This window comes from Corvus kubaryi, unplaced genomic scaffold (genome assembly GCF_017639235.1).
Source record: "Corvus kubaryi isolate FWS band 111438036 unplaced genomic scaffold, C.kubaryi_AGA036_p1.0 37354, whole genome shotgun sequence".
Lineage (NCBI taxonomy): Eukaryota > Metazoa > Chordata > Aves > Passeriformes > Corvidae > Corvus > Corvus kubaryi.
Window position 1 is genome coordinate 7254516 of NW_024581116.1, and position 137011 is coordinate 7391526.

General features: G+C 40.9%; 2 protein-coding genes and 1 long non-coding RNA gene across 4 annotated transcripts; 1 reads left to right on the top strand and 2 right to left on the bottom strand.

The window, feature by feature from the left end:
* The first annotated feature begins 7460 nt into the window (after positions 1 to 7460).
* LDAH (lipid droplet associated hydrolase) lies at positions 7461 to 121346 on the top strand. Of its 2 annotated transcripts, XM_042032881.1 has the most exons (7): positions 7463 to 7583; positions 21464 to 21622; positions 41049 to 41183; positions 56921 to 57090; positions 81885 to 82125; positions 105583 to 105665; positions 118185 to 121346. In XM_042032881.1, exons 2-7 carry the CDS (start codon positions 21469 to 21471, stop codon positions 118374 to 118376), a joined length of 975 nt encoding a protein of 324 aa, XP_041888815.1. In that variant the 5' UTR covers positions 7463 to 7583; positions 21464 to 21468; the 3' UTR covers positions 118377 to 121346. The 2 variants fall into 2 exon arrangements, with proteins under 2 accessions (XP_041888816.1, XP_041888815.1); XM_042032882.1 differs by lacking the exon at positions 41049 to 41183 and having other exon boundaries at positions 7461 to 7583.
* On the bottom strand, positions 38368 to 40766 carry LOC121666879. Its single transcript, XR_006016823.1, has 4 exons — positions 40636 to 40766; positions 39447 to 39575; positions 38684 to 38809; positions 38368 to 38557 (listed from the first exon to the last, which is right to left on the bottom strand). It is a non-coding gene; the product is annotated as an uncharacterized LOC121666879 (long non-coding RNA).
* Positions 121347 to 124816: 3470 nt separating the features above from the next.
* GDF7 (growth differentiation factor 7) lies at positions 124817 to 136986 on the bottom strand. Its single transcript, XM_042032914.1, has 2 exons — positions 136659 to 136986; positions 124817 to 134185 (listed from the first exon to the last, which is right to left on the bottom strand). Exons 1-2 carry the CDS (start codon positions 136984 to 136986, stop codon positions 133263 to 133265), a joined length of 1251 nt encoding a protein of 416 aa, XP_041888848.1. The 3' UTR covers positions 124817 to 133262.
* Positions 136987 to 137011: the final 25 nt, after the last annotated feature.

Consider the following 137011-nt stretch of genomic DNA (forward strand, 5'->3'; position numbering starts at 1 on the left):
TTTTTTATGTCTAAACCTCGTGTTTGTTTTGGAACTACATCTCTTTCCAAAATTAAACAAGGGAATAGAAAATCAAAGTCACCTACTCTACCCTATAAAGTATGACACCAATATAATGGTGGCAGGGAAAGGAGAAAAAGAGTTCAAAAACATTAAAACTTTCTTTCATGTAACACTGACATAAATTAAATTAAAATTATCATACATCACTAAATTAAAATTCAGCCACAGATTTTACTTCATCAACAACACAGTTTTGGAGTATAAAGAATATCGCATTATTATCAAAGACACAGACAAAACACACATGACATTTTAGGGGATTTAATGTAGCTAAACTTATGCAAAAGCTGTTGTAAAAGAGAACAATTTGATGTATTTAAAATGGCTGAGCAGAAATCATTTTAATTTACTATCTGCATTGGGACTGAAACCAAAATATTACCACAGCAGGTTTTTGCTGCATATTGACCTCAAGGGGAAAGTAGTTGGTCTCATCACTAACAAGAAGGAAAAAATGTAGAAAGGTGTTTGGAAAGTCCAGCACTTTGTAGTGGTTTGTATTTCATTGTTTCCCTTGAACTCCACATATGGGTCTGTGAATGCTTCAAGGGAGACCATATACAAGTAATCAAAAATACCACTTCAGAATAAAATTTAATATTCTGCAAAGGCTAAGCAAAAATGTGATCCATGTTGCTTAGGCAAAACTTAGGGCTAGAGCTGACTTTTTACAAGAGACTAAGTTCTGTACCTGAGATGAAGCCTGCACCCTCTGAAACACCAGAAAATCTCTGATGAAGATTCTTAGCCAAACAGTGCTGTGATTCACAACTAACAGTTTTGATGGTCAGTTTTAGATAGCAACAGGAGAAGGCAAGAGAAAAAAGAAACAACAAATTATTTGACTAGTTCTCAAATGTACTTGTAAGTGGAATTTCTTTTCTTGAAATTCAATGTTTTATTTTGTATTACAGTTTGCAGCTATTAAATACGAGGCAGTTGCCGTGTGAGTTGTTCCAGTACATACAGCTGCATTAACAGCTAGCTACAAACACATTTTACACTAGTGGGTACTTTCAAGAACCAAATGTCTCTTCAGGAAGTTTTACCAGCAACTTTTTTCATGTACTTACGCAGTTTCAGCAAATTCTGTATGTTACTTTCCACATATATGCACTTTTTTTCATTCTCTGCTGCCTTAAAACTAATTTCCACTCATCTGTGGGGCAACACTAACAAAGACACTTCCATCTGTTCCTCGACAGGACTTGCTATCCTATAACTGTTGACATGTAAAGGGCATTTTCTATTTGGATTGGACTTTAATTGTGCTTTCTTTGGATTAAGCATTTTAAACTGAACCATGAAAATAGCCTTAAATACATAGGTCATAGCAATTATTGTGTTATTTACATTACTAAACAAGTCTGCAGCAGATGGCCTCCAGGGCTCTGGCCAGAAGAACCTATCTCCTGCAGATTTATTTGGTGCTTGGAGATACTACCAACTAATTTCTCAAACATGTTTGAATGCCATTGTGCCTCTCATTTGAGGCCAGCAAAAATATTCCAGGCTTATTTGTTTCAGCACCAATATTCCTCAAGCCCTGCCTGGTACCCAGCTATATAAAATGTTCCTACTTGGCCCTTTTCAGAAGCCCTGCCCCAGCAGTTAAATGAAGTAGCACCAGGAACCCTTAGCCAGCCAAGGGGCACGGCCTGGCCACATCTACACTTTGTTAGTACTTGGCCCAGCTCTCCTTTTGGAGCTGGGTGGTACCACTGTGACCATTAGACAATACTGTTAAATTATGTAGGGATTTTTTCATTTATAAGTGCCTGAAAAATACAAAGACTCTACTGCAGCCCTCCAAGGTGACTTTTCCATTTCCAAAATGTGGGCTGGATGCAGCGTGACAGTATGTGCTGGGTGAGAGGACAAAGGCTGCGAGGATGGCTCTGGAAGACCATGCAAGGTAGAGAACATCATGTTTGGTGCAAGCTTTTTCATCCTGACTACTGAGCATGGCTTCTGGTGCAAGTCCGTGCCCTGGACTGCACCCAGAACTGTTCATCAGAGCATTCACAGACCCAGAACAGGGGAATGCTTGACCAATCTGAACAACCAGTGGTTCAGCACTGAAGGACACACACTGGTCCTGTTTTATGTAGCAGTAAAAACGTAACCAGGGAAGTAATGCCAAATACTCATGAAAATCTGACTTATAAAGCACTACCCCAAGCTTTCATAACATAAATTTCATTTTTTCCCTATCCCTGAATTAAACGAGCCCTTAAATGTATTTATTGTATTCCATCCTGATCCAGCAAAATTTTTATGCATGTGAGCCACTTTAATATCCCTGTTTTCCAGGATGTCGTTTGTTTAAGCAACCCTATGATCCAGCAAAATTTTTATGCATGTGAGCCACTTTAATATCACTGTTTTCCAGGATGTTGTTTGTTTAAGCAACCCTATGCATATCCAGAAACTCTGTGACCATTGCTCTATGTTAGATAATTCACATGCTCAAAGTTTTGTGTTTGCTGTACTGTGGCTTTATATATTTTAAAAAAGAAGCATATGAGAGCAATACTATATATATGATACATAAAATATACAACCGCCAACCAACTTCCGATTCCAAAACCTTGCAGTTGGCTTTTTTAGTCTTGTAATACAGGAATACCTACTAAAATGTTATTGTTGCCATTTATGATAGGAACAAAGCTCAAAGGCACAAGGTCTGCATGTACTCACACAGCAGGGCACAATGAGACAATCAACACTATGTCAAGTTCAGTTTTTTCCAAGGAGATGTGGAATGACAATATTTTCCTACTTAAAGATACCCCTTTCCCACAGGCCAGGGCAAAGCGCCTCTTCTACAAAGTGAAAGAGTTTTTTGTGACTTCACTACAGTAACTTTACCAACTCCAGGTCATATCAAAATAAATACATGAGTTCATTATTTTAATATCACACATGAGCTAACCTGCTGCTGACAATCCAATTTTATAAGCAGTTTAATAAAATGTATTCTGATCAACAGTACGTCAAGTACCTAGGTGGATCTCTTACATATTCGTCGCACATTAGACAAACTGAGTTCTGCAATAAGAAATGACCTGCAGGATTTGATGCGAATCTCAGAAAAAAGCAATATTAGTTGCAAATAGGAACATGAAAACTGTATCAGATCAGGCCAAGAGTCCATTCTGCCTTTGACAGCATCCAACAGTTTTGCCAAGGAAAGGGCAAGCACATTGAGCTACTTCCCTGGTACACACTCCAGAAGAGTGACAACTCTCGGAGCTTCCCAAGCCTTGAAGAAGTATTCTCATGTTTAACAGTCCCTGAGAGATTTTCTTTCCATAAATCTGCCTTATCTTTTTGCAAATTCCTGTGAAATTTTAGGAATCTGTGACATTTCCAATGAAATTTAAGACTACTTAAAATAGTTTTCATTTTGAAACTGCTGCCTATTAGCTTAATTTGTTTTCCAAAGGTTTGCATTAGAAATTACAATGAGAAATCACTGTCCATTCACTTGATTTCACAAACCACTGTCCTCGTCTTCCCAAGCTACTTTTTCAAGTTGTCTTCCAACTTCCATTTTATTTTCTATTAGCTATGTGGAGGAATTTCAAATCTGTGAAAAATTTTGTCACATTTTCTGTATCTTTTGTATATTTACGGTACCCTTTCTGAGAGGCAGGAACTGCTAGACCTGCAGACCCCACCTAAGCAGAGAACACATCCCCATCACACAGAGTAAGAATTATGCCATTCACTTCCCAATGGCTACTAAATATTACTTGATTTTGGAAGTTCAAGGCTTTATAGTCCATCTAAATACTCAGGTTTATCTCAAACATCATTTTATTCTTCAATAGGAATCAAGAGGTACTTCAGCAACCTGACAATTATTTTTCTTAACCTAAATAACTCAATGTGAACAACAGATTTTACTGCTCCACTGTCCACCCCTTTTTCCAGAGTATTTATGCCCATGTTGAACCTTCATGCAAACTTCCATTCAGTCCTACCTGTTACACAATCCATTGAAAAAAATGGTAATCAATTCCTAACCTCTCTTTTCTACCCTACCTTTCCCACCAAGTATCCACCCATCTGAAGGTTGTAATCTGTATCTCATTGAGCTTGTTAACCAGTGCACACCACCAACTCACACACCAAGGCAAAGTATTTGAATTTTTGTTCCGAGTTAGTGCAAGGTAGGGAGCTTGGTGCTAAGCCACAAAAGGCTGACTCCCCAAAAGTGGTATCACTTTATATGATTTATATGTTTTAGCCAACAATTACAAAGCATTACACAATTTTTTCATTAATTAGCACTCAATCCCCCTATTTTCTAGTTATAATTCTTGCTTCTCACAGTAATTAGTCCAAATGCACAGTTCTTTCCTCCAGTGAAGCTGGGGGTAGGTGATCAATGAGTCGGTGGTCATGATTTCCCACTGCTGGAATTACCTCTCCCTCAGTTACTGCTCAGTTCTGCTGACTTCACTCCTGGTGGCTGTCATCCAGACAGCTCATTCATCATAGGATTGTCTTCCCTTTTCCTTAAAACAACAGATTAGCCAAGCATGCAATGTTCACAACGCAATTGCTTAATCAGAACTGCCTAGTTATAGCTACTGATTGACAACTAAAAAAAATTGCAGTTTGAGTCAAATCTTGAGGGGCTCAAATCTTGAGTGGCTCAATAAATCATGACTGCTGAATCTTCTAAAAACCTTTACTGAGAATCTTGCCTAAACAAGGAGGGACAACCATGCCCTGTAGTGCACTGGGCACAGCATTTCCAGCCAGGCAAGGGAGGGGCTTGTCCAGCTCTGCTCTGAACTGCTGTAGCCTCACCTCGAGTGCTGGGGGCTGTTTTGGCTATCACATTATAAAAAGATCTACAGGTATTAGAAAGTATCCAAAGGAGAGCTACAAATATGGTAAAGCGTCTACAGGGAAAGCCATACGAGAGCAGCTGAGGTCACTTGGCTTGCTGAGCCTGGAGAAGAGACTGAGGGGAGACCTCATTGCAGTCTTCAGCATCATCACGAGGGGAAGCCAAGGGGCAGGCACCAATCTTTCTTTCTCTCGTGACCAGTGACAGAACCTGAGGGAATGGCAGGAAGCTGCATCAGGAGAGGTTTAGGTTAGATGTTAGGAAAAGATTCTTCACACAGAGGACAGTAGGGCACTGGAACAGGCTCCCCAGGGCAGTGGTCACAGCACCAAGACTGACACACTTCAAGAGCGTTTGGACAATGCTCTCAGGCACATGGTGGGATTCTTGGGGTGTCCTGTGCAGAGCTAGGAATTGGACTTGATGACCCTGATGTGTCCCTTCCAACTCAGGATATTCTATGATTCTATGATTCTTTGACCTGGCTTGCCTTGGCAGATGAGGTCACTTGGCTCCTCCAAAGACTCCCATAGATTTCTGAGGCACCATGTCCCTCCACAGAAAATTATGCTCATGGTTCTCAAGTGTATCATATCTACTTCTATTTCACTTCCTCTTGTGTTTGTTATTCTTCCCACTGATTTGATCAACATGCACTCCAGCCTTAGGGACTCTTTTGAAGCTGCTCAGGTTTTGGCTACAGGCGGCACTCGCCAGTCCTCCAAGGCCTCCTGTAGCATGTGGTTACACAGTCCAGCTGCTTCATGCCCGAATCCCTGTGTAACTCCTGAATAAACAATATGCAATCTTGCCTATTTCCTACTATTCAGTTTATTTCTTTTTACCTGCTACCATGGCTTCAGCTGGAAACAGCTCTTTCAACACTTCTACCCAAAAAGCAGCATCTTGGCATGAAAACCTCCCTCAGCTCCTCTTTGATAAGCATAGGGTTTCGTTTTTTCATTATATATTCCCTGCGTCCCTTTCATACCTTACCTAGCAGGCATCCAGACCATGTGTCAGGATCCTGGTGCCTAGGGAAAGGATTTACTGCTACTTTTTTTATCTTCACAGGATAACAGAATCAATTAGGTTGGACAAGATCTCTGAGATCACAGAGTCCAACCTATGACCTAACAGCAGCAAGTCAACTAGGCCATGGCACTGAGTGTCATGTCCAGTCTTTCCTTAAATGCCTCCAGGAATGGTGACTCCTGCACTGCCCTGGGCAGCCCATTCCAAAGTCTAATCACCCTTTCAGTGAAGAATTTCTTCCTAATGTCCAACCTAAACTTCCCGTGGCACATCTTAAGACCATGTCCTCCTGTCCTATTGCTACTTGGACAGCGTTCTTTTGCAAGTTGATCCTCAAAACCTTTTTTTATTATTTTTTGGAGGGGGGAGGGATGTGTGTGCTTTAGTGTGTTGCTACAGTCCAGGTGCTCTGGTCCAGTTTCCTCATTTAGATGCAGCTAATGGAAACATCTTTGCAGGTGCTGGTTGACAGCTGGCTCAATATGAGCCAGGAGCATGCCCAGGTGGCCAAGAAGGCCAATGGCATCTTGGGCCATATCAAGAACAGTGTTGCCAGCAGGACTAGGGAAGTGATAATTCCCCTGTACTTGGCCCTGGTGAGGCTGCACCTTAAGTATTGTGCTCAGTTTTGGGCCCCTCATTTTAAAAAGGATATTGACATGCTGGAGCATGTTCATGAAAAACAACAAGGCTCATGAGAGGTCCAGAAAACATGCCCTGTGAGGAACGGCTAAGGGAGCTGGGCTTGTTTAGTCTCCAGAAGGCTCAGGGGAGGAGACCTCGTTGCTCTCTAAAACCACCTGACAGGAGGTGATAGTGAGGAGGTGGGCAGTCTTTTCTACCATGCCTACAGTGAGAGGACAAGAGGAAATGGCATTAAACAGACTGGGGAGATTCAGACTAGATACTAGGAAAAAAAAAAAATCACTGTGAGAGTGGTCACGCATTGGATTATGCTGTCCAGGGACGTGGTGGAGTCACCATCGTTGGAGGTGTTTAAGGGGCATCAGGATCTCTTGCTGGGTTGATGTGGTTTAGTGGTTTGGGGGTTGCAGCACCAGCACTGGGCTGATGGTTGGACCAGATGATCCAACCTTGGTGATTCTACGGTTCTAGCCTTCAAACACGTTGAAGGATAAGCCTGCACTTCGCTACCCCTTTCTCTGCCATTTTTTAGGAACCCGAGCTCATTTTCCTCTTTCAAAACTACCTATTTTTTTTCTCCTTTGCCAGAATTCCCAAATAAACTGTCAGCTTTGAGAAAGCGTGAATGACAGGGAGAAGGAAACCCCCAAGACGCGCGTCCCGGGGTGATCTCCACGCTTGCTCCTGCCATTCGCAAGCGGGGGGCGGGCACCTGATACCAGGTGGGCAGCGCTGGGAAGGAAAGGCTTGGTAGGAAAGGCTGTTCCCTCCCTCCGGGGGGTCGCAGCCGCCGCCCTCGCGGCGCAGGCGGCAGGGGGCGGGTCGGGCCCGCCCTCAGCGCGCTCCGCGGCCCCGGCGGAAGGAGCGGCCCGGCCGCTCCCGCCCCTCCTCGCCGGCTGCTTCCGCCCGGTGTCAGCAGAGGCAGCGCCGGCCGCCGCCGTGCCGGGTGTCGGGGAGCCTGCGAACGGGGAAGGTACGTGCTGCAGCGGCCCGGCCCTGCCCTGCCCTCCCCTGCCTCCCCTGTCCCTGTGCCGGGTCCGAGAGCCGCCCCGAGCCCGTCGGCGCTCACCCCCCGCCGCTGTGCGGGGCTGACCCGGAGCCTCGCCCAGCAGGGAGGTGCCGCCAGCCCGGCTGTGTCGGGTGTCAGGTCTATATAGAGACCTGTTCCGCCGAATAATGCTGGTGATCTGTAGGCGTGCGGTTGAGGATGGGCTAACACATCCCATGCAGAAAGAAGCTCTTCGTACGTGTTCTCTTGACTTGTTTTGTCATGGAGGAGACTTCATGAAACGAGTTCTAAGTGGTGTCTCCTTTTCCAGGAAGTGATTGAAGTGATGCTATATGTAGTGGTTTTTTCTGCGTGTTAGCGCTTGTTCCTTTGAAGCATCTCTCGGAGCTGAGTGATGCTTGTTATTTTGGAGGCATGTTATAAAACAAGAAAGGAAGGAAAAGTCTGTGACCTGAAGGGCACATAAATAAGAAAAGATGAAAATAAGGTTATACATTCTTAGAAGTTAGACGTGAGATGAGATTTTTTTAAGTGGAAAAAAGCATCTTTTAGTAGAGGAGCTACTGGTTTGGAGAAGTAGAGAGACCCGCAGGCTCACACCCTCCTTCAGGAACCCTCTGTCTGTCAGGTTTGCTCTCACTGCTGGTCCCAGGGCATCATCACTGTCAGCACCCACCTTCTAGCCTGTATTTACTACACAAGAGAAGAGATGCCTGTGCCAGACGGGATGAGCAGCAGGTTCAGGAAGCAAGTAAATGCTAGCATGGAAATGTATGGTGAAAGAAATTAAGATAAGGGCTGTTTGAGGCATGACAGTTGTTGAGAGCTTTCTTACTGGTAAGTTTTTGTTGTGTTGCAAAAATGAAGAAACAGCTTCTTTTTTTGCAACTTAACTATAATATTAAAGCCTTGAATGGCTTGGATGATGCAGACTCTTATTTTTTTAGGTGTTGTATACTCCTGGCCCTCTGGGACCTTAGAATGACCAGTTAAGGTCTGAGAGTCCATCCACGTGGGCCCATCTCAGCATCTGGAAATGAATCTGTATTCTGTGTGTCTCAGAGACTAGAAGCCTTCAATTATTAATTGGGATTATTGCAGCTTCCTGTTTCGTTGTGACACTTGCTTATGATGTCAATGAGGGCAGTGGTCACACGTTTACAGACCTGGGTAAGCGACAACACTAAGACTTAATACTTTCCATCATGGAATTACTACAAGGATTGTATCAAAGCAGTCAAAGTCAGTGATTTTTTTATGAATATTGGACAGTGCCCTAAGCAGATGCCTGTGAAAAAGGCAAGCATGTATGATTCTACTTTACCTAGTCGCACTCTGTGAGTATCCATTCAGCTTGCAACAAAATGTAGTCCAGGAACTTTCTGGAGCATCTGTGCTGAGGTCTTAAAGATCCACTGTGGATTTCTCCATTGACTCATCCTTGCCTTTGATCCATGTGTAGCTCTAGTTTTCCAAGCATCCAGCCTCAAGTATTTCTGTGGGTCAAAAATCCACTAACTCACTAACTTCTGTTGGTTTTTGACACACTTTCTGCTACTTCTGTGTAGTATTTCCTACTTTTTAAATTAGAATAGACAGTGATGAATTATTACCCCTTTATCTACTTCGTTGGATTCACAAGGGCAATTGCAATAAATTGTGTATGGGTAATGGTAAAACAAAATTTCCAATATGACTGCCAAGCCAAAGAATTTACCAGTAAATTTGACAAGATTTACTCTAAAGCTTCTCCATTCTTGTTGTTTATTATAATGAGGTCACCTTGTCTGGAAAAAGGGGTGGTCCCCATTTTGGATGATGTCTAGGTTATTTTTGCTGAGTATTAGAATCAGAATTTCAAGGTTTCAACTTTAGAGCATGCTATGCATGCATTTGTACAGAAAATATGTTTGCAGGATGTGAAGAACAGGTAATTTTCACTTACTTAAATCAGGCATGCTCTTATTAGCAATATAACTATGTTTTTTCTGCTCCTGACAAACCACTGTGTAGCACTGAATTCCTAGTGAAATGTTTGACAACATCGGATTCCAGCTTACATGTTGAATGATGACATTTAAGTGTCTTGTGAGGCTTGTAAACAGGTTATACTGGAGGAAGTAAATTATTCTGGTAAAAGAATATTCATAATAGGAAAAAAGACGTGCTTAAAGAACAATTAAGCATGAAACAAATCAAAGTTTTCACACTGAATGCAAGCCTGACTAGTCAGTGGTGAAATGAATGAAAATGAAACTGCTTGTTTACCTCGTCGGGGTTGCACAACCACCTCATGTAGTGTGACAGTGCCTTGTTACCATATGTTAGGTAATCCTGATGTACCAGAACAATATCTAACCAGCGATGCTACAACTTCAAGTTTGGCAGGGTTTCTTTCAACATTATCCTGGTTTCTTTCCTCATTATCTTTGCTTCCTCCTGGTGCTACTATGCTGTTTTGCTTGGTTCTTTCCTTTTTCTATCTCATCTCCGGCTTCTGTTTAGATTCTGTTCCCGTTGTCCTTTGTTTAGACCAATTCTTTACTCAAATCTTTTGTTTTAAAAAAACCCAAAACACTCGTGATACAAACTTTTTGCAGAAGTCTGACTCCTCATATTTTACCTCCTGAAGGAAATTGTAACACCAGTTGGGAGTGAGTATCAGATGATAACTGGATTCTTATTTGAACCTGTGATGATCACAGGCTTTGTTCCTGTATGTATTCTTTCACAGTCAAGGGTTATCAGGATTTAGCAGAGTTATCTTGATGGGAGGAGCTGGGCCCTTGTGCAAAGTGCTGTAATAGAGTAACTTCAGGGGTTACTGGTGTGGTGAGGAACAAGCTGCAGTTTTCCCAGCATGGTGAATTGTCTTTGGATCCTCCTGTGACTAGAACTGTAAGTCTGTATGTCAGAGCACTGGCATATGCAGGCCTTCCTGCAGCACTGGTTCTTGGGGAAACCTTCTGGCCCCTGTACCACTGTGTCCAGCCTGGCTGTTCAATTCCCTGTCCTGTCCTCCTGATGAACAGAACCAGTGCTTCTTCTTGGGAAGGACTCGGACTCCAGGCCTCATATCAGCCGTACAGACAATTACATTGCTGTAGTGACTCGGAAAGGGGTCTAATGCTACCTGGTGTTATTCATATCTCCTGTTCATTGATTCTCCTACTTGACTTTCTTTGTACTTTGCGCAGAGCTCCATACAGTCTGCTTCTGTTTGTTTTCATGTCTCTGATTGGGGTGCCTTCCTAACGTGTTTAGGTGAGTGGATGAGTACTAGAATGTACTACTGCTGCAGGAAACATAAGGAGGAGTTGGTAACAGCAAGCACAGGTTGAGGGGTTACTGGAGAATGCAGCTGAGACTAGTAAGTTGGTCTACTTCGAGTAGATAGAATTTTGACTCATTCTTTTATGTCCTTGTTAGAAAGCAAGTAAACCAGCAGCAGCTGGAGAGCTAAGCTGAAGGAGGATAAACAGTTGATGTAAGAACATATGCAAGTTTAAATAATAAAAAAAGAAGAAGAAAGTGTTTTGAATTTGGAGCATATTTTAGGTTAAAGGAGAATAACTGACATGGAAACATGGAAGAAACAAAGAAATAAGGGATAGTTCCATAGGGAGATGTATGCTGAACAGCACAGGACAGGATGAGGGAAGCCAAATCAAGGGCAGTGTGGTGCTAGTTGTACTTGTGGACTTTTTTTTTTAAATTTGATATCTGCTTCTGGCTAGTATTCATTATGCTCTTTGAACTTTGCACTACTTGACAAGACAAAGGAAAGAATAGTGCTCTCCATGAACTAGTGAATCTTATTCCAATAGGAGGTAGAAAAGGAGTTATTGAACATAAGATGAAATAGAATTGCTTTTATCTGCTTTTGCCTGTTATTATTGCTGCTGAAAGATGGATTTCTTCAAATGCTTAACTTCTGGCAGCTGTGGTTTCAGTGAATATGTAGGTTGCCATTACTTTAAATTGTTGTATTTTTATGTTTCATTGAATGTTGGGCAGATAACCTGTATGACTTAAACAGCTGTCTAACAGAAATGTGGGACCTGTAGTTCTTTTGATGTAGGAGAAAGAGTGTAGAACGTATGGTTGAAGAGCCAAATAGTTTTTTTGGCCTTTTTTTCTTTCTTTTGAAAAGTTCTCATTTTCCCTGTGGATAGTAGGAGCCAAATGGTAAAGAAGCATCATCTTTGTTGAGTGAGCAAGTGGGTTTTTTTCAAACCCTTAGACCTCAAGCAAACTTATTTGCATATATATGTTTTCTCTCTCAGTACTGTTTTCAGTTTCTTCTTGTGCATCTGTCCTTGATAACCTGTCCCTTCACGGCTTTTGTTTTGCAATATATTTTGTTATTTCTCTCTCTCCTTTGAAGCAGTACCCTGTGAAAGGCCATGTCTTCTCCCCCATAATTCACATAACTGTTCACTTTTGAAAATGCTTTGGTTTGTGTGGTGATTTATGCTGAAGTTTAGAGACCATGGATGTTTCTTCTCTCTGTATCATAAGCATGATGGGTTCTTGTTCATGAAGTATAACATTCCCACCTCTAACTTCAGCCAAGTTTTAACCCAGTCTGTAATCATGGTGTTACTTTTCAGTTTTGCCCACTGCCTCCCAAAATACTGATGTTCACCATAATTCAAATAAACAAATTGCATACTTTGCAAACTTTACTGTATTTGTGACAATTTTGTCATGCTATCCATTCCAAACTGATTTATCTCCCTTTGACTTTCTAATGCAGTGGGCAGCTGGGAAAGTTTATTTACAAGATTCTCTTGACATGAGTCTTGTGTGTCTTTGAAATTTGTTGGTCAAGACATCTGGCGTATTTTTTTGGAAGAGACCTGGCGTAGTTTTTTTTTCCCTGGAAACCTTTCTTACGCTGTAGACATTGTACTTCAGCAGCAGCTTTTTATGTTCTTTCGCATAGATGCTCTATCTTTATTTTACTGAGGTTTTGCTAACATTGCAGTTTAGTCTCAGAATATAAAGTATATTTATTATACCCACATGTTATTCATGCCTACCACCTTCTGTTTATTCCTCTGTGAGATTTCAATTTTAAAAGCCCCAAGTTTTTTTTTCTGGGTCCAGTACTTTATTGCAGTATGGGGAGGGAAAGCTGTCTTTGAAAATTACTTCATTTCACCAGTAAATTTCAGTACTGTATGCAAATGAACTTTTTTTCCTTTGAGACTAAAAGATTTCCCAAAATCCCACTTTCTGTTCTGAAAATGCTTCATATTATGCCAAATTAAGCCAACCTATTTGTTTTCATGCAAATGAAACCACCATTACTTCCTCGAGTGGATTTGTTTCTTTGAGCAACAACTTTCTTGCTCATTTTATTTTAAGTGATGTGTGGTGATCTGTTTACCCACTGGTTTTCTGATCCCATATTGTTCCTTCCCATGTTCCCCTGTCCCTAGTCCTGGCCACTCCCTCAGGTTCTCCCTATGGGTTCCTGTACCCCAACTCCACCCATGTATCGCCCCTGAGAAAACCCCCCTGTGCCCGGACCATGAGGTCTCTCTGTCTCTGGGGATCACCGGGACAAGATGTAACCTTTAAAGGTCCTCTGAACCCCTCAGGGAGGGACCCTTCTCGCCTCCTTCGCCGTCACTGTGTTGTAGAGCTGATAGCTGGCCAGAGCAAGAGTGCGGGGCCGTCCGAAAAGGACTGCGGGAGGACAGAATGGCTGCCCTGCCCTACGCAGCCCCACTGAGCTCTCAGGGAAAGCTGCAGCTTGCTAAACTAAACCTAGCACTGCAACAGTGATGGACATTCTTAGCTTTATCATCAGGCCTGCATATTGACTGGGAAATTGGGAATTTGCTGGGAGCATAGCTACCACTTTCTTGTGATCTGTGGGATTCCCTACCTTAATTATGCTTATGAAGACACTTTAAGAAAAAACAAACCAAGACAAAAAACCTGAACTCTTTTGAGGTCATTTTCATGCTGGTAGCTCTTAACAGTTCACAAAGAGTTTGTGATCCTTTAGCTGTTTTGAAAAAGTGAAAGTTACCATCTCGGTGTGATTAAATAGAATGGCAGGACGTGATATGTAGGACCTCTTCCACTGTATCCTGAAATGTGTTTGATAAAACATACCCCACTTTTGGGATGTCATGTCTTTATTCTTTTGGGTACATTTGTATTGGCTGGTATTGTGTAAAGCCTCAGGGAACCTTGGCCGCACCAGTGTAGCTTTCTCAGGGTTTCCTTTACATTTGCTATGACTCCAGCGCTCAGTGTTTCTAACCAAGTGTTAAACTGCAACAGCAAATGGAGGAGCTTTGATCTAGCTGGTAATAAAGGACATGGACTTTGCTCTTGGAGCACTGGGCTAGCATAACTGGGGTTTTGTGACATTTGTTAAACTGAGCTCTGTGATTGCCAAAGGAGAAAGAGACCAGGCATCAAACTTAGAGCGTTGTTGCCAGAACTGCAGTGAAACATCAGATCTGCGTGCTGAGTGTTGAGTACTGTAGACCAGCAGTTGACGTTTTCAGAGGTGTGACTACTTTCATAAAGGTTGCCATTGTGCCTGATCCCTGTGGAAGTCTTTAATTTGCTATTTCACCCTCTTGAGAGTAGTGGGGAAGTCAAGGGCAAGAGTACTGTAGTAGTTCTATTACGATAATTAACAGGAGTTCCATTTTTTTTTTTTTTAGTCATTAGTACATGCCAAAATTCTCAAAGCTAAAACTTGCAGTGACATATAAAGATTGGTTAAAAGTTATGGTGGGCCTTCTAATCCATTTCCCCAGGGTTTTGATCATCCTGTCTGTTGAATAATTTTGTGCCAGACCAATGTATCATTGTGGAATCTGAAAATGTTTTCTGATTTCTTGATTCCCTAACTCCAAAATTCCTTCGAATTATTCATTTCAGAGGAAAGCACCTTTTTGGAACAAGGTTGGTGGGGGATCTGTTACTGATTCGAGTTCTCAAATGGACCTTTCCAAACCAACAATTTTTTGATTTGTGAGTCCTGTCCTGTTTTGATGAAAAGCTATCTCAAAAATTTGTTTTAAAATGTTTGGCAATGACAAGGACCACTTGGCCAGTACAAAATGGATACCCAGAAGTTATTTTCCCTGTGTCCCTAACACTGACACTGTGTGCACTTTCTTGGTTGTTGCTGCAAGGTTATTAATGGTAATAAAATCCAAATTTTATGGTGTTACAAAGGTTTTGCAGGTAGGTCCAGATCTTAAAACTGGGTTTCTCCCTCCTTAGGTCTTTGCACTGTCCCCTATGCGTTGTCTCTGAACAAGGCTCAGAACTGAGGAGTGATTCCAGTTTTCATTCTGTACTTCAGCTTTTTATTGTTACAACCCTAAACATGAGTAAACTGTGCCCCATTTCCATGTGTTTCACTGATATTTTTGTACAGTCATCAGTGAAATTCTCCCAGCTGTTTTACTCCTTGAGGGAGGGGCATGGAGGGAATGACACAGGAACAAAACAAATTGAAGGCATCTTATTGCTAGGTCATCAAGTGATTACTGAAAACATGGCCTCCTAATTACTTCACTGGTTTTAGAGGAAAGCAGTTTTATTTTGTATAACTGTGTTGCTTCGTTTGATGCATCCATAGTGTTAATTTTTAGCTTTGTTCATTTTTACAAATAATGCCTAACAGTTTTTATTTATTAATTCAGAGCTAGTGTAAAAGGGACTTGTATATGACTTTGACAGAGAATTGTACTGGAAAATACGATGAAGAAATGTTTCATTTTTATGTGCTACTGGCTGCTGCTGCTGCTTTTCTTACACAGAATTGGTCAAGATTTGTGACTGATGTCACAACAGCTTGCAAAGTCTTTGGCCTGTGTTTATTGTTTTCCCTGAGAAAATCTGGCATCCATAGTTTGTAGTTTGTCCAGATAAATCTTTGATGAGATCTGGGCATCATGTGTCATGTCGTACCTCATCTCTCACATCGCGTAATCTCCACTTCTCTTGTTCCTCTTTGCCGTTTTTTTTTACCAGGTCAGTCAGTCTGTCCCTTTCTAGTTCCTAGCTATGAGCATCTAAGTTTCAGTCTGCAAATTGAAGAGCTTACGTCAGGTCTGGATGAGTCTCCTCTGGGAATAATGTAGAAGTTGTCAGAGCCTAGTGTAGAAGGCAGCTGAGGGAATCTTGCTGTTTTTGCAGTTACTCTTTTGCATTGTAGTGTTGAATTCAGTCACATACAATTATCTATTACAGCAGGGTTTCTTTTTTTATTTAAGCTGGTACAGCTAATTGATAGAATACATCTACTTAAGTTTCCTGTATTTTTGGGGGACTTGTCTAGTTTAGATTCATTTTCTCTGACCTAAATACTTAGTTATTGTCATGTACTGTGTTCATGAAATTCTGCATTTACTAAGGTACTAGAAAAATTGTTGGAGATCTTTGTTATACCTCCTGCTTTATTTTTTTCTGCTGTTTTAGAGCCAAGGGAATTGTAAACTGTTGATTTATGGAAGACTCTGGAGAAAATTTAGTCCATCTTTCTCTTGAGATCAAAATTACTGTTTTGTCCAGCTGAGCCTTAAAAACCTCCAGGAGAGGTTCTGCTGCCTTCCTAGCGATCTTCCATTGCCTTCTTAGCAATTAATTTTTTTGTGATGCCTTTAAGTGTCGAGACACAACTTGTGGCTGTTGCCTCTTGTTTTTACCATCTTCCATTGCAGATAAAGGTTTGGCTATGCTGCTTTTGCAGGTCTCTTTCAGATGGCTCTAGGTTGCTATCTGATTACAGCATGGGAGACTGAAAAAGCACAGTTCATAAAGCTTTTCCTCTAAGGCTCTAGCCTAGTTGCTTGCTTGACCCTTCCAAGTTTCCCTGTGTTCTTGACCTGGTGGGGTGAACACAGCTGGGCTAAGTGTTGCAGGTATGTTTCTGATGAAAATGCTGAGTTTTATAGGCTCCAGTATTGACTCAAGATTACTTGATAGCTGGCAGACAGTAGTTGGTTATCATTTAAGCTTGTTCAGTTACTTTTCAAACTGTGCAAGTCAGTTTATTCAGCCTGCATTTCCTTGGCCTAGGAAGGAGAATGCAGTGGGAGATAGTGCCAAAATTCTTAATAAGGCAGCGTGCTTTACATTTATGTATTTTCTTTCATTTTTGTAGCCAGGTATTTTATCATTGAGGGCAATTGCGTTGCTTGAGCATGATCTGCTGTTGGCAGACTGGTCTCTTATTCTGTATTAACATCTTTTCCTTTATGTGATTAGAGGAACTTACACAGTACATGCTCCTGTGATTTTACCTGTGGACTCAGCTGAGCCAGATAAGCCTGTAGTGCCTTGGGTGCTCCTTCTTGCCTTTTCTGATGGAAAATGGCTGTGATTTTAAATACCTTTTCTTCTTAACCGTCAAGACCTCCCCTGATTTACAGTGGTTTTTGATAAACAGCATCCTTACAATTGGCACTTTTTGGTGTATCTAGTCCACTCTCATGAATTTACATACATCCAACTTTATAGGTTATCCCCAAGATGTATCCCTAAGATGCAGGTCCTTTCTCAAAAAGATCAAAGCAGGTCAGGTTGCTGAAAGCATTGTCCAGTTGGAGGTTGTCTGCCTTTCTGGGTAACTTTCATTATTTAATAGTTCTAATTGTGCATGTGGGGAAAACCTTTGTTATTGGAATTTCCTTCACTGCAAGTTTTGACTGTTTTTCCTTGTCCTTTGGACATATGTCACATGCTTCAGCATACATATCTTTTAGTTGGCTTTCTCCAGTATATTGATGTCTTGCTTGTATGAGGAGTCCAACACTGGATGGAGTAGTCCAGTCTTTCCAATGCCAAGCGGCAGAAAATGAACATGTCCAAAGATGTGCAGGCTACTCCTTGTGTAGCCTTGTACACACTTGGGCTTGATGGTTGCAGGGGCTCACTACTGACTCTTTTCAGCTTGTTAATCATTCGTGTCTTTTTTTGGAAAGCCACTTCCTAGCTTTTGAGCCCCCAGCCTGTGTTGCTGCATTGGGTTACTGAACTTTTGGTGCAGGACTTTCCATTTGCCCCTGGCTTTCATGTAGTTCCCACCTTTCCAGCCTGTCAGGGTCCATTTGGATAGCAGCCTTGCCCTCCAGTGTTTCAGTTGGTTTGTCTTCCTCCCCCTGACATTTCGCATGAACCTCCTGAGAGTGGCTCCTGTCCTTTGTGCAGGTGTTCAGGGGAGACATTGAACATTATTGCCCAGTACTGATCCTTGAAAGACATTGCTGGTACGTTAATGGTTGTTTCATGTTCTTGGGTACAACTCTGAGTGGGATTTTTTTTTTTTTATAACTTTCTGTGAACTGAGTTTGACTGGCCTAGAGCTCCCTGCACACTCTAACACGGGCATGGTGGTTGCCTTTTTTTGCAGTTTGCAGACACGTTTCCCAATCATAGAATCGTTAAGGTTGGAACAGGGCTCTAACATTATTGAGTCTGACTGTTGACCCAGCACTTCCAGGTTCATCGCTAAACCGTGTCCCCAAGGGCCACACCTACACATTTTTTGAATGCTTCCAAGAATAGTGATTCCACCACTCTCCTGGATAGCTTTTTCCAATGTCATTGCGATGTATCAGAAGGGATAGAGAGTGACCTCACAGTAGCCTTGTCCATGGACACCTTGGGGTGTGTCTCTTATGATTTTGTGGAGCCTTGTATGTCAAATCTGCTGCAGTGGTCCTTTCGCCTTTATTTTGGTTTCACCACTGTTTTATGCAACTTACCTTTGCCCTTGTGGCTACCATTGCATCTTTCACTTCAGCATCATGCTTCAGATTAGGTACACCAACCTGTTTGTCCTGTCTTGGGATCAAATAGTTTATATGCCAAATATCAATTTACTTACTCTGATTACATTATGTGGTGCTAGTCTGAGTTTGTGATAATTCTTTCATTGAACACTCTTTTAGTGCAGATCAAATTTTGTTATTTCCAAGTTATCTTTAAAGCAAAATGTCAAGTCCAAGTAATAGTGTAGGATGGAGCAGTTAAAATATATTATCAGGAAAGATGCATAAATAATTAGCACAATGTTTGCAAAGTTCACTTAGCTTTATTATCAGCATTTTACTTTGGGGTCAGTTGAACCAAAGAGGAAAAGAATTGATCATGTGGCAGAGGTAATCTGCTCTTTGTGGATAACTCTGTTTCCAGATATTCCTGTCTGAAAAAATGACTATAGGTGGCTTCTGGATCAGTAGTGAGACACCTAAATATATGTGTTGGTTTTCAGGTGCAAGTGTATGTCTTCCTATGTTTTTACTATAGGCTCTGCTAACCAGGATAGGATTTTTCTACTCCTGAGGTGGCAACCAAGAAGCTGATCCCATGATTACTCCCCTAATCTGTCCATGTATTGCCACCTAAGTCTTTGTATCCTGTAATAGGAGTTTTTCTGGTAGACGCCTACATTTAAGGGTGTGTTAATCTAGAGCTAAAGCCCTGTGAATCGAAACCCGTATTTCTGTATTCTAACAGAAGTTTTGATACTAGATTAAGCACTCTTGACAGAAGCTGAATTTCTTGTAATACTGTTCCTGCATGTGTTTAGAGAATTTAAGTGCAGGGGTTGAAGAGAATGAAGAAAATATTGTTTGGGATGTAATAAGGTCTGATTTCCTAGGTAGTTGCATCTCTTTGAGTTTTGTTACTTTTCTCTGTGATAACTCATGAAACTCCAACCAGTCAAATTTGTCCTTCTGTCTCCTCAACATTCTTGGAGCTGCTGTGGCACAAAATGTGCCCTCTCTGCAGGCTGACAGAGCCAGTAGGGACCTCATCTCTCGAGGCCTCTACCTGTTAAATTTGTTTGGAAATTGATAGACCATCTTAAGATATTTCTAGGGGAAATGAAGTCAATTTGTGCCAAAGATAGATGCCTGTAATGGAAATACTGTTCTTCAAAGCTTCATTTAGGAAGAAGGAGATACAGAGGTATTTTTAGCTATTACTGATTTCATCTTGAAACAGGTCTGAATAGTATTCTGGGAGTATATCCACTATCTTTTCCCTGTTTTTCTCTTCTGTCCATTTTTATTACCAAAGGCCATAAAGTCACAAATTAAAATCCTAACAATAAGTATATAAAAATCCCTCAGATATTACATAAAGCTAGTACAAAGAAGCCTTTTGGAATTGTCTCAGATGGGCAGTTTTTGAGATAACAATTTCTTCTTTAGTGTGCAGTCTTCCTTTCAGGTACTGCAACACTGTGTGTTTTTGAAATTAGAAGTTAAGTTAAAAACTGGACTAAAGCTACCACAACAGGTTTGTGTGAACCTGAAAATCCTACCACTCCAGTCCAAAATGTATTGCTGAGTTTTCTTTTCTCATTGCTTAACTTCTGACCTTAACATTGCAAATACTTCTTTTGAATGAAGAGTTGTCAGTGGGATGTCCATTTAGATTTGTTCTGTGAAATCAATTCAAAATGAAAATGAGCAACAGATTTTATTGGTTCGTGATCAGAAACTTTGTCCAAAACCTACTTTCTTGGGTAAGATCTAGTTACTTTTGCTTCTGGGATTGTAAACACCTCAGAAAAGGGGTGACATCTTAATGTTTACTGTGGTTGTTGGTGTAACTGGATTTTTTTGTTGGAACTGCTCTTGGTTTCTTTCAGCTTTTAATAATGAAGAAAATAAAAGCAGGGATAATGCATTAAAAATATATACCTCTTTATAGCTTGACAAAATTTACTTTACTTACATTTCAATCTCTGTAAATTAGATAATAACATGGCAAACAATGAAGCAGTGAAGGTGTCTCCATTATCATTAAAAGAACTTCTTTTGGGCGGGGGGATGTGGGGGAAGTAGGCGGGTGGGGGTACAAGGTTGCATCCAGAGAATTGTGCTGTAATTGACAGTATTAAAGAACACTTCTCCCTTCCCTCCAGAAGTGTTTTCCATTTGTACTATATTCAGTTTTTTTCAAGGTGGTACTTGTTAGTTCAAAACAAAACATTTTCTGTCTTTTCTGCCTTGGCTGTTCTTTACCTTAAACCTTTCAAAACCCCAGATTAAAACTGGGGAAAGTAAGGAAATCTTGTTTCTTCAAGTGTACTTTTCTAATATTGTCAAGTGTCATTACTTAAAATTTCAGTCAGATCTGTTCCTTTTAAGTTGTGTAGCACTGAGAAGTTTCCAGTGGCTATTTGTGAGGGTAGTGCCCCCCGCCTAATGATGCTGCAGACCCTGTATGTATTTTAGGCTTTGGTTTACATGCCTGAGATTTCAAAAATTGACTAGGAAATAGAATTTGTATCCTTGTACTTAAAAATGAATGGTCCTTTTTCACTAAGCAAAAGTAGTTGAAAGGCCTAATGTTATTTTTAACTTTGCTTTTGATGGTTAAGGGTCATGGTGTTATGCTACAATATCCAGTTTTATTACAAGGCACACAGAACTTGCAAAGACATTCATGCACTAATTCTGTTTGTTTGGCATTTTTTCATTTGTTTGCCTTCAAGTATGTTTCAGATGAATCTTTTCAGTGGACAGCATGAGCAAGAAATTTAAAACTATTTACCTTTAAGGTAGTATAGAGGTTATTTTCCAGTTCATCATTCTGTATTTCTGTGACAGAAACTGAAAGATGCTTTCTCTCAGACAGTAGTAACAGGTATCAACTTCTGCAGCCCCTTCAGACATCAAATACTGAACTGGGCCTCAGTTTTCTGGATATGACAGCTGTTTGGGGGTGGGGTGGTTTGTCTGGGTTTTTTTGCAATTATTCTGTGGAAAGGTAAAATAGCAAAGAGACAACTCTGTAAGTATTGACCTGTTATAACAGTATCTTGTTCTGCTTAACAGCAAACATGAGGTCGGGGTCAGAAGAGCCAGTCCCCTTGCACGAAGAATTTATCTACTGTTGTGGAGCTGCTACCCATGTCTTGAAGTGTGGGCCCTGGAAAGACCTCTCAAAAGATGAAAGTAAAAATCTACCCAGGCTCTTGTTCATGATTATTCCTGGTAAGGGTCTTTTTTTGTTTAAGTCGAGAAGTTTGTTGATTGAAAAGGGTATGTCTGGTTTCATGTTCAAAAATCCCACTATGTAAGTGGTAGATTTTGGCTCATGCACATGGCCAAAAAATCAATAATATTGCAATGGTGAAATTTCTTTGTTACATTTGATTACTACTGCTACCTTTATTTGTAACAGTGCCAGAAGGCAGTACTGAGAAATTAGGATGTCTTACTCATCTTCTTGATGGTGGTGGTTTACTGAGAGCATTGTGAGTTTTTGTTTGTTTGTTTTCATTGCTCTTCTTCCATTTATCTCTTGCACCTTGAAGTGTTACTTCAATGTCAGCTGTGTGCCAACTGAAAGATGAAAGTTACAGTATTTGAGGAAAAATTCTAGATCCAATTGTTTCTTTAACTTGTTGGTTTTTAATAGTAAAAGTTTTTTAACTTAGATTTTTGCACATGAATTTTTATGCTGACCCTCTTGAACTCAGTGAGTACTGTACAGTTCTTCGCTGTATTTAAATGTGGCTGTTTTAAAATGAGAGCTCTAAGCTTGCATTTAGCATATGTTAAAATTAAAGGAGAAGTCCTAATTTCATTGAAGTCTGCCAAAGAACTGTAGGAATTGTCTTTAACAAAAGTAGAGCTTGAGCCCACTCAAGCACAGATATTGTGACTCTTTCACTGCCTTACAGTTTGCAGATTTCTAATGCTTTCTATAGTTTATTTGAATGTACCGGGTACTGTTGTTGTTTCCCCCAGAATCAGCAGTGCAAATGATGACTTTTCTGATTATCCACAACTTTGGCTCACTGTTAGCGTACCTCGTTACTCTTTATGGGATTATGTGTATCTTGGTCTTTACTTAGTGGTGAAAGAGAACACAGGTTCAAATTTTCAGGGGTTTTTTTACAGTGTTTTAGAAGGTCCATGGAATATTTTATGTTAGTTTCCTTGGGCATGGTGATTTTATGCCCTTGCCTCCTGGAGTTGAATAATAACTTTTAACCCAGTGACAGTGAAGTTTAAATTCTTTCCTTAACTGAAAAGAATAAGCCTTCAATGAGTACATCTTGTTCCTGTTTTGTGGGGAATAACCTTTTAAACCAAATACACTATGCAATATCTCTTTAGTACCTCTCTGGAGGTACAAGCCTGATTTCATGCTTTTCAATTGCTGCTTTTTCTCAGTTAAGGCATTTGTGGAGGGTTTAATTGAACAGCTAAGTTTTGAGTTTCTTTTTCCCACAAGTTCTGGAGTTTTCACCTGTATTCAGGTTGATACCTTCTGTTTGGGTTGATAGTAGAGTCTGTAACAAGAATAAATCTGTAAAGCTAAATTATATCAGTAGAAAGATATGTAGAGGAAGAACACGATAGTCAAACATTTGCATCCAAGGCACGTTGCCTCTACAAGGCACGTAAGTTATTTTGCTCAAAATGTACCAAATCACATACATTGCATGGTCTCTATATTCATGATAGGAAATTTTTAATGCGAGAAAATGTGTTGGCAGGGCTACATGGAGTTTACTTCCTGCAGAACAGTTCTGTGAAGACTCTTTAATAACATCTTAACTAGACAGGTATTCAGAAATAGACATCAGTGAAATACTCAATGTGCTTCCTGTCATAGTCTTCAGACTTTTGCAAGCAGCTGATTTATGGTTTTGCTCTTATTTCAGAATTATGCTGGTAACAAACTAGAAGTTCTCTCACTGAGGAAACAATTTAAAACCACAGCAACCACTATAATGCTATCCTCACTTTAGGTGCCCAGATTCAGTAGTGAATCAAGTTACCCGAGCTTCTTGCTGTGCCTGGCAAGGAGCTGAATGGGACCTGGCATAACAAAGTGCAGTTTTGCTTCCCATAAAATAAATGGTGGGTTTTTTTACTACTGTTACAGGCCTCATTTTTAGCCTTCAAGGGAAGGCTTATCTGCCAGCGCGAAAAACACAGCCTTAGGAGAGACCCAAACATTTGGGTCATTTGGAAACATGTTAGTGTACCTAAACAGTCAGGATTAGAGAGCATTCCCCTTGTGCTTTTGCAACTTCCCGAGTATGAAACGTGGAGCCCGTCTGGAGTCCAGCAATTTTCACACTTGAAAGGCATGTATCCCTGGTTGAGATTCTTTATGGAATGAGGGGCGAAAGGACAGCTTGGTACACAAGTCAAGGAAAGCAATATCCAGACAAGGGCAGCTCTGGCTTAAAAAAAGAGAGTATGCACAGCCAAGCATTGAGTGATCTGAACTGAAAGTGGTTAGTCCTGCTGCATGTGTTACTCTGTTCTGTGTATTAAACTGCTCTGGTACATAGTTTTCCAGTTCTAATGAAATTCAGGCATATGATGTTGTTAATATGTAGTCAGGCCAAACAGTTGTGGGTGGGTATTGAGAAGGATGACAAAATTCTCAGCTTCTGCTGGAATCGACTTGTTGGAGGAGATTTGAGAATAAATCCTGTATATTTATTTTCATTTTGTGTTTTAATTCTGTTACTTCAGAACAGGGAGGATTCCTCTCTCCAACTTAGCCTTTTCCCTCTCCCCGCTTTTTAAAAAAAGTAACTCTAAAACATTCTTCTACTCTGAAATCAATGGCAAAATTCCCATTGACTTCTTGAAATGAGGCAGGATTCTGCCTCCTGAGAACTGATAGGTCACTGTGCTTGAAGCACTTGGAATACAGAACATGCAGCAGAGTTTAGTCTCATATAACTGCAACAAGTGCATGTTTTTTTATTAGTGGCAGTCTGTGTGAACTTATAATTTTAATAAAGCTTGCCTGTATTAGTTGAAATGTTTAATACACACTTTTTTTGTTTCATAACATTTTTTTCTTGTGTCCACAAAACCTCTGAATAGGAGTAATAATGTGTTTACTACGGTAATAACTATGTAGAAGGTCAAATTTTTCCTCAGTCCAGAATATATGCATATATTTGTTTGACTTTCTTAATATGAATTCCTTTCTATTAAAATTGATGAGATTTGCTCATGAGAATAACATTAAATGTGTACAGTTGAAGGATCAGGTGCATGGTTTTCTGGAAATGTAGTTGTTATGGAAAGGAGAGAAATTTACTGTTTTTCCTCTTGGGTCCTAAAGGACTGTTTTCCCTTTTACAGTGTTTGTTTAGTGTAAAATTAGCAGTGAAATACAAAATCTACTACAGCAATATTTAACATTGCTCGTGTTCATTGAAAACTAGAATCCACAGAGTGTAATGGAATTTTTTTTTTCTGTTTTAATAGTATCTATTTGTGCCTGTTTATTTATGAAACATTTAGCCTTGTAAATAAATACTCTACAAATTTGAAAACCACTGTGCTGTTTAGCTCATGGCATTTCACTTTTCATCAAACTTTTTCTTGCATTTCATTGCGTTGGGATACTGTCGCGGGTTCGGTTTGTTCCCGGGCGGAAACACTAATTTAGTGTAGTGGTTTGGTCCAAAATACTCATTACTGTTTATCTGCTGTGAGATAAGAGTTAGGAGAAATGCAAAACAGGCACTAAACTTGAAAGAATATAAAGAAGTTTATTAACAGACCTAAAAGAAGAAGGAAAAAAAATTATACCACCTTCAGAACTCTCCTCCTCCCCCCACCTTCTTCCCTTCTCCCACTGACAATGTGAAAAGACAACCCTTAAGATGTTCAGTTTGTTTACCACTTCCATAATAACCTTGTTCAGTCCATTTAGAAAGAGAAGTCTCTTCTTGCTCATGCTATGAAAACATTATCACAACGAGACAGCCACCCACTTCCAAATATTGTTCAGTCCATTTAGGAAGAGGAGTCTCTCTGCCTGCGTGTGAGTCCTTTCCCCCGACTTGCAGCTTTTCCCGCAACTGCTTTCGAGGGTCTACTCTTGAAGTTTTCTGGGGTACAATTTTAAGGTTGAGCCGTTCAGAAACAAAAACAGAGGCCCTTCTCCTTCCCTGGGAGCAAAGGGTCTTCATCATCTTCATCGTTAGGACTATCTCTGGGAGCATCTTTAGGAACTGAGGTTTTCTCCTTTCCCATTTGAAGCAAAAGTCCTCATCTGGTTCATCTCTACGGACTGAGGTTTTCTCCTTTCCTGTTTGGAGCAAAAGTCCTCATCTGGTTCATCTCTCTCTGTTCAAACTTCTCATGAAATTACAGCTGCGTCAGCATCTGCCCATCTCAGCGCAGGTGCTTTTGCTCACGAGTTGAACACTCCACCCCCCATATCTTCATGAAATTACAACAGGATACTCTGATATATCATAGCTTCACAACAGAATTTCAGCTTTAAGCATCTCCTCTCTCTCTTCCCTCAGGTTTTCAGCTCTTCACAGCAATAAAAGGGTTACTCTCACCTCGGCCTTGCAGCTTTGCAGCTGGAATGTTGAATTTTTCTTATCGCAGTGGAGAGGGGGGAGAGCCGAGCCGCTCCGGCTGCCCACAGCAAGGCAGTGGGGGGGGGTTCCATGGCTGGAACAGGTCCATGGCTCCAGGATGGCCGTGGCCCGGCCCGGCCTGGCCCAAGCAGGGCCTGGCCGGGCCCGCTGGCCCCCACACGGGGCCCGCAGCCACCTGTCCCAGTGCCGGAAACGAGAGAGAGCTTGGAGGGGGAGTTTGCTTATTCTTAAATGTGGATCACAGAGGTGATCACAACTTTAAGTGGCTTAGAGAATTGTCCATATTCAAACTGGCCAGCTGATAGGTTCTGTCAGTTCCCAGAGGAAACTGTAAGCACTCCTTAGCAAGGACGTCCCTTCCGGGACTACGCTTGCTAACCTATGACAGATACCTTTGTCCCAGGCTTCCTAATTTGTGTTACCATTGCTGTAAACAAGGCAATTTTGCAATTTACAGTCTTGTACTTGGGAAGCATATATAATGTAAATAACATTTTTTGTGATAATTATGTTACACAAGTTTCATTCATTATTATACAGAAATAATTTCAGAATCTGGTTCTCTGGCCTGCATGCAGAGTACTCCCTGTGCTTTGCCAAGTTTCTTGATCCGCCTCTTTGCAGTTGGATCACTGCTGAGTTTTTGGATCATCTTATTGCTTTACCAACTCATGCTGTCACTTGGTGATGTTTAAGAGCTATGAGGATTTAAACAGACACTTTTTTCAAGTATAAAGATCTTTCTTCTGAGCTAATTCTCTGAGTCAAGAATTGCTTACGCACAACAGAAAGCGAGGACTTGGATTCTCATCTCCTCCTAGGGGTAGTTACATGTACTTATATCGACTACACTGTTTCACTTGAAGACTGCTGACATGTTTTTCACCAGTGAAAACAGTGCTAACAGTTTTCCTGGATTATGACAAGTATTTAGTATGTTCTCTCTTGAGATGAGACTTCCTGTTAGTTTTAAAATCTTTAAAGTTCCATTTTTGACTGTCACAGGGACTCTGAAAAGCTTTCAGTACATTATCTGGCTTTGTCTTCACCTGCTGTTTACTTAACAGTCATCACCCTCAACATTTGCATAAGAAAAGTTATAATAAGAATCACTATGTAATAATACTTTGCAACAGCACTAATTATATAGCCCTGAAGCTTAGTTCCTTTGTATTTTGTTGTTTTGACTCCCACCAAACCAGCATTTTGAAAGTTAATAATCATTCACTCTGCTCAGCAGTTACTGGAATAAATTGTTCTTCAGAGGGTCTACTGTCACCACCGAGACCAAGGGGTAAAAGAATCTATTTCCTCATTCTGCAAACTGTAAAGCATATTTAATTCTCTTCAGTTTTGTTTTAGTTTACACAAAATTTATGTGACTAGACGCGCTTGTTGGTACATAACCTTTCTGTTGTAACTTGGTCTGCAACAACTAAATTGGATCTAGTAAGGACCCTCAGTATCAGCAGATGAGGTTGCAGTGTGTAGCTTCTGGCAACCTTAGCCAGGATATAATCTGGAATGCTGTATGGAGTCTTGGCACCTCACATGGATGAATCAGAATTGTTTATGAGAAGCAAAATCTGATTTTGGTGCCAAGACCATTGAGTTACTCAGGGAAGGTACTTTATCTTCTCAGACACTACTTTCCAAGTCAGCAGCCAGGGTCTCCTTCCCCAGGACATAGCAGTGTTCACAATTTGCCTTTGGAATGCAACTGGAGGAAAGGGAATGTAGCTGGCAGTGGACAGGCAGGTTAAGAGGAAAAATGATTTCTAACCTCCTGGGCAAGGGGACTGCTAAGTTCTGGGTCATGCATGTTTTGTGCCTACAGTCACTGAATGAGCTTCAGCAACAATTCTATGAACAAAGTTAAGAACCTGTTCTGTCTGAATGCATTAGACAGTTTTTTCTTCTTTCTAGTTTTGTGGTTGGTTGTTTTTTGGGGTTTTTTTTGAAAGAATAGTACCAGAGCAGCATCTAGGAAAAAAGTCTGTCCTCATGTATTACCTCTGCAGTTCTGTCACTATCAGCAGGATTATGAGAGCTCTCATGAACTTTGGTTTGGTTTTGTTTCTTTGTTTGCTTTTTGCTTGGTGGGGTTTTTTGGTTTGTTTTTTTTTGGGGGGGGGGGAGGGGCTTTTTTGGGGGTGATCAGGCTGAATCCATGACATGACACTTGGTTCAGAAAGGGACTCTAAGGCCCAATTTCACCCAACCTAATATTAAACTCCTAATTCAGATGCTGAAGGAAGGAGCATGAATTTCTGGGTAGTTCGTAGAACCAGTAGATAGGAATGGCACTGCCATGAGCATTTCTGTCTGCTGAGGGGTTAGGTTGCCCTGAGATGTAAAATCTCCAGCTGTGAAGGTAATCAAAACTTGGCTGTGTGTGCAGCCTGCTATGACTCTGTGTGAGCAGGGAGGAGCTGGGCTTGGAGATCTCTGATGATCCCTTCCAAATTCAGTGATCCTGCAAATGTGGCCCCATAACTGGCCATCCACGCTCCTTGTCCATGTGTGGATTCTGGTCTTGGTTGACATTAGGACACTTTCAAAAAGTAGTAAAGATAAGTCTATGGATGATGTTAGATAAACATTTGATAAGAATTAGTTGCCCTTTCAAAAGCTGTAGTTCGACTTCAAAGCTGTACTGAACAGTGAGAGCCTTAACAATGAAATTGGGCTTTTAAGTTGTTGGGAACCAAATAGAATTAAAATTTGGTAAGGAATGAAGCATGGTACTTAAATACAGTATAAACAGAGTATGCCAGAAGAGGGAGCTGTTCTAAAGATTAGAAAAAAAATAGTGTGTTTTGGCAAGGTTATTGCTGTAATAGCCAGATATACCATGTATCTACAGGTTTCAGGCTCTCCTCTGAATGCACAGTTAAGCACTGACTATTTCTCTACTATATTCTTATAAGAAAAAAAAAATAGTAGTTTTATAAGACCATATGACAGTGATTAACCAGTTATGTTAGTTGTTGCGGGTCATCCAAATTTATTTGCATTAGGAGGAGTGAGATAAAGCAAGTCAAATTAGAGCAGAGAATATAAGATTTGGGAGTGATGGGGCTTCTGTTCCCACCTTTCAGTTGGGTTGCTTCTCAGTAGATGGCCAGTCATCCTCACATATTGTGTCCCAAATCACCAAACAAATCTTAATTCACATTTACAGTATTTTTAATTACACAATAACCTAAGTTTCTAAGCTAGCATTCACTGACAATCAGCTAACACCAAGTAAACAAGTTAACATAGAAGCAGAGCTGCAATGGAGTGAGACAATAAATACTTCCTCTCCTGGAATGTTTAAGTCATTGATCAGCTCCATGGGCAGCTCCACTCTTACTCACTGTGAAAAATTCTTGTGCCAGGGCAGCTATCACCTTCCGATGTACAGCAGTAAATACCCAAAGGACATTAAGAAAAATAACTCATCACATAAAAGTACTTCAAGTCTTTTTTAAAGGAATTGTTCATTTAACTTTGGGTTTTGGGGGGTTGGATTAAGTAATGTTTCTACATGCAATGAGAATTTTTAGGTGAAAGTCATAAAGTGTAACTACATTAGTACTTATGCTGAAAAAACCTACAGAGGACCTCTGTTCAATACAGACTTACACTTCATTTTTCTTAATCCTGTATCACATAGTTCTGGTGACCTAAAGCTGAGGTTGTTTCCTATGTGGATGTTTTCCATCATATTAACATTTTGCTTTGTGTGTGTATCTTCACATACCTCTACTGGTATAAGATACAAGGTTTCGTGAGTCCTGTTACCTTTGGTTATTTTGACCATACCATGCCAAGGAGAGCAGTGCTGCTGTTGTCCATTCTCAGCTGAAGCAATGGAGCAGAGAAAAAGGAAATTTTAGGCATTCAAAAGTGAAGATGTTGTTATTTAACACATCTGGTCCAGGGAATCAACTTAAAAATCTCATTTGATTGGAGTCTTGGCTCTCTTGACAAGGCGTTTGGAGGGTTATGGAGCTCAGAATGGCATCTAGTCCAGCTGGCACACTTGAGTCACATGTGGCTAATCAGCAGGAGCCAAAAAACCTCAGAATTTTGCATCTGATTTCTGTCCTGATTATATGCTTTTCATATCCAAACAGCTGAGCAGAATTCCCTCTGTGTGTGCACAGATACTCACTCTATTTATTTAGGAACTATTTCTCTTTTACATTTTAGCTTAGCAGCAGCATTCATCCATTCTGTGATATTTGCAGTGCTTGGAATTAAACTTAGTTCTGCAGATACTATATTTGAGCAGAGTATTTACTATAAAACATTGTTCTGACTGCGTGGAGAGGATGGCTGTGAGTCTGCAGCCCTTTCCTGCAGAGAGGAAGAGAAATGTTGTTCTCTCTTATCATGGCCTCACCTGCACCATAGGGATTGAAGCAACCTCTTGATCTTTGAATATATTACTTGCCTTGCTGGGCTGCTGGCTCACAGAAAGCTACCTGGTGTTCCTAAAATTTTCAAGAGTGTCCTTCCCTATTCCACCTCTCTTAAGTAATTGAACCTCTCTTTGGATGTGGGCAGCCAGTGAAGAGACTGGGTAGCAGGACTGGGCCATTCATAGAGCTCTTGCCTTCAGACAGCTGTTAGAACCATGAAGTTAGGTATAAAGCAGATGTTCCTGAGTGTAAAGTAGTGTGGAGTTCAGAAACCGTTTGTAGAGTGTTTATTAAGACTCACCAGACAATGGAAATCCAAGAGATTAGTGCTTGGAGCACTTAAAAAACTTCCTAAGGCCATTATTTTGCAATCCAAAATGTTTGTCAACAATACTGGCATAAGGTATTCCTTTTCCCATGACACTGTGCCATTCCACCCCTCAGTTATGCCAGAACAATACTTTGAGAAATCGTGCTGTGAATTAAATAAATACATACATTTATTTCTGGGGTCTTTTTACAGCTGGAACAGTTCCCTGTTTGGGTCCACAGCAGGGCCCCCACAGAGTTGTGCCACTTTAATTCAGGCTGGTGAGCCATGGTAGGAGGGTGGGAGTGATAGTCAAGGGGGAAGGTGGCAGTTCCTTCAGCTGGATTTGCCACAGAACTTTCTGTTGATAAATTCTGGTGTCAGTCCGCAGCACTCAGCAAATACATGTGAGTTCACATGCTCTGTCTGAAGACTTCTTTGGCAGGAGCTGGTGCCCCACCAGCCACTCCAGGTGGTAGTGATTCTCTGAGAATGCCTCTCCCTTGAGGCTTCTTCTTTTGTTTCCACCACAGCTCCAGCTGAAGCTGCCAACTCTGCATTTGACCCTGAGTTGTCAGATTCTGACGTGGAGAATTTGTATTTTACATTGTGATTAATTTTTTTATTTTTTCTGAATAAAATTTTGGGTATCCTACTCTCCAGTAACTGGTATATGGCATGCAAAAGTAATCACAGAGAACAGACTACACTGTAGAGCTAAAAGTTTGTGCAGCATAGCAATCCAGGTAGAAGTACATAGAGGAAGATAAAATGTTTTTCACTTTCTCTATGATGGGTCTTATGAGCAGGTAAGGAAGTAAGAGCACAATTTTCTATTTCAGTGAAGCATAAACACTTAAAAACTGTTTTTATTCTTATGCTTGTATGGGATTTGTGTCACCATATTTAGTGTATTCGCACTTCGAACAGGAGCAAAAGCATACACATAAACACACACACACGAAACAAACCAAAGAACAACAACCTTATTTTCCTGATATTTCCAAAGCCGCTTTTCTAGCCATTTCTTTATCTCTAGCAGAAATATTCATGTCTTAGTTACAAGATCAGCCTTGTTTTCTCAGATGGTCATGCATGAAAGGTACTGTAAGCTGGAGCTCTTAGTGACTAGTAATACTTTAATTTTCATGCACAGATTATTTGGTCTGTTTCTTATGTATAAAATGGGAATAAATATCAAATGACCCTCCCCTTTACTTACTGAGGTAAATAGTTTGACTTCCTGAGAATATTATTTGTAACAGAAAATACAGATTTGTCTGTACCTGTTGGATTTCTGTTTCCAATCCACATAAAACCTTGAATACGTCGGTGAATTTTCCCCAGGTTTTTTCTGAGACATAGTGGACTCCAAAGGATACCAAAATAAGAGTTTGGCTAGAAGACATGCATGCTGGTAGAGTACACTGTGAAGGAAAGGTGTGTGTTCTATCCCATATAATACATATTAAAAAATTCAATTCTTAGGTACACTGTTCTCCATTATTTTTGCTGCTTATGGACTACTTGTTTGTGACTAATATTTTAAAATATGCTGACAGTTGAGCTTTGTTTACTGGGTCAGCCCACGAGCTTCCATTGTCTTTAGAACAGAAAAAAAGCATAGTCTTTCATTAAAAATAAAAACTTCCTCATGCAGAGAGGAGCCTGTGTGTCAGATCTAGGCTTGAAATATGCCATTTTTGTTGAATTTCCCAGTGCTCCAGAAGTACCTCTGATGGGGGCTTGGCACAGTTGAGCTTGTTAAGTTTGAGAAGGCAGAGTAATGACAGGATGGTTGAACATCCAACTGTGCTTGACAGTATTTCCCTCCACTAAATCTGGGTGGCAGATGTGACTTACTGGAGTGACTTACTGAATCCACAGTCTTCTTTTGGTGTCCTCTCCCTACTAATGAGGCGTTTTCAGCATGGATCCTTCCTGCCTGGCTGTGTGAGCAGCATCAAGAGAGGAAGTGATCCCTCTCCTGCAGCATGCAGTGGCTTGAGTTGGCCAGAGTTATGGAAAAGTTGTGTTCTAGGGTACTTTGCTTGATTTGACAATTTTTAAAAGGATCTGTTTCTCTTCATGGGATGTCTGAGGCAGGAGGGAAGAAGAAATCGCTTAGTGAAGGACCTACCTATGAAGGAAATCCATTGTTTCCTTGTGCATCATGTACAAATAAAGCAATTAAAGTGTTTAAAACTACAGCAGCACTGTATAATGTACTTCCTTTCTGGGAGCTGATACCAGAAATACTTGAGCTAATATGAATTTACCTTGATGTTAAGCATTTTGACTTAATTATATCTGAAAATAATGAAAAATAAAAATCCTCTTTTATATTCTAGTTAACACATGGCCTCATTTCTATCCAACAGTAACTCTTACGGATCACTGAATCTATATTAGAAATAAATATGACCCATTATGTTTAATATCTGGATTATGGAAAACAGTAGAACCAGAAACTCAGTAAGTCATAACTCTTGCTCTTGTTTTCCTGTTATGGGCATGATGGGAGACTTTGATTATTGTCCTGATTTTCATTTTTGAAAACAAACCTTGATTATCCTTGTTGGATTAAAAAACTCTCATAGGAATAAGTAAATACATAGTGATACATAAATACTGCCTTCGACTTTCAAGTTTCAGATATTTTATATCCATTATCACAGCCTTCTCTTAAGATGCAGAAACTCTTCTCAATAGACCTTAAATGGGTGAATAAATGTTCTTGTGAAGTGATTTGTGTTTTGTGTTTTCCTCAAAAAAGTGTTTTAGTTGAAGTCTTCATGGAGCATCTACATAGGACCGGTACTAATACCCCAACTACAAGGCCTACAGTGGTGTCAATGCAAAGAGTCTTTCCCTAAGGATGTGAATTGGCAAATCTTGGTTTTTCCATGTTCAGAACAGTCTGATTTTTTATCTTGCATTTCTGAAGACTCACAGCAGATGCAAATGTGAAATTCGTTTACAAAATCACCTTAGACTATTGGTTTCAAATACAACATTCTCTTGAAGTCTCAATACACAAAAGTTGCATAAACACGTTTTCAGTCTTTTTTTCTGAAATTAACTGTCTTGATGTTCTCTGTTGCTATTTGCTTCCTGTCTCTTGCTACCTTGATAAAACAAAACAAACAATATCCAAACCTAATAACCCCAAAGCACCCACACCTATGCTTTTTCTTCTTTTTGTTTTTGTTTTTTTTTTTAAATTCTTACCGGTAGTACACCATAGGAAAATCTGATACAGTTTTGAAAATATTCTTTCTGGTGCCTTTTGAGTGTATTGTTTGCTTCCTCCTTGTATATTATTCAGTGATCAAATTTTCAGAGCTGTGTATCTGCACAAAACAAGTAATTTGTGGTTATCTTGGGTTTGAATTATTTATTTTCCTGTCTTTGTCTTTTTCCTGCTGCTGTTTTCTCATCAGGGTTGTGTTATTCAGATGTTTCGTAGGCTTTCTTGTGAACCCATTTGACATCAAGTCTCGTGTTCCTCTTCACAAACTTCCTTTGTTCTCCCTCTTTCTTTCAGAAGGAGGTTAGTTTTCTTCTGGTCCAATGCTGCTTCAGACCGTGAAGCTGGCTTAAAAATTCCCATTGGGAATTCTAGACCCAGCACAGAACTCGCAGTAGCCTCTCTGCCAGCATTGGTTGTAGGATGGATTGGACCAGACCAATCACCTCTGGGATGTTAAAATAGTTATATCTGTCTTCGTCTGCTTAAGAGACTGTGTATGTGTAGGTGTGTAGTAGGAGATCTAACAAAATGTTTTCATTTTTCATTTACTGTGGGGAAAATGGAACAAAAGTTATTTAATTGTACACCCTAAAAAATCCTGGGTTCTACCATTGAAAAGTGTGAAAAATTGGCTATTCCATTAGGAACTCAATTATTTCAGTTTCATGTCTCAGTCTTAACTCCCTTCCAAAAACATTAGTTTACAGACACATTTAAAAAATTAAAATCAAGGCTTCTTTTGTATTTATGTACCTATTTTGATTGAGATGGCAGAAGAACTTATTGAAATACATCTGTGGACTTTATAACCCTTGCAGTATTGCTTAATCGCAAAGTCCAGTAGGTTTGCAGTAGATGAAATCAGCTCTTTGGACTTCATATCTTATCTGCCTGGATAGATGCTGTAAATCATTCCCATGGGAAAACCGCCATGTACTGTCACAATTTTTAGCTGGGAATTTTAATTCATAAGCTTCAGGCAAACTTGTCACTTGGGCAAAACCAGCTGTGTTAGGTTAATTCAGGTTTGTCAGACTGTCTGTGGGATTTCTTTAGAGGTGAATGAACCTACATTTATCCTAAAGGTGAAACAGCATTAGAGAACAGCAGACAAGCTTATTGGCTTTGAAAAATGTGTACAAATAATGTGTATTATAAAATCCTATATATAAGTTTTATAGCCGTATCAAACTAATAACAGTGTATGTGTGTATATCTATACAGGGACAAAATGTGAAATGTTCTTGAAAAACCTCTCTAATAAGCTGTGTTACAGACACCTGGCTGAATCCTTCTGAGATTCCCTATTTTCACAACCCAAGCAGATATATTAAGGTGCTTTCCAGCCAAAATCTTGATTCCAGAGTTAGAGAGGATCAAACAGAGTTTTCACATGTGTTCCTGTATAATGTCCTTGTTATGCTTTGCTCCTTGGTTGATACTGCTCCCCTAGAGTAGGGACTATAAAGGGATACAGGACAAAGAATGCCAGTCCCTGAGATGTGCAGACAGGTGAAAGCTTCATTGACGGGAGTTTATGATGGTCACTCAAATGTTATTTGGCATGTTTTAGTTGAAATCCCTTGACATTGCATGTCAGAGAGACCTGTGTGTTGCCTTTTAAGGCCTGATCACCAGCCATGGTGTCAGATTCTGCAGTTTTCTCCCAAGTGTGAGAACATCATTGTGCTTTTTGCATGCTCCATTTAAATTCTTCTGACATCTGCGTGGGCTGCTTTCCATTCATTAACATAGGGGAGTTGCATCTTCTTCCATGGTGGCTGGTCAGACGCCAAAGGCAGATTAAGTTTCCTTGAGCAAGGAACTTGTCATTGAGGCTCTTCGAGCTGGAGCTGGGAGCTTTGGAAGCTGTGTGAAGAGGAGGGAGAATCATTGCCACAAAAATGATTTTTATGTGTCCTGCTGTGCACCCCTGGATTTCAAATTTGATTTATGGCTGCTCTTTTTTTTGTCTTTTTAGAAGCTGCATTTGTTTTTTCTAGCAGGAGACTATAATGTAAATACTGCAGCATACACTTAATTCTGAAACTGTGGATTATTTCTAAAATTATACTCATGGTAATTGCTGGCATATTTTCCAGTTCCTCAAAGTTCTCTATAAATCCACTGCTGGCTGTGTATTTCCCTTCTTGTATTCATGTAGCTGCCTTTATTCTTTATGGTCCTGCTGAGGTCCCAGAGCAGGCAGAAAGCAACTGCTGGAGAAGTGCATAGAGTACCACGGCTCAGTGCCAGCTGCTGCTCCCACGGATGGTCAGGCTCCTGGAGACGCATCTGGAGACACTGGGGAATGTCTCACAGGGCAGTGCATGGAACCCAAACTCTTGTTTCAAAGCAAGGTGCAAGAAGCCTTGTTGCGTTTGGGGTGACTTAGTTCCACGTCAATTTTTTAGTCACTCCTGACCACTCCTAGCTTTTACTGTATACTGCTTAAATAAATCTTTCTCAATTCAGCTATCCCTTCCAGAACTGCTAAAAATTACCTAGTTTTATGTTTTAGTCTCAATTTCTTTTGAGCAAGCTGTATATATTTTTGACTTACATTTTTCTGGACAGAAGACTTTTCTTTCATGTTTTGGTAAATATCTTCATTTTTAACCTGGAATATTTTTTGCGCAAGGTTATCTAATGCTAGAGTTCTCTTAATTATAGTTTCCATTTGACACTTTGTAAGCCATAAAAGCTGTCATTGCTTGTGAAGAATGGCTATGGTCTGTGGCTTTTTAAATGGGCACGATGTGTTTGTTGTTTTCCATTCATAATTAAGCTGATTGAGTTGCACTGATGGTGCACTGTATATTAGTTTAAATTTATCAAGTCTGAATAATTTCTCTTGTGGAAGTGCAGCGTCTCAAATATTAGTATTTCATTTTAAAACAGGCCAAGTTTGACTTTATGATGCATTGTATAGGAAATCATGTGAAATCAGGATAAAGGTTATTCTTTAGCAGTGATATCCTGGGGTAAATATTCTGTTTGTACAAATGGCTCTCTCTCCGCTGCCTAAGTGTCTTATTGAGGAAGCAGATGGCATTTAAAATCTTGATTTGATGGAAAAAGCATTAACAGGAAAATGTTTGAAAGTGAAAGGTAGGCAAGTGCCTGTTTAGAAGTAATGTTCATATTTCTATTTACATGGATGATTAAAGAGTAGTAGTTCTAGTTCTTGGAAGCCTGTATCTGCAGTATATGGCAGTGGAGAATATTTACCTCCTAAATTAGCTCCAAGTTCCACCTCTGCACTCTCGTTTGTTCTGTACCGTTTTGTGTCAGCTGTGGGTGGAACAGATCGGAAAAGTGGATTGCCGTCTTCAAATTAAAAATGGAAAGACTTTGAGCTTAATGTAGAATAGCTGGGTGAAATGTCATGTGTTACAGATAAAAACAGGGAGTGTGGCAGGAGTCCTTTGGTTATTGCAGCTTATGGGTACATCAGATAAAGTGATCCCACTGTTCTCATTCACTGTATAAATTGTCCATTTGATGCACTCTTTTCATGAAATGTTTAGAAATCTTTTGCAAATTAGACAAATACTCAGTGTATTGCAGTCTTGTGTCTTTTTCTGTTATGATCACCTTTTACAGCTATTGTTTAAAAGACTTCTGAAACAACATAAATGCTGTTGAAAATTAGGCACAGTTGAGAGTAACTGCTTAAGATGTGCTTCTTGGTTCAGATGACTGCAATTTGAGATTTGCTGGCATGCATGAATGATTCAGCTGCCCTGAGGTGTCTAAGGATTGATGTGGTATTCACATAACTGAAGTAACCTTCAAATCATGGAGGTTAACACTGCATTTACTTATGGTTTCCATTTTTTGACACTTAGTTGCTGAGTGGTAGAGCATAGGCAGTTCTGGTTTACTGTACTGGGAAATCCTTAAAAAGCACAAATGAGCACTGTGTTGCCTGGGTGCCCTTGTGATTAACCTGGTTGTTCTTTTTCTATAAAATAAAATAATTTAATTGAACACATTTCAGTTGCATATATCAGCCTAAAACATTATTGATCACAGACTGCTGTACATATTAAGTCCCAGTTATTTCTATTAGCTGTTACTATTACTCTGTTGTATGAAAAAAATCCTAATCAGTTCAGGGTTTTTTGTTTCCTTCCCGTATAGTATTTTGATAGATAGCAGCTCAGTTAAAAACATACAAAATTACTTTGAAGAGATGTGAGATAAATATTCTTCACTCATAAATATTGTAGATGCCGGCTTTCAAGAGCAGGGACTATTAAACTGCATTTACTTAGGTCAGTACAAATCTGGAATAACTCCATTGGAGTTGCAAGTTCAATAAAAAATAAATTTTTAGCTGCTTTACATGTGATTTCTCTGTAGAAACTGTTGCTGTTAAAATTCTTGTTGATATTTGTTCCCCTGTGTGCCAGCACTTCTCATTCATACCCCTTCAAGGCATTTAGAAGTGCTAGTAGCAGTTCTAACAGCTCAGACCTCTCAGAAGATCTCTTACCATGAGCAGATGCTTACGAGGACTGGGGAAATGAGATTTCTTCTGCATTTATGGATTTTCTCTTTTACCTGTATAAAATACACATCACATTTATCACAGGAAAAAAGTCCCCTTTCCCTGAAAGAAGTATTACAATTTCTTAGGCTTTGTATCATATTTGATGCAAAGCCTCACTGTTCTTAAACAAATCTTACCTGACTGTTCTTCAGCTGATGACCAAATCCTGAGCAGATTTTATGTGCTAGGTTCACCTGGCTGATGATGGGAAAGAGCACCAAAATGTCTGAGACAGCTGCTGTCATTTCTCCCCCGTCCTTGTTCTGCATTATTAAAAAAGAGAAAAATGTAAAGAAAAAATGCTGTGATTGAGATTAATTTTGTGATTCCTTGATCTCAAAATTCCTAATGGCATTATATTCCAGGATTAAACATAATGCAAAACATCATGATCATTTGTACTATGAAAGACACAATTGATTTTGGATTGCTGCTACTTTTATCTTCAGCCTTGCCGAAAGACAGATTTCCTCTGTGGAACATCAATCCAAGGAACTTGACAGATGATGTCTAGATTATGTTTTATTGTCTCTGGGGCCCTTTATGTTACATATTTTTGATGTATAAAAGCATGATGCAATTGTATGGATGTGATCCTTGTGAATTTTAAATTATTTTTCTGTAAATCAACTTGCAATAATTTGGTCATGTATTCTGGAGTTTTTACAAAACAACAGTTTATTTTTTTAAAGTCTCCTTTAATGTCAAGCTTACAATCAGATGCTTAGAAATACGTAATGACTGATAGTGATGTTTTTGGTTTGGTGATTTTTTTCCCTCTACATCTGTAGTAAAGTAAAAACAATGCTTTTGTACGATCAGTAGTTTTATTAAGATTTAAAACCCCCTAGAGACAGTTTTTACATGTAAGTGAGGGGTGAAGTGTGTGAGATACATTACCTAGAGGGGAAAGCTCCCCTCCTGTGCTCATGCATCATCCCAGGGTGAGCCGTGGCATCCGCTTCCATGCACGTGGCTCTGCTCTGAGTGGCTGTGTGCTTCCTGTGTAACACACTTACTGTGTGCTGCCTGAAGAGCAAAAGGGTGGAAGTAAAAGAAGAAGATAAGAAAATACCCACTACAGAAAGAGAAGAAGTGGAATAACCCTTGTTTTTACCTCCAGGTACCATTTTCACAAGTACTAATTTGATTATAGGTCTAATTCTTCTTCTCTGTCACAATCAATACTTCCACAGCTCAGCCTCTTTTATTACAACCAGACTGATATAGAGGAGTTGACAAAATTTGAATGAAGGCTTTTTTGTTTTGTAATACATTCGTGTTATTTTGGAATATCTTTGTTTTAAAAAATGACAGCCTTTTTACACAATACTGCTCCTGCTGCCTTTTGCTGTTGATGATATCCATATCATAAGATATGGATAAGATAAGAATTGCCTGATGTGGGAGTCAAAGACACATAACTGAATGGTCCCAATCATGATGGTGAGCTTTGCTGGTATCTAAATGATAATAAGAATTCAGTGTAGCCAGTCAGAAAAATCAATAAATAAATAAATAGGAATTACATGTTCTTATGTTTGTGTTGAATTTTTATGCATCGTATGGAAATTAGGAAAGTTCTGCTTCAGCTTCATATGGATTTCCTCTCCAATTTACGTCACTGATGTAAATTGATGTCCAAAAGAGAAAGAGAAAAGGAGGAGCAGAGTATAGAGTTTTGTTTGGCAATTCAGAGATCCCTTCCATATATATAGTTTTATCTTTGGAACAGTGTTCTGTTTCCACCTCAGCAGTGATGTATGACTGTTGATATTTTCCATGTTTAACAGTGGATTTTAGAGCAAGGTGGTTTGAATTCCCAGGGCAAGCCATGTCCAGTCAGACACCAGTCTTTTCTGAGAAGTCCTTGAAAGCTGCTGGGATGCCAGGAGGGAGGCCACATTCTCCCGTGGTTCTAGAGCACAAGATTTGAAAAGGAAAGAGCTTCTCCACTCGTGTAGAAAGGGAAAGAGAGAAAATGAAGTTGCAAGCAGGAAAAGATTAATTTTGTCCAATGAGTTTAAAATAAAATCATCATCTCTTTTAGGCTCAGGACAGCCCTTTGTATAATAAGAATGCCACATACCTGTTTTGAAGTGGTAACACTGAGATATTTGGAGAGCAGACATCTGGATTGGGTGATACATGCTGTAGTCTTTGTGATGTTTTATTTTCACATTCCTGTAACTGGATGGGATAGATAAGCAAGCTGGGTGACCTCTGATGGAAAAAGATGTTTTCACTTGTGTTGGACTTCAATTTTAGGTTTTGCAATTTCGAAGCAATTCTGTGGAATGCTTCCCATGAGTGCCATTGGTCAGTGGAATTAAACAAGTTGAATAGCATAGCGCGTAACATTGGGGAAATAAAAACTGGAAATGTACTAGAGAAAATAAATTAACAAATTGCTGTATAATGCTGTTTAGTTTGCTTTGAAGCACACTGCTTGCTGTCGGAAGGTTAATGTTGACTGTGCTTGTATGTTTTGTTTTTTGGCAGGTAACCCTGGACTGGCAGGTTATTACAGGACCTTTATACAGGCCTTATATTGTGGACTGAACCAGCAGTATCCTGTCTGGGTTGTGAGCCATGCTGGACACTGTAAACCTCCTAGTGGGATGGAAATGATAGAAGGTACAATACTGTAACTTGTGCATACAGTTGTTTGCACCCCTCTGATTTTAATGGCAAAACTTGTGCCTATTGAAAACAGATTGACATGAATTTTAAATGTCTCCGTTGTATTTCCGCAGAACACTTGTATGAGAAGTGAGTGAGTTAAAGAAGTATTTTAGTTAAATTAGATTTGCCAGACAAATATGTGCTATTAAGAGAATAAGAGAGTTTACTATTGGCAGTTGTTAGAGACAAGTTACAGTGAAGAAGGTCTAGAATGTGTTTCTGTTGAGAAGAGTAGGTTTAAAAAGTACGTTTTTAAATAAAATGTCCAATTCAGAGACTGAGTACGTTAGGAGAGATTCAATTATCTGTGCATGTAAAATAGCTATACTGAATCAGTGAATTTCTTGGAAGCAAGTACGTCTTTCTGAGGCTGGGGTATGGGATGTCTGCAGGGGAGAGGTTGGTTGTGTATCTGTTAAGAGTCTTTTGACAAGCAGATCTCCAGCAAGAGATGGTAGCCAGCTCCAAGCATTGTTAGATGGGGGAACCAGCAGTGAATCCTGTCCTGAAAGCTGATTAATGTTGGAAGTCCTCTGGACATGGTCAAGCTGCAGTGATGTAGCATTTCTGATTTCTGATTCAGCATTTCTGACATTTTCTTCCTATATCCCACTGTGCAAACACCCCACTTTGGAGACCACTGACTTAGAGTGTGCAAGCATTTAAATAGTGCACTTGACTTATGAATGATGCTGCCTGTAAAGGGGTCTAAAATGAAGAAAACTATGTGGGAATAATATGCCTGATTACATTTAGTTCAAGTAGATTTTGAAAGGCTCATAAAGACTAAAGCAAGTTTTCCAACAGCAGCCATCAGTCACAGACTACTTCCTAATTGACTGGAGGGATATCCCTTAGCAGTTTGGAAACTGAACAAAGCTACACTCTTCATTTCTACTTCTGTATGATATCCTTCTATTCAGAGAGCTCTTGCAAGCTTTGCTCCACAGAGACACCCATCATTAATTAAACATTTCATTGGTGTAATTCTGCTTCCAGCAATAAATCCACTGTGCAAAACAATTTGCAAAGTAATTTTACTTGGTGAATACAATACAAAAGTTATACCTCCATTTCAGTGTCCTTATCCTTCGCCTCAGTTTTTAAAAAGACATTTGTTTTGAACACTACTGTGAACGTAAAACAGGCCAACATCAATCCTTAGGTGTAGGCAAAATTACAAAAAGGAGAATAGTTTTCTAGTTCTGTCTTATTTTGTTTAAAATTAGCATAATACATATGCATAGACAGCAGGTGTACATACATAGCCATGTCTTAAAGTGGTTTAATTCTGTGGACATGTGCTGTGGCTTGATGAGAAATAAGAAATAGAACATCTCAGATAGAAATAAGAGTAGAATCACGGAATCATTAAGGTTGGAAAAGACCACCAAGATAAAGTCCAAGTTGACCAAATACCACCATACCCACAAAATCATATCATGAGGTGCCACATCTACTTGTTTTTTGAACACTTCCAGGGGTGGAAGTGTTCCACCAGATGTTCCACCACTTCCCTGGGCAGCCTGCTCCAATGCTTAACCTCTCTTTCAGTCAAGAAATTTTTCCTAGTGTCCAACCTGAACCTTCCTTGGCACAACTCGAGGTCGTTTTTCCTTGTTGTATCTCTTGTTACCTGGTAGAGACCAACCCCTACCTGGCTTTAGCCTCTTTTCAGGTAGTTGTAGAGAGCAATAAGGTCCTCCCTGAACTTCTTTTTCTCCAAGTTGAACACCCTCAGCTCCCTCAGCTGCTCCTCATCAGAGTCGTGCTCCAGACCCTTCCCCGGCTCCTTGCCTTTCTCTGGACATGCTCCAGCACCTCAATGTCCTTCAAGAAGATTGAAGGCTTGGTTTTGTTTGTCCTTAGGGCTGCCAATAACAAACTACTTTTGGTAGCAAAGTAAGACTGAGAGTAAAGAAAAATGAAATCGAAATTAAATTATTTATTTGTTGTAATAGTCTGTGTTTGCCAAGTGCTACAGAAATATGGAATCCTGTTACTCATATCTCAATCAACTAAAGAGACATAATTGACATGTTAAAATTTCATATACCTTATAAGTAGCTAGTCAGCATTCATGACTTAATGATACAATATTTGGTCAAATGATAAATTATGTTCAAGATAAATCTCTAGAACTTTATAAACTGTACTGATGAGTATTGAGCTATACACAGTCAAATTAAAAATACTTCTTATTTCAGCAAGGCATGTTTTTTGTTCTGAATGACAGGGAATTTTGAGTGGCATTCTTAATAGTCAATTTACAAAATAAATTTCTAGTTTGATCTTTTATGTTATATGGACTGTAGAAGATAATAGTGTGTCCTTAAAACCTGCTAAACTAGCCTTGGGTTATGGTTCTTGGTGAAAAGAGATAGGTAATGATTGGTTTCTAGTCCATCAAGAGAGTGTTTCCATTGCTTTCTCTTTATACAGGGGGAGTAGGGCCTTCAGACCATTTTGAAACTAAGTTACATCCTAAGGAATAGTATGGGAAAAGCAGAGGTGAAGGAATAATAAATTATCTGTGAAGACATTGATTATGTGAACCGAAAATGTTAATGTACCATCAGTGTGAAGTTCTGAACTGAAATCAAGTTGTGCATAAAAAAAAATAAATTCTAGCATTACAGGAAAATTTGGAAGTGGTGTGTAGCTTAAATTTATTTGATATATTGCTTCTTGGCTGTTGTTGCAATTCATCTAAATGGAGTTTGCTTTTGCAGTTCTCTGGCTTCTAATGAAACTGCAGAATTGACTATGAGAGTAATATAAGTTCAAGTAATATAAATCTAAAAAAAATGACAGAAATTGTTTGGGTAAAACTGAATTTATACTCCAGCAAGTTAATAATCTTGTTAATTGCTAGGTAGTTGTCCACCAAATGACAGATAGAAGTGTGGGCATGATTAGCAGATATGACCCGTAAGTTTTTACCATCATGATACACTGTGCTGGCAGGAAAGAGCTTAAAATAGTAGCCTGAGCAAGACAAAGAGCGTGGTGTTCCGTAAAAAGAGGGTTATGAGTTATTTAGGACCGTGATTCCCAAACTGTGGCCTGTGGGGCACTGGTGGTTCCCAGGACACTTGCTTGTGGTCCAGGAAGAGCTGGCTGATCAGATGGAGTTGGCACTCTTGCCGCTTTCCACTTGCTAAGTGGAATGAATAGTAGCTAAGAGTACTTTTCCAATAACACTTCTTCTGTGTAAGCATTTGCTTCAGTGCCCTTGGAGATGTTGTGCCACCATGAACGTGTGGTGCTGGCAGGGAGTGGGATTGTGGTCTGCTCTGCTGCAAACAGGAGAGGAGGAGGTCATGGAACCAAGAACTGGGCTCCTAAAAATAGGGACTCGTCCTTGTTATTGTGTATCACAGAATTATAGAATGGCCTGGGTTGGAAGAGACCTTAAAGGTCATTTAGTTCCAATGCCCCTGACACACAGACAACTTCCACTAGACCAGGTTACTCAGAGCTCCATCCAACCTGGCCTTAAACATTTCCAGGGACAGAACTTAGACAGGCACAGTGATTCCAAATGCATTTGGTAGTTTTTCCTGGCTTGTGATTAATTTATTTTAAGTAGAATAGATGTTCTTAGCGACTGCTGATGATGGGGAATACCTACACTGCTGAATCAGGTGGATCAGAGATACTGGCAGTCTCTGGTCTGTTCAAAACTGCTTCAGAATTGATCTCTGTCATACTCAGAAGTTTTTTGACCAGCAAATCCTTATCTGTGTTTCAGCCCTGTTTGGTTGGTTATAGCAGCAGATATGTGGCCACATTGAGGTACGCAGTGATAGCTGTGTTTAAAAAGCGTTTTTGTCTTGCATATTTATATATACATACATACATAGGGAGAAAAGCAGTAGGAAGGCAGCTGGGCTGGCACCTCACATGCATACTTTAAGCTTATGCATATACTCATTTAATTCACATTACACACATTTAATTCACATTAATTTCTATTTTAAACATTTTTTCCTTCCTAAGTGTATAAATTAAAATATCTGAGAATCATTGAAAGATTAATTATCTTTAATGTAAGTTCCTTTGAGGCGTAGTCAGTTGTATTTCTATATTACACACCCAGAGAACTCTGTAGTCGTGTTTATGTCCCAGAACACATTAAAATTCTACTTAACTTCAATGCAGATTTATATGTCTCCCAGTCTAGTGGTATCATTCTGTAGATACATTAAAAACCCCAAGTTTCAAGCATGCCATCCAGGTAGAATTTTGCTGGTTTCACAACTATTTCATACCAAAGTGTAATATTTTTAATGTATAAGGGGGGAAGGTTCCTGTTCTCGGAGCTGGTCTTGGCGCTGATTAATCCCATGGAGCTCCCCACATGGTGTTTGTCAGCAGCAAGGGATCCTAGGTCAGAGTGTGCACAGAGGGACTGGTTGTTTGCACAGGATGGGACAGGAGCTGTCAGCTCACTGCAGTGCAGTCCTGCTGCCCCTCTTGATCCAGTAACTGCTGTTGCCCAGAAACCTTATTCCTTACTTGTCTTGGAAAAGGCAACCTAAGGAAGGAAGTGTATGTGCATATGTAAAAGTTATTATGAGGTGTTTAAATGTTGAGGTTTTTGTCTTTGCCCGGTAAGATCTGAATTTTAGTGTACGGCTTTAATGCTAAGTGTCTATTTTAAGGAAACAAATGGTCATTTCATGTTATGAACCCACTGGAATGCTTGAAATCTAAATGTGTGAAAAGTAAGCAGCCCTAGGGATGCTGCACTACTCCGTTTACTTCTTTCCTTTAAACCACGTTCAGTTAATTATTCATGGAGGTCCCGTAACCATGCTCATAATTATGCAAATACATCCTTAGAGTGAAATCTTGGCATTTGGCATTGACTTTATCAGTCCTGCTTTATTTTAAGCATGTGTTTAAAAGTCTTGTTCCATTCAAAATCAAAACAAAGAAAAATAAAATTTTGTTATATATGAAGTATTTCTAAGTTGCTCTTTGTTTTCTTTTCTGGCCATCCAAAATGATAACAATTTAAAGTGTTCATATTATCATACCTTAGCAGCCGTGTATTTATTTGCAAAGATCATTTAAGCACTATGAAGCTGTTTTGGTAGCACTTAATGCGTCTCTATATTCCGTTGAGTTTGATGGAGTAGTGACTAATTTTTGTTGACATAACAAGGAATAGGACTTTGTCTTTACATTTCTTATGGCTAGATGAAAAGTAAGTTCTCTGCATTCTCTGTTTCTTTCAAGGTTTTCCACTGAGTCTGTTGACATATTTTCTATTGGAATACTATTAAAAAATGTCCATGAAGAACTTTCTAATCCATTCTAGTACTTTATTCAACTAATTCCTTGGTTAAAAGAACTGGAATTTTTCATCCACACCTACAAATAACAGTAATATAATTCTGTTTTTAAAGATGGGTTTAAAAGGAGCAACTTCTGAAACATGATACAGTCTTCTGGATCTTTATCCAGAAAGCAAGATGTTAAAGAAAAAAAAAAATTCATCCACTGGAGAGCACAATGTCTTTACTGCACTCCAGGAAACCTTGGATGTAGGTTTTGAAACTGTTTATGGGTTATGTTCTGCATTTCATCCCATGTCATAGATATGTTCTCCAGCTGATACCACCATTTCTGTTTAGATGAAGGTGGCTTTTAGCGGGGGGGGAAAGGTGTTCAAGAATGTGAACCTGGTGAAGAGGTAACAGTTACATAGTCTGGTGTCCTGACTTTTGAAGGCATATCGCAGTTCTCTGGGATGACCAGTGCTGTGATGTTTGAGAGTGGCTCGTTTAAATGTTTATTATACTGGTAAAGGGAAAGTAAAAACCTAACATAATTTAATAAACACAGTATTGAGACAATTCAGATTATTTTCCCCAGGGAGAATGCTTAGGAATCTTTTAACCCAACTCAGTTTGAAAGATATTCTTGCTAACAGAATGACAATGTCTTCTGCTAACAGAATGACAATGAAGTATCCCCATAGCAGGGAATAATCCTCATGTCTGAAGGTGTAACAGGTGTGGATTTGTTTTTATAGTTTATTCAGTACACAGGTTGGCTGCCGGAAGAAAGCTGATCAATAGTTTCATTTAGCATTTCTAATTTATGATAGAGACCTTTGATTTAATTTTGATTCCCACAAAACTTGCAACAAGTGGTGCAGATCTTGATGAGATCAGTCCACTGTTTAAAGACTTTTTTTTTTTTTAATTGACATTGGTCTACAGCTGGGAGATTGAGAAGCTGTCAGTAATGCACAACATAGTTCCAGAGTCTAAAAATAATCAGGTTTGGAACATGAACCCTTTCTGGGTTTGTTTTGGTTTTAGGAGTTCCCTTTCTTTAAGCAGCAATGTAGGCATTTCAGGGAAATACAGGAAACTGTAAGGTACAGTGTGCAGAAAAAGTAACTGCAAATGGCCTCATTCTTAAATAATCAGTAATTACTGTTTGCTGGATTAAGATTTTCTTTTTTCTAGTTTTGATACCACATGGCACTACTCTCTTTCTTTAAGACAGACATATTCTTACCTTTGTAAAGGCTGAATTTTAGGTTTTGTGGATTAATACATCTATTAAAATAATCTAATTTACTACAGTTATTGGATTACTGGTGTGGTCAGGTGACTACTTAGTTGCCAAATAATTCCCCATTGGGTTAAACATTAGAACAGATAATGAAAATTCTCAGGGATTGCCATTGTAGTGTCAGTTTTTTCAGAACAGAACTATCATCTCAAACATATTATTGCTGAGTCTTTGCTGTCAGAGACTCCACTGACTTATGTGCTATGGTTTACATGATTTAGAGGAACAAGTTCTATTTTTCAGTTAATCACAAAGAGGGCAATTTCAGTGTTTCTGAATGCACTTCAGCATAAAACTCTATGTGATCATATTTGGAGCTGTTTATGTCTAGAGTGCAGGTCAAACTCAGTTGATGCCTTTTTATATAAACTATACTATAGAGCCTCAGGCAGTTTCAAAGTGTTTGTATTGAGCTGTTGCTTCAATGTCTGCTAATGTAAATGAGTGAGGAAACCAAACTTTGTCCAACCGTGACTCTAGAACTGCTTGTGGTGAATTGATTTACTTTCCATGTAGGACCTCTCACCTTTGCAAAATGAAGACCAAAAAATCCCTTATTCATCTGTAATGGCAGGTGTTAGAGTGGTTTGTGTTGGAAAGGATGTTGAAGATCATCTACTTCAACTCCTTGCCATGGGCAGGGACACCTTCCACTAGGTAAGGCTGCTCAAAGCCCTATCCAGCCTGTTCTTGAGGGATGGGGTGTCCGCAACTTCTCAGGGCAACCTGTTCCAGTATATCACCACCCTCACAGTAAAGAATTTCTTATGTCTAATCTAAACCTGCCCTCTTCCAGTTTAAAGCCATTCCCCTTTGTCCTATCACTCCCTGCCTTTGTAGAAGTCCCTCTCCAGCTTGCTTGTAACCCCTTTAAGTACTCAGTTTTGTACTGGTGGCACTTCAGTCTCTATTTCAGCTATCAGGTAAAACTCCGAGTAGAATAAAGCCATCACAGGAGAACCTTGGGCATGTTGCCATAATTGTGTTCTGGGCAGTTCAGGTGGGTGGCTAAGAAAGAAACCTTCAGCATTTTCTTCAGGAAGGTTAAAAAGGAAACTGCTATCTTGGTAACAGAAAATTAATTTTTAAACAGTGTAACAGAACACTAGAGGAGAAAAGATATAAATCAGAATTTAAAGTAGTCATTTGACAAAAATGTGTTTCCTCCCCAAAGATACAAAATTTGCACTGCACAGCATATGCAAATGGTTATTTAAGGCATCGGCAACTGATAAAGAAACCTGCTACATTTATACAAATTACAAAGTGAAATTCTATTTGCTCTCCTCAGCTTTGCCACTGATTTTCATAAATTCAGACTTTTGCACATGCTGTTTTGTCCATTTCTCTTTTGCCAGTGGGGGTCAGTGCTGGGAATCACTGTTCTGTGGCTGGTTCCCTTTGCTGTCAGGTCACACTCCTTGTGTGAAGAGGAGCCCAGGCGCAAGTTACAAGATTTTTCAAGGCAGGGTAGCATTGGGAGTGTTGGCTGAGTCCTGTGAGGTAGCACTGCATTGCAGAATATTTTGCAGATGTGCTGTGCTACAGCCCTCAGCGCTGCTAGCAGGGAGTCGTGTTCTCTGCTGGCACAAACTAACACAGCTCTTTGCAGTCAGCACTGTGACACCAGTGTACAGCAGCAGGGAATATAAGATAATAATTTTGAAGGCTTCTTATAATCCATCAGTTTTGAGGGATACAGATGAAGGATGGAAAAATGTTATGCTTGCCTAAGTGGATCATTTACTCATAAAAAGGATGCTGTTGTTACATAATTTGGATCTGGGTATTAAATTTAACATTTCTATGGACAAATGGACAAATGAACATAGAAACGTACACTTCCCTTTATACTTCTATTGAAACAGTGTCATCCAAGATGAATATACACAAGGGTAAAGAAAAAGGACTAGGTTTACTGAATGCCCTCCTAATACCTTTATAGGAGCTGTGCAACAGGAAGGGCATTAGTGTTATTTTGGTATTATTCTGAAGGGTCATACTTAATTGAGCATGTCATTCTTAGTTGATATCACAGTAGTGAATAAAATTTTGGGATGGATTTTCAAGAAAAATTGGGACTGGCCTGGCAAATAAAAAGTTACAGCTTGAATTCAGTAGAAGCATCAAACACTTCAGAAAATGTCGCCTATCAATCTGTCCGATCCCTGTGAAGTACAGATTCTGTATTGTAGCTTGGGCTGTTGTATAAGTGCCCTCTCAGCTCCTTGTATTTTCCCTTTTCCTTCTCTTAGCATCATGGTGTCTGCCTTCTCATTTTCTCTTACTTTGAAAATAATTCTTTTTATTTCCTGTCTGTGAAATAACATGGGTTGTCTTCCTTGGCCAGCTGTTTTACTCTGCTCCAAACTTCGTCTCTCCCTTGTTTGCTCTCAGTACTTCTTTCTCTATTTGTATCTGTTTGAACTTCCCAAGGTTTTGAAGTGCTGTTTTCAATAGGTGTGACTGTTGGACTTACCTACTGTGGTGCAGCACCTCATTTGTCATAACCAATGGAATCAATGCGTGTGAAGTGATACTCATCTGTTTTTGTTCCCTTCAATACTCACACAATTTCCACTGTCCTTTCCTTTACCATCTATACTACATCTACTCATTCTTGGTGATGTGTAGAACATCATTATTCTGGTTTTCTTCCATTGTTAATTTGTATAAAAGAAAGTTTTGTTGAAACGTGCAGTTTTGTTTGTGTGGGTAAGTGGGGGGCATTGACAGAGCCTTGCACTTGGCTTCAGTATGTCCAGAAACAAGAAACATAGCATGGACAGTCACCTTCTCGTGGGCTCAGACCTCTTTGCTTTTTGTTCCTTGTGGTCATTTTATGTTGGAAATTCAGATCTGCTCCTACACAGTGATGGGTCTCTAGCCTGTACCCTGCTAAGTGTGGGGTTTTTTTGTAATTTTGTTTTACTGTTTGTTTTCTCCCTTTATAGTATGATGCTGAGAGTTCTTACAGGTTGCACTTTCTGCAGTTATTCAACTCACTGACTGCAAAATGCAGTCATTGAAATACAGAAAACTTTACCATCTACATTATGTAAAACACACATATAACATTTGCTTTATGTTCATTAAAGTGCTTGGAATGGAGATGTTGATTGGTGTAGAACTGCAAAATAAAACACTCTTTAGTGGTGTTTGCCTTGCCAAAATTGGAGACAACCAACAAAATTCTGCTTCAAAGTTTGTATTGTTACTTCATCATTACTTGGTAATAGTTACTCTAAACAGAGGGAAGCAAGCCTGCGAATGTAAAATAAAACAAGTTTCTAAGAGATAATTTAGAGAGTTCAGGATGCTCCTGTATGCTTTTAATAAAAATCTGTGGTTTAGTATTTGTCATGTTTATTAGTTCATTCTGTCAGACTACACTTGTACTAATTTAATTATAATATAGCTTCCTTTGAAAAACATATTAGGTGTTAAACAAGTGTCCCAGCAATAGGTGTGTAGAAAGCAAAGGAAATCAGTAGTTCAATTTGTAAAATAAGGTCTTGTTATTTTTCTGGTAAAGAAAATAATACATATGACCACTTCAGTATCTTGAGTAAATGGTAATTTATTTGTGGAGGATACCTTTACAAAAAGTAATTGCTCCAATAAACACTAATGAGTGGTGTGTTTATCTTAAAAGTTGCATGAACAGTTCCTGAGGGTGCTACGGCCAGACTAAGGTCTAAGGGTTAATCTAAAACACAATGCTTTAAGTCCTGGTTCTTGGTGGAGGAGTTCTTCAGTATTTATTTAACATTCTTTCAGGGTTTCCATCCTATTTCTTTGGCATTTTATTGCTTGCTGATACAAATTATCCATGGTTCACTAATCAAATGAAAGATTGGGTGAAACATTCAGGCTTTGAGCAATATATCTTTAGGGGATGGCCATACTAGACCTACAAACCTTAAGTCTCAATTTTTAAGCTTACAGTTTTATTTAAACACTTTAAAATGGCATCATTCAGTTTTAGGGAATTATTGTCTTTTGCTATAACACAAAAAGCAATCAAATTATTTAATTTCCAGAATTAGACTTCATATTATGCACATCATTTTCACAGCTAATCTAAGTAATTCAATTGTAATATCTGCCTGTCACTACATAAGGAAAAGATAAAAACTTTCCAGGTGTTGATTTATCTAAACACAAGTTATTCAGTTGAAACTGCTGCTCCTTCCACTAGGGTTTGTGTATGTGTTTGTAGTGGAAAAAGGAGGTGGCATGTAAAATCTAAAACACTTGGCCCAATATGTTGGTTTTACTTGGGGTATTTGGTGGGGATGCAGAGGGATAAATGTGTTCCTAAGCTACCCCCTAGTTCAGTCTCCAGACACTTACTTGTCCTTACCCTTCAAAAGGTCCAGTTCTGAAAATTCTTGACCACACGAGTTTATAGAAGTGATTCATTGAAGTTTGTCCTTAGATATACTGCTACCACTTCTTAGACTCAATGGTTCCTGGAAGAGGAAGATAACAGTGCAGGTAGAGCAGTGGTTTTTACTTCCCTTTCCTTCATGATATGTAATCACAGGTCACCTTTTCACGTGGTTCCTTCCTTGTTCATGAGTCCTTTAGAGGCCTTGTTTATGAGCTGATCTTGGGACAGACTTCAGAGTCATTCCATGAGAAGTGGACAAGTGTCCGTCCACATGTACTGAGCAAAAATATTCCGTCACCTGTTGTGACCAGGGCAGTTTGGAGTTTGGACATGTAAAATTGTGAAATTTGGGAAGTACAAAGGTGTGCAGAAATTTGAGGGTGCTGTTAGAAAGTCAGGCCTCTGGTATCTTTTTGAATCATCCAGTAAAAAGAAGTCTGTGATTTAGCAGACTTTTTAATGAAAGGCTAACTTTTATAAATTGCCAGCCTGAAGTCTGCTCACATAACTGCTATGATTTTTTTTTATTTTCTGCATAAGAATTTCCCTTGCATACACAGCAGAAAAACAAACAAACACATTTTCTGTTATTTCCCTGAAAACCAAAGTCCTCTTTCCTAGCAAGATTAACTTGTCGACTAATCTTAGAGCAAACACTTTATTTTAATCTATCATTGTTTTCTGCCTGTAGTTTTAGCAGAGGTCAGAAAAAGAGATTCATTAAAGTGATGGCGCATTTGTTTTTCTGAAAGCACATCAGAAAATGAATGCTTTGCCAAAGAAAATAAAGAAATACAGTATTTCTTTTAATACACCAGTTAAATAAAGTCTTAAAATCCTGTCTTGGCCCAGATGGGGTGTTTGCAGCATAAGGTACAAGTCGTATAATTTCTACTATCTGAAAACTGCTTAAATGAGCTCTCCTTCAACCATGGCATATATTCCACACCTGAGGTGAAGTCACTCTGGTCCCTTCTTTGATGTAGAGCCACTGGAGTGCTAACTGCCAGTGTGTTTGTGCAAGTCTGTTTGCTTATACAAAGAATCCATTTAAGCTTCTCCACCCAAGAAATTCATGTTGATTTTGGATAATCCCTGGGCAATTTTATTCTGTAAAATAAATAAATAAATCTTTCAAACTTGTGACGCAGCCCAGCTCTTGCACATTTTGGACTATTAGAAGTGTAGCATTTGTGTTGGGGAAGCATGAAGTGACACAAGGCGTGGACAATTTTATATTTGTCCAGATGTCAAATAGGATGCATATTTCAGTACAGGGTGACGTGATGCTGGAGCTTCACCTGAGAAGCATGGGGTCAGTCCATGATGAGAGTTTTGCATGGGGATTACCAGACCCCACACTGCATGCTCATTCCCCAGTGTGGCTTCTCTAGGAATAGTGCCAAGGTGATTGGATTTGGCAATAAACCAGTATTTCAGAAGAAAAGGAAAAGTTGTATTAAACAGCTGAAACAATTCTCCGGGGTCAGCCTTGGCTGTCAGGACTCGCTTGCAGCCTCAGAGAGGTTCTCTGTGTATGTAACACAGGCCAGTAGCCAAGGGAATCAGAGCATCCTTGTTCTGAGTGTGTGAGCAGGGCTGTGCTGAGAGTGATTTGGCCCACAGTAGAACGAGTGTCCATGATCATCATCAATCACAACTGACCCATCCAATTAAAAATCGCTTCTGCAGGCTCTGCTCTCCCTGCCTCCCTTAAGGGAACACTGGTGCACAGGCTTGAGTTGAGTGTGCTTGAGTCCTAAACTTGAGTCTGGCCAAATGCAAGGAAGAAAAAGCCATTTTCACTTTATTCTCAATCCCCATCTATGTCCTTCTTGAGGGTTCTTGCTTTGGCAGCACAGCTGATTCTGAACAGGCACATCTCTGCTGAAGTCAGTAATAGCTATGGATATGCTGGCCAGAATGTCTACGCTGCTATTTATTAGGTAAATAAACATTAAATTAGGTATGTAATGTCTTAAATAATTAACTGTGTCTGACATAATTATCTAAACTTGGAAAATATTGAGATGGGCCTAGACTGTCTCTGCTGTGCTCTTTATTAATTTCATGACAGCAGTCTCCAGCAACTCTTTCAGCAGATGCTGAATTCACGTAGGGAAAAGCCATTAACCTCATGAGACTGAATAATGCAAATAAAAATTTGTCTTGTTTCCTGCTTGGTTTCTGGGATCTTGTGAACCATGAAAAGTTGTCTAGAAGATTTATACACCTACTTTGCCTCCTTTTCCTTTGCTCTAACTGGAAAATAAGCTGAAAACATGTATTTCAAGAACTGATGAAATGTAAAACATTAAAAGATGTGCTGATAAACTACTGAGATGTCAGTGCCTGAGTGAAACAGTATGGAAATGACAGCAAATGTTTACAAGGGACAATTGACCTGCTCAACCCAACACACAGTAATACATATATACTCAATATAACTTACTCTTTCACTTGTTGCTGTATCCAATGGGCCATCATGTTTCTAGTAGGCTGGCATTTATTGTGTTATATATACCTGTAATTAGACTTGGGATGTAGACAAACTATTCCCGCATGAGGCTGAGCTGCTGTGTAATTAAATGTAGGAAAGGCAGCTTTTGCTAAAAATAGAAACTTAAGTTTAAAAACAATGTGTTGGACTCGGGCGTTTATTTAGGGTTTCATAAAATAGAACAAACTCTTTGTTTTCTGTTACTTGTAGAAAGCCTTGTAAACAAAATATCACTTCTCATCTAATTTTGCATTTCTTGGTTGTGTTTTGGTAAACTCATTTTCATTTTGAGTAAATTACTCTGAATTATGCTGGGATATGATCATCAATAGTTTTAGCAGAAATACTAGTTTAACTGAAGAACAACTTTGTTGAGACTTTGGTGGTAATAATTTAAACTCAGAAAAGAGCCATCATGAGCAATTATTTTGCTTCTAAAGGTTATGTTTCATACAGATGATCAAAAAGATTATGTAGTGCCAGCCCTCTTGGGCTACCAAATAGTACTGTCACTATCAACCTCCCAATAACTTCAGTACAGCAGTGTTAGTAATTTTTGGTATTTGAGGTTACGGTCCAGGTGCCACCAAATTTACTGTGTACAAATTAAAGCACTGACAGTCATAGGCACAGGCAGTTAACTCATAGTTACCTCTTTCCTCTAGCAAGTGCAGAACAATCTGAAATAGGACTATGATTCTGACTTACAGTAGTTTTTCAATGCATTTCAGTGTTTTTAATGTATTTACGGTGTCTTTGCCTGATGGATACTTTCTTCCACCTCTATTTTTCACACAGGGAGCTGTTCCGGAGCACATCAAAAGACATCAAGTGGGAAGTTAAACACCTTGGTGGGCCAGTTAGGGCTGTGTGTGCACTCTCTGTTAGCTGCTCCTGAGTTGTTAGAGGTGGGTGGCTTTTGCCAGGGACCTAGGAGCCATGTGTAGGACCATGGCTCAGTAATGAGCTGGTCCCCATTGTGTGTCTGAACCGTGCTGCCAGGAGATTTAGCTTACGTCAGACTAAAACTGCATTGCAAGTTGACCTGTAAGGAGCATAAAATATCAGAGGTTTAATCTGGAGTATGAAATTGAAACCTGAGGTAATAGCATGAGTTAAGAGATTAAGTGATACTCCATCTCATCTAGATAAGATAGAGGCATGCATTCCTTCATGCTTTCTGTCTCTTTTCTTTTATTCTTTTTTTTAGTATTTCTTCTTACAATCATGTCAATAGAATAGTCCAGCATAAACTGGAGTGGTATATCCTTAACACAGTGTTTAGCTTAGTGGGTAAAGAGCACTTTTCTAGCAGATGAAAGAGCTGTGAACCCCCTTAGACTCAGGAACTTCAGATAGATGCCACTCTTGTAATAAGCAAGAGTTAAAGATACTGAATTGCTGTATATTCTTACAGACACCAGTTCAGTTTGTCTTGTTGACTGGCCAGGAAGCAAGGAGCCAAGTCCTCATCATGAGGGATTGCCCAAGCTCCTTTAGAAGGTCCCTGGCAAAACAGGAATTAACAGTACAGTAATCTAGAACCATGAAGCTCTAACTTGATTTTCCTCTTTTCAGCTGAATTGACGATGATGAGAACCTGCATTAACAGGGATATTTTATGTAGGTGCTGGTGTTTTGTGTTGACACATAGGCATTTCCTATTTTTCCTCATTCCATGGGACATTTTTGTGCATCTTTAAGACAGGAGATTTTGAGTACCCGAAGGTTGTTAGTGCATGATGACATATATGGTAGCTTGTCTTCTACAAGGAGGGACCCATTCCTGGGCAGTATTGCTCTTGTAGGTCCTGATCTTTCAATGTAAATTTGGATTGGTTTAAGCTTGATCTAATGCCCTGAGTTTGGTCTTGTTCCGAATGAAGGAGATCAAAATAGTGGATGATGTGCTATGGAATCTCCATGTGTTTACGTATCTTTTGCTGGCTCCCAAGCTGCACATAAGGCTCTAAGTCCTGTGCATGTGATTTATCAGTCTGTATTTTCCAGTGGTGGTAACTGAAAATTAAATTTTTAAGTCTGGTGGGGGGGTTTTTTTGTGTTTGGTTTGTTTGGGGATTTTACAATTAATGTATGTGTTTATTTCAGTGTTTTACAAAGAAGTGTGGGGGAAAAAAAGACATACCTGGAATTTCTTTCACTGAACCAAAGGACTTCTTTTCTTTTATGTTTCAGACACAGATATTAAGGAGCTAGAGGATGTTTTTGGACTTAACGGACAAGTAGAGCATAAACTGAATTTCCTCAAAAAGAATGTATCAAAAGATATAAAGCTGGTACTGATTGCGCATTCTATTGGTTGCTACATCACCCTGGAGATGATGAAACGAGCGTCAGAGCTTCAGGTACATGAACCTTCTTGAATGGGCGTTACTTTATTAGCAAAGCAGTGCACGTGCTTAGCCTATGGGTAATGCCATGTATTTCCTGTGGAAACTCTATTCCACTATGCACAAACAAACAAACAAAAAAAAAGGCTGATCCTAGTAACATAGAATAAAGCAAATTGGTGTAAATCTGAGTCTGAATTTGGATCTTTAATGCCCTTGGAATATAAATAATTAATAATGGTGGGAAATGTATTTATGACTTCCTTGTTCTCATCTTTAAATAATTTATAATCAGATCACTAGATATTTGGCAATTGCATTATGTATTACACCAAAAATTAAGACTGGTTGTGATTTTTACAGTGGTTTCTTATCTTGAGGTGAACAGATTGCTGGTTAGACATGGAAAAATGTATGGGAATGAATAGTAATATAAATTGTGGGGAATAGTACTATGAAAGACATTGATTTTAAAATTTAATACAAATATCACTGCTTCTGCAACTCAGTCTTGTTTGTGTAACTTAATGAGAGTGAGAGCTGTTACTGCACGTTCTGTATTTCTGAACATTTTACTTTGTCACTGTGAAGCAGTACGAAGGCTGAAGCAGGATCATGACCTTGCCCTCTGGAAATAGCAAACTATGCTCAGTAATAACTCACTCTACTAGTGGCTGATAAATGGAGAATAGGAATTTTTATTCTTAAACATTCACTCTTACTAAATCATTGCCTCTTCCTTTACTTTATAAAATCTTCAGTGGAAGGAAGTGCCATGTTAGTGGTGACATGAAGTCTGGGGTTAATATATGCGTGTGGTTAATATATGTAATGTATGTGGTTAATATATGCATATCCACTTCTTCATAACCATTTCCACTGCACACCTAACTTTTTCTTCCTTTACAGGAAAAATGAGCTAAAAATGTGAAACATGAGGATAACCTGATATATTTCTACAGGCATATTTCACTTAGTGATTATAAACAAGAGCATTTTTTGAGAGAAATCTTAGATATTTTCAGGAAGGAACATTCTAGAAAATACCATGTGCATTAATTTGTCCAAAAGTGACAACATCTTTTGGGTCAAAATCTGTAGTCTTTATTGCTCAAATTATTTTATCTGGTTTCAATTAAACTGTAAGTTTTTGAGTAACATTTTTACACCTGGCTCACCGGATGCTGGCAGCTTTCTATTCATCACTGTTTTGAAACACAGGGATCTTTGGGACACTCTTAGACCTCATGGTGCACTGTGTGCATAAAGTTAATATAGGACAAGCTACATTTAAGATGCATTCAACAATAGAAAATATTTGTGTAAGCCAGGGTATTGTGCAACCTTTGTCCCTTTGCCAAAAATAAGTTAACTCTTAGCTTTTATAACATATGAAGTGTGATAATAAGAAACTTGTGTTTCCATCTCTCCCTTTATTTTTACTGGAATATTTGATTCCCACAAGATTTTGAGCACATATGTGTATTTTAGTAGCTAGATCATTTGATTTTATTTTTATGTAGTTCTTGGTGATATTTTTTCATTATATGAATTTTGGGTTTGGTCTTAAAATTCTCTGCTATAAGGGCCTTTCATTGTTTACAGTTTATTCTGAGCTAGAGGTTAATTTGTTGTATTTATTGTTCAAATAATCCAGTAAACGTTTATATTTGGAATGTCTGTTTAGCAAATTTGATTTTTAGAATCACAGAGTCATAGAATTTTTAAGTTTGGGAAAGATCTCTAAGGTCATTGAATCCAATTGTTAGCACAGCACTGCTGTGTTCAGCACTAAACCATGTCCCCACAGTGCCATAGCCACATGTTTCTTGAACACTTGCAGGGATGGTGATTCAACCACTTCTCTGTGCAGTCTGTTCCAGTGCTTGGCCCTGATTCACTGAAGAAATTTCTGTTTCACAATTTAAAGCTCTTCCGTAGTTCAGCCAAATACAGACTAGATTGTCCCTGCCTTAGCATGACTGAAAAGGAGAAAGTACATCCCCTTCTCTCTCCTTCTTGGTTCCTCTTCAGCTGTCAGTTTTCTCAGAATCACAGAATCATCAAGGTTGAAAGAGATCTTAAAGATCATCAAGTCCAGTCATCAATGCAGGACCACCATATTCACCTCTAAACCATATCCCCAGGTGCCTCATCCAGATGCCTTTTTAACACTTCCTAGACACTGACTCCACCACCTCTCAGGGCAACTTACTCCAATGCCTGACCACTCATTCAGTGAAAAAAATATTTCTGGTAACTAATCTGAATCTCCCTTGGTGCAATTTAAGGCCATTTCCTCTTATGTTTTCACTTGAGACAGGGCAGAAGAGACTGACTCCCACCTCAGTGCAGCCTCCTTTCAGTTGTAGAGTTCCCCACTGAGTTTGCTATTCTCTAGACTAGAAAACCCCAGCTCCCTCAGCCACTTCTCATAAGACTTATTATCTAGACCCTTTACCAGCTTTTTTGCCCTTCTTTGGACCCCAATGCTGCTAGTATCTAGGGCCCCCAGGCTCTGCAAGTCAGTGGAGTACTGCATTTTTTCCTTAAACTTGTGTGAAATAATGCTTTCCTATTTCATTAAGAGAAATGAAACAGGAATTGCCAGTTTCTTCCAGCATGAATTCAGTTTTGGAGCCCATCCCTATTTTCCCATTGACTCCCATTAACACAAACTTACTCTTAGGTTGATGCCTTTAACCAAGTCTGATTAGTTGAGAAGGGCAGACACGTTACTTCCATGCTTGTAACTAAGTGGGGCTACGGCACAGGTTTGAGCACTGGGACAGTGATGTTTGAAACTTCTCTTTAAGTGACTTTTTGGCCCAAAGCAGCCAGCAGCTCCTGGCAACAACCTTACATGGTTCTGGGCTTGGCAGAGGCCCAGCACCATTCCCAGGAGTTAGTTTGGATGCTGACATACTGTTCGGAGGCAGGAGGAGATTCCTCCATGTGGACACAGACCATCCCATGCCCTTCTGTTCAGTGCCAGGGCCGCAGAATAATTCCTGGCTGGTCTGTTTTCTGGCTCATGAGTAACCACAAACACTTTCCTGTTGTCCTGGTGGGCTTCAAGCCTTAACAACATTCATCTCTTCGTGGGAAGTAGAGCATCCAGATTTTGCCAGACAGCTAAAAAATTTTGGCACTGGGAAGGAAGAAAGTCAGCCTCACTTTGTGAAGATGGAAAACTGCAATAATGTACAGCTTCCTTGATACTTGCTCTTAACCTCATAATCTTCTTCGCTCTTTATTCAGACAGCAGAACTGAAAAATGAGGCTGAGTGACAAAATTATTTTCTTAGTTGTTGGAACATGCATCTAACTCATAAATATGCTACATCCTCCAGGCATTCTCTTCTAAAATGCAAATCCTTACTTGGAGGATTTCCTTGTGCTTTACTGGCGACACTACTGAGTGTTTCCTAGAACACTATTTATCAGTAATTTAATCAAAGATTGACAAGTTTCCTTGCTAATGAAATTCAGTCTCTTACAGCATTAGTCTTTCATTTGCAGTGATGCTTTTGAAATGCCAACACCTTTGTGGTAGTAAATTAACTCTTGTTAATGAGTACAATGTAAGTATTGCTCTTCCTGTAAAACTCACTGATGAGGAGGAGTTTAAAGCCTCTGAGTACGTATCAGTTTAAGCAAATTAAATTTCTATGATATGTAAATCAAACCCATGCTTTGCTACTACATCTCAGTGGTGTGAAGGAATATTGGGTGTTACTAGAACTTCTTGATTTCATAAAAGACAGCTAAAAACACAGACCTTGGAATAGTTGTGCGTATAACAAATTCCTAGCTTGGAAACATGATACATCATTTTTGTGCACATACTGATTATTTAATTTTAATTGTTGAACACTTGACTGTGGATTTGGAAAGCACTTTCATAATGTTAGGAAAGAGAAAACTACCATGTTTTTAAATATGGGTATTTCTACAAGAAAACAAAGTTCTTTATAGTGGAATTACTGGAAATCCACAGGATCTGAGATTGTGAGATTAAAAGAGGGAGGTTTTTTTAACAGTACAGAAACTAATAAGCATGTCTGACCTTTGAGATAATAGGGAATCAGCAGGATTAAAGGAAGAGGGAAGGAATGTATGAAAGCAGTGACGTTTGTTCAGGTTTTTTTTTGCTGAGATTAGAACCTAAATATGTAATCCAACACTCTGGTGTCACCATTACAGAAAACATCTTCTGAAAGGATGGTAATGTAGCAGGTTCTGGCTATAAGTTCTCGTGCTTTTCAGAAAGAGAGAGAAGATGAAAATATTATCACACCTGAGATAAAAAGGAATATAAATTTTTGTTCTATTTTTGAAATTTTCATATGATATAATAGCATCTAATTCCAATGTTGATTACTTAAATTAGATGTCATGGTACTTAAAACAAAGTTTACATAGCTGTTGTCTAGGTAAATTAACTTCTGATGGTCTCACTGTCCATTACAAAATATGCTTAGCAAAGCATATTTTTAACCACCTTGAATGCTCTCTTTCAAAAGTAAGCTTATCTCAGATATTTTCAAGAGTACAGTGAGACTGCATAAAATAGAGAAATATTATAGAAATATATATTGAGAGAGAAAGAGGGGAGTAATAAATACATGATTTTCTTGTTGGTTTAAGGCTTAAATGAAAAAGAGCAAAAAATCACCCTAAAAATTAAAATGAATAAAAGACTTACAGTAACACAAACTCAGTGACAATATCTGTAAAATTATTATGCAGGAAAAAAACCAGATGGCTATGCTTAGCAGACCTCACAAGGGAATTGGTGCACATTTCAGATAAATGTGTATCTTCTGAGGAGAGCTATGAATTTCTAGGCCATGACATAAAAATAAACGGAGTCTGGTGTAGTTTTCTTCTTCAGTCCATCCATCCATACAAATGAAATACATATTAAAAGAACAAGCAAATGGCATTGGGCTCATATACACCCACCTTCATCCCACTTTTAAGTGTTGAGGGAGCAAGAAAAGACATGCTCTGACACAATTTTGCACAGATTTAAACATGAATATAAGTTCAGCTGCCTTCAGTGAGAGGAGTGTGTTAATTTAACTTTATGAATGTTCTAAGTTGGTCTCTGAGTTGGATTATTTCTATTAGAGAGAGAGAGAGAGAGAGAGATTTGGCAGTTCTATCAGTTTTTGATACATCAAGTCTTTGTAAGCATATACAAGGAAGTCCAGGTGGTCTGAGACAGCAATTGGAGTAAAACGTGCTTAAGTTGACAGCTTATATATTACAGAGTCTGCAAAATCCACCTTGCAACTCTGGATGATGCTTCAGGCAGTATCAGTAGTTCTGGTGGAATGGGCAGTAAAGCAGCAATAGGAATGTGGGGCTTATGCAAATGTTCTGCAGCTCACTCACCTGAAAAAAGAGAGAAGTAGTGCAAATGATTTATTAAATCTAACCAAATAAAATGGGTAAGATGCTGTATCTTTGAAGCATCAAAGAAGTTTCTACAAAGATTTGTAGAAAGATTTCCTTTTTTTCCCTAAAAAAGAAAATATAAAATAACCTTCACATGAAAATCTAAGGCAAATGTAAAATATCCTCTCTTTCAGATGGGAGGCTGCAAAGTAAAGAGATGGGTTCACGGCAAACAAAGGTTTTTTAGGGAGATACTGACTTCTGACTGAGACATTCATTAAAGGCTTGCATTTAAAATTTCAACAAACCTTGAGAACACCATCAGCCAAAGGCCGATAACTGCGGAATGGGGTTGAGAGTGTCAGCTGATCCAAGAGACTGCTAGCAACCATGATTTTCACTGGCTTGGTGACAGACCCTAACTCTGAAGGGACCAAGTTATAGTCTCTTCTACCTTTCCCCTTCAAAAAAAAGCTGTAAAAATGGGAACTGTAAAAAAATGGAGGAGACAACAGGCAGACAGGCTCTTTTGTATAACCCTCAATGGACACTGCCTTTGTCAGTAGGAACAGGCACTGTCCATTGCCATGTGCTGTGCAGGTCTGCCAGAAATTACTTCACAGGCAAACAGCCCCACTTTGTAATATACAGAACGAAAGAATGTGAAGTGTCTCAAGGATACAAAAAAATAAATTTAGGAAACTTAAAATGAAATTAGATAAACCCTGTTGAAGGTGATACAACTTCAGATGTGACATGCCTGAGGGAAGTTAAATTTTGAACAGTTTGCCATGTGTATCCATAATACATACACTGAGACGAACTTCCTATTTTTGTCAAAGAAAGAAAAGAAACCATGAATATTTGAGGCCTGGGAGAGAACTTAAGTCCCAAATTCTTGTCAGGGTATCAGAAGAAGGGAAAAAGAGAGAGAAGGGAATTAGGAATTCTCTCAGTCAGCTCGTTTTTCCATCCTTGCTTCGGTCTTTCCAGATGTGGTTTTTGAAGTGGGCGAAGCAGGTAGGTATCACCTGCTCAGTCCTAGATCTTTATGGGAAATAATGGATTACATATAGTTCAGTACTCTTCTGAGTCAAGAATATTTGCAGTCCAAAAGTGTTGAAGATGAGATGAGATTGGTAAATGGTAGAGTGACAATTATTGCAATTAAAAGACAGTCTTGACAAAATCAGCAACAGTGTATCTGTCAGCTTATAATTACCAGGCAGATGAATGATAGTTTCCGTTTTTAATATTTTTAGGAGTGAGGAATCAGAGTTAATAGCAATATTGTCCTAAGATTTCATTGTTTGGATCATAAGCCTGTGATCAGAAGGCCTAAGGAAAAATTTAATTCTCAAGGTTTTCTGTTAAAAATTGTATTTTGTTCATAATATTCACTGAAACTTCAGCTTCTCTCACCTTGTTTAATATAATGGTTTACTGCTCAGTTGAATATAGAAACAATATAAAAAGCGAGATTTTGATCTGTGGTGATTCAAAGAAGTAGAACTTAATAACAGTCATTTTGATTTCAAGAGACTTGATTTTTTTTATAACATTGTGTTTATTTCACTGCTAATGAAACATCTGATTTCAAGTGTATGTAGTCAAAATCCAAATACACCTATAAAAATTATTTTTTCTAGGAAGTTAGAAGACATTAAAGTAGCCAAATGTACAAACAGAAAAGAAAGAAAAATAAACTGAAAAGTGGAATCTGTGATCATTCATCAGGAATCCAAAGTAAAGCATGAGAATGAGGAGGAAATGAAGGACTAAAAATAAAAAGATAGTTAAAATGGTAAATGGCAGAATAACAGGATTTATTAAGTACTGTGAATTTTTAAAGATTTGTTCATAAAATATTGTTATTTTGAATCTCCAGAAATTTAGATTCATACTGTAATAACTAAGTGAAATGATTGCATAAAAATGAGGGAATTGAAAGCAAGAAGTGAATTTCAAAAACAATTAGGATTTATGGCATATGTTTTAAGGAGAGCTCAACACCCTTTCACAAGCCAGATTTCCCAATGAACATTTTATGCTGGGAGGTGAGATCTTTTGAAATTCTGCAGATGTGTGTGCATAGCTCTTGAAAATCAGAGACTCATCTCTTTAGAGAATTGGACAAAACGATTGGAATTCAGTATATGTTGCACTTAGCTTGAAATTTTTTTATGTTTTTATACTGCAGTTAATGTGCTTTTACAGAAGGCCACAGAGCAGTTCTCATGGTGTTGTAATAGTAGGTGAAGGAGAACACAACCAGTTAGGACATTAAAGAGTTGTTCGTGAAAGGAGCAGGTGAAAGGACATTGTGGAGTTTTTGGGCACAGACTTTGCAAATGTAGTTACACTTTGAGCTCGGCTTTAACTCTGGTAATCAATATCTGTTCCTAGAAGCTCTATATTAAAGTGGAATTTCACTGCCAATCCAGAGCACTCAGCAGAGAAGTTGAGCTGCTTGTCAGCTCCTGCCTCATGTTATATGTGGTACAGTTGCTCAAGCAATGAGGAAGGATTTGGTTTGGAACTTTAAAAAAGAGGTTACTGAGGATGGACAGGGTTGTAATTGCAACTCTGCGGTATTGTTCATTTGTTCATTCCACATGGTTTATGGTGAAGTCAAGGGGTGCTTCTGCTGCCTTGGTTTCTACCAAAGAGTGGTTTGTCCTGTTTGAAGAGTTCACTGCAGGAGTGAAAAGAATCAAACTTTATACAAAGCAGTTATCTCTGAACTTAGCACATTCGCTACATGGAGGGCATTTCTAATACCCTGTTGAATTAAGTTCAGGCAAATACTGGAGAATTTTTTTCCGTATATTTTTAGTATTTCTTTGATTGCTGATTATTTTAGGGGAGTTTTTGCCAATGCCACCACTGATCTTTTCAGATACCTGAGGATGTATTCAGTGACTATAAGCCTATGTTTAGGGAACTAAATCAAGCCCTCGATTTCTTCTTAGGAATCCCCCTCTGTACTCATATGACTGAGGTTATCTTCAAAATTAAATGTAATGGAAGTCCACTTTCTTTTCTATTTGTTTCCATGGGTAAGTATTTGAAATACTTGATTTCTGCTGTTTGGATGCAATTCTATTTCACTCTGGCATTTTGTAAAAACAAAAACTTACTGGAGTTTGCTCTTTCATGTGGAATTCAGTGTTAAGTATACATTTAAGTGGAAGTCCAGAAGGGACAATGTCTTTAATAAACTTATTACCTTTGGAGTCCTGTAAGGAAGTGCAATTGATGTTAATGAAAATATGCTTTTAATAACTTTGTTACAACATTTCTAGTCACTGGAAAATTTTTAAGAACATTCCTCTCCATTTCAAATTCCAAAACAAAGCATAGTTTTTTATAAGGAGCAGAATTCACTGAGTCCTAATTGTTCTTGAAAACATTGAATTTCTGCTCCTCTATTTTAAACAGTAGTATGACTACTGCTAGTGTATTTTACTGAGATGGAAGGTACAAAGCCCAGGTCTCAATAAATATGATTTAAATTGTGACCTTTAATGGCAGCTGGCAGGTTCAGACTGGCACTGGCAATTGAAAGATATTCTACAAATTCTTGTTCTCAGTTGCACTAAAACCCTTACTTACCTGATGACCAGATTTATTTGTGTGATAAATTAGATATGATAATTTTGCTCTTTTAGCAGATTCCTGCATATATTCGATTTGTTACAATAATTAAGGCTAGCAGTAGTCTGTAGTATTGCAAAGGAATTTTCTGTTTTTCCCTTACTATTTAAAATGCTTACGGTTCTGGAAAGATGAAAGCAAGGATGGAAAAACGAGCTGACTGAGAGAATTCCTAATTCCCTTCTCTCTCTTTTTCCCTTCTTCTGATACCCTGACAAGAATTTGGGACATAAGTTCTCTCCCAGACCTCAAATATTCATGGTTTCTTTTCTCTCTTTGACAAAAATACGTAAGTCCTGCTCAGTGTATACTTCCTGACTCACTCATCCTGTTCTTCACTGGTATCACAAGGCAGAACCTTACTGTTCTTCTTTCTCCAGGGTACATCATTAAGCCACTTTAATTGATTAAAATGGTAGGGGACTGAACTCCTTCCAGTATTCAATGCCAGCTTAGCTTGTCTGACTCCTAACCCTTTGAGCCGAGAAGAGCTATGGGTCTGGGTTGACTGGATGCCTTTTTGAGGGCTGACTTCAGTGAGTGGTGAAATAAACCCCTTCCAAATATCTTAAGTGGAGCACTTAAAAATGGAAGTCCAGGGATCTCAAGGCACTGATGGAAAATCATGGCCTTTCCTTTTCATCAGCAGAATGAGATTATAACTGTAAAGCTGGTTTCTCATTTACCTTGTTCAGCCCCATTTCCTTGAACTGAATGGATTGTCATTGAGATTTATTGGTAGGTATGGCTGTACATTGATGCCTGTGAAAGCAGTTGGTTCAAGACAACATAAAATCTGATTCTTAATGCTTTCTTTTGATTGAGCCACCTCTCCACTTGAAGTGCATGTTGCTGGTTCATCCTAAGTGTTAAGTGTCCCAGAGCATGTGTACAAAGTCACATTTGCCAGTCCCTGTGCCATAAGGGTACCTGCAGATGCAACATGGTGATCTCATGGGAGTGCTACACTGCAAAAACCCACCCTGTACTTCCAAAATGAAAACGGAAAGAATTTCTGCTGGAAAGTGGCAGCTGCGCTCTGACATTCATGTAATGGGAGCAACTGAAAGCTTTATGGTGTGTAACTGTGACACTGCATTCCAACATAAGCTTCTCCCTGCCCTTCTTCCAACCAATAAACTATTCTTCCTCTCTTTTCACTCTCACCCCTCCTAATCTTCTTCTGTTTATATGCTTTAATCGTAATAGCAACAAATCCATCCCTGCTGGTATTATCGCAGCGTTGCAAATTTTGGCCGTCTCCTTTGGCACTTCCCTTGTAGATGGAATGACATTGCCCACTTTGATGGGGCTTAATTCTCTATGTAAAATACTGCCCTGTCAATGAATATTTTCTCTATTAAACTATTTTCAGTCCAACAATAAGATACAGATTTTTTGGGAGAACAGTTTTCTCATTATTACCTTAACCCATAAAAAGCCTTTTTTTTTTTTTTTTTTTTTAATTCAAACATTTTGGGCAAGTTTTCAGTTACCCAAATATTTGTAGTACAGAGTAATTTGCATTTCAGCCCTGTGAGACTTGTAAATGTAATGAACAGTCTGTGTGTTTAGTATTTTTTATATTTTCTAATAATTTGCAAATAGTTCAGTATGTAGAGCTGACCTGTTGAAAAATAGTTTCAGTGTCTGTAGAGAACACTTCTGAGACTTTTGTATATTTAGCAGAATTCTGGGCTTCAGCTGGAAAAATTCTAAAAGTACTTCTTACTGGAAAATATTTCAAGTAATGTGAAACAACAGATAATTTTTTCCTGTGCCATGACCCACTTGTAAGGTGAGGTATGGAAGGTCCCTCTCCTATTGCTATTAAACAGGTTTCAGCACTGGAAGTCAAGTATACAGAACATACTGACACCTGCTGAAAGGTGTGTTTGAAAGCGTATTGATTTCGAAGGGAATTGTCAAAGGTCCCAATTTACTTGTCAATCCAAGAGATTAATCTCTAACTACCATGATCAGTGTTTTATGGCAGCCATGGTTTTCATCTGTCTATCCAAGAATAGATAAGAGAGTCTTGGTTTCTAGAGCTGGGAATCTTGTGTCTTTGGTGAGATCTATATTGAGTGTAGGCTGTCACATTTAATATCTGGAAAATAATCCTTTAATTAGAATTTATTCATCGGGCAGAATTAAGGCATATTAAGTTCATGAGAAGTTTGCCACTAGGTTCAAAAGGAGCAAGATCACACAGCCAGCTGTACTGTAGGTGCAATCACAGAGGACCAGAAGTACTCAAAGGGATATTGGGCACAGTCTCATTAGGGCTCTTCCTTTTTGGTTACTGTGCTTGTGATCACTGTTGACAAAGGTGATTTCTTACTCTCAGCAGCTGGAGCTGGGTACTAACGAGATTTCCATGCCTCTCACTGGCTTATCCTCAGTTATCTTTGTCCCATTTCAGTTCTTTTGTAATTAAACTCTTCAGAGCAAGTTCTAGTATTCTCGTAATAATACAGCACAAAGTTAATACCATAGAAGCCTGATTGTGATTCATGTTTTAACAGGACTTTTCATATGGAGGGTCCAATGAATTTGGACGCAGGACTCCAGTGTATAAGGCTTAGAACCAAATTTATGCTAAGTCAGTGGAAAGTGGCCTAAAAGTAGACATAAATTTAGTCACACCTCACCTTGGTGCAAATGACACTCATACCTAAGGATGTAATCATTGTACCCAGCACTGTATTCGTCGTTACACTGGAGATCACAGCTTGAAATACAAATACATTAACAAAAATGCTGGTCCTTGAATTTTGTTTCCATCCAAGTGGAACTGCCAGGAAGCACTGGAGGCTTGGGGTCTTATAGGTGTATTTCAAATAAAATTGGATAACGTATGTTAAATAAAGAAGGTGCCAGGACATGGAAAAACCATGTGATCACTGTAGAGTATTTTAAACAGATGCGAATATTGCCTGAATATATATCATCAGGTAGAAGCTGAAAGAAAATAGTAAAAAAATAAGCCAAAGTTTTAATGCATTTGAAAAAATGTGTGGTTTATATATATTTGAAAGTAGTTGGTCAAATTCAGATGTTGAAGGAGGTGTCATATGATAATATTGGATATGTTGAATGTAAGAAGCAATAAGTTAAATAACTTCTAAAAATTCAGCTTGTTGTGATCCACTGTATTACATTTGGCCACTTCAGAAGGAAGATACAAAAAAACTGATGGTCAGGAAATATGAATGAGCTTACACAAAAAGGAAGTTTTCCCTTAGATTTCCTTAACTGTTGCTTCATTTACATACATGCCATTTACAAAGAGTGACTTTGTCTGATATTACTGAGGACAGCATTGCCATACAACTTTTACCTTCCCTTAAAAAAAAAAAAATCCAAGTATGACCTAATGTTTTGCAACAGTTGGTACCATCATAGAACAGTGTGAAGTTGTGAGGATTATGCACAGCTTCACAAGATGGGTCTCAGTGTGCCCTGTGTTTTTCATTACCCTGTATCTTCAAGGAAGTTAATGCTTTTGAAATGTTTGGAAATAACACATTTCTGAGCTTTTCAGGAAGATTTATATGTTGTTCCTCAGAGAAACCTTCCAGGAAGTATATATCTATGTACCCTGTTTCCTGAAGGAGCGATACAGCTGATACTTTATGCATAGGTCCAAATAGGAATAGGCAAAACCATGGGGTATGTGGTTATTTGAATTTATGTTGCCCTGAAGCCAGCCTGTTGTAGTCTCTGAAGTTCTCTCTTCTATAATTCAGGGTGATGGAGACTTGTCTAGGTTGACCAGCTCCCTTAAGGTCAGTAATAGTGATGAAGTTTTTTAGAGGTGAGAGGGGTCTGCATGGATTGTACCTGTGATGACAGAGAAACAAAAGTGGTCTCTTCCTCAGACTGAGTTGAATATCCCACTCTATTAGAGTATGCTATAAGTAATTTTAACTATAAAGACATAAAGTTAGCTATGAAAAAAGCAGAGTACATCAGACACCAAGAGGCAGAGACATCCTTGACATCAAAGGCATATGGAAAACAGGACTTGGACAGGAAACAGCCCTTGTCGCACAGCCAGCCTGAGCCTAGGATGTGATTACTTAATGGAAAGGACTGTAAAAAAAGCTAGAGAGTACATCTGTTATGGTGACTGTAGTTTTTGCACCATGTAAATATTGTAAATGTCATACATATGTTTATGAAATTATTATTATAAAGTATGTATTATATTTCGGACCTAAGCTCCTGTTTATGGACTTTCCCACAGTTATCCAACAAACATTTTTTGTCCTGATGTGAAGCGTAGCTTCTGTGCCCTCATTTGCCTTCTTTGGAAGCAGTAAAAATTATTGACCACAGGTAGAGAGTATATACAGTGTTCCCTGTAACACTGTAAACCTTGTTTACATGCTCACAGAAAAATTCATTAAATATTTGAAATCACAAACGAATTCTCCATCAGCACTGATCTCTGTGTTTTGTTTCAGTAGCATTTTCTGTTGGTGGAAAAAAAATCCTTTCCTGAGCTTTTAAAAATATTTTAATTTAATGAGTTCCATATCAGGAAAGGGGGCCCATGAGAGTGATAGTATTGTGAGTCTGCCATCTTCTCATCCTCTGCTGTATCATCAGTTTTGGGGGTTTAGATCTTTTTCCAAAGCATCATAAAAAATGTCATTGGGTGCTGGAGGATTTCTTACAGCTTGATGTAGAGGAAATGCAGAATAGTTGTGGACTGGGTTTAATGATCAATCTTGTGCTGGAGTGTTGAAAAGTTCATCTTATTAACAGAATTCTTTGAATTAGAAGTATTTTTTCCATGGTGTTCTCAACTTCATGGCTTTTTCTGATTTTTTTTTTTTTTTTGGAGGAGGGGTAAAAGCTTTGCAAATAATGGGTGGTTGGTTTCCTCCTTCTGAAAGGGTATATTTCTTCCCTGAGCATAACCACTCTGCAAATATTCTGCCAGCTTGCTGTATAACTGAAACATAAATACATTTTTCATTTTTGAATGTGTTAAAAATTTACACAAAAGAAGGAGTAGAGGGGGAAAATCCCTCACATTTTAAGTCAATGCATTTGCTTTTCATCATTCATTTAGTCAACATCTGTAATATGCAGTCCCAGGACAATGTATTGCATGGGAAAAGTTGAATATATAAGTAACATCATCAGGCCTTATGTTAACTGGTTTTTTACAGCTTCCTGACTCAAAGTTCTGGTTTGGGAAGTCAAGGCTGTCTGTACGCCCATGTAAGGTGGCATTTCTCTTTCTTGCACCTTGTTCCTGCTGGTAACAGTTCTACAACTGGGACACTGTACCTTGGTGCAGCATGAAAATTTGTGTCGCTACAGACTCCTGATACCTGCTTTAGCATTTTAACTTTTCATTTCTTTCCATCACATGTATTTTTGTCACTTGTTCCACCCCGAATATTATTTCACATCCTTTGCATTTATAGCCCTTATAAGTTTGTGTAGCTATGATTCTCCATCCCATTCCCTTCTTGCTCCCATTTTGCCACACTATGCATGTTTTTTTCTCTATATATAGCATCCTCCAGAAACTTTATCATCCAAGCCCCTTGTTAATTCTAGGCTGTATTTGCGGCTCCCTCTTGGTTGAAATCTTTCCACTTAGGATGTAAAGCACAGGATGCAATCTGCATTGTCTCCCAGAGGCAGAGCTTCCTCTGGCATTTGTGATGTGTTCCTCACTGTGTGTAATGTGAAGTTGCAGAGCTTCTCTTGTTTGCTTTCTGCACCATATCATATTGCAAACTTGCATATCACCATCTCCCGCATGTCTTTACCACTGTATTACTTGCCAGGATTTTTGCTACTCATTCATGCTTTAGATTATTTTTACTTGACATATTTAAAAATAGTAATAGCCTCTGAGTTGGTTCTCCGAGCTGAATAATTGAAACACCAAATTTAACTTTGCAGAACCTCTTTATTATACCGCCTCTTTCCACTTCAGGGGTGAGGTGAAGGTGGGTGTTGTTTTGGGGGTTTTGTTGGTGGGTAGGTATTTTCTACATTGACCTAATATCATAATTACTGCATGTTTTCAGTTTTTACAAAAGTAAATAATACATTCTGGTCTTTTCACATTGCCATGTTGAGGGACACCGATATGTTTACAAAGTGTTTTCAGTGCTGGTGATCATACACTGCTGTGGATGGGCCTCTTTAGAGAACACTTGCTCAAATACTGCTTAATAGTAGCATTTGTTTCCCTCAAAATACTTGTTGAAAAGTGTGCCCTGCTGCTTCTCCCACGGATGAGGGGTCTCATTTTGATCTATATGACAAAGCTCCTAGTTAGAAGTCTTATGTCCTTTCTAATTAGCGGGAAGCAGGTAATTCCACTAGAAAGTGATTTTAGATCACTTGGTGTTTTCTGATGATCTGTCCATGACTGACTTCAGTTGGGAGTCTGGGGGTGATGTAACTCCTAACTCAGGAACCTCAGTTAAGAACTATTGGTGAGCTTTGATAGCACTGAGCCAAAATGAACTCTGAAAAGGGCAAAGATTTATTCTCAGTTATTTTTGCACCATTTCATGGTGCAAGTTCAGCAGATACCTTTAACACCTAAGTATGTAAACACATACAGAGCTAGTGACTTGCTCTTCTTTCCTTGCGGAGCATCTGATGAATGATCTCTTGATAACAGAGGGAGGATCTGTATGTGGCTGCCAAGGATGACCCACAGTGTGTTTAGAATCTCATGTAGGCAAAATCGATTATTAAATATCACTGAACAGGTCAAGGTATCTCCCGATTGAGGTTAAATATGCTAAGAGTTGTATTTAAGTTCTTTTTTTATATAAGACAAACCAGGGCCCACCCTGTGGCTTCTGACAGCAAGTGGCAAAATACAGCTTAGATTCCAGTCATGAAGCCTTCCTAGACCCAAATATGGTTGCTTCACAAACGTCTTGTATTTAGAAGAATCCTTGATCTACACTATTTTCTAACCTGTGCCCAGATGTCCAGCTGGCTTTGGCCAAAATCCTGCCAGAGAACGTACTAAAAGATGCTGGTCCTGGAGCCTAGGCCTTACCCCTGCATTTACCAGTACTGAGATTATGATGCAGACTGGAAAACATGGTTGTTGTCACATTTTAGATGATAAAAAATTTTGTATTAGTTTCACCTCTTTCCATTTACAGAAGACATACAAGGGAAAAAAAACCATGCAGGATAATCAATATTGAGTGCCTCTACTATGATAAAGCTCAGGTTAGTGCTGTACTGACAAAGAGAACTGTTTGTCATACTGCTGTTCTGGCACAGCTCAGTTCTGTGCATATATGCGTACTTTACTGTATTTATGAATTTGCTCTTTTAGTGTAAGATGTCATTAATATTCATGTAACCTGAGTGCTGGAAGGGGATCTCTAGGTATTGCTATATTTATTCAGTGAAGAATTAGAAGCATGTACCTGGGTATGTGCACGTGTGTGTGTGCATGTGTTGGACTTGGCATCTGCCCAAGGCAATGCCAAGGCCCAGTGCCTTAGAGGTAAAGGCACTGAAGCTGTCAAGCAAACTTCAATCCAAATTTTATGTGGTAAATGGATCTGTGGACTACTTGCATGCTTTTAAGCTCAGTCCTTAAAAGTGCACTTGATTTTACATACTCGTGTTTTATGTCTTTGGGTGTTTGGGTGTTTGGGTGCATATGTGTCTATATGAAAGGAAAACAGCATCCTGACCTTGTAAATCGTGTTCATCCTTAGGATCATTGCTCTCTTTTGTTGTTCTGTTGCATTTACGCTGCTGTGCTCTCACCTACATGAAAACACTGACTGGGTCATTGTATGTTTAAAGATGGTAGTTCTGCAGAACAGTAATTTCTTCAGACACTGTGAGAGAAATTCTGCCTGTGTGAGTGTCCGTGCATCCTGCATGTGCCTTCACAGCCCTGCATGTGTTGATTCCCTTAACTCAATCCCTAGCTGGATCCTCAGTATGCCTATGGAAATTGTACCAGAAGGTCCTGTGATCAGTACTGGATCCTTCATCCAGTTTGTTCTCAAACTATGAAAATTCAAATATCCCGTAGTGAAGTTGAGCTGACAAACATGAACGTGTTGGTGGCACTCAAAAAGTGTTTTTCCTAGGAAGCAAGAATTCCTTCAGCCCATCTGAGAAAATTTAAGTGTGTTCTTTAGAGTTTTACCAGCATGGTCACAGAGTTGCATACACTCTGCATTTGTTTGGAAAACAAATTCAGCTCTACAGGAAGCGTATTATGTTCCTCATAAGAAAAGATTTTTTTGTAGAAAATTTAGAAATCTTTCCTTCTGTCACTTAGTCTCGCAGGTTATGTGTAATAAAATTAGAAGTCTGGAAGGAAAGGAATAGAAAAAATTGAACACATCTGATGCCAAAGGAAAAATTTGGGCAGTAAGAAATAGGAATTGTAGAAAATTTAAAATGAAAGTTTGAAATCAAGCGCATGTGCCTCTACCTTGTTCTATAGCCCCTGTATGTTGGGAGGGTTCTATAGAAGATGTTAACAGAAGATTCCCTTGAGCTAAGCAGCCACTAAATGAACTATAAATTGTAACAAAAATTACAAACTTTCCTACAAAATTATTTATTTGCGACTTTTTACCATTTTGTTTTACAGAAGCAGTTTGGTTACCCAGAAAAGTAAGTTTTGGTTAGAGCAGAGAACTGAGATTTACCATACAGTCATTTAAATTATTCCTGCTTTTACGAAGTATATTTTCATGTGGAGTCATCTAACTTCACAAATTTCAGTTTATTTGTCCATAAAAAGCATGCTAAGACTTCTCTGTGGGACTTAATTCTTATAAAGCACTTTGAAATTATCAGTGATAAGATTTCCTGTTAACTGTGTTTGAGATACTTGTTTTGGTGCCTCTTTAATAAGCCCAAACATTTGTTTAGAATCACAGGAGATCCATAGGGTAAAATAGAGAAAATGCACACAGTATGTTTTGACTTCACACCAGGAGAAAAACAATGTTTTGTCACTTGTGTCTATTCTTTAGCTCTTCTGCTGTCATGAAATCCTGTGGATTTGTTGATACTGACCTGTGACAGAGTTCACTGGTACAACAAACCAAATGACATCTTGGTCCACTGAAGAAGAAATTATTCAAGACTTTGAAGTCGAACTCTATATTTTACGTATTTTATGGTATTATATTATATGTAATTCATGAGTGAGCAAAGTGAACGGGCAAGCCCAGCAAGTCCTGCTGTGGGGAGAGAACAACCCAAGCCAGCACTGTCTGGTTTGTCCTGTGTGTTTTCTTGGAAATCTGCTCAGCACAGCTGTGGCGATAAAGCACAGAATACTTCCCTGATCCTCGTTGTTTTGCCTGCAGGTTTCTGCATACTATGTAGAAGAAATTGTGTGATTAATGTGACATTTCGTGTCAAGGGTAGACTGTAGATTACCATTAAATGCATCATTATATTATCTTTGAGAAATCTACTAGGTTTCACCTGACAGGTAATAGCTTTTTTTCTGCCAACACAGGAGAGGAATAACAAACTAATACATGGGGTGAACTAGTATATATCAAAAGAAGTGCTGCTTTTGACAGAGAAGCAGCTCTTGCTTTTCCTAGGGTTTTGAAGGAATTTGAAATTAAACTTCCTTGCTTGTTTTCTTTCCAGAGCTAGATGTTCAGGGGCAGTGCCCTGCTTGGACACTCCATTACTGAGCACCGGTCAGTGCGATGGCTCCATTATAACACATCATGCTTGTTTCCTTGTTTCTGTCCCCTGATTTGAAGTCTGAGTTCCCTGTGGGCTCTAGAATGCATAACTGGTGTTGGATCTGAGCCTTGTGATCTTTTTGTTGGTGGTTATTGTATTGACCATTTCTGCCACCCCAGTGATCAAGAGCAGGTTATGCAGCAGGAGCAAATGTTTTTCAAAAACTTCCCTGCTCAAAAGTCAGTGAGAGCCTCCAGCAACCATTTCTTCTGCCATTAAAGCAGAGTGAACCAGTGGTTTATTTCTGAGGAAGCTTCACTTTCTAGTATTTTCTTCAGTGGATCAGAGTCTTTCTATTTTATGGCTCTGATAGAGCTATCTGAGCATACCTGTGGTCTGTCATGGACATGGGTGGTCTGTCATGGACATGGGTGGTCTGTCCATTGAGAGGCAAGGGACAGGACTGAGAAAGCTTGGCTGTAGTTACTGAATTCACCTACTTGGAGTCTCTTCTGAAAAAATTCTTTGAAATGGCTCCTGCTGCTTTCTGTTGGTCAGTGTCCTTTTCACATCCTGACTGCTCTTGTCTCCCATTTTATTTCTCTTAGCAAAGTGTCTCTGTATTAAGACACAGTGGCACAGTGTGACAGCCCTCTGCAGGCCCTTGGCTGTGTGAGCTCAGAAAGGCACAGACCTGGGGGCCTGAGTCTGTAACCAGCATTTCTTGTGTAATCAAAACTGGCTGATTTCAAAAGCATTGACCTCCCCTCGTTGGCATGGAAGGACTTAACTGCTCTGAAAATCAAGTGACTTCTTTGAATACTGGTTGTAAGCGGCATCCAGGTTTTAAGCGTGGTTTTGCAGCCACAGCACTGTCATTTACCAGTCCCTTAAACAAGTAGTATTACCCACTCAAACTTCAAATTGTCTCTGAAAATATATTTCAACTCATTCAGTAGAAGGCACTAGTGGAAAATATTACTGTGGGGATGTTTTTAACTTTATCCAATTTGCATACTTGCAGTGTTTTTATATGGAAACATTTTACAGAAATCCTTTGCTGTTGTGGTTGAGGCTATTAAATTGCGCAGTGTTACACAGCAACTTACTGTAAATTTAATTGTTTGACTTTTTGTACTCTGTTCTCATTTTAATCAAAACAACTTCCAACTGTTACTGCAAATCCAAACCCATGTTGACATAACCATCATGCGGTGAAGACTTGAAGGTACTCCGTTGTTACATTTTGCTTTGGATAGATTTAGATAAAAGCTCAATCAAAAGCCTGGATGTACAGGAATATATGTGTATTCTATGTAGGTAGCTTGCTGGAAGCCTTTGTTTTATTCTTTAATATTTATAGGGACCAGTTATCATGGGAAGTGAATCATATTAATTGGGGATCCTTCCTAAACAAAGCACTTTGGTTAATGCCATGCTTTTTTGGAATGAGTATTTAATATTCTCTGCTTTGAGAGCTCACTTTTCCTATAAAATAAGTAGTTTCTCTTCCCTCTGTGTTCTAAAGTTTACTGTGCAGGTCATACATTCCTGAAGTTACTGGACTGATTGCTCTAGATACCAAAACAGATAAACAGTGTCAAAAGGGAAGCTCCCAAAGTCCCCACACCTTCCTCCTGTGGTGTATGTTGAAAGAATCAAGGGCAGAACGTTCTGGGCTGGTTTGTTCTCTGGACACGTGCTCAGGCCATGCACCATTTCATTTTCTCAGTGATATATATACACTGCTAGATGAGGGAGTAGGAGCTGCCTTGGCACCCACACGAGTTATGTCAAGAGTTTGCAGGTAATGTTAGCTTTTGGTTCTCAACAAAAAGTGGACCTTCTGAGACACTGCATCAGATTGCAGGCCCTTGAACCATTCAGGGCTTGAGCTCTGTGAAATGTAGAGTTAAAAATTAATTATGAAATAGATGCAGCTGCCTTAGTGACTAACCCAGAGAGCATCTATGCCTTGGAACAGTGAACTTCAGTGTATGTGCCGTCCTGAGTGTTGAAATCTTGCAGTTCAATAGCATGATAAGTAAATGGTAAATAAATGGAACTACAGTTGTACAAATACTGTTTGTTGATTGTCACAACCATCAGTAGTGACAATTTCAGTACAATTTAAGAGTACATGTACTATTTTTAGTGGGATGACCAAAGCAGAGTCAAGGATAGGTGGTACAGGCCACAGCTCTCAGCAACTCCTGGACACAAGGTCTGTTTGCCTTCAGTGGAGTCACTGGCCAACTTTCTGTAGTCCCCAGATCCACTCAAGTCGCTCTTTCCAGTGTCTCCAGTTGTCCAGCTCTCTGCCTTTCCATGTGCTTAACAGATAAAACTTACTGGACTTTGAAATGGGGGTAGTTTAAACTAGGTGAATCTGAATTTCACTCACTAATATTTTTAACATTTGTGCATTATATCTAAACTTACATATATGCATGGATAGATTATATTTTGTATTATATAAATAAATATTTGTAATACTTTTTGTATTTTGACTGAAGGTTATTACAAGAAACTTCATTTATTATGAGAAGGGTTTCCATAAATAAGGAGATCATTAACCTTTACACATTATTTCATGGTATTTACTGTGGCATTCATAGTTGTGACAATACCTGGTGCTTATGACAGGCAATGTCCTCCATTTTCAGAATAATTGGTCTTATAATAATTACAAAAATTTTAACTTGAATATAGTTCTGTGCCGTCTACCTGATTTCAGCTAGTGTAAACTGTGTATAGATAAGATCCAGGCATTTGAAAAGTAAAAAAAAAAATATTAATTGATGTTGTGCATTTGAGTATTATTAATTTCCTAAATTTTACATGAATGTTTCTACTTCACTTATTTCAAGACACAAATACGACATACTTTTTTGTGATTATATGTGTCATTATAACAAAGTGGGTTAAATCTGTCATATCTACAGTTCTATGGCAAAGAAGTTGGACTGCATCTTGCAGCTATTCTGCAGTGAAATGCACAGTTCAAGATCCTGGTTTGTGAATCTAGCAGTAAACTAAGAAATAGTTAATAAGTGTTTGAAAAATGCAAGTTCTACGTTCCTCTATTATTGTCTGCAAAATATTTAAAAAAACAACCCCAAAATTAAATTATCCTCCATCTTTTAAATTTGTGGCCCATTACAAAATGCAGGAATGCACAGGACAGGGTAACAGCTTTCTTGGTTTGTCCTTCTTCTGCCAAGGTTTAGCAGCTTCCCCTGTGGTTAGTGCAGCCCTCCAAGCAACTAATCCTATATCTATAAACTGCAATGTCAAAGGATTAAAGTGTGCCTGGGAACGCAGGTCAAATCTGCTTTAGATCACAACAGTTTGGGTTCAGCTCCTAGCTGAAATATCGCGAAACTACCATGTAATTTAGTAAAAGTTTCGCATTCCTATACTTCAGCTGCTGGTTGCCTTTAATAAAAAGAGGCCCAGGATTGATTTCCCTGAGACAGTATTTTTCTTTGTCTCAAACCAAAGTAATATCAGCTGGAAAGTAGAAGGATTTCTTAAAATAGTTCTGTATTTTATAAAAATAACTCTTTCAAAGTCTGCTTTTAAAATACTGTAAGAAGTACAGTTTCTGATGATGGATGCATGACATGGAGGGTTCCCTGCCCTCTCTCTGCCTGGCTGAAGACAGTGACTTAAGGGACAGGGGGCAGTGGTGACAAGTTCCTGCCTGGCACAGCCAGCGTATATCATCTGGGACTGCCCCGCCTCTCCAGGTGCCTTGGAATGACAGGTGTGAGGCTCTGCGAGAACAATAACCAGGACAATGGTTCACCTGGCTTGGAGGTGTTGCTGAGGTTGGCACTCTACAACTTGCTTCCATAAAAACTGCTTCCATGAAAAAGAAAGATGTGTCATTTTCATAGGAGACTCATTCTGAAGGAAACAGAAGGACCATTTCTTATGGAAGCCCACTTCCTCCCTGGGCCCAGGTTAAAGATGTGGAGAGAAAGCCTCCCATCTTCCCACCCTGGTGCAGCTCTTGGATTATTATCTATTATTGATTCTTCAGGTAGACAGCAATGAAGTTGCAACAAGCAGCCGAAGGACAATCAAGGGAGACTTCAGGGCCTTGTGACAACTGATTAAGGGTTCAGGAGCACGGTTAGTGTTCTCTGTGCTTCCAGCTGCAGGGAGCGATGAGGGAAGAAACAGGAAGAGCCAGCAGATTTATACCTGACTCTGATCTTTTGTTCTCTGGATATCCAGACACAGACAGTAAGCAGAATGAAGCCCCCGTAATCAGAGGGGAAATGGTTCGTGATCTACTACACAGCTTAGGCACACAGTTGTCGATGGCCAGCAGGACAAGGGCAGTGATTGTCACCCTGTACTGGGCACTGGTGACGCCACCCCTCAAGTGCTGTGTTCAGTTTTGGGCCCTCACAACAAGGACACTGAGGTGCTGGAGCGTGTCCAGAGATGGACAAGAGAGCTGGGAAAGGCTCTGGAGCACAAGTCTGATGAGGAGCGGGTGAGGGAGATGAGTGTCGAAAAGGAGGTTCAGTGGAACCATATTGCTCTATAATTACCTGAAAGAAGGTTGGAGCCAGGTGGGGATCAGTCCCTTCTTCCAAGGAACAAGTGATAAGACAAGAGGAAACAGCTTGAAGTTGTGCCCAGGGGAGGTTTAGATGGGATAGATTAGATTTCACAGAAAGGGTTGTCAAGCACTTAAGAGGCTGCCAGCGGAAGTGGTTGATTCACCTGTCCCTGGAGGTATTTAAATGATGTGTAGATGTAGCACTTGGGAACATGGTTTATTCATGAGTGTGGCAGTGCTAGGTTAACAGCTGGGCCCCGTGATCTTAAAGACCTTCTCCAACCTAAAGGATTCTCTGATTTTATCATGTTTGTATGTTTGCTGTTTGCTATGTTACAATGCCCAGATTTTGGGAGCATCTCTTGGTGGCGTGCCCTGCCTTCCATAGGAGACCTGCTGGGACCAGCAGTGCTGCATACATATGTAGTGGCATACATTAGCCAAGTCTTGTCCGAGAGCAAAGAAAATTATCATAAAATATATTTTACGAAAATACTAATTTGCACAACATGTAGAATGATGTGCAGTAAGCAGACATATGTAACTACATTTATTGATACTGAGTCACCAAGAAAGCCCAGCTGTTTATGCCTTATTACCTGCCAATGCAATATCCAGATCCTCTTACTTCTTTTTGTTGATACTTCTCTAAGGTAGGGGTGTGTCTCTTTGAGGGTTATTCCTATATGAATTATTGCAATATATTTTCACTTATAGAAAAAAAATGAAGTTATTCTTTTAGAATATTTGCTTGATCTTAGCATTGAAATATAACTCAGAGTTGGTATATTAACTCAGTTTTGATTTGTGTGGGTGTGATTTTAATTAATTTCTTTGTATTTTAAGGCTATAGTGTATTATTATAACATGAAGTAATTACCAGCTTCAGAATATGTGTATATCATTCTAACATATAAAAAGCAGTATTGTGTGCTAGTGTACACGCTGAAATGAAGGGGCTGTGTGCTGCTTCTTGTTCTGACCAAGTTTACCTGTATTGAGCTGCAGATTGAAAACCTTCTGTGTTGTCAATTTGTAAAGTTATCATCGCAGCAGCTGACATTTTCTAATTTGATTAGTTGGTTTACTTAGAGAAAATAGTTTACCAGGTGAAATGAAAAGCAGCGTACTTTTCCTGACGTAAAAAACCCTCTGGGACTGAGCGGAGGGCTCCTGCCTGCTGCCCTCTGCTGGGGTTACTCCTGCTGGTGCTTCCTGGTTCATATTGATTCCCAAAGGCCACTCACCTCTTGAGTTCTTCCCTGTCTTATCATAAAGCATAATTTCATAGCCGTGTACTTGCTTGCTTCACCTTTTAAAGAAATTGAACCTGGGCACACCACACAGCCTGAGGGGCAACGCGCCTGGAAGCCCCATTTCATTGCGATGGAGGCTCATTTAAAGATTCAGTCTGCCAGGCTGGGCTGTGGTGCTGTGGCCTTGCTGACAGTGGTTTCTCGTGGTCTGGCAGGTTCTGCGCTCCGTGCTGCTGTTCCCGACGATCGAGCGCATGGCTCAGTCCCCCCAGGGGAAGCTCATGACCCCCTTGCTGTGCAAGCTTCGCTACGCTCTGTACATGCCCGTGTACCTGCTGTCCTTCCTCCCCGAGGGAGTCAAGGCCTCCCTGGTGAGGTTTGCACTGCGAGGGATGAAGACCTGTGATGAGTCTTCAATAACGACCTCCATAAATCTCTTCAGCGTCGACTGCATTGGTGAGCACCTTTTCTGTGTTAAACCATCTTTTGTATTTTTCTCATTTAGTAAATATTGATTTAGTTTTTTAATATTAAAGCATCAGTTTTGAAGAATAACAGGTCTGGTCTTTTCTAAAATTAAGACCATGGGCACAGGAAAATCTCATATGAGTGAATTAAAAAAAAATCTTACAGGCAAAATAACAAAATATTTTCCCAAAGAATATATTTTTCTTAAGCAAACTGACCTATACTACTGACGTGATTTCTCATGTGATTAAAACACTCTTTTTACAATCTACTTTATGTGACTTATGTCTGCTTACTTTTTGCATTTCATTCATATTGGATGGTGAATATGAAACAGTCATCAGTTTCACAAAGGGTTCTTTGCATCTGTTTTTTTAAGCTATGTTTTAGCCAGCTGTATAGACTCTGTCATCTGAATTGGAATATTGGTAAATTCAGAAAAGGACCTTCAGCCTACAAAGACACTAGAAGTTACTTTATGCACTGAATTTCAACATTTTTTTGGGTATAAAGAGAAAGATTAACGTTCCTCCAGTGCATATTGTACACATATTTTTCACATTCTAGCAAGATAAACAACTTTAAGAAGCAGAATAATTTCAGATAAATTATGTTAAGTTTGGAATGAAAACCAGAATGTGAATTGTGCTATACTCCAGGTATTTTGGTAAGTTAACAGTTTAAAACAATTTGGAATAAAATTGACGTGCTAACACAGTAATAATAGCAAGAAGGAAGTTTTGATTGCATTAATAGTAGTAAAAACACATTCCTACATTTCCAGTTGGGATCTGTCTTCTATCAGTTAAATTTTAGTTACTAATCATCCAAACAGATGTGCCAGAGTAACTGGGATTGCAGTGAGGGGCTGTGCCTTTCACGGATCTGTGGGTGTGTTGGTCTGTGTGGGAGGCTCACTGTAGGACTGTACAGAGACCAAAAGCAGGATGGGCAGTGGGGGGTTGTGCTGCCAGCCTGGACAGCCCCAGTTTTATTGTACAAACCGGACGTTATGACAGTCACTCCCTCGCAGTGTCCTGTGCCTGACAAAATCAGGCTCCTGGGTTGATAATACACATTTCTGATAGGAGTCCTATAATTAGTTGCTTGAGATCCTATTAATTGATGTCAGTTTCCTGGTGACCAAGGAGAAAGCAAGCATGCAGTCATACCTACACGAGATGTTCAAGTGTCTTTGATAATTTTGTCTCAGAGGAAGGTATGTGGAGGTCTGTGGGGTCACATCTCCACAAGCCAGGAATCCTTCTCTGGTCCCCACAGATAAACTTTTACCTCTAAAAAACAGGTTATTCATAGCCAGAGTTGTATTGGAAATGGTCCTTGGCCTGTGTTAACCTCCAAAAAAGCATGGCCAGCCATTGTTTGTATGTGTTGTTTGGCCCAGGCCACAGCAGTGGGCAGAAATAATTTAACAGAACGGATTTTGTGTGCTGCTGTTGGAGACTGACCCTGTGAGCTCCTCAGCCCCCAGGTGAATGAGCCTGGTAGATGTGTGCCTGTCTGCCTGTTGTAATTTCTTATGTGCACCAGTGTCTGACCTGTGTCCAAGCTGTAAGGTAAATTGAGGCAAGAAACCAGGCGGAGGGCTCTTCACTCATAGGATGTGACTGACTGAACTAATTCTACCAGAATGAAAACCCCTGGGAGCCAGTGTCTTGTAAAACTTGCATAAATAGGCCTTATTGATGCAACTAGTTCCTTTGGGTTTGTGATAGCATCTCTCTCAAGCAGAATTCCGCTTTGGTTTGCATCTTTGGAAACTGATGATATTTTACAGCCCAGTGACTCAGGACCACATGCGTGGATTAATAATCTTTGAGCGTCTGGATATTGCCTGTTAACCTTCTCTTTTATTGTTTGAGGACAATAGAAAATGTTACCATTCAGCAAAAATTTGCTAAATCTAGCACAACAACTGAGTCTGTCTTATGATACTGCTCATCTGTGAGTTGCTGAAGCCTCTGAATTTGTGGTAGATGCTTTTCTAAACATTTTCTTGTCCCTTAATAAATTGCTAGATATGGTTCAGAAATGTTCAGCAAATGAAGAAACTTGTTTCTCCTCTCCAGGAAGGTTGCATGTCAACTCATTAAAAATATACATATTGCCTTTGGCATGTACTTCGGTTGCATTACTATAATTGTAATAAAAGCTATGATTAAGGGCAGAAAAGGTGGTAAAAGTTTCCTTAAATCTAATACGTCCGTTAAAACAAACCAACCTGCCAGGGATTTGTTACCACATCCAAAGCTTAGTCACAACAATGTTTTCTCTCCTCTGAAAGGAAATGAGATTTGAAACTTAATTAGAGCAGAATTCTTAGACCAAGTGCTTCTCCTCTTGACCTGACAGTGAAAAGCTCCATTCAGTTGCTGCAGGATCGGGCCCTTAGCCGAAAGAGTCAGTGAAGGAAGAATTACATTACCTATCTGTCCCAGTGTTCCAAATCATGTTTGTTCCTGCTTCTTATCCAAACACATATTTCAGTTGTCCTAACTTGATAGTTGATGATATGTAGAAGCTCCAGTTACACAACAAGAGGAATTGTGATGACAATGTCCAGAAAGGGAACATAATAAAATGTCTTGTCCCAACGGGGAAACAGTACAGAAGGAGAAGAGACAGCAGGGACTGTAAAGAAAATGGATTGTAAGGAAGGGTGGGAACATACAGTGTATAAATAACAAAGGACCCATCAGAAATAAGCAAAAGGGGCTGAAGGGACTGTGCTTACCTGGTTTAACTTCTAGCAAAGGTATCTTAGGGCAGAAGAAGAAGAACAAACAAGCTTTTGGGTACCTGTATTTATGAACTTAGGAGATGAACAGACAGAAATATTGAACATTAGTGACCCTGACTTATCTGAAACATTGTCACTCTGTTTATTCAGGCTAGCAAAACAAGGCTACCCCTATCTGGCACACTAGTGGTGGTTCTACAAATCATGTACAGTCCTGCAGTGCTGGAATACTTTGGCACTCCAGTGCCCTGAAATTTGTAAACATTTCTTCGGTGACAGATGCCAGTAGCAGACTTACAGTGACAGTAAACCATTCTATCTACACGGGACAGGATTTATTGTCCAGCCCTTTGACTGGCAAACTTCCTCCATTTGTTTCTGTAAAATTTCCACAAAAGCACAGACATTACATAATGGGTAAACACCGCACGGCTTTTTTGAGAGGCGGGCTCCCAGGTCAGAGGTTAATGTCTGGATGACAGAGAAGATACAGATAAGCTCAATAGCAAAAAAACCCTCCAACTGGCCCAAACGAGATGGGTCCTTTGTGATCTTGAACCTGTGACTTCCCTGGAGGAATCTCCCTGTTTGTTTAACCTGGTCGGGGAGCACTGTGGCCTGGGGCAGGGGGAGGTCTGCTTTGTGCTGTTGGGGCAGGTTGGGAAGGAGGGGACTCAGAAGCCTGAAACAAGGCTTTCAGATTAGTTTAGGCTGTTGCACGAGTGCAAACTGGAAACAGGAGATGCCTAGTTAATTAAAACATCCAACTGAAGTTGTAAGACAAAGAATTAAGATAAAACTCCAGAGCTGTGATTCAAATTTTATCTTGTTCTAAGCATGGAGACGTTCAGATTTCATGTGGAGTGTTTACATTGCCCTTGTTTTACAGAGTAAAAAAAGGGCTAAGGCAGTTTCAGGCACTCCACTTTTATGCCCACAGGACTGTATAGGAAGTGAGTCCCAGATGAGGTATGGAGGCTTGTCTCCTAGCAGTAGCAGCTTCTCCCTGTTGGATGTACAGGAACATAAAATTACATCCCTGAGGTGCCAGAGTGAAACATTTTATTGTAGGATAAATTTTGCACAACTATCAAATAGCATCTGGGAGATAAATTTACATCAAAAGCCAGTTAAACGTAAGCTTCCAGTTGCTATGAAAATGGAACAGAAGCTTTTACATTGACTTAAGTTATTTATCTCCAGGAAGCCAACTGGGAGGCTGCATTCTGGGTTTGAATTATTCCAACCTCACGAGTTATCATGGCTTGAGATCTGTTTCTAGTCCAGTTCTTTTTATTTATCAGAGAGATTTTAAATGCAACATTATGGGTGGTCTTCATCTGATCACTATGGACATCATGCTGTCTGAATAGCTGGCGTTAAAGCAGGAAAGGCGAATCACACCCTGCAGATGACTGATGCATTTTACTGATCACAGAGGGACTCTCTCTACTAGAAACCACAAATGCCAGTCAGTATCTACTGACTGTTCATTTTGCTTCAGAAAACAATGTGTTCCAAATTGTCCATGCAGCTTTTACCCTTGCTGCCAGGACAGTCAGATATCTCATACTTTGGCTGCATTAGAATTTACAGCTGCTGATTTCTAGTGAGAGTGTTGTTTGTTTCCTGCCTTCTTTGAAAACTCATTTTACATTTCCACCTCAATTTCCTGACAAGTTGAGATGGGAAATTTTTGGAGCTCTTTTTCTGGGACTGAAGTGCTGTGGAAATACCCATCTAACCAAAATACTTGGCTAGGGACAGTACACGGTATTGTGTTCATGGAACTCAGTAGCACCTCCACCTATTCTGCTTCTATTTTTCAGAGGTAAAAACCAGTGCTTAAGGTATTAGGTAATCACTTGATAAAAAACTTCACATGAAATGGTGAAATAAGAGGTTTTGCCCCTGAAAAATTATTTATAAAAGCAGTATAATTGCACAGCTAAAATTTAGTTTATTTTTCTTTCTTGCTTTGCTTTTTAAATTAAAATACAACAGAAGTTATGATAAGCACATCTAAATCCAGCACAGAAGACAACATAGTACTTTTGGTTTTTATTTTCTTTTGTGGAACAAAATCAAAAGAGCTCTGCGTTCCATGCTGAATGGAACAAAACCTGTCCATTGAGGCATGCACAGCTAAGGGGGATATGGACATTATATTCTCATCTTCATTTTACTATTTCAAATGCTGTACCAGCATGTTGAAAAAAGAACCCAGTGTTCGAGACAAGGGATGAGCTATTGCCCAGCATCACATAGCTGGTCAACAGCAGAACTGTACATAGACCTGCAACCCAGGGCAGCAGTTGTTCTACTGAACCTGCCTAGCCACTAGTTTAACCTTATAAATGTATATGTATGTTTGTCATGAGCAGCTTCTCCAAACCACGCTGGCCAGACAGTGCATGCAGTGCATTTTAAAATAGAGACAGAAACTGATACTACAAAGGATTTCAGGTAGCGCCTTGCAATCTCACACCTACATCTTTCATAGTGGGCAGGAGAATAAAATCTTTCCCTACCCCCTGGGCACTGGGCAACTGTACAGATCTTTGAACGCAGACCAGGAGATTTTCAAGTTGGTTTTCCAGGCTTATTGAAATCCAAGCCCTGGTAATAAAGAGTGATTGCTTTGTTTCTTCTGATGAATGTACATTTTAGATAACTTCTGGCTACAATGTAGAAACCATTTCAAGGATGTTTTATATTTAAATCTGTATAGAATTTCAGACATGATGGATAGCCAGACAAAATTTCATGGCGAACAGAAATGACTGACATGGTACATAAATTCCATCTACATAAACTAAACCGTGTTTCATCTGTGCAGTGTAGCACAGTATATCACAGGTGGGCAAAAACAATGGAGCTCAGCAGGTCTGCTCTCTTCCTGTGTGCATTCTTTGATGCTCAGTGGGACAGAAAGATGTCAAAAATGATACAGCAGATAATGTCTCTCCCTCTCACTAACATCTGATTAATTAGGATTCAAGAGAGGTCTATGCTGAATTCAGGTAACTGTACGTCTGTCTCCTGCAAGACGTTTTTTGCCTCTCTGAATTTGCTGCTGCCAGAAGGCCGCTTTAGGTAGCCCAGCAACCAGGCCCAGTGTGCTAAATCTTCTGCTCCTGCAGCGTTTCTCGGCAGCCTCCTGTGCGCTGTCACAGTTGAGTCCTATCCACTTCTGACATTTTAAGTGATGATCGTAATATGTATTTCTGCAAAGTGTTTAAGAGCGTGTTTCCTTACCTGTGGAAACGCAGTAATATTTTATCACCTGCTTCGCAGGAAAAGGGGCCAAAGAATAACAGCCTTTAATATTTTCATGTTTCCTTTGCTACTGTTTATTTTCCTGTGTGATGCCTGACTAAAATGTTTGTTTAATGTAGTCGGACAACTCACCTTACCAAGGCAGCACTTAAGCTGACGGAAAAACCTCACATCTGCTCTATTCTTTCTGTGAGTGAATAAACTTTTCCTTATTTCAGAGTAGGATGCTCATATTAAATTACTGGAGGAAAGCAATGACTTTTATGTATTTATAGTCCTATTTATTTTTTAAAGTCAATCTGCTTCATCATTTACCCCATTTCCAAAAGAAAGAAAGATGTTTAATGAGGACTTTTATTACTTGCAAAAGCTTTTACTTTCCTGTGAAAGCCTTATGAAAATAAGGGTAATAATGTGGAAATTTCTCATTTGGTCTATTTCTGTTAATTATTCCTCTTTTTTTCTTGGGGGGAAAACCCAACATAAAAAGCTCCCATCATAAATATTACTCATAAGGCGTGAATGTTTTGATAGTGGAACTGCTGATCATTTCCATGAAATGTGAGGCACAGTTGGGATTTGGTTGGGGAAGGGGAGATTGTTTATTCACCCCTGGTGAGGTTTCATCCCCAGGGATAAAATTTACGCCCACAAATTTGCAGTGAGTCTAATGATGTGTTGCAAATGGCATGGAAAAGGAAGAGGTAACATCAACAAAGCAGAAAGGATGTTGAAAATAAGTATATGCCAGTTAAGTGCTACCAGCTACAGTTGCTTTGTGTTAAACTATGCCAGTCAGTCATCTGCAAATTGGCACTTGATTTTCCCTGGGCCCAATACAAAGCCCTCTGAATTCATGGGAAGGACTCCCTTCTGCAGTAGGCTCATGCCTTTTGAATCAAAGCTGTCTGTCTAAACTCCCCCAAGGAATATCTGAAGTAGAACTCCTGGCTCTGTCATAACTTGTGTTTATTGGTTAGAAATTTAGCTTGATTCATTGAACTCCATCATGCAGTACCAGCAAAGCACTTAAACACATGCTAAATCCATACCCATGGGTAAACTCTAGATGTTTGTGTATTGGAATAAGGGGTTTTTTTGAAAATGACATTTACAAAGCTGGTAATTAATGCAGTACCTGTTATTCCATGTGACTGAAGGGGACACTGGTTTGGACTGATCCTATGATCAGCTAAAACAGTATGGCAATCCACTTTGCTGCTGCTCCTTACCATGAAGATGTCTGCCAGCACTCACTAATTCTTTAATGTGACAATATTGACAAGGAGAAAATTCCTACAGAATCTTCATGGATCTGGGAAGGAAATGCTGGCTTATCTTAAGCAAACCCAGTGGCACAAGAGATTGCTTGCTAGTTAGTGCAAATGTCAGGTCTATTTAAAATGAGCTTTAAAAATAATGGATTACATTTATGAAGTACAAAGTGGTATAAAGCCCACCTTTCTTACTAATCAAAGCCACTCCAGTTGAGAGAAAGTTCACCTTTTTCAAAGGATGAGTGTTCCAGTTGCTTCCTCAAGAAAGAATGAGCACCAGGTCCCGGTCCAGAAGGGCACTTAAACTGACCTCCATGTAGCTACTCACAGGCATAAACCCTTGTCTAGCAGAGCAGAGTAATCCCGTAGAGCTCAGGCAGGAACCATAGTGTGGAGATGCTGAATTGCTGCAGGCAGTGTCCATCCCGGCTATTCCCTGTGGACTGAGCACCACCTAAAGAAGGCCCTTCTGTGCCCCTCTTGCAGGGTAAGGGGAGTCACTTTCCATGACCAAAATCTGGACCCTGGCAGAAATCCCAGCATCACAGCCATCTGCCATGGTTTGTGAGAGCTTAATCTGGAGATGAATTTTTCTACCTAAGGGATAGTTCTGTCATTTGAAGATGGTGGGAGTTGTTCCAAAGTAACTTTGGGCAGGATTAAGCCCGTGGACACTTCAGTTTCCATCACACACCCCACTTCATCTGCACATGCTTCATCACACAAAGCAAATGAGTGTTTTTCGCACTCCCCAACAAAGCATCTATTGTTTGTAAAGCACCTGGGTATAATTGTTGAATAACTTTTTATTTGTGGCTTTAGCCTCTGCTGTGCTTTCTCAAGCACAGCTGACTGATTTTCTTGTATAGCTCTGATCTTCCTGCAACTGCAGTACTAAGCAGGTTGGAGAAGCCCATCCGTAGCAATTGCAGCTGGTTTTGCCTATTCATGTCGATCGTGGTTATACATTAACTGCTATGTTTTCATTCTAAATTCAAGTGTAAACTTAAGCAGACCTCAAAGTCAATGTTTATATCTTGTAAACCTCTAAACATCAACATTTTATCTAATGTGTGTGTGCATGTGTGGAAGCACATGTTCCTGCATTAGTCATCCTTGATACAAAGCAGTTCCTTCTGTTTGATGTTTTAAACAATAAGTTATACGATATTTCCAAGATTGCTGTTGGCAATAATTACTGGTAGAAAATATGTTTTCCCCATAGGAAATTACAGTGCTGTTTGGTATTATTAGTCCTTACCACTGTTTTCTGACTCCTTCAGAGGAATGACAGAGATTGCTTCCTCAGGAGCAAAGGACAAACTGGAAAGGAAACTAATGTTACACTTCACTGAAGAACCTTTCAGTAAGACAGGCAACTTACCACCCTCACAGTAAAGAATTTCTTCCTAGTATCTAGTCTAAACTTCCTTCTGTCAATTTAAAGCCATTCTGTCTTGTCCTACCACTCCATGCCCTTGTAAAAGTCCCTCTCAGCTCTCTTATAGCCCCATTAGATACTGGAAGGTGCTGTAAGGTCTCCCAGAGCCTTTTCTTCTCCAGTCTCAACAGTCCCAACTCTCTCAGCCTGTCTTCAGAGGAGAGTCTTTGGCAATAATCATGCCGTTGAAGTCAAATTATTTTATTCTTGTACCCTCTGCATGTAATCCCTCAGAAGGACAAGCAAAACTCTGTGTGCGTATCTGCAACTCGATGTTCAGCAATAATGCATTTAGAAATAAACTATAAAATCTGTTGAGCAGAAATGTTACTTTTCCTGATAGCCTAAGTAGCCTCTGAGACACTGAAGCCAGCTTGACTGGGACCTTTAGCACTCCATGCAGTATAACTCTTTCTTAGATGCAAAAAAAAAAGATCCAGTCAGGCACTCAGGAGTCTCCTTTGGCTTCAAATACCCACAATTTATCAATTTAATTGTATATTGTCCAATTTATCTTTACAGAGGCCAGGACTGGGAATTTAAAGTTGTCATTTTGCATATTTAAAAATATGTCTGAAGCATTTTGTGATAACAGATTATTGTGAAATTATCCTGCTGCCTGGCAGATTTACTAAGGGGGCATCAGTGAAATGTTCTGGAAGAAAGAGACTAAGAATTTGAGGAGGTTCTGTGGGAGTCTCTTGTGTGACAGAAGAAAGCATCACTTCAGGCTTTTCCATGTCAGTTCTGCCAGTACCTGACAAAAGATGTCCCCAGTCTCTGCTGTGGTCCTTAGCCAACACAAATAAGAGTCTAAAGTAATAGCAGTAATAGCAATTAAATGGCAGATGGTGAAATAGCAGATTCATTCTGTGAAAAAATTGACAGTAAATTATAGTTTTGTAAGGAAGAGCATCAGAACTGTCCTGGGAAGCTGCAGTGTCAATATGAGGAAAAAAGATGTATGGAAACAAACTATAGAGAGTGAGAGACTAATGACAGGGTAATGAGGTTGCTTGTTTTTCACCCCGCATAAGACTTGGCTATTAAAACCACTGTGCTTCCTCAAAAGGATATTTGCAGGTATGCACAGAGGTTGGAGCACTTTCAATCTGACAAGTGTCATGGGAGCTTTGGCTTCCTTAGCTATGAAAAAGTGATTAACATTGGAACATTTAGTTAAGGAGGCTTGATGATGAGTTCAAGGCATGTCAAGTGCATGGCAGATGGATTCAAGGCACTCCTGAGAAGATTTGGAGCTATCCAAAGTGCCATATGTAAAGTGCTTGACAGTTGTAGAGGGAGGAATCCAGCAACATAGACTGTTCGGCTAAATATCATAGTGCATTGCTTTACACACACACACACAAACATATATATATATATATTTATATATCAGAGAAAGCAATCAGCAGAGAATATATGGCAGTTTGATATGGGTAATTTGAAGACGAGGCAGATTTGCTGCATATTTCCACAAAAGGGTAACACCTGTGCTAGAACAGAAATACTTAATATGTTTACAACATAAAGCTCTATTCATTCACTAATCCCCTTAAAATCCTGCCATAGTCAGTGGAGAAATAGGTAACACTTGTCTAATCTATCTAGGTCAGTACTTAAGGATGAGATGAACTGTGTACTTTCCTCTGACTGTGAAGAAAGAAAAATTAAGCTTTAGATATCCATGTTCAATCAGGTGAATCCTATGGCAGGTATAAAATAGAGTTGTTTAGACTGAACAAGGGACAGCTGAAGGACATAGTAAGAGTTTTCAAGTAAAGGGCAGTAATTTAACTTATATGTCCATGGTAGATGAGCTAATATATAATGGAGTGTATTGCAACAAAAGTGATTCAGATTAGATTTTAGTTAATGATATTAATGGAATTCTAGATGGGATTTTCTATGAAGATAATGAAACTTTCATCATGTGCGCTTCCTAATGACAGGATGCATAAGTATCTGCTGAAAATAACATAACATTGATTCATCTTAAGAAGAAGAGACCAGTGGAGATCCCTTCCAGCCCTGTAATGTCATACACTAATTAAATGTACAAGAGTAGCATCGAGAATTTCAGAACCCTTAATGAGAGGCACTTTACTATAGAAGAACCAAGAAAAACAGATGAACAGATACAACACAGAATGATTGAGGATACACAAATACAGGCAAAACATGCCTAATGTCAGACATTAGTTAAAAGCAAATCTGAAAGTTCAGAAAATGTGGTCTGATTGAATGTCTGAATGAATCTGCATTCTAGGGAGTGAATGCAGGATACAGAATCGTTATAAAAAGACCTGCAAAGGTAGATACGTTACCTCTAGAAATCAGCTGAATACAGGAGTCATGGTAGCACTGGAGTATTATCATACATACTGCTAAATTATTAATGATGAATTCTGGTATGGTTTTAGCCTTCTCCAGTTAGCATTCTCCAAGCATTCAGGCACAGGTCAGGAGTTAGCACTGCCATGCATCTTCCCCATAAGCAGTTTGGGTAGAGGAAGAGTCTAATTCTGTGGAAACAAACCATTCTATTCCACTTGGCCTCAGGGCCTCAGAATAGCTCCTGGCTCCATTTCATACAGGGGTTCAGATCTAGTCTATATTTCTACCTGCAAAAGCAACAACAGCTCAATTGTTGGAGAGCAGTTGTGAGAAAACAGACTGTGGAAGTTTGATTTCTCAGTTGTCAAAGCAGAAGCTGAGAAGTTGCATTTTGCGTTGGCAGAAGGGTAAGATAGAGCAGGAAAGGGTTTTTACAATGCTGTTGATCAGTGAAGAGACAAAGGGCTATCAAAAGCAAGCCAGTGTGGACATACGTGCTTTACAGCCTGGCATTTATGGAACAATTGAGTAGATTTTTCTATAACAAGTGAGTACTTGATGAAAGTACAATGAAATGCACTAGCATTTCCCAAACCATCGAGCCATGTCTGAGAGAACTTTACTATGCCCTGGGTTTAAGAGCAAACCTGTACTTTAAGACTCTAATGTCAGAGCCCAAGCTAATAAAGAGCTTTGCTCAGACTTTTATGTAAGAAATGTGGACTAAGTAAGTTGTAGTCACTCTTCAATTTTTTATATTGAGTCTAGTAGAACTGATGTTCAGTACTTGTAGTAATACAGTACTAAATGAGAACTTGTTTTCTTAAGAGATAGTGACAAATATTGCTGAAAAATTAGTTCAAATTTGGATGAATATAAACATTATCATACTGAGATATACTATTGACTTACAAAGGAAATAATAGCTGGAAATGAGGTCCCAAGTCCATCTTGCATGGTCTCTCATTTCCAGCAGTAGTCAGAACAAAATAATTCCAAGAAATGGGCAAAAACTCTTCAGTAGAAAAGTCTGCCAGTTAGTAAAGGCATCATTCTTTGAGGTAAAGGCTTAAAGATCTGAGGCTTTTGCAGTTACAAAGACTAACTATGTAGCTCTAAATTTTGGTGATAGTTTGTGAAGAGAATTCTAAATGTTTCTTGACTTCCAATGTCTTTGTCCTCTCTTGCTAATTTCTTGGCCGTGACAAGTTCTTATGGTAATGGGTTGTGTCCTATGTGGTGTAAAATGGCTTTCTTTTCACATGTTGTTCTACTTCTTAATACTCCTTTATATTACAAATGATTTACAAAAGATTTTTTAATAACTATAGGAGTTCTCTTCTGGGCCTGGTAGTGCTTCAGGTTTGTGGCTTTTAATCAATAGTGAGCTGTCTTTCATTAAAGGCCTCAAACACAAGGGAGGACAGAGACCAGCTGGAAAGTGTTGTTTTACTGAAAAGTAAATGAATTAACTGACTGACATTCAACCTGGAAAAATAAAGCTAATGGAATACATAAGAAATTTTTTTAAGTGTGTAAAGCATGGGTTCCCTATAGGTGGGGAACAGAATCAAGGGAGCCAGCAGTAGTGGGTGGGTGGGGGTGGATGGGAAGGGTGATAAAACTTTTTGTGCTGCAGAGTCTCATAATACTCTACAGAAGTACTGAGAATACCTGCAGCCTGCACTACAGTCACAAGGGGATCACTGATGTCTTACAAACCCCTCCAGTTCTAGCTGAAGAAAGTTTATTAATTTCTTAGTGAAAAAAGACAATGTCTTAGTATATGTGACCTTCACAAGACAGTGTGAGGTGTCTCTCCAGTCTTTGTATTCATCTCCTTGAGGGGTTGGTGGACCTGAGTAGAGGCACCAGGTTTGCATTTGGGAGGCATCGTGAAGGCAGGGCCGTGCTCTTCTTTTCCTCTGAGTTTGTCCACTCTAGAAATTCTTACAGTATGTTCTTCCAAGATTGATACTGCTGAATCTGTACTATCTGGACCTTGAAGTAAAAATGTGGCTTCGTGTTTCTCCCTGTATCCATTCCAGAGCATAGCTCCTACTAACTTATATAACAATATTTTGATGTGTGGGACTTAATAAATTTACACCTACAGCCACAATCTTGTTGATAGAGTCAACATAATCTAAAGCCAGCAGCAGTAGGGAAATGAAGTGAGTTTGGGTAGCCCTTCGTAGTCTTATGTTTATTTTTGTCTGATGAACAAGCTATTAAAGAATGTGCATGCATCCATTAAATTGTCTAGATTGGGGCTATCTTCACAACCACTCATTTTTGTTGGAAATCTGATGATTTCCTGAAAATCACTAGCCAATGAAGTTGAAAAGGATTTGTTTTCCTTTGTTATTGTCCCTTGTTTCATTAGTATGGCATCTTTCTGTCTATTCTTTCCATCACAGTAAATTCATTTCCTTAGCCCAGCAAAGAACACAGTATCATTTTTATGTAATTAAGATACAGACTACAGAGCAAACCACACAGAATGAGCTCTAGTCATGGCACTACAGCGCAGAGCTGTTTTTAAGTTAATCAAGGGCACGCATATCTCTGAAAGTTTATCAGGGTTAAGCCAGAAATACATAACCTTTTATGTTTTATGAGTATGTGTGCCATGTGTAAGTCATTTTTTTCAAGACTTCTCTCTGTAAAGACATAGTTCCAAATCGTCTTGAATTTCCACAGACAACACAGTGTGACCTGACAGTTTTTCGTGTGAGTTTGTGATTAATTTAGCCCTAGTCTAATCTTTCCTTGCAAATAAGCAGACAAATCTTCTTTGGATATTCAATAATCAAGCAAGAAGTTTAAAGACTTGAGGAAAAATACGTATTTCAATCCAAATACAGGAAATCTCTGTATTGCTTCAAGAACCAAGTATAAAGTTTATCTGTCCTGAGTTAGAAATGTGTTTCTTCCCTGAAATTTGCACAACTTCCCAAGTTCTAGCATAGATCTGTTGATACCCATAGAGTCAATGGACAAGAAGTTGGTTTAGAATACAGTTCTAAAATCTTCATAAAATAATAATTATAATGCTAGACATGCATTTCTTAAAAATCAGGAAATTTTCTATTTCACACATTGTTTGCTTGGCTGCACTGTGGCTGTATCAATGTGTTTGAAGTTCAGCTCAATAGATACAGGTATTCATCTAACAACTGGCTGCTTGAATGGGTGATTAAATAACCCGAAGCACTGAAAAGCTTGATTGATTTCAGCCATTATTGTTCGTGAAAACTAATAATTTAGCTGAAGGATATTAAGTCCTTGCTGTGACACTTTGGGTTAAAGAGCTACCAATGATATAAAGCACTCTTTTCTTTTCTGGATCCTTGATTTGAGCCCAATCAGGGTTCCTCTATCACAAAACCCCCACAAATAAATCAGACACATTTTGGCACAGTTTGTCGTCTCTGCTTAGCAAATGTATGAGATTGAACTGACACTGATCCTTAATCACCTTTAATCCATGGAGGGGGAATGATCCTACCAGGGCAGGAAAAAGGTCATTGGCAGGATCATGGGGAGAAGCTAAGTTGGCAGTAAATTTCATAAGCCTGACCTGGGAATAAATGAGGGGCTTCCATTTTCAAGGTAATCTGTATAAAAGATTATAAAAGATCTGCATATAAAAAGTTACAGCATTTTAAGAAGGTATTTATGTGTTATAAACACAATAAACATGGTATTTGTCTGTTTAAACTTTAATTTCACTTTTAAGCTCTAAGACATAATTGTTTATGATAGTTAATTAACACTAGCTTTTTTTTGTTATTAAAAATGACCTGGGTATGAATTACAAGGGGTATTGGCAACTTGAGATGAAATAGAACATGATAAAAACACTTTGGGGTTCTACAGCTGTCACCAGGTACCTTGGTCAGTTTCTGTAGGTTTACAACCACATTTTTTTGTTTGTTTTGTGAGAAACAGACTCACATGAAGGAATATTTACAAAGGCCATGGTACTGGAAAAATTCATGTTATAAACTTCACTCTCTGTGCTTTGTAGTATCCCACTGACTGAGACTGACTCATCATGCATCAGTCCAGTATAGGCAGAAGTACAGATTTGAAGGAATGGGATTATACCATGAAAATTAAGAACAAAGCCCACTCAAATTTGCTTTGGACTGTTAAACCAAATAAGCAAATTGAATAAGCAAAAAGGTGTTTACAGGAAAAGCTAAAGAGTTTCTACATGTTCTTTTGCTAGAAATCCTTGACTAGTTCAAAGCCAAATCTTTAGGAGCCTGTTTCCTAGATAGGAATTGAAAGTGCAGGGGTACTGGCCTTTTGCCTTGCAGGCAAAGGATGAGAAAAAATAGGTTTTGTTCCTTTCTTCCAAAGTCTTTTCAGGAGAGAACTGCAGTTCGTGTATCCTCACTGGGTAGAGAGATGGCTTCATAAATCACATCCCTGCGAGGCAGGATTTAGGATTTAACTCCAGCATTGATACTGCAAGCCATCCTTGCCCAGTAAAGAGCTTTCAAGCCACTGTGTGTGTCTGTGACTGGAGTTGTGGAGCACACACAGCCACATCCATGAGAACTCCCTCCTCATTTCAGGGTCTGAATATCCAAGTTACCAAAAGAACCGATGTAAGTGGTGTTCATCTCATTTACACATCCCATCATAGCTTGCTGTGGTGGGGTTCTTCAGACACTGAATGTTCTCATGGTTTATCAGTGGTGAATTCCCTCCTTCAGCAGGGTAGAACTGGCTTGCTTTTGGGAGGAAGCTCTACAAGTGCACAACTTTTCATAAAGCTCAGGCAACCACTGCTTGGACCTTAATTTTATGGCAGGATCAGCTTACTTCAGTTGAACTAAGTATCAGTTGCGGGCTGATGGAAGACACGCCAGTTTCAGACTACAGGACAGTTCTCATCCTTCAAATATTTAACACTGTCACTTCAAGCATTCCTGCTAAAAGCCAAGAGGCCAGACATCATATGCAGAAACGTGGGTACAATATTAGATCCTCCAAGCCTTTTGTGTTGGCTTCACTAAGCCAGTTCAGAGAAGGATTTTAAGTTCAACAAGCAGTTTTCTCACAGAGGCACGTCTTGACTTTGGGTGCTTACAGGCTAACCTTTGGCTCTGTTTTTGAGGTTTTCTTCATTGGATAGCTGTGAAGATTTTGTTACTTGATCACTGTAAAATGCAACGTTCAAGGTAGTGGTGGGCAATTCTAAGGGAACATGATGAATTTGGCTCTAAATTTCATTATTGATAAATGTATTTTCAAGGACTAATTAATAGACATTTTTACACAACATTTTTCACTCGCAAGTATTTTTAAGACAGTCTACAAAACATTCTTCATTGTCATAGTAGCCTGAAGCATGTTTTTAAAATGAGAAAACTGAGACATAGAGATTTTGTAATTTGTACAGGGTCTCAGAGGGTTTCAGTGATAGTTCAGAAAAATTCCAGGCCTCCTGACCTTTCGTCCCACAGTCTTATCTTTCACATATAATGATTTTTCAGAACACTAATTTCAGTTTTCTTTTACCTTTACTGAACCCTGGATATTTCTTTCTTCAGTGAGTGTGGGAGACTAGTGGTGAATGTCGAACAGATTGAAGCTACACACTCACCCTAATCCAGCACGGACACTGAGGTCACAACTCCAGCAGAGCTTCCACACAGCCCATTATGTGCATCCCCTGTGTTTGCATTTTGAGCCACAGTCCTGCAGGTTTCTAGATGTGCTTTATTTTGTGCAGTGATTGGTTCTGCAGGTTTGTGTGAAACAGCTTCATCACACAGGGAGTTCGTCATATGGGCTCTACATCGCATTTTATATTCTACTTGAAATCATGACAAACCAAATAAATATTTTTTCCAGGACTCTTGGTAATGATTCTGGGAATCTCGAGAGATTTCCTGCTAAAGCAAGCATTGGCACAGGTTGGAAATCTTTCCAGAGACTCTAACACCACGTAGAAAACACTGAGAAGGTGATCTCACAGGACAACCTTCCTCTTCAAAGCCTAGTGAAAGATTTCAGAGGCCATTCATTTTGTGTCAGCTTCTGGTTGTGCCCAGTTCACAACCTGATTTTCAGAGCTACTGAAAAACTCAAAGTAACAGTCCTTGTGAGCCTTTTGCGATGACTTTCTAATTGCACACAAAAGAAGTAAGTTCTGAGTTATTTGCTTAGAAAAAGCAGCTTGGTATTCATGAAATAAGGAAGCAGAACAAGTTTTTTTGAAAAGGAAAGAACTAAATATTTAAAAAATGCCAAGGTTAGCAGAGTATAGCATTAGGAAATAGCAGAGAGATTTCTCCCTGAACTTGTGACTTAGCTTTTGAGAAAAATAGCTTTTCTGAAGAAGCCCAGACTGACATTCCACAGCAGCAAGAGAGAATGTTACTGTTCCTGCTTTATAATGGTATATCTTTAAAGGTAGCTTTCCACTGACATTAAACATCTTACAGTAATGTGGATTAGAGGGAAGTAGTGGATTTAGGATATTTTGACCTTAATAAAAAATTTTACAGTGCCTCCCATTATGTTCTTTTAACAAAGTTTGGGAAATACGACATACCTGAAACATCTACTAGAAAGACATATGACTGTTTGGAAAATGGGGTTCAGGAAGATTTTTGAAACTGGAAAGATGTGTGTAGTAGGGTTTTGTAACAGTCTTATCTTCATTCCTTTAGTATTCAGTAGCTGTGTTAGGATGTGAGTGGCGGAATACAGTGTGTGTGTTTGCTGAGGTTACAGATAGCACCTTGCTAGAATATGCTGCAGATGTGCTGGAGAGGGACAGGATCAAAGTGACCTTCACAAGCTAAGAGAAGTGCTGGGGGGCAAGGAGAGGAGAATGCTGTCATTCCTTAAAGAGCCAAGTTGTTCTGTACATAAATTTCTTACAAGGATGGTAAATTACTGGTTAAGCAACAGTTCCACAAGAAAAAATCATGGGAATATTGTGGGTCACAAGTTCATGTGGGTTAATGTGTTGTAAAGTGAGGCATGATTCTCATACGTACTGAGAGGTACAAGGGCTGAAAGAGGTGCAGATCTGCTGTTGAAGAGGGAGAGACACTGGCATGAGCTGAAAGCCTGCATTAGTAAAATTCAAGAGAGGTGAGCCACTGGACTTATCCACAGGAACCCAAGAAAGAATAGTAGCAGACATAGAGAATGGTACCTAAAAGGAGAGGTTGATGTACGTATAAGTTATCTGTCCTTTGTAGAGATTTGCCCTAAGATTGATTGTATTAACTGTGTTTGCTGTTAGACGAGCTCAGGGCAACACACTTGAAGTGAATGCGTCAAATATGTGTGTGGGTCAGTTTCCTGGGGCAGCAAGGTTCATAATTAATTGCATATGACATTAAAAGGTACTTCCTTTTATTGTTTTGTATTTAAATATATTGTGCTGTAAGAGAGGGAAAACCAGTGTGTCATGAAGTATCACGAACATGATGGCAACAGATCTTTAATTGTACTTCTTTGGTTGTTTTCCCCACCATTCTCAGTTTTGCAGTGTCCCTCAGGGGATGTGGCTGTCAGCATACACAGTCCTTCAGCTGTGGTCACACAGTGTGATTTCTTAGCTGTACTGCAGAATTCTCTATCATCCTCCTCCTCCTATTTATGAAACTTAGTACGTGGTCTGATTGGACTTCTGAGTTAATGTAGATAGTGAACACCAGTCATCTTGGGTGGAATCATTCTGATTCCATTCTTTGCATTGATTTATAAGCCTGTAATGGAAAAAAATACTCTGCTTTTTTTTCTGCATGTATCTTGATTTCTTTAATTTGAACTTCCTTAGTGCATTGATTCTTTTTCTCTCTTCTCATTGGATTTCTCACATTCTCACTGCCTGTTCCTCACAAACTGACTAACATCATGTCCTGTGCAAGTGCTGTGAATAAAGTACTTATCCATTTACCAGATCATTAAGAAATAAGGTACCCATTGTTTCGATATCGAGGTGGACTAGAATCTTAGGCCAGGATTCATTCCACCTCAATTCAGGTTAAGGTCTAAAGGTGTTATCACTGCAAATAGAGTCATCTTGAGAAGTGATTTAATCCATCCCAGAAATGATCAATTTGCCAGGTGTGTTCAATGATTATTTAGAGATTTTAAAACAAAATTTCAAATTGTATTCTTTTACTATTGTTTATTTAAATTTTCTTATTATAAATTTATTATTTTTAAAATTGTGATGGATCTAGACCTTCTTTGTTGTTGTGAAGACCAGATTATTTAAGCCTGGTTTTTTTATTTGCTTCCAAGTTCCTTATCATATTACAGTCTTTCATTTACAGATGTTTAATTCCAGCCAAAAATTGCTGTGTGATGTGTGAGGGAGTTTTTAAACAACCTGTAATTTTTGTTATCTGGTTATGCATACTGAAGAATTTACAGATCAGTAAAATGCTATTTTCCTTTGTAAAATTAGTAGCAATTGGATAGTATTTTCTACTCCCAGAGCCATAGGACAGGGTGATTCTTGTGTAGCAAGATTGTTACTAACTTAGCAGTTCTCTATTTAGAGTTCTTTCAAACTCTTAAATTTGCCTTCTAGCCCTGATATATTCTGTATTCTCCACTGTTGCTACTTCTTGATATCTCACTACTGAAAGGGAAGTTGTTAATGCCAGAAAAAGAATATATAGAGCAGAAACCTCCTGAATGTATTGAACAAGAAAGTTGAATGCCATCAAGGAAAGTCATTTATCTTCCAAGCAGTGTTATTATCTTCTTTAGCTGCTCCCTTAGCCTGTACAAATTTTGTTGTAGGCCTCTTGTTTCTGGTATACCTAAGGAATATTTTATTGTTTATTTTTAAATCCTTTAATGTTTGTTCTTGGAAACCTACTTTTGGTCTTTGCAATTTCCTCTTACTTAACGCCTGCTGAAGTTTAAGTTCCTGTTTATTGGTTTCCCTAGGATCATGTTTCCAAAATTTGAAGGATTCCTGTTTGGTTGAAATAGACTCTTGAACCTTGCTGTTCATCCGGTTTAGCTTAATCCTGCCTTCCTGGTTCCCTTTCTTGCACATTACCCAAACCTTCAGAGACATTTCCTTTTGAAGTACTGCTCTTACTGCCTTTGCTGTCTTATGGTTTTACTTTTAGGATCTCTATGACTAATCTCAGTTTACTAAGTGTGTGAATGCCACTTCAGTTCTTGTTATTTACTGAAAAAAACACACAAGCCACCCAGAACTATGAGCAGACTGCATGGAGAACAGGAGATAGGACAGAGGAACCAGGAATATGAGAGAAGGGGAGCAGGGCAGTACTTACTGTTCCTACTGTGTGACTGAACTGGGGATGGAGAGCTGCCTGCAGAGTCCCAGTGGTGTTGAATCTGTTGGGTTCTGCACTGGTGGTCACTGGTGTTGTCATCCCTGCCCTCCATCCACTGCAGGTACTGCAAGGTAATGCAGAAGCTCTGACTGCAGGTATGCTATCTGTTGTGGCCTGATAACAAGGACCTCATTCTGGGCTGGAAAGTCTTGACATGCCAAGATCCTCATGTAGTGCATTTGGTACAAGCCCTGTTGCCACAGATATCCTGCCAAATCCATGTTCTTGTACTTAGTGCTTTGTGAAGTCTTGTAAATCCATAGTGAGCCACCTTGGTTACCTGAAGGACCAGCGCTTAAAGTAGCAAGGGCTGCACTCCACATCCTGCCTTCTGACACAGAGCAGGGCTTTTGACAGACAGATACCTTCAGTTATAGGTAGGAGTTCTGAGCACTAAAGTTATGGTTACCACATTAGAAACAGGACTCAATATGAAATGAATTACCTACCTTAAGGAATTCCTCATTATAGACTCATAGAATGGTTTGGGTTGGAAAGGACCTTAAAGATCATCCAGTTCTAACTCCCCTGCCATGGTCAGGGTCACCTTTCACTAAACCAGGTTGCAAAAAGCCCCATCCAACCTGGCCTTGAACACTTTCAGGGATGGGGCATCCACAGCTTCTCTGGGCAACCCATGCCAGAGCCTTACCACCCACACAGTAAAGAACTTCTTCCAAACTAAACCTGCCCTCTTTGACCTTAAGGCCATTCCCCCTTGTCCTGTCACTCCATGCCCTTGTGAGAATTCCCTCTCCATCTCTCTTGATGCCCCTTTGGATACTGGAAAGTGCTATAAAGTCTCCCCAAATCCTTCTCTCATCCAGGCTAAACAGCCTCAACTCTCTCATTCTGTCTTCACAGGAGAGGTGCTCCAGCCCTGTGATCAGTTTAGTGACTCTCCTCTGGAGTTGTTCCAGTTGTCTTTCCTATCTCTTATTTGAGTTTTTCCTAGATGATTTTTGAAGATGCATTCAAAGATGCGTGTTCTTCTAAAAACAAGATGTGTAATTCATCTGGAGCTGAATTGAGAAGACAATGACCAATGTCAGAATATGAACTCAACAATGCTGTAGATAAACAGACTTTTGCCAGCAGCACCACAGGATTAAATGACTGGGTTACTAGACATGAAGCTGCACAGAGACCCCTTTGCTCAGCAGAGTAGGATGGGACCAGCAAATTTGCTGGATTGTCTATGACAACCTTTTGATTTTGTCTAGGTGAAGAAAGCAGAGCTCTGCAGGCATACAACAGAATTGCAACATTTTGGCTGGCTCAGAAGTAGATACTACTTTCTAGGATTCATTTTTTTTCATTTGAGAGCATTGGCATTGTCTTTTAACATTTGATCTCCAGTGCCATCACTCATCTCTCTGGTGGCATTCTGTTTCCTTAGAGCACTGCTGGAATTCAGCCAATTCCATGTTTTGGTCACCACCAAAGACCTATGTGATTGCCATTTCCTCCCCCATATCACAGTGTGAGAATGGTTTACTCCTGTCTCAAAGCAGTATCAGATCCAACACTGTCATTAACTACTTGTGCACTAAGCTTCATTGGTCCAGATTATAAAAATTGTCAGAATCTTTCCTTTTTCTCCTGTTTTTCAGGAGAGGATTTAGTATCTTAAAATACTTTTAGTCATTCTAAGACCTAGAAATTGAAATGCTTTTAGATAATTTAGCCACATTGGTTTTGTAAACTGGTGAGAAAGTAAAATATTGTCCTTTATTACCACTTATAGGTTATGAATGTCTCTGTGATCAGAGGTCAGGAGAGGCTCGGCCATCTTACTAGCCCAGTAAGCTGACTGGTCCAAAAGAGAGATAAAAGAAGTGCTAATTCTTTGGCTAGTTTCACATTTCTTCAGTACAGCACTGATGACAGAAATGGATAGTCCTTATTAAAACACCCTTTGAAGGTCCTCTCATATTCTGGAAACATAATGCATGGAACAACTCCTGATTCTGCAGTTGAATACATGACGTTTGTTGGAGCAGTGGAACTCATAATCTACAGTGCTAGTTCAAAGCCAGGTTTTGGACTATACATTGAGCTTCTGTAGGTTCTGTTGTAACAAAAGTCAGGCTACGTAGACACAGTGTAATCCTTCTGTGTCCGAGTGTTTAAATTGGTGAATATTTAGGTACCCAGACAGACCAGCCTGCTTTTCAGAAGTGTGTCATTTCCATTGCTGTCTAACATACATGGGATATGTATATTATGAACTCAAGACTTCATAAAATTCATTAGGTGTCCAAACATTAGACTCAATCATTTATGTCTCCGAGACAGTATCTTGCAGATCAACTCAAAATAAATTGCACTGAGCCATTTTTAATACTTTACATTCCAGAAAGGTAAGGCTTAGACATTTGGTGTCCAGTCCAGTCCTGACTGGGCAAGTACCATCTGTTTTATGCAAGACAGCCACGTATTTGTACTTGCCACTGTTTTTACTATTTGTTGTGTTGAATATTTTAATGACTTGCATATTGAGATGTCAATAATTTAATCATCTACTAATTAATAACACCTTGTAATAATGTATGTTTTGTATTTAAAGCCCAGTCTTGAAAACCCTTTGTGGGTGATACATCATACTTAACCTTTACCTTTCTAAAAGTCTGTAGCGAAAGCCGGTCATTGGAGTTCTTTCTCTGGTCAGGGGAGAGACAGTCATCACCATGGGTTGATCTAGAAGTCTGTAGGATAAATGGATAGAGTTATGATCCAAAGATCCTTTCCATTCATTATGGATTTGATTAATAGGAGGTGACTTAATTCAGTCTGTATGCCATTTAATCATTTGGTTAGGTGAGATAAAACTGCTCTTTCTGTCACTGGCACTCTTTTCCCTGGGATTGTTGAGATGATGACTGCTCTAGTTGCCCTGCTTTTTTGCAGAGTCGTGTCTGTATTATTTTTTCTAAAAGTTTTGCTGTGTATTTACGTTATTGCCTATTTCTCTTTCTGCAGCCAACATCTTGTACATGGCAAGCCAAGAAATGATGAAGGTGGTGGAGAGAGACAGTACAACCATAAAGCAAAATTTAAAGAAGGTAACTATTTAATCCTCAGTTTTCAAAGGAAGCCCACATGCATGAGGAGATGTTATACCCATTATATTTGCACAAAACCAGAATTTCAGCAGGCTCGATTGTACTTTTTTTTTGAGTGTCATTCCATTAACTTTGGAGAAGCCACTAAAGGGGTCACTGATCCTTAAAATGTGTTGATCCACACCTTTGTAGATGTAGCATTCACTGCTATCAGGTGTACCAACCCGTCTGGTTTGTTTTCCTTGCTGGAGGAGCAGTCTGTGTTCTGGCTGAGCATGAGGTGTGGTTCCCAGTGGGGCCTGTAGTTGCCTGGGTTCTGATCACACAGACAGGTGGCCAGGCTGGAAATGAGGGGCTGATGGGCCAAATCCTCTGACTTTGCTGTTGGACAGGTCAAGAAGAACGTGTATCCTCTGTTCTGGGGTGTGTCAGTTATTATCATGGGATTCTGCAGGCTCTTTCCATGGCTTCAAAATGTGATGGAGAGGAGTCAGCAACATTATGGCTCCACTGTTTTAGACATTGGACAGTAGTGTAAGATAAATTCCTGAGGCTGGAGCTGCTGCTCTACAGGTGAATTAATTCATTTCAGGGACCTTTCTCACACTGAGCTTTCTTGGATTTATTGTTGAAAGAGATTATGTGAAGTTCTTATCTGGACTAATTGCATTTTCCCAGTCACGGTTCAGGGGTTGGCACAGGCCAGGAACTGTTCTAATTGGAGTTCTGATGTGGTCACCCTGTGGTCACCATGTTTTGGAGGCTGAGATAATTTAATAGTGTGGCCGTGGTCAGACAATTCCAGATGGCTTATGAGCCAGAAAACTGTCACATTTAATAAACTTCCATTGAGATAGCCTCTGTGTGAGTAGATAATCAGTATAACATATTATTCTACTGTGTCCCCTTCCTTCCCTTAATTTTTTTGTATCATCCCTGTCTTTTTGCTGGAAGAATGATTCCAGCACTTTGCACTGGAAGAGACTTTCCTCAGAGAATGGGGTTTTCTAGGACAGAGGTCCTAGATCTCTGCAAAATTACTCTGTGCCTTTTAAATAGAAATGGTACAAAGTTCATTTCATAAAACAGTCTTTCTTTTTGTGTCTGAAAATAGATTTATTTTTTATTTAGCCCATTTGCCTTCTCTGCACTTTGAAAGGTATGTTCATATTTTAAAGGAGTTGAAGTAGCACACATGAACAGGGATCCCTGCGGCTGGCATGCCTGGGCTTTCTCATTTTTGTTGCACAGCACTCGAAGGTCTCCTGCACTTTGTGGGGAGTCTCAGTGAGAGTGAAGGGCTCATCTTGCAGACTGCAAATACTCCCATTGTCTTAAATGAAATTTTCCATGGGTCGATCCAAAACCCAGTGAATTCAAGGAAAATGGTTGATTTTATTGACTGAATCACCCCTCCAAGTGTCAGGGAGCTGGAGGGCCTTCCTGTTCTCTGGACATGAGCCAAGGCTGACCCCACGCAGGCAGTGCCCTCTCCAAGCAGGATGCAGTCCCACAGCACCTGAGCAGAGCACAGAACAGGGTCTGTTGACTGTCCCAGACAAGGCAAAACAATGAACCAGGTCCAGCATCCCTCCAGAGAATCCAGTCAGGAGCAAAAGAGGACAGAGGCAGGAGTGGCAACAAGGCTACAATGTGGGTCCAAAGTCTACCCAGGAGGGATTGCCAGAGACATGGTGGAAGGGAAGCTGCAAGGTGGGAGCCATCCAGGTGACAAGGTGTGTACAGTGTAGGTCTGATGTCAGTCTGGGACACAGGGCTGGAGTCACTCTACAGTGTAGCTTGGGAGGCTGAGACCAAAGGCGAAAGAGGGAGCTGGAGACCCTGGAGCCCTGTGCAGGGAGCATGGGCTGGGGGCTAGGTAAGGCTGGGGAGGGCTGTCAGTGCCCTGAAGGGTGGGACTGCAGGTCCCTGTGGTGGTCAGGGTACAAACTGAAGAGTGCAGGAGCAGGAGTCCAGGTGCTTGTGGAAATGTTAATCACAAGCACACCTGCCTGAAGTTAAGCATAAGGGCTTTGTTGGATGGGACAGTGGTGGTGACAATCAGCTGCAGCTCCGGTGACTTCAGGTGGTCTGTCAGATGCTTCACATTACAAAAAATCTGATTTCTTGTACTGAGTGAAGGCCCATAGCCAACAGTAAGAGTTTGCAGGTGTACTAGTCTGCTCCATCTGTGCTTTTGTTGACTCTGTCAATCTAAGCATAGCCTTGGCAGGCAGGAGCTGTTTTAAACCTGTGCTAGCTTTGTTTTATTGATTCTTCTATGTCCTCATGCATGTGTGGCAAACATACTCAAGAAAACAAAAAGTTAAAGCAAGCCTACAAGAATTGGCAAACTGAAGAAAAAACTGGTCTAAAAATGAAGCTAAATGCTTCTCTTTTTTCATCTTCTAGTAATTTCTGGGAATGTAAGAATTAAGGGAAAAATTTTCAGTTTGGCATCATGTTAAATTTGAAGAGTATTGACAATAAAAATGGGCTTAACTTATAAAGGTTGGAAGTTTATAAAAACAGGAACTATAGTCCAAGTTGCTATAGAGCTGGCAAGCTGTTGCTTCAAAAAATTTATACTGTTTAGTAGTCGCTGTGATCATATGGTAAAAGCCAATCTTAACACCTGACTTTGCCAGCTGCTGTGGAATAGAAAAGTTATTTCTGGATGTTATTTGCATTCTGTGATCTGAACGAAGAGACACAAAATTATTCCAATCTTTCCATGTCCAGGTTTAACTATAATTAATACTAGCTAGGGACCAGGAGAAATTTTATCACCAGACTTCAGATTCTTAGTCTAACAAAGTTAGTTGCTTGGATTTATGTTGAAAGAATGGGATCTGGAATATTGTTTGGATAATTAAGTGAGGTTTTTCACTTAAACTCTTTTAAAGTCAGAAGTTGTGCACATTAAATAGCAGTGGAACTTTATGAGGAGGATGGAGACCTGTCTTCTAACAAACTAATATAAGTAATATATGATAGAGCTTTTGAAATATTGTGTAAAACTATTTGTCCAGATCAAGCAGTACATGAATGTACAGGAATTTGAGCTTCTTACGGCAATGACATGGGGGGTTGTGATAAACCAGAAACACCAAACAAATAAGGTAAGGGATACTGATAAAAGATTTCCTCAGCTCTGGAGGTTAATTATTAGCTGATCATGTCTAAGGCAGCTGAGCTACCTACGTTCTTTCACTCTCATAACACCAACTCCCTTTCCTAACAGAAGCTGGAGGCAGAGATGAACTACTGAACTAGAGGAAGTTTATTGTAATTCCTGCACAAAAGGAAGTGGGTGTAATTCCATGTTCTTAAAAGATGGATCAGCACTGAGCATCATGGAGCTTTTACGAATAGAATAAGAAGAAATTTAAAAGGCACAGGAAAATGGATGTGTTGGGCATTCACTAGCATGCCTGGAATGGACAGTGTTATTTCCTTAGAGAGATTCTCTATAGCACTTAACTTCTTAAGTTTGTGTCATGACCCATTCACTGTTCTCTTTTAAGATTTAGCCTTATTGACTCTTTTTCTGTCAAGTAAGCTTATAAACCTGTTAAAATAAATATAACCTTATATAAATCAAGGAGATAATTGCACGAAAGGGTAGAACTAGGGGGCTTACAGAGGAAATTGTCTTTTTAAATAATCACCCCTCAGATTTTATATTTATTGAGAAATACATCTGGTTCATTACTCTGTGTGTAATACACAGTAGTCCTATTTTGAAATGTAGGATCTGCTCCAAAGCCCTTTTAAATCCATTGAAGAGCTTCCACAGGCTTCAGGAATTCTTGAATCAGTGAATTTTCTGTAGTGGTTCGTAATTTTTTAAGATCATAAACCATCTCTTCCAACTGCAAATCAGGATTCTTTTGGTTAGCATGTTAAACCAAAAAACGTTGATATGCTCCTTGAGTTTTTTGCCAGTGGTCTGGTGTAGCAGTTGCATTGATCACATAAGGCAAAAGACAGGAAACATCTGAAGAAAAGATACAAAGATGAAAAAACTAACCTGTTGTCTGAGAAGAAAGATATAAACTGGAAGTTTATGGATGTATTAACCTATTTTCACTTAAACCATGGAAGTCTGTGTTGTAGGTGGCTTATAACCACTCATTTTGTAGATGTGTAGGTGGGGAAGAAATTCAGTTTTGAAAAAATTAAATTAATGAAGTGAATGTTTACTACTTCTTGCATTTAGAATTTAAAGCAGTGCGAGTTTGTATCACACCAATGATACCGTAATGTGTTCTCCAAGAGTAACAATTAAATACTGGCATGCAGAGATTTAGAATACAAGCTGAAGAATGAAGTATTTCCTTTCCACAGAGAAGTGCTAGGTTTTTCTTTTGCAAAATTGTCCTTGCTACAGAAATTTTTTAAAACTAAGCAACCAAGAACTATTTTGACCCCTGAAGCAGCTGTTTTCATGTTGCCCAGTGTTTTTGTTTGAGTCTCTGTAGACATCCATGGGGGTTTGTAATTATTCCCAGTGAGAGGAGCATGATCTGAAGATACGTGCTTAAAAGAATTCTACAAATATTTTGCCTGCCCACAGCCTGAGTTAGGTGCTTGCCTACATTTGTGAAAAACCTTCCAAGCACTCTTTCTGAATAGGTGCAAAGTGTTCTCTTGAGCCAAGAACACCTCTTTTTTTGGCTGGTCTCACATCCTTTTTGGCCTACGTTCCCTGGAGGTGCAGAGTCGAAGCCAGGGAAGTTGCACATGTGCTTGGGGATTTTGGTGCCTGTGTCATTTAACCACAAGAACAACCTTCTCTTTGAAGCGCCCAGAATGCCTAATCAGGGATCAGCAGCTTCTCTCCTCGGTGGAAAAGGATCCCAGTGAGCATTTAAAAAAGTCAGTTAGCACAATATCCTTACTCTGTAACTGAGTGCCTGTTACCATCATTTGTGCTGTGTGGTATTCTAGTGTGGTATTCTTGATGACAAGAATTTCCAAAATGTTTGGGGTGGGTATAAGGTGTGTGCTGCACACAATGAGCAAAGACAGCGATATTTCCCCAGCCTTCTGAAGAATATTTAAAAGTTACCACTGACCCCTTACTACCCCTTTATTTCTTACCTCCTACTGTGCACACCACTGGGGAACATTGCCATTTACAGCCAGATGCTGATCCTGCTGTTGCAAGAGCAATTTGATTGATTTACCTTAGATAACATCCCACTGAATGTAGATAGTGTCAGGCTGATACTCAGAGGGAAAAACTATTTGCAGTAAATATGGTTGGAAGAATCTGTCCCAGCAGTTGTATTGCTTAAATAGTGGTTTCAGGTCTGTTTGTTTTTATTTTGGTATTTATACAGACTTGACTTCTGAAATACTCATGTTCCTGACACATCTAAATATATACCCTTGAAATGCTTTTAAGTCTTTAAAAGTAACATAGATAATCTAAATAAGTTAATCACTCTGATTTGTTGATAAATCCTGTGCATCCTTTTTAAAAGCACAGTTTTACTTTGCATTGAGTTTGACCCATCATTATCTGTGAGAAAGTGGAAATGAAAGTGGCCTCTCTTGATCTCATGGGTCTTTGTGCGGAGCAGTCGGTGGCACTGCTAACGCACTGCAGCAGAGTTAAAGAGAAGCCCTTTTCCCTTTGTCGATTTACCAAGTTTCAGCACCAATAAAGGCATGAAAACTGTGTAGATCACTTACTGGACACTGGGGAGAGCAGTAACATACCTGGAATCATATGCCAAGTTAGCCACTACATCAGGCCCTGTCTAAGGGTTTGCATCCTAGTTTCTTTGATAGTAAAATGTTTCTCCACCTCCTTTACAGCCAGGGAAGCTGGTTTTGGTTTTTATTTATACTGGTTTAACAGAAGTGGCCACCATCTTTGTGTTAAATAAACTCTCCACAAGCTCTTGAACTACCCATTACAGCATAGCTACAAGTCCTACAGATCAGTATTTCAAAAGAGCATCGTGTACCCCAGATTGTCAACTGCCTCTTCTCAAAACACTCCAACTGGAAACCTTTGGCTTCACACTGCCCTTGCACAGTTGAGAAAACCCAGTTCTGGTAAAACAAGCTGAGAACAAGTTCCCAGGACCTTACCATCAAACTGGCTGATCTCAACCATGGCAGGATCATGAGGGAGAGAGACGGTATCTCAGAGAACCATATCCCATAGCATTTAGGGCTTCCTAGGGCAATGCCAGCTCTTTGAATTCCCAGAAGCTAAAGTACAACTGAAGCAAATAAAAAAGAAGTATGTCCCAAATCAGTCTGTTCCCATGTCATTTATCCTATTCTTTTGGCAGGGTAAGGTGAGACACTTCCATAATTCCATATTCCATTCCAATAATTTCAAAATTAGTTCTGGGATAATGCCTTTTAAACGAGTTTTCATCCAAGAACAAATGAAACTACTCACTGGTTACTGCCGAGAGAAGCTGCTGTGGCAGCCAGTGAATTCATGTGGGAGTAATACTGATAAAATGTGAGTGTATCAGAGACAAGGATTTCAGCAAGGACACTGTTTATTGCACGTGTGCTGCTCCTTTATATCCACAGAGATCAGTCCTTCACTCTTGGTCATCACTGGAGTGGTGCCTGCCCGTGGAGTAAGATCCTAAAGTTTTTATAACATGTACCAAATTCCAGAGAGATAGAAAAAATTCAATTAATATATTTTCACTTTTTTGATTTGCTTTTCAGTGCTGGCTAATGTCAGTTACAGAAGAGGCAGAAAAGAAATCTCTCTGTAATTTTTACTTCTGTAAACTGTCATACATGCTGTAACAAGTGCCAATGGAGTCAACTGCAGGAAATCTTTATTATTTTCTTAGAAACTCTTTAAAATGTAAACATCCTGTTGATACAAATCTCAGATTCTTCTGATGTTTACTTAGCAGCTGCCATCATTGTGCAGTGTCAGAGTACACATACCATATTACAGGGTATGAGGCTGACAGAGCCCTATTTGCACTTGTGTTTTATTTTACAGAAGCTAAGGCTGAAAATACTTCTGAGCCATTTAATGGTAAATCATCTTCTAAGAATACTGCTGTTTTTTTAAAGCTATTTGAAATTTAGAAATTGCATAAGTATTTCAAATGCAGCATTGAAATGGCTGGCAAAGACAGCCCATGTCCCCTTCACTCTGCCCTCAACATCAGATCCTGAAAGAGGACATGTTTTAGTCACTCATAGCAAGCAGGATATTGCATCAGGAGTCATAAAGTCCTTGTCATGTCCAGTGGTAGCTGCCATTTCCCTTCTGAGTCAGGAATACCTGGAAGTCTCACCATTCAATATTGCAAAAGACTAAAAGATAATCCTCTCACCCTCATGGCAGAAAAGTTTAAAAAAATGCAAATACTGGAAAGTTTAAGCCCAGAGGAAAATTAGAAAGAACTTCCTATTTATTGTTTTGCAAATCTGTTTATTTTTAGCTAGTCTAATTATTTGGGGGACCTGACTCATCATTTCTGAATGCTTAGATTGGCAGCAGTTTTCCATTGCTGGTGCAGTGGTTGTGCTGACTCAGGATGTCTTTGCAGCCATCCACCATCCACAGGAAAATATGCACTTTACAGATCCATGCAAGCCATTCAGTGCATGCCAGTGTTCCCTGCATTAATGGAGATCCCATGTGCCTCTGGCTACACATGGTTATAATTTGTTAATTATTCCTGCCTGCCTGCTGCAACAGCAAAGCTCCTGATGTTAAAATGAAGATGAGGAGATGGATTCTGGAAACTTTGCCTTAAATATATCTAAAATTATTTTGTTTAAATACATTAGGAAAGAGGGTGACATTTTAAAGTCATTTATTTTGTGTCTGTGTGTGACACAGGCAAAGAGCAGAGACATTTTGTCATTCAGAAGGAGATCCTCAATTTCACAAATGACAGTCAAGTAGCTGTCTGTTTTCCTAGGCCCTGTACCAGCATCTGGATCACTAAAAATTTACACCTTCATTGCAGTCTTGCTCTTTCTCATAATCCAGTAATAAGGAAGCATTTTGAAAACAATCCTGCAGTTAAGAAACACTTCTGTTAAAGTTTTGGATGTGCAAGCATGGGCACCTGGACAGAATGCACACACACCAGCACATGCACAGGAAATAAGCAGACAAAATAACTGCAGCATCAAATCAAGCTCCCCAAGTCTCCTGTTTAAAAACTGTTCTTAGTTGGTTATAACAGACCCAAACCTTAGTTGCATATATGACACAAGTGCCTGTCCTACCTTGAATGGGTTTATTTCAATCCAAAGGGTTCTACAATGTCTACAGATAAAGCTCAGGGGAAAATGCATTGTTTTCTCATGGTAACAGTTCCTAGCTTGGAGAAGGAAGCTTCTGATTCCAGTGTAGAGGAGACACATGCTGAGCTAGTAAAGAGGGGAACTAGTGAGGGAGCAGTAAACAGAGAGTAGGAGGAGTCAGGAAGAACCAAAGGCTCTGTTTGTTTGGCCAGAGGAAGGCTTCTGGTGCTATATGAGGTGGTGGATTGGAGCTAACCAAGCAAGGCCATCTTTCCTGAATGTGTGATGGAAATTGGGATGCCTGGTACACATGTAAACACCACGATACAGTGACCTGTACTTAGATGTTTTTGTGCTGAACTGAACTCAACCCTGATGCTAGGAACAGCTGATAGTCTGAGAGGTGCTTGAGGAGCAGCACTGGGAGTAGAGGCTCTAGAAAAAACAACTAGGGTTGGAATTGGGACACAGAATGAGATGGAGGACCCAGGAGACTAAAATTTGGGCTTTGCAGAGCAAGAATGTGGGACTAGAAGTAGTAGAAATTGGAATTGATGAGGTAGAGAGAAAAGAGCTGAAATAAAGAACCAAAGGGGGTGTAGAGCAGTCTTGAGACCAGAAAGGGACAAGACAAAAGAAGTCATACCTGTAAAGAGTGGACAAGTAACTGGACAAGTAGTTCGTAAATGTCCTGCCCTTTTCTGCTTGGAATGGAACCTGAATTTCAAAAATCTTACTGCTCCTGTTCTCAGCAGATGCCAGTGACTATGTTTACCTTAAGAACAGAAGCAGCACAATAGAAGAGAATTTGTAGACATGGATAGTAAGTGGTGAGGACCTGGTGTTCCCAGTGGAGGCACCTGAGAGGGTTATTACTTTAGCCAACAGTTGTCTGGTCCCATGGACTGAGTGTCCATTGGTGACTGGAGCTTGTTAAGTGTGATCCTGAAGGGCATCTTTGCTTTAGTTTCAGTTGGAAGAGCTCCATGTGGTCCAAAGTATGGTAACCAAAGTATGTGAACCAAAGTATGTTAAATATGGACAAAAACACCCCATAGATTCAAAATAAATCATTAATTTCTGTGCTGGATGCCTCCAATGTGACACCAGCAGAAAGGTGTCCCATGGTCCTCTGGCCAGAAGCTGACAGTGCTGCTTCTTTCAATTATGCCATGACCTTAAGGAACAGAGGCCTAAAGCAGCAAATCTAGAGGTGTTGACACTGTTGGCAGTACACGTAGGTGCTACATGTGAAATACCTGGGGTTTGGTTGACCTCCTCAAAGCCCAGCAGACTGTACACACAAGTTCTGCTAAAACCAGTTGATGTTGCATTACCAAACATTTCACAGTTGGGGAGGAATGACCTCAATTCAGACACTTTTGTGTAAGCATTCAGCACTGATCTTTCATTAAAACATCCCTTTTCCTTTTTCTTCTTTCACTAACCAAAAGACCTGTGTAACGAAGGAGACAGCAGGATGCAGAACTCCTACCTCACCTGTGGCAGAAGGGGTAAAATGCCTATTGAAATATGAGTAAATAAGTTCATGGTAAAGGCACCTAAACTTTAAAGAGAATGGTGTCTTGGTGAAGTCATCAATATTTTTCATATGTGGTCACAGTTCTCACGTTTCTGAATATCTCATTTAAGACCTTGAAATGTATAATACGGATAGATAAACAGTGTTTCAGAACACCTGCAAGTGTGGTCCAGGAGTGCTTTGAGTATAGTCAATACTGTGTAATGCTGCACACGCTGGAAAACCAGCTTGAGATACTTCACTCTACACTGCGTGCTTTCAAATTAATAAATGTAGTTTGACATTAATTTCTGTGCTTCCCACCTGCAAAATGGAGATAAAACTGGCCACTAAGGTGTTGCAAAACTAAATTAATAAATGTGAGCATGCAAATCCTGTAGTGGTGCATGCCAGAGGAATGCAGAGCATAAAGAAAATAAATCCTGTCTGTAAACTGTGAAGTATGTAGTAAATAAATCCTCAGACCGCACACAGAATTTAAAACGAGAAATACTATCAAATAGCAGCTCATCAGCTGAATGTCATCCTGTCAGTGGATTGAGAGAGTCAAGGATCCTTTGGATCATGCAGTGAAAGATTAAATTGTAATGCAAATATACCAGGGGCCAGCTAAGAATGCACATAAATCGTCTGTTTAGGCATTTTCAAATCTGTGAGTTCTCAAGTTTACAACCGTACCTGGAGAACAGCCCATTTCACAGTCCATGCAGACTAAGCCAAGTATTTTATCCACCTTTGTAAGTGTAAATGGCTTTTCATCTTTTTCTAAATGATCATGTGATGAGACTCTAAGACTTGCCTTTCAAAAAATCCAACCATTTCAAGGACTACTCCATTAAACTGGGGTCGCTCCATTGCTTTTTTCCCCCCTTCAGTTTCATAATCTTTATTTCTGTATCTGTTGGTAATGGAGCCCAGGGTTAAACATAATTTGGTTAGATGTTTCGCTTCCAAAAGGCCTGAATGCATCTGGACATTTTACATTGGCTTTTCTGAAGAACTTTTGCTAGTATGACATCTTGTGATTGATGAATTGAAGGCAAGATCAAAAGAAATTTTCTGCTAGAGCAAACAACACACCTTGTTTTCAGCAAGTAGTGAGTGACAAAGGAAACCAATAATGTCTGTTAACATGGGATGGTTTCTATTCTATGTTTTGCACATAAATAGAAGTATAGCTGGGGTTGGTGTCTGTGCAACTGAGATACTGTATTTTGGGTACAGCCAATAGTCAATAATGTACAAGATGTGGCAAATTTCAGCAAGAGAAAAGTGAGTTAGACAAAACCTTGTAATAGTTTGTGAAATGCAGTCTGGGCTCTTAGCCCACCTCTACCCCAGTGGGTCCATTTATTTATATTCCACATGGCTACAAAAATGATGGAATTGAAGATATTTTTGATGAAAGGAAAACTTCTTGTCCCCTAATTTATGTTAGCATTGCTCAGTTATTCACTGAAGTACAGAAATGAAATATGAAACAAATGCGAATAATGGAATTGGGCCAAGCTGTGTGTGTGATGTGTTGAGCAATCAGCATCGTTCTGGTACCTGCATTCAAACATTTTAGTATGAAGAGTGCTCATCATTAATCTTGTTCTTGTTCAGTCTGAAATCCATAGGTTTCTCCCAGACAAGTCCTTTCCCCTCATATACTTAACAGAAATTGAAAAGCATAGCTATAGCATGCAAAGTCAAGATGAAAATGGGGAGAAATGATGACTTGGGGAAATGTGACCTTCACTGTTTCTAACAGAGAGAAAAGACACTTCCCTGAATATGGTATTTGCCTAGAATTTAGGACTTTTGTGTTTAGGTGGGCTCTACGGCAGGTAGCACCTGCTTCATGTATGTCATCAGCCAAGGTTATATTGGGCAAGATCAAATCAAAATGGACTTCTGCAGAATTTTAGTTCCATGTTACAACCTAGAAGAAAGTTCATTGATCTCTGGGAGGTGCCTGCGCTCCACACAGGCAGAACTTCACAAGGATAAGGTAGAGAGTTGGGGCTGTTCAGCCTGGAGAAGGAAAGGCTCCAGGGAGACTTTACAGCACCTTCCAGTACCTAAAGGGGGCCTGTAAGAAAAATGGGACAAAATTTTTAACAAGGCCTGTTGCAATAGGACAAGGGGCAATGGTTTTAAACTGAAAGAGGATCAATTCAGACTATAAGGAGGAAGTGTTTCTACAATGAGGGTGATGAGACGCTGGCACAGGTTGCCCAGCGAGGTGGTGGATGTCCCATCCCTGAAAACATTTAAGGTCAGGTTGGATGGGGCTTTGAGCAACCTGATACAGGTGAAGATGTCCCTGGTCACTGCTTTTTTTAAATAGCTGGAAAGCTAACACAAAAAACTTGTAACAGTTATGGAAAACAGCTGGACTGCTTAGGGGGAGGCTCCATGGACAACTTGATTATTTGAGCCATAGTAAGAAATTTCTTAAGTCAGCCAGGCTTTCATCAGCAGATCTCTGTTTTCAGAGTTAAGCCTGTATTGTGTTCCACAGTTTTGCAGTTGGGGAAACTGAGTCACAGAGCATTTAATTGTCTTCATCATACCTGCAGACCTGGAAACAACCAAGAAGTACCAATCTGCTCTTCCTCACAGTATATGTCAGCACCTGATGCATTGCTTATTTCCAAATGATTATATTGGTTACTCCCTCAGTAACTTTCCACACTGATTATTTGATATGCTTTGCTTTCTAGCTGATTTTTTACTATGGAACTGGAGACAGCTGGTGTCCACAGCACTACTACGATGAGATCAAAATGGATTTTCCAGACGGGGACATTCGGCTCTGTGAGAAGGGGCTCCGCCACGCCTTCGTGCTCGATGCCAGCAAGGAGATGGCTGCCATGATCACAGACTGGCTACAGGACGATCTGACCAAATTATAAACACTAATTCAGTGATTAACAAGAAAATGATGTAATTATTTTGTGAACGTGTAATTATTTTGTGAGAGAGTCTGTCTTTTTTTTTTTCTGTTTACTATAGATTATGGCTTGTTTTCTATTGAGATGTTTTGGCGAAGGTTAAAGAGAGACTGGCTGGTCCAAAGTATAGTTTTATTGACTCAGTGCTTATGTAGTTTCATCCTGAGTCTTCAGGACTCTGTAAGACTTGGCAAAGGGTGGAATATTTATTGTCTGCTGGTGCTGTAGACAATGCTGATACAACTGTACCTGAGCTACTACCACCTTACTCACTGCTGGAGAAGTGTCGGGATGAGGGTGGATCCTGGCCATGGATCCTGGAATGCTGTGAAAGGCCTGGCCCTCTCCTTGTGTCTCACCCATCTGTGTAAGCCAGGTGCATGGCAGCCAGAACAGCCCAAGGCCCTGGACAACCCTGATGTTGTCTCCTCTGGATCAGAGAGGGTTGGTCAGGCTGAGTTCAGGATGAGTTCAGGATGAGTTTTGGGGAGATGTGTAGATCAGGTGTACAGTTTCTCCAAGTCTCACCAGGGGTTTGGGGCACTGCCAGGACTCCATAGGGTATTAGAAATGCTGTAAGGTATCTGTGGCTGCTCAGCAAGGGAATACATAAGGATCTCTTGCCTGGAACATGGCCAAGTGTTTCATTTTTCAGTTGACTGTAGAGAAGGGAAAGTACACTGGTCAAAAATGCCAGTATTTAAAGGTTAAAATGGATTGCAGAATCCATGTATAACAACTTCTAGGTGGCCTAGCTCTCCTAATGAAGTCCATGAGAACAGTGCTTGCTCAGCAACTTTAAAGAATTAAACCACTTTTGATGCATGTCTAAATTTCAGTTCTTTGCTCTAAGGACTGAAGTATGAAATTTTCTGCCAAGCCACAAATTAGATAAGTTCACCATCAGAAAACATCTGTTACTGTGCCACGCCTGCACCCATGACATGGCATGAACGTTACTATTGAGAACCAGACCCTTGCATGGTGCTGACAAGTTCACTGTTCCTCACATTTGGTGAACCCTCTCCTTTACAGATGGAAAAAAATAGAAAAAAGCATCCTACCAGTTGTGATAACAAAAGAAGTTACAGAGAATAGCTAGAAATGAAAATATTGCAAGTAAGGGGAACAAAGCCAAGTGTAATCAGGAAAAGCTTTCTAGCCATGAACCTGTGAAATAGTCTCCCTGTGGAGTTCAGAGAGACATTTATAAATAAGCAAAACACTACAGAGTATAGTCAGGCGAGGTCCTGCCCTTGCAAACAGATGAATTTAGATGATGCATTGACTATCTAACTTACATGATTTATTACCAGTTTTGATACGGGTGAGAATGGTATTGGAGAATGTTCTCTGTGATGCAGGAAGATCAATTAATTGCTTCATTTTCTTACACTATTATACACACCCCTTCCACTGCTCTCTAACCCCCCCCTTGAACCTTTCACTAGTATTTAGAGCAACTTGTAATAGAGTTCAGTTCCTGGAAATTTTGGACTAGTTTTCAAACCTGTAGACTGATAGTGGATTTAAGTGACCTTCTTTGTATCAGAAACTGGTTCAGCTTTTGAGACTAGCCAGTGGATTTTCCAATTACACTGCCATGTAATGAAATGGCACTGATGAGTGGGGCAGGAATGTTGGGACCACAGTTTCAGCAGCGTGGGGAGGAACCAGACACGTTCAAAGTGAGGGCTGCCCATGCAACTGATTCTGCTCATTGGAGAGTCACAGGACTTTCCTTCTTTCTACAGGTCCATTTTCAGTCACGATCAAAACAATCCTTGAGCTCACTTTAGAAGTCCATAGCTGTGTGTGTCTGTGTGTGCTTGAATAGCCCCCAGATGCTGGCATCATCCCAGCTGGGTGGCCTTGTGGCAGATGCTCCCTGCGTCCGTAGGCTGAGGTGCTCCCTGGGGCAGAGACGGGGAGGACGTGCACATACATGGAGATACATTAGTGTACACATACCTGTACATGTGCACCTGTTTGTGTGTCAGCAGCATAAAAACTGCAGTTCACTTGGTTGTTTTGGTTTGCACATTGATCTGGTTGAACAAAACATTTGTTCTTCAAAGTATGTGGAATCAGGGAATCAGCAAAGACTCAGTTTGTGGGAGTTCAGCTGTTGTAGTGGATCTCCTGAGACCTGAAGAAGTCTTGTATTAACCAAAGATGAAAAGCAATTATTACAGCCTGGAAACTGAAGCACCTATGACAAGCAGTTGTTTACAGTGCATTATTCGTATACTTTGTATGAGAAATTAATTTAGCAATACTTGTACTTGACTTGTGTATGCCTTTTATACAAATGTTAATCCATTATACTAAATCCTAACTGCATTAAGACCTAAACTGAGATTAGGTCTGGTCAGTGATGACCAGATCTACTGCAGAAGAATGCCTTACAATTTTCTTAAAAATAATTTTCTCTAGAATTACCAAAACCATATTGATTCAATTGCTACCTTCCTCCTAGAAGCTGTTACTGTAAGGCTAAGATCTGAAAATTTGCTACTCTATTCATTGCTAAAACACGCGGGCCTAGTTTCCACAGCTGTATTTCCTGAGAGGAGCAGATCCCACACAGTGAGAATCCAGCTCCTCAGAAGCCCATGGTGTTCATTGTCACCCCAGGCAAAGAGTGTCAGAAGTGCTTGTGGTCCAAATGTGCCAATTTACCATGAAAACACAGTGTGGTCTTGCCTATTTTAGACTATTTAAGAATTCTTGGAAAACTTATCACAAATATATTGACTGTATGCTGTAGCACCTACTCACTGTCATTCACATCTGTGCTTGATTCTCACCACACGAGTAACCCTGCTAGTGCAGTGACTTTGACTCATGTGCAAGTGTTTTGCTAGATCGATACCTTTTATTAAAAGTACACAACTCCAGTAACAAAAATAAATTTATGGTAAAATGTAACTTGATTCTTTGTTTTGGTAACTTGTTTAGTCCTAGTTCACCTCCTTTATTACTTCATGCATACAAAATTTACAAAAATACTTGCCAAACCCCAAATTTCACATGCAATGCAGACATCTGCCAAGTGCACAGAAAATCCGTGGGTGGTAGGCACCTGACTCGCTTAAGCATTTTTATCCAGAGCCCCTCCAAAATAATCAATCAGTTTCCCCTTGCTGCCTCCAGCTCCGTGTTTGCTGCTCTGAATGAGCTATGGAGTGTGTGGATCAGTGAGGTTTGTCCCTTCAGGAAGCTGGATGAGTGCTTGCCCAGTGTTTATGGTGAAGAATTTGGAGTTGGACTCCAAGCTAAACACCAGATTCTTGACTCACGGAGACAGATTGCATACATGAGCCACGGCAGATAATCTCTTCTCTGCAGCTGAGGTCATTTATGTATTTATTTTACAAAAAATGGGTTTATACATCTATCCACTCCCCATCCCTTTCTTTGGTCTAGCTAATTGCCAGCAAAGACTTTAAACAAGATGTTCAATGTTATCATTTTAAAGTCACTCAAACTATTACTGGGTTTGGATAAACTCACTAGACCCAAGAGACTTGTTTTACTCTGTGTCACAGGTCATGCTCAGACTCCCAACTACAATAAGTTTCTGAGGCTCTTCACTTGCAGGCAAATGTTCTTTCCTGGCACATTTACAAAATAGGAATCCAGAGAGCGTCTGTGAGTGACCAGGAACTATTAAAACAGCATATATTTCTGGAACAGCTGATGGGGGTTGAGCACAAGCAGCAGATCCAGCAGTAACAGCACAAGCAGCTGCCAGGAGCGATTGCTGCTCTCAGTAGCATCACGCAGAAGTTATGGAACAGGCTAACATTCATTCTCAGATGGGACAGGCAGGGAGGGATTTAATTAAAAAGTCTTTCAGAGTGCTTGAGCTGATAGTCAACAGCCTCGGTTTTGCCTGTTGCAGGAATGTGCTTGCAGGAAAATAGTTGTGTTGCGGAAAGTATTATTTGCAGTATTATTATTTGCAGCAGCTAATAAAATACAGGGTGTTCTTTAAAACATCTGCCTGACTGTACCTGACTGCAGGGTTTGCCAGTCAGACACTCAAAGATCTTCTGCCCTCCTGTTTGAAGCAATTCACACTGAAGGAGGAAGTGGGGAGTGCCTCCCACTCTCCCCCTTTGTGAACATCTTCAGCAAAGCCCCCAGACTCTGAAATACTATGTTTCGTACACTGAGAGGAATCCATGAAGATGAGATGACTTGGAATTAGGAAAGACAGGCTTTTGCAATGTCAAGACTCATCTACTCCTCTTTCCTAACAGGCACCCCTAAAATTTGATAAGGATTCAGCTGTTCCAATCTATCCTTGTAGGATACAGGAATACCATTTACAGAATGTAAATGTTTTGAAGTGCTAACATCATGCTCTCATCATGCAGGGAGTACTGCAGCTCACTGGTGTTCATGGGAAAGTGGAAAGGGAGGAAAAGTGAAGACAGCCCTTCCCCTTCACCTCAAAGCTACGCTGCTTTAAAAAGGCCGGGAGGTGTTCTTAGCAAAAAAAGAAGGCGGACTTGTGGAGGACTGGGAGCCCTTGGCACAGGAGCCCTCTGCTCTCCCTTGGAGAAGAGCAGCCTGAGGGCGAGATGATCTTCCCCAGAAATAAGCAACCTTCCTCTGGGTCATGGTGAGAAAGTGAACCACCCCCAGCACGCCTTGTTTCTGTGTGGTAATACAGCACCCAGCTGGCTGATTGGTTTCTACCCCACCCCCTGCCTACCCCATATAACCTCTGCCCCCTAGCCCTGATGCAGGGACTTTTGTTCCTGGCCAGCCCTTCACAGGGGCTGCTGGACGATAAAGGGGACCTCTGTGGAATTGCCAAATGAGGCTTCTGTCTCTCTGTCCCCGAGTTCACCTTGGGTGATTTCACAAAGAGCTGAATCACAAGAGCTGGAATCACTTGTAGCGAGAAATCGCTACACTTGCTGAAATCACTTGTTGCCCAGGGAAGTCTGCCACCGCCCCTGGAAGAGCTGTTCTTGCAGGACACTCTTTCTAGGAAGGTCGTGGCACACCGGGTTGCCCTTCCTCCGGCTCCCTTTGGAAGTAACAGGAAAGAACTTGTATTTTCACCCACAAAATAATCCCACAGGATTTTAAGCATCCAGAGTGATCCAGTCCCAGTTCAGACTATGTCCTCTTTTACTAATGCTCTGCATTTTCTTCCATTGTATTCATGTGTGACCTTGGACATCTCCTCTGTCCTTGCTGTGCCTTTGACTTCTCCTCAGTTATAAACTGACTAGCATATGTTGTCAATCACATGAGTAGTCTGAAGTGCTGTGGAGTAAAAACCCGTGTCCACTGAACATAAACCCCACCACTCCTACTGGTTTCAGTGAAGACATGGTGGGATGCCTGTGAATAACCATTTGCTCTCACCCTTCAATGTCCTGTTGAAAATACTTTGTTAAGATGGCACATTCCTGTAAAGCTGCTCACAGAGTGGGCCAGGGGGCAAGGGGGCAAATGCCATCCTGCCTCCCTCCCCAGAGAACGTTTACCAAGAGATCCCCTTAGCCAGTGTGACCATAAAATGGGCATGTGGGGATGCAGGACACTGACCAAAAAGTGGGTCCTGCTTGGTCTGTCGCTCCATATGCCACTGGGAATAGAAATGACCATGCCTTACTCCAACTGAGCCATGTGTTTCCATGTGTGCTTAAGAGGAAGGGACAGCCTAGAAAATACAAGGATTTTAATAATTAATTTCTAAGTCCTTCAGGGAAACCTCTCTTTTCAGTTCTCCACGTTTCTTCTGAGTCTTGAAAGCTGAATTTGCTCTGCTATGTCTAAACCACATACCTGATTGCCTTGAGGACTTCCTCCATGCCTCCAAATGTGCCTTACTTCACACCTGCATGTTCACAGTACTGTGTGCTTAGGGAGATAGCAGAGAGAATCATAATCCTTATTACCTTCACTCTGCCTTCAAGGCACGTGGGTGATGTCCATTGCAGGAGCACATGCTAAAGCACCTCACTCTCCATCTCCAGTCTGTCCTTGGACACTTCCAGGGATGGGGCACCCACAGCTTCTCTGGGCAACCTGTGCCAGAGCCTCACCACCCTGACAGGAAAGTATTTCCTCTTAATATCCAGTCTAGATCTCTCCTCTTTTAGTTTAAAACCGTTCCCCCTTGTTCTATCACTATCTGCCTGTGTAAAAAGTCACTCTTCCTCTTTTTCATAAGCCCCCCTTTAAGCACTGAAGGCCATACTGAGGTCTCCATGGAGCCTTTCTGTTGTCCAGGTTGATGGAGTCAACGGAGAGAATCCTGTTTGGCTGGCTGGAGCTGGGTAGCTACTCATCACAGCAGGTGAACACTAGTCAGAAACACAGGGAAGAAAAAGTATGTGCATTTTGATGATAAATCCATCACAAACACTCACTGTTGTGTGAATTTATTTATTGGAAAATACCTGTGGCTGCCCTGGAAGGCAGTTTAAAATGAATGGGTATTTCATTTTTGGTTTAACACCTTAGGTAGCCCAGGGAATAAAGGTGGTTTACAAAGGCTGCTCTGACATCTGGTTTCAGGACACAGGCACAAGTCATCAAAAGAAAATCTTGCAGAGGTCTATTTATCAATAAAATATTTAATAAACTTATCTGTACAAAATATTAAAAAGGTTATTGAAGAGTATACAAGAATATTTATTTAACAAATATATACTGCTATATAATATATTCAAGAAAATATAGATTGCTGTTTACAGTTCATTTACAATCCCATATGTACAATCTATTTAAACTTTAGATACATACAAACAATGCATTTACACCATCACGTACAGAGCTATCTTCTTTAGAGATATTTCACACACCCAGACCTGAAAAAGCTGAACAAATACATGGATAGTTCAGAGGCACACACAGGGATATGAGTATTGCTTCAAAAATTGTAGCTACTACAGATACAGTTATTGGAAACTTTCTCATTTTCTGACATTTTCCTTTCTAATCAAAGAAAAGAACATATAAATAAAACCATGACTGACCAGCAGAGAGGCTCATTTTGTCAAGGGAACTCCGGGAAGTGTTGAGGCTCCGGAAACAGCGCGCAGTGATGGGATACGAAGGGACTGAGCAAACCGGATCAACATTGCTCCCTGCTTCATCCGAGACAGGGAGCACCAGGAGCAGAGCGGGTCTGTGCTGCACAGACAGGTGTCCATTTCCTTTGAGCAGCATCTCCACCAGCTTTTCCAGTGGGAACTGCAGAGCAAGACAGGACTCGTGACTCCAGGTGGGCACAGCCCGAGTCCTCCGGCTGTGAGAGCTCCATTTCCAAAGGCACTGCACAAATGTGGCTTCAGCCGAAGCGTGTGGGAGCTCTGGACATTGAGCACCTCAGGAACTCAGACCCTTCTTTAAAAGGTTAATCACTCACAGCAGGTGGGATGAGTGTAAGCAGGATGATCACCCCCTCCCTGGGCAAAGAGAGGATGAGCTGCTCCTACAAAATGCCCCATCCCCAGCTGATCACTTCCTACACACCCACTTAACTCTGGCACCTTCAAGGACCAAAGCCTGGCCCCTCTCTGTGTGACCATCCCTTTTCCTGGGCCCTCCATGTGTGACCGTCCCTTGTCCTGGCCTGTGGGTGCTATTTCACACTGCTGCTGCTGGCTGAGCTCCTGTGAGCCCCTTGGTGCTCAGCAGTTCCTGACACACAGCTCCCTGGGACGACCAGCTTGAGAGCAAAGCAGCCCTAAATTTTGCCTCCTGTTTATTCCCTACTGTTCTCCTTCCCTGTCTTCACCAAGGCAGGATGGAGGATATAAATGAAACACCACAGAGAAGGCTACCATCTCCCCAAAAATTGGGACCAAGGCAAATGCCACAGCTCCCAGGGAGGCCAGGCTTGGCCCAGCCTCTGGGTCTCATTCCTCCAATGACGGACACCAGGGTGGCACCAGCACAGGTTGACACTGTGGCAAAGAGAAGGGGAGGGGATACCCAAACACCCCCACCTTCCATCAGAAACACTCCCACCTTCCATCAGAGAATCACTTGAGTGTGTGACCCATTGTGAGCAGGTCCCCTCCTCCCACCAGCTTCAATCCTGCCAGACCTGTCCCCTCAACGTCCCCTGCCCAAAGGCACAGACTGCACCACGTCCTCCTGCTGCTGAGGCCCAGCCATCCCTTCCTCACCCTCCTTCCCCCACCAAACACCACAGCCAAGTCTCCACACTCCCCGTCCTGAAAATCCAAAGCATGAGCACAAGTATCAAAGCAGAAAAATGAGCTCGCAAAATGTTCAACTGAACAATTAAGTGGTGATGACAGAAAAATAGAGAGTAAAACCTGCTGAAAAACCATTGAAAACGTGTGGAGTTCTGGTTTCATCCATGGAATGGATGGGAATGGATCAAGCTTTGGTTTAAGATTTTTCAGTACCAGCTCTGTGAAAATGCTGCACAGCCCAAGCTTCCTACCCTAGCCCATCCATTCAGCAAGAGTCAAACCCACTGCATCCGTCAGCCTGCCAGTGCTCCTTCCCACCACCACATACATCAGGCTCCTCTCCAACATGGAAAATCCAGCGGTTGTTTGGGTACTGCTGCCAGTAAAAGGGAAAAGCAGCCATAGGGCTATTTGTGTCTCAAGGTGCAAAGATGCAAAACATCCTTTAAGATGTAGGGTGGGCTCCTTGGTCAGTGGGTTACACCAGCATGAATTCCAAATTTTTGTCATTTTCTGAAGGCCCAGATCACTGGCTGATAAGACATAAGTGATTTCCAGAGACATCTTTGCACTTCTATGTACCTCACAACATGTTGTACTGGGAACAAAGAGCTTTAAAGGACTGAATGCAGCTGGTTTTACCTCGGAAGACATAACCCAGCTATGACAAAATGGAAGGTGTCACACACACCAGCCTGGTGGAACATCTCACTCTTTTACCAGCCATTAATTGGTAGATAGGAAAGACAGAAAAACTCTGCCCCTACCACACAAAGTCACAGGCTCCTGTGACACACCCAACCCACAGAACGGGTACTCCCCAACTCCTTTCCTCATTGTGTTTTCATGGAGGACACTCCCACAGTGGGGACACCACTACACTCTGCTCCTGCCACCCAGCATCTCCATTCTGGCCCCACCATAAGTGATCCCTGATGCCAAGGGAGCTTCTCTGAGGCCAGTGGAACACACATGATCTGCTGGTCATGAGGACTTAAGAAAAGAATCACACTGCTCTCAAAGACCTTGCTTTTTCCCACACAGGTTTTCCCATCCACTCACCTCCACAGAGCATGATGGGAAGAGAGAAAAACTCACACCACAACTCCAGCTGCACCCAGGACAGGGGACACAGCAAGTGATTTGATGGAACTGCCCAGCCAGGGTCCAAGTGATAGCCCTTTGTTCTGATCGTCTTTCAAACACAGTGGCTCACAGCCCTGTTTCAGGTGACAGCCTCTGTGCAGTACCCAGGCTCTTGTTGCCATTGCCCCATGGAGTTTTTTTCTCCCTGGCACAAGGCCCTGCTGCCCCAGCACAGACAAAAGAGAAGGCACTTGGATTTCACAACTCGCTCCATGCTCAGCAGGAAACCGTGACATTTCCCACCACTTTTCATCCAACACAAGTATGAGCTGGGCTGGTATTTATGATGTATCTGCCACATTAAATGAGTCCTGTGGGTTTTGATGTAAATGTAAATGCTGCTATTGATACAATCATGACAAGAAGCTCACCACAAAACTCCTGTTCAGCCACGGCATCCCATCAGCATCCAAGATGCTCTGCTCCGTTTGCCCAGCTGAAGCCCCCGGAACCTGCATTCCCAGAGGGTCCTAAGTGATGCCCCAGCCTCCCTTGTCTCTTCCCTGCCAACAGCAGGGTGAGTGTATGTATCTGCTGTTCCCTGGGGGCCAGCACAGGTGACTGTCCCTAAATCCCTCTTTCAGGTGTGTGGGATAAGAGCTTAAAACTGTAAAAGGAGCTGCTTGCTTTGCAAGGGGAGTGTGAGGGATAAATCACTGCAGCACTGCCCGGCGAGAGCTGCACAGCCAAGCACTGAGTTGAAACCCACAGGGTGCAAACACACACAGGAGTCACTGGCCCTCAAACCTGAGCAGAAGGCTCAAGGCTTGGGGTTTGCTTTTAATCAGAATTGGTGCCTTTGCAGCCTTTTCCTTATGGATATGCCAACCATCAGTCAACAGGCAAAGAGGATGTGGCTCCATCTGCCAGTGCTGATCAGAAGTGAGGCCACTGGGAGCAATGCAGCTGTGCCAGGATGAAGCTACATCAGCCCTTTTCCACATGAACCCTTCTCTCTACCAGAGAGATTTCCCTCCTATCACTGGATTTGAAGTATGATGTAAAAAAAGAAAAAAAAGGGGGGAGGGGGCCACACATGGTTAGACAAGCCCCCTATTTTAAGAGAATTAAAAAGCAATTATTGCTTAAAAAAAAAAAAAATCTGTGATTCTTGGGAAATATTTCTAGGCCAGAAGCACCCCTGGACACCAGGGTTAAACAGGGCATAAAGTCATTTTGCTTCTGACTGTTCCTGCAGGTACTGGCTCGGGTGCCAGCTCAAGGAGCCCCCAGACAAGGCACACACACCAGTCCCTGTCACAACTGGGCAGGCTTCCCCAAATCCCAGCCCCAGTGCTTCCAAGTCAAATGGGATCATTTTGCAAGTTTCCCTACTCCTGAGCAATTACATTCCCATGTCAGAGAGGAGGGAGCCAGTTAAGCAGGGATACATAGTTCGTTTAAAATGCTTAATATTTCTAGTTTCACTGTAATTATATCCTGCAGATAAAAATGGTGCTTAAGGTCAAACAAATCCTCCAGGAGAATATGCACTGCATGGAAACTGTTTGGGTTTTTTTTTAACTGGAAAGGTTGTATAAATACTGCAGATTGAGAACCTATAATTATCCATTAAAATCACTCTGAGTCTGCTGAATTAATATTTGTCCATGTTCAGCCTCTAGTCTCTTATTTATAAAGTTTACACGTGCCCAAAAATCAGCTCAGGCAAGAGGCAACTGATCAGAAATACATTTTTTCTGTACCCTTCCTTTGGCATTAGAGGGTGATGCTCTGCGGAGGAGCAGCTCCAGGGATGGGGGCTGGGCTGGGCTACCACCATCCTGCAGCCAGTGCCCCACCAACCCTTCTGCAAAGGCAGGACTCACTGCTCCATGCCCTCTACAGACACATCCCTGTGTTGTCCCCGAGCAGTGCAGGGCTGCAACAACTCAGCTGAAGGAAGCTCCCTGCCCCAGAAAGGCTTTCACACCCACCACTTCCACATAGAATCATGTAATCATTAAGGCTGGAAAAGATCGAGTCCTGGCATCAACCCTGCACCACCACCATGTTCACCGTTAAACTATCTCCTCAAGGGCCATATCCACACGGTTTTTGAACACTTCCAGGGATGGTGACTCCACTGCTTCCCTGGGCACAGCTTTACAACTCTTTCTGTGACTTTTCTTCCCCCGATATTTAATCTAAACCTCTACACATTTGCAGCAGCTCTGATGGTTGTTGCCTAAGTCTAATCCCACTGTTTGGGTGCAATCTCCAAATCTTCCCGGAGATGGAGAGGCAGCCCTTGCAGTTGTCATGCAGGGATTCATAAAGGGGGCGGTGGTGGCCTTTGCTCTGGAAATACTCCTCTGGGAGCAATGAGCAATGTGACAGCCAAGCCCTGCAGCTGATACACTCACCCAGGGGGAGCAGCACAGTTACTCACCAAAGCCCCAGCTCCACTCTCCTCCAGCCTTGCCCTGCTCATACACATCCCTCTGGAGCAGCCCCAGGCAGGGAGCTGCCTCCCCTGACTCCTTAGAGTCAGGACTCCTTAGAGGAGCAGAAAGAGGCTTCCACTCCATCCTTTGCCCTCCTGTTGTCCTCCAGAGGTTGTTTTCCCAGGAAAGGAACAGGTGGCACCTGGCACAGGCCCCAGCACCGCTGGGCTCCCCTCAGGGGGATGAAGTTTGCTCCCCCACCAAACACCCCTGTTCAGGTTCCCTGCAGCCAGGTGAGCCAGGTCTGGCTCCCACATGGGTGAAACCACGGACAGCATCGCTGCCAGCAGCAGCCTCTGCATCTCCCCAAATCCTCCCCTCTCGTTATTATAATGATCCAGGCTACAGAACTGCAGAAACTGAGCCACTGCTTTTGTCCCCAGGACCAGCAAAGCCATCGTGAGGTTCAGGATATGAACCCCAGCAATGGGCACTGCCCCAGAACCGGGGTGAAGCATTGCAAGACCCAACCTGTCACCCTGCTCTCCATCAACCACCTCCGGACTTGAGGAGGGTGACATCTGTCTGTTCCCTGCAACTGTGGCTGAACAAAAACCACAAGAACTGGGAGTCACACACACCAGAGTCATGTCCCCTTGGACACAGTCCCACAGGAGCAGATCTCAGGATACCTTTTTGGTGGAGGCTCACAAGAGCCACCAGCCAGCAGGGGCTGCCAGGAGCTATATATATCTTGCCTGGATTTGAACTGCCCGTGAACCTTCACCACAAATATTTGGAGGAAGGGGAGGGGGTAAAAGAAACAAAAACATTTTAAAAAATTGTCTCAGCAGTGAGAAAAACTATCAAACAACCAAAGGCAATTGAAAAATTAGGTACTTCCAAAGCTTGATAACTTTATAACTGATGTGGAATCCGGCAGCTTGAGCACTGCTGTGCCAACCTCCTTCCTCAACCAGCTGTGCTAAAGCCAAGGGGCAGAGGAAATCCACAAATCCTCATGCTGACTCCTCTTCACCCACTCAGGAACCTTGGCCTCCCCAAATGCTGACAGGGAGAAAACCCATGGCATGGACCTCAACCTTCCTCTCCCCTCTCAACCTCCATCTCTGAGCATCTCCCTGGGGACAGGTACATCATTAGCATATATTTACATTTGTGCTGAGGCTGGGAGATAGGTTTTCCTTTTGGATACATGGATGTAAAGCCAGAGGAGCTCTGCAGGTGTCAAGGGGGTACATGAGACTTAAGGGCAACACACTCGCTCCTCTGAGCTGCCACCAGCCACAGCCTGAGGAAGCAGAGCAGGCTCTGTGGGCGAGGATGGAGGGAGGTTGGGAGTGTTATCTCAGTGGATCTGTCCCTGTTATCAACGGGCACGGTTTACTTCCCACGGATGCACTTGGGGGGAAGGTGCTGTTGGAGCTCACCAAGGCTTTTCTGACCATTGAAATCATTTGGATCTCAGTAGAGCTCTTCGAGGTGATGCCCTCTCTGCCCTGGCCAGGCTCAGCCCTCCCAGCAGAACACCCCTGCCATGGAGGATAACTGGATTAATGTAGGAAAAATCCCATGTTTTCCAGCAGGGATTTATCTCCTCCAAAAGCAAACTACCATCACCAATAAGCACTGATGTTTACACACCAACACCCTGCCCACAAGAAAAAAACAAACCATCAAACACAAAATCTGTGCAAATACATCTCTGGTCTAAGCCAACCCACCCATGAAGCCAAAGTTTGGTACCAAAAGCCACTGAGGTGCAGCAGAAATGCTTCCCAGCATCCAAAGCACACCCTGGCATGGATGAAGGGCTTCTCTGGTTTAAAGGTGTAATTTATACTCAGCTCCTGAGTTAGTAAAACCCTGCAGCCCTTTCAGCACATGTCAAAGCACCCTGCTTCATGTAGCAGGCCCTGAGGGTAGCACTTGGCCCTCTGCATGGGAAAGGTCTGTTCCTGGAGGATCCAGCTCCCTTAATGGAGCAGGGAGCAGCCAGCACTCCAGGGAGGGATGCAGTTCCCTGGGAAATCGATGCCAAAGGAAGATAGGGTGGAGCCTAGTGCTTTTATAGAGATTATTTGGAAAGAGAAGAACCCGAGCAAAATGGCTCTTCCCTAGGGAACTTGGGACCTTTGTTTCTCTCCAGACATGCTCAGGATGGCTGTGTGACTTGTGGGCCTGATGCCGGGTTCCCAGTATGTCTTGGAAATGGAGTTTTGTGCAGGAAAGGGAGGGGACCCACCAACTGGTACCTCCTGAAGGACGTAGACAACAGGGCCAGTGCCACGTGGAGTGGAGGCATCTCCAGCTAACCCCTCCCGGGGCCACTCCCATCTTTTTGAGAGCACAAGCTCTGCTTCAGATCTGACTCTTTTAGCATCCAGTTCTCCTTCTTTCCTGTCTCTGCCAGCAGGCTCACAAACCTCTCCCCACTGCAAACAGGCCTGGACCAAGTGATTACAGCCCACTCCAGCCACGAGTTCTCCACTCGCTGCCTTCCCCCAGGGATCCCTTATTTTTCCACCAGGAAACTCAGGGCAGAGATTTGAAGGCAGCCAGGAAAACTCCTCTAACTCAAAGGAAAGAGCATTCCTACCTCACCTCCATCCCACCGCCACAGCCAGAGGGCGATGCTGACCTGATCCCTCTGCCACAGACACCACTCAACCTCCCCAGGTCGTCACTCCCAATGAGAAAATTTTGGCTAGACATTTTCCAAAACCTTTGGGAAAGATGTTGTCAGCGCCACTTTGGCAAACCGAGTGTATCAGGCAAAACTCAGAGGCTGAGGAGACATTCCCTTGGGGCTTTGCCAGGCTGTGTGTCCCCCCTTTCCGGGGGGAAACAGGCAAGGCACAGAGATAGTGGCAGCCTCACAGTCTCAGAGGGGCCCACTCTTGGGGTCATGGCCAGGGTGGCCCAAGGAAGACAGGGAACACCTGCTCTGAGCTCGGCTTTTGGAAAGGCACACACCAAAATGTGTATGTGTGTATATATATATTTTATATATATATATTTATATTTCTATATATAAAATGGGCAGGGCTGCTGAGCAAGGCCAAGAGGGGTAGGGAGAGCTGCAGAAATTGCTACCTGCAGCCACATGTCTCCACGACCATGTCCTCATACTGTTTGTAAACCACATTGTTCCCAGAGTCTATATAGAGGATGCTGATGGGGCTGAGCTTGGAGGGCACGCAGCAGCTCGGGGGGGTGGACTCCGGGTCCATGGAGTTCATCAGGGTCTGGATAATGGCGTGGTTGGTGGGCTCCAGGTGGGAGCGCAGGGGGAAGTCGCAGACCCCCTCGCAGTGATACGCCTCGTAATCCAGGGGGGCGATTATCCAGTCATCCCAGCCCAGCTCCTTGAAGTTCACGTGCAGGGGCTTCCTGCTGCAGCGGGTCTTCGCCTTCTTCCCATGGCCTCTGCCCCCAGACCGGGCGGCAATGGTGGTCCTCCTCTTCCTCCTCTTGGCATACACCTCCTGGCTGGGATCAGGGGGCTCCAGGAAGGGGGGGCTGCCCAGGGCCTTGATCTTATCCCGGATCTCCTTGAAGAGGTTCTCCTTCCTCTGGGTGTGGGAGAAGGCCACGAGCAGGGCTCGCTCATGGGGCTGTGGCCGGGGTTTGCCGAAGCCCAGCTGCCGGGGGGGCAGGAGCTGCCCCGACTGATCCAAGACAATCCTCAGCAGGAAGCACAGCAGTTTTCCCGAGAGCGATCTCTGCCTCTGATCTCGCAAGGCCTCCCAGACATCAAACACCTCCCATCTGGAGGAGCCCGTGTCCAAAATGTCTGCAGCCCTGGAGTCCAGCAGCCGGGGCTCCTCGCCATCCTGGCTGGGGCAGGTGGCAAGGAGGAGGTGGTGGAAGGTGCCTTCGGGGGACAGGGCCAAGCTCCGGTTTTCAGGGAGGGAGCGCAGAATCCGCAGCTCTGCGCCCGTCACCTCCTCTGCCTCAGGCAGGCTGGAGATGTCAAAGAGGTATCGCTGCTCAAAGGCAGATGGGGAGGCATCTGGAAGAGATAACACAGAAGAAAAAGAAAGGAAAAAAAATTAAAATATCAGCAAGCCAAAGCAAAGCTCTCATTATGGTGAAGTGCAAGGGATGCAGAGCTAATGGGAGAGAGCTCACTGTGCAGCACAGCTCCCTGAGCATCCCAGAGGGACACAGTCTTCGTGTCCTGCATCCATGAGCATCACTCTGGCTGGGAGCACCAAAAACAAATGAGGAGGAGAAGGTACAGAGGGAGGGAGGAATCAATTCAAACAAGCGGCTTCTCATCAACACTCTTTCCCCACATCCTGAGGAGGCTTCTCTGTCTCCTCCCAGGTATTCCAGTGACCCCAGATGCACTGCTATTCTGTTTTGGCACAGAAGCCACACCTGAACCTGTGCAGCACATTACCATCCCCAATCAGCAGGTTGTCACTGATTTTCTCTGCCCCAAGTGTCACACACATACACATGCTGTTAAAAATCCCATTTCCCCCTTGCAGATAGGCACAGGCACACAGGTCTGATAGAGGTACCCCCAGAGGATGAAAGTGAGCCCAGCCTCAGTTTGTCACTATTTTGGTGGATCTGAAGACCTGACACAGACTTGTGCAGTTTCTGACACTGAATAAATATAGTCAATGTGAATTAAAAAAAAAAAAAAAACACTGAAGGCGGTGGAGCTGGGAAGAAGAGATGAATTCAGTTCTGGGAGGGTCGTTTTTTGTTTTCTCCCTCGTTAACGAGAAACCTGGCCTGGGGCTGCTGCAAACATCTCTGCTGTGCCCGGAGCACCCCGACTCGCTGCCGGCAGAGCCCTACTCGACACCCCCGCCCGGCACCCTCCCACCCCCCGCGGCAGCGCCGCTGGGTGCAGCCTGCACCGCCCGCCGGGTTTTCTCCCCGTCATTTGCTGCTGCTGCTGCTATTATTATCATTAATAGTAGTATAATTATTCATTATAGCTATTATAATTTCTATTTGAAAAGCAGATCTAAAATTCCTGTGAGGAGCAGATAAGAGCAGATAAGGAGATCCCTTTGAAGAGTTCATCTGGTTTCGTTTTGTGCTGAAACTTCCCAGGACCTGTGCGCAGTTTTCGCCCAGCTCTCCCAAGCCGAGCACTGCCCACCCTCCCACCGGAGCATCCTCCCCCCGGTCCCGCCTCGCTCCCTCGACGTTTCCCCTTCAGCTTCCAGTAAACCCCCTCCCGCAAAGGCTGCCGGCAGGATACGGCCCCTTCTGGGTGTGGGAATGGGGTTTGGGGATGGCGCTTGGGGGACTCTCCCACCCCGGGGCAGCCGGCGACGAGGGGCGGCTGGTGCTGCTTTTGAGTTTGCGTTTTCATTTTATTCGATCGGGAATGTATTATTTTTTCCCCCAGCCGAGCGAACTCAGCCGGCAGGGAGCGAAGTACATATACACATGTATTTGTTGGAAGCATACCGTTAGGTGCCTATATGCATTTGATTATCATTATTAGATCCGCAGATATGAAGAGGGCAAAAGAGGACGAAGAGGGAGAAGGGGACCGCAATGCCGAGCTCAGCCGGCGGCGTTAGCGGGAGCCGCTCCGGAGCGCCGCGGCCGCCGGCGGCCGAGCACCCCCGGGGCACCGCGGCTGCGCTCCCTCCCCGGCCCGGCCCATCGCGGTGCCCCGCGGAGTTTTTCGGGCTGCAAAGGCTCTGGCGGGACGGGGATGCCGTGCGGAGAAGCTGCTCTTAAACTGCGCCGCAGCCCCCGGCCCCGCATCAGGCGGCGGGAGGTCCCGAGAGCCGCCCGCACCGCCGCCCGCCCCGTCCTGGCTGGCTGCACCTCGCACCCCGTCCCGAACCGCACGCCCAGCACCAAGCGTCATCCTTGATTGATCCCGACTGCCTGTGCAACTCCATCATCACCCCCGACCCCCGCTCAGCACCACGCTCGTGTCCGTCGGCAAGTAGTGCCAGGCACAAACCGTTTGCTGTCCCCATCGTCACCCTCCTAAACATATGCTCACGCACAACCCTACTCCCAGTCCTGTACTCGCCCGCACTCCCACGCTCATATTCGCGCACGGCTTCATTCCCGTTAAAAAACCGGGATGCGCAGCCCCTATCCCGTGAAGCTCCATCACTGCAACCACCCCGTGCGGAAACCAACGCACAGCCCCATTCCCCAACCAACGCACAGCCCTATCCCAGGCACGGCCCCGTGCTCGGACCAACGTGTGAACATCCTCTCCGCGTGCCACCACGTCCCCAAACTCACGCTCAAAGTGATGCACAACCCCGTGTGTCCATCCCCACATCCACATAGGAGCACGATCCCCACATCCATGCACGATTCCATCCCCAAGCCCCATCCTCATCCCGAAGCCCATTCCCAAGCCCAAGCATCGACTTCTCTCCCGCCCGACGGCGGGGTCCCGGCGGGGCGGCCGGTCCGCGCTCCCCTGCCCGGCCGCGGGCGCTGCGCTGAGCGGCGCGGGGGGACGCGCTTGCCGCACTCACCGCTGCGCGCCCGCTCCGCGAAGCCCGTCACGGTGTCGGCGCGGCGGCCGGGGGCGCGGCGGGCGGCCAGGCGCTGGTACAGGGCCACCATGTAGTGATGCGGCACCACCGTGCCGTTGCGGAGAGCCCCGTCCCTCCGCGGCGGGGAGGAGAAGGGGGAGGCGGCGGCGGCGGAGGAGGAGGAGGCGGAGGAAGGCGCGGCTGCCGAGGGTCGCTGGGGAGCGGCCGCTGACGGGCCGCGCACGGCGGCGGCCTCCAGCCCGCGGCGGAGGCGGCAGGCGCCCAGCAGGCAGAGGCAGAGGGCGGCGGCGGCGGCGGGGAGGCGCATGGCGGCGGCCCGGGGCTCGGCGCGG

Excerpts from the sequence above, each read along its gene's own strand:
- LDAH (XM_042032881.1), top strand. The coding sequence starts at position 21,469 with ATGAGGTCGGGGTCAGAAGAGCCAGTCCCCTTGCACGAAGAATTTATC. Across the intron at positions 21,623-41,048 it reads CTTGTTCATGATTATTCCTG|GTAACCCTGGACTGGCAGGT; the intron begins GTAAGGGTCTTT and ends GTTTTTTGGCAG. Across the intron at positions 82,126-105,582 it reads CTTCAGCGTCGACTGCATTG|CCAACATCTTGTACATGGCA; the intron begins GTGAGCACCTTT and ends CTCTTTCTGCAG.
- GDF7 (XM_042032914.1), bottom strand. The coding sequence starts at position 136,986 with ATGCGCCTCCCCGCCGCCGCCGCCGCCCTCTGCCTCTGCCTGCTGGGC. Across the intron at positions 134,186-136,658 it reads CGCGGAGCGGGCGCGCAGCG|ATGCCTCCCCATCTGCCTTT; the intron begins GTGAGTGCGGCA and ends TATCTCTTCCAG.